The sequence below is a fragment of the Tamandua tetradactyla genome, chromosome 4 (assembly GCF_023851605.1).
Source record: "Tamandua tetradactyla isolate mTamTet1 chromosome 4, mTamTet1.pri, whole genome shotgun sequence".
In the NCBI taxonomy this organism is placed as follows: Eukaryota; Metazoa; Chordata; class Mammalia; order Pilosa; family Myrmecophagidae; genus Tamandua; species Tamandua tetradactyla.
Genome location: NC_135330.1, coordinates 90,088,579 through 90,232,757, shown reverse-complemented (window position 1 = coordinate 90,232,757; position 144,179 = coordinate 90,088,579). Strand labels below are relative to the sequence as shown.

Genomic DNA, 144,179 nt, shown 5'->3' with positions numbered 1-144,179 from the left:
GCATGCTCCCAGCCTATATAAGCCTGTGCACTTCCTCAATAAAGCGGGTGCTTTCCACTCACCCCTGGGGTTTGTCTCCTGAGTCATTTCCTCATGACTGTGTGCTGTGTGCTGTGTGCTTGACTCAGTACGGCCGCTTACCCCTAGCCATCAGCTAACCAACACTTCTCTAGGACACATGTCATTCTCCAGGATAAATGACATGTTAGGTCAAAAAACAAGTGTTGATAAATTTAAATATATAAAATTATACAATGAATCTTCTCCTACAACAATGGAATGAAGCTACAAATCTATAAAAGAGGTTACCATAGAATATTCACCAATATATGAAATTAAACTACATACTCTTGAAAATTCAGTGGGTAAAAGGAGATATCACAAGCTAATATAGAAAATAACTTAATGTTAATGAATATGAAATGCAATATACCAAAACTAATGGGATGTAGCAAACTCATTACAGAGAGGAAAACTTATGACTTTAAATGATTGCATTAAAAAGAAAAAGAATAACTCAATTCAGAGATTTAACCTCACAACTAGAGGATCTATAAAAAGAAAATCAAAATAAACTGAAAGGGAACAAAGGAAGGAAATAAAAAAATACTAGAGCATTTATATTTGACAGCATAAAAGCAATAAAGAGAACTAAGAAAAGCACAATTGGTTCTTTGAAAAGATCAACAAAATAGACAAACATTTAACTAGATTGACAATGAGAAAAGAAGACAGAATTAACTCTAAGCATAAATAGGAAGGGGGAAACACCAAGCTAGAATATATGAAAAGGATTGTAATAGGATCATCCAGAGAACCAGAACTGTTAATATACACATACACTCTTGCACACACTCACGCTCACATGTGGATGGATAGATAGATAGACCAAAATTGATTGACTATAGGAATTGGCTCACATGACAGTGGGGATCAATGCATTCTGACTCATTATAGCAGGCTGCAATTAGGGAACTCCAATGAAGGATTAGAGTACTTTCCCAGGATAAACTAACTAGCTGAAGTAGAGAAAGGAATTCTTCTTTCTGATTACTAATATCATCAATTCCCCCTTTAAGACCTTCATTTGATGGGGTTAGATTTATATCTTTGCTGAACACAGCCACCTTTGTTTATTATAGATGTAATCACCCATAGATGTAACAATTTACTGATTATTTATATTCCTGAAACACTCTTGACAGTAACGATCAGACCAGTGTTTCCTTTTCCAATAACTGGGCACATTAACTTAGTCAGGTTGACACATGAACATAACTACCACAGTTGGCCACTTGCCAAATTGCTGCTGATATACATATGCTTCAGCCAACCACTGAAAAAACGATTAGAGCTTTTCTAACCCCTTTAGTTTCAACACTGAATCCAGACTTTTAGCTCAATGGGCCTATATCAATAAATTCAGCCTCACCCAACTTCATGCTCCTTCCACCATTATCCCATGTCCTTACTGAACATTCCCACAAAATTTCCCCTGACTTATGTATATAGAGATTGGATAAATCATGGAGTTCTTTGGAATGTAGCCTACCTCCACTTTGTACCTCCCTTTTCAGGGCCTATGGGGATTTTAGTCTAGTTAGAGGCCTGGAAGGAAAGAGGAATGGTGGGGGTGTATCATGAGAAGATTTAGAATTGTTGTTCAAGCCAACTACCTCAGGGCATTCCATTAGAGTTTCATCAGGTGAAACATAGTTTATGTCTTCAGATGGAGGTGAGAGGGCTGTTTTCTCAGGTGAGAAAGTTACAGATATATCATTTTATACATCTTCAGATGGGTACAAAATGTCTGACTGCTCAGGGAAGACTAGAGTTCAGGTGGTTGACTCCTCAGGCACACCATTATATGGAAAAGAACACAGCAGAATCTAGGCTGTCAAGTCAATACTCTCATCATTAAAAGCCCATATGTCTCCTTGCCAATTTTCAGGATCAAAATACTTCCCAATCTATGCCCTCAATTTAGAAGTAGACACTATGCAAATGTAGGAATTTAATTTATAATTTGATTTATGTCTCATGTGAAAAATGACACTCTTGGTCTGGTTTTCAGAAACATCATGTGTGTGCCTACAGGAAATAAGAATTTTTTTCAGGCCACACATAGAAACATTTAGTCCTTCATGTAACATATAAACTGGGAATTTGAAGCCTTGATCTCATCTCTTTATTTAACAACTGTATACAAAATATATAATAATGACCAGCCAAAATCATATTTTAACCCCACAAAACTCTTTTAAGATATCAAATACACTTGAGCCTTGCCTCTTACAAGCATTTGAGTATCCATGTCTGAAGATATTTTGCACATCTCTGTTGTCAATTCATGCCATATTCTATCAGTGTTATGTCCATATATGTACATATGTGTGCATATGCATACATATATTTATACATATACAATTATATACATTCAGATTCTTTTCTCTAGAGAACACAGAATAACACATATATAGAAAAATATTAAGAAATTTTGCATAGATTTTGCCTTGTGAGACTGCAGGATTGGCCAATTCCTACTCTGTAAGACATGCCGTAAACTGGGAAATCCATTGAGGGTCTTGGTGAATTTCCCAGCAGAAGCTGGCTGGATTAAGTAGAGATAAAAATTCTCCTTTCTGACTGCTGAATCAGTAATTTGCTTTGAAAAGATTGGATGAGATTTTGTAATTTCTTGTGGCAATCTCCTTTGTGTTTATAATAGATGCAATCATTGATAAGTACGAACAACTAACTGATGATTTAAATCCATAAAATACTTCCATTATATTAATCAAACCAGTTCTTGCTTTATCAACATTTGGTTATCATAACCTAGTCAATTTGATACATGAACCTAACAGTAGCAAAGATATTACTAAGAACTAGTATATGCAAACATATTATATAATCTAGAGGCAATGGAGAAATTCCTAGAAACAGCACATTAATAAAGTGATGGAAAGTAAATATATGATCATGTCAATTGGTATAGAATAGACATTTGACAATATCCATCATCCATTCTTGATAAAAGCACTTGTAAAACTAGCAGTAGAAGGAAATTTTTTCTACATTTTAAATAGTGTATATTAAAAGCTCATGCTTTGCATCATCCTCTGTGATGAAAGACTAAAAGCTTCCTCTCTAAGAGCAGCAATGAGACAAGGATACCCACTGTGACTACACTGTATTGGAAATTCTAGACAGAAATTAAGGAATACAAAGAAATAAAGGCCACCAAATTGGAAAGGAAGAATTAAAATTATTCTTATTTGTAGACAACATGTTCCTATAAACATTTAAAACTTAAGAAACCACAGAAAGTCTATCTATATTTAATAAGTAAATAAGCAATATAGATGGGTTATATGATAAATATGCAAAAATCATTAGTGTTTTTATACACTAGTAATAAACAATGTTAAGGTGAAATAAAGAAGTAATTTCACTTACAATAGCTAGTAAAATTATGAAATAGCCAGGAAGAAGTTTAAATGCAGATGTAATTGGCTTTTATATGGAAACAAAGAAGATATTAGTAAAGGAAATTTAAAAAGATATACACAAATGGAAGGACATTCCATGTTTATGGATTGAATTACTAAATATTGTATAATGTCAGTTCTACCAAATATGATTTACAGATTCAGTGTAATCAAATACCTTATTTGCAGAAATTGAAAAATCAATCAACAAATTTATGTATAAGATAAGGGACTCCAAGGGAAAAAGCATCTTGTAAAAGAAGAATGAATTTGGAATACTCATACTTTCTTATGTTAAACTTATTAAAAACCAATAGTGGTCAAAACAGCATGGTACTGGAGAAGAGCGAACAAATAGATCAGTGGAAGTGAATTGAAAGATCAGAAAAATAAATTCCAACCTTTACTTTCAGTCAATTTTTTCAAAGTTCCATTCACAATATTGTTTAATTACATTTCATTAATAGGTCCCTTATATTGGGACATAGTCCCAGAACTTTCTTATATGGGTTGTCAAATTAAAGCTTTGGATGTTAAAAAATAAAAAACAACATGGCTTTTCTGGGGTACATAACAGCTTCAAACCAGCATGTCATTGAACAGTACCATCAGCTGGGCAGGCTGGAAAGAAGAGATAAACTTCAGGGCTTTTCAGCACCTCTCCAGATCCTATCCCAGACCCATCAGAGCTGGTCTACATGCCCTGCATTGGTATCCAACCATGTTTTGGCTGAAAAATATGGATGGTGTACCAGTCTGAATCTGTGGTGGACCCCAGAAAAGCCTTGCCCTTTAATCCTCATTCAGTATTGCTAGGTGGGAGCATTTTGATTGTTTTCATGAAGATATGACCCACCCAATTGTGCATGGTAACTTTTTTTTTTTTTTTTTTTTTTTTTTAAAGAGAGAGGGAGGAAGGGAAGGAAAGACAGAGAAGGAAGGAAGGATGGAAGGAAGAAAGGGAAACATCTTTAAACATTTTCTTATTTTTTATTATATTTTGTTTGTTTGTTTGTTTTTTACATGGACTGGGGCCGGGAATCGAACCGGGGTCCTCCGGCATGGCAGGCAAGCACTCTTGCCCGCTGAGCCACCGCGGCCCGCCTGTGCATGGTAACTTTTGATTAGATGATTTTGATTTGATTAGATGCCTTCCCTGAAGGCATGTCTCTACCCACTGAAGGTGGAGTTGCTTACTGGAGTGCTATAAAAGAGGAAACATTTTGGAGAATGAAACAGATTCAGAGAGAGCCAGTGAAGAATGATATAGCCACAAGAAGCAGAGAGCCCACTAGCCAGAGACCTTTGGAGATAAAGCAGGAAAATGCCTCCTGGGGAGCTTCATGAAATGGGAAGCCATGAGAAAAAGCTAGCAGATGATACTGTGTTCACTGTGTGCCTTTCCATATGAGAAAGAAAGTCTGACTGTGTTTGCCACGTGCCTTTCCAGCTGAGAGAGAAACATTGAATGTCATTGGCCTTCTTGAACCAAGGTATCTTTCCTTGGATGACTTAAATTGGACATTTCTATCAACTTGTTTTAATTGGGACTTTTTTTGGCTTTAGAACTGTAAACTAGCAATTTATTAAATTCCCCCTTTTAGAAGTCATTGTGTTTCTGGTATATTGCACTCTGACAGCTAGCAAACTAGAACAGATGGCCAAACTGTCAAAGCAGTGTCCTAAAACAAATTCAGGTAGTAACTAAACCCTAGACAAAGAGAGAAATCAAACTTCAGAATAGATTCATCAAGATAGTTAGATGACCAGATATCAACAAAAAATCACAGAGAATATTGAAACTCAAGAAGTTGAAATAAAAAATAGAATAATTCAGAGGACATACAGAATATGGAAAAATAATCAAAGCTATGCAAACAAATTTACTGAACTAATTCAAATAAATGAAGGGAAATGTGTATGATAACATAAAATAAGAAGACACTAAAAGAGCAAAAAGGAGATTTTGAAAGGCTAAAATGTAACAGACATTATGAAAATAAAATACACTGTAGATAAAAATAAAAATATACTGGAGACAAACAGAAGCAGTTTTGAAGAAGGAGAAAAAAGCATCAGTGAGCCAGAAAATGGAGTAACTGAATTTGATGGATAAAAGAACAGATGGAGGGAAAAATGGAAAAATTTGAGCAAGATCCCAGAGAAACAACTGACAACACAAAGCATACAACATTCTGAGACAAACAGAAATTGAGAGCATTTGTTAATAAGAGACCAGCCTTACAAAGACTATCAAAGGGAGCCCCACCAGCTGAAAGGAATAGGCAAGAGAGAGATCCAGAAGAGGGCACAGAAATGCAGAGAATCAGCAAAGATAAATACGTGGTTGAAAGAGAGAAAAAAATTTGACCTGACAAACAATAGCCAAAGGGCAAAACAGTGGAAGTGTTGCCTCTGCAATAACAACCTCAAATGCCAACAAACTAAACTCCCCAGCCAAAAGAATAAAATGACAGAATGAATATAAAATTATGATCCATACATATTCTGTCCACAAAAGACACATACTAGACCCAAAGACACAAACGGATTGACTTTGGAAGGTGAGAAAAAGACAATCTTTACAAGCACCAAACAAACAAACAAAATTTTTAAATAAAAAAGAAAGCTGAGGTAGCTACACCAACACTAATCAAAACAGACCTCAAATACAAAAATGTTACAGGAGAAAAAGAAGGACAGTATATAACAAACTGTCAGATTACCAAGAAGAAATAACAACCACAAACATCCCAAAGAACATGAGGCAAATACAAGCAAAACTGAAGGGAACAACAGACATCTCTACAACAAAAGTGGAAGACTTCAACACACAATTCTCTTCAATAGATATAGCATCCAGAAAGAAGCTCAACAAGGTATCAGAGAGCTCAAATAAGAAGATAAATGATCTAGACCCAACAGACATACACAGAACACTGCATCCCAAACCATCAGGACACAATCTTCTCACAATTTCTAATGGAACATTCTCTAGGACAGACCCTCTGCTGGGACACAAAACAGTCCTCAATAATTTTCAAAAGACTGAAACCATATAAAGTACCCCCTCTGACCACAATGGAGTGAAACTGGAAACCAACAACAAATGCAGACAAGAAAATGTACAAATACACAGAGGCCAAACTACATGCTCCCAAACAACCAGTGGCTCAAAGAAGAAATGACAAAAGAAGTTAGCAAGCATTTCAAGATGAATGAAAATGAGATTACAACACACCAAAACCCATGGGATGTAGTAAAGACAGCATTGGAAGGGAAATCCACAGCCATAAGCACTTACATTGAAAAGGAGGAAAGAGTCAAAATCAATGATGTAACTGAATAACTGAATTAACCAAAGAAAGAACATGAACCCAATCTGAAAGCAAGCCAAAAGAAAGAAACAACAAAGAATCAGAGCAGAAACCAATGAAGTGAACAAAAAGAAAGAGCAAGAGAGAGAAAACAACAGTAAAAAAAAAGTTTGTGGACTTCCGGAGAAGATGGCGGCTTAGTAAGACGCGCGGGTCTTAGTTCCTCCTCCAGAAAAGCAACTAAAGAAACAGAAACAGTACAAAACAGCTCCCAGAGTCACGACAGAGACCAAAAAAGACAGCGTACCCCATTCTGGAATGGCTGAACGGGTAGGGAGAATCCACTGCTGTGAGATACCCGAGGGGTGCACGTTTTCCCGGCTGGGGCGGCTGGCGTCTGGGGTCCCCTCCACGCACGTGGCTCCCCGGTCTGACTGGGAACATTGGATAGCGGGGCCCTCCCGTCATGCTTGGCGTCTCGGGTCAGCTGGGCAATTTGGACCGGCACTCTCCCAAGCCACGGCCAGCGACCCCCGCCTCCACGCACGGTTTCCCGGGCCGACTGCCCCGCAGACAAACGACCGCCACGAGCGCCACCTACTGGGCAGGAAAAGAAAAACAGAGCCCAGAGATTCCACAGAAAAACCTTTCAACCAGCTGGGTCCCACACCCAGGGAGATCTGATCAAATGCCCAGACACCAGCAGAAAATAATGGATGACGCTCGGAAAATTGAAGATATGGCCCAGTCAAAGGAACAAACCAATAGTTCAAATGAGATACAGGAGCTGAGACAACTAATGCTGAATATACGAACAGAAATGGAAAAACTCTTCAAAAACCAAATCAATAAATTGAGGGAGGACATGAAGAAGATATGGGCTGAACAAAAAGAAGAAATAGAAAATCTGAAAAAACAAATCACAGAACTTGTGGGAGTGAAGGACAAAGAAGAAAAAATGGAAAAAACAATGGATACCTACAATGGTAGATCTAAAGAGACAGAAGCTACAATTAGTGAACTGGAGGATGGAACAACTGAATTCCAAAAAGAAACAGAAACTATAGGGAAAAGAATGGAAAAACTTGAGCAGGGAATCAGGGAACTGAATGACAATATGAAGCGCACAAATATACATGTTGTGGGTGTCCCAGAAGGAGAAGAGAAGGGAAAAGGAGGAGAAAAACTAATGGGAGAAATTATCACTGAAAATTTCCCAACTCTTATGAAAGACCTAAATATACAGATCCAAGAAGTGCAGCGCACCCCAAAGAGAATAGACCCAAATAGGCGTTCTCCAAGACACTTACTAGTTAGAATGTCAGAGGTCAAAGAGAAAGAGAGGATCTTGAAAGCAGCAAGAGAAAAACAATCTGTCACATACAAGGGAAACCCAATAAGACTATGTGTAGATTTCTCAGCAGAAACCATGGAAGCTAGAAGACAGTGGGATGATATATTTAAATCACTAAAAGAGAAAAACTGCCAACCAAGACTCCTATATCCAGCAAAATTGTCCTTCAAAAATGAAGGAGAAATTAAAACATTTATAGACAAAAAGTCACTGAGAGAATTTGTGACCAAGAGACCAGCTCTGCAAGAAATACTAAAGGGAGCACTAGAGTCAGATACAAAAAGACAGAAGAGAGAGGTATGGAGTAAAGTGTAGAAAGAAGGAAAATCAGATATGATATATATAATACAAAAGCCAAAATGGTAGAGGAAAATATTATCCAAACAGTAATAACACTAAAAGTTAATGGACTGAATTTCCCAATCAAAAGACATAGAATGGCAGAATGGATTACGACCCAGCAATACCACTGCTAGGTATCTACTCAAAGGACTTAAGGGCAAAGACACAGACGGACATTTGCACACCAGTGTTTATAGCAGCATTATCTACAACTTCAAAGAGATGGAAACAGCCAAAATGCCCATCAACAGACGAGTGGCTAAACAAACTGTGGCGTATAATACGATGGAATATTATGCAGCTTTAAGACAGACTAAACTTATGAAGCATGTAATAACATAGATGGACCTAGAGAACATTATGCTGAGTGAGTCTAGCCCAAAACTAAAGGACAAATACTGTATGGTCCCACTGATGTGAACCGACATTTGAGAATCAGCTTGGACTATATCATTGGTAACAGAGACTAGCAGGAGTTAGAAACAGGGTAAGATAATGGGTAATTGGAGCTGAAGGGATACAGACTGTGCAACAGGACTAGATACAAAAACTCAAAAATGGACAGCACAATAATACCTAAGTGTAATGTAACTAGGTTGGAACACTGAATGAAGCTGCACCTGAAATATGGTTTTTTGTTTGTTTGTTTGTGTGTTTGTATCTTTTGTTTTTGTTTTTTTCTTTTTCCTTTTTATATATATATATATTATTAGTATTATTATTTTAATTCTCTTCTCTATATTAACATTCTATATCTTTTTCTGCTGTTTTGCTAGTTCTTTTCCTAAATCGATGCAAATGTACTAAGAAATGATGATCATACATCTATGTGATGATACTAAGAATTACTGAGTGCATGTGTAGAATGGTATGATTTCTAAATGTTGTGTTAATTTCTTTTCTTTTTTTCATTAATAAAAAAATTTAAAAAAAAATTTAAAAAAAAAAGCATAAAAAAAAAAAAAAGTTTGTTCCCAGAGCACAACAAAATTGACAAATCTTCAGATAGGCTGAAAAAACAACAAAAAAAGAACATGCAAATAAAGAAAACCAGAAATGAAAGGTGGGCATCACCACCAACCCCAAAGAAACAGACAAAAATCATGTGATCACTATGAGCAACCACATGCCAACAAACCAGACAACCTAGATGACATGGACAACTTCTGCAAACACACACGCAACCCTCACTGACTTGAGGAGAAACAGAAGACCCCAATAAACCAACCACAAGCAAACAAACTGAAGCAGTCATCAAGAATTTACCAATAAATAAAAGCTCAAGACCAGACAACCTCACAGTTTCTTTAACCAAGCATTCCAAGCAGAATTGATAGCATTACAGATCCAACAGATAATAATATGCATATGGTCTCCTTATTATAAATATTTATCTTTACTTAATTTTCTTGAGTTTTCAAGATTTACATGCTGTAAAATTTATTAGAACTTCATTAATTTTTTATGGTGGAATAATATAAAACTGTGTTGAGTGAAAGAAGCCAGGCACAGAAGAAAAATATTACATGACTACACTTATTTAAAATATGTAAATAAGAAAATTCATAAAAGTAAAATAGGTTAGTGGTTTCTGGAGCTAGAGGGATGAATAATGACCAATATATTACTTAATGGGTAGAAAGTTCATGATTTGGTTGATAAAAAAGTTTTGATAATGGACGTGGTGTTGGCAGTACAACATTACAAATGGAATTGATGCAACTGATTTTTATAATGTAAATGGTTACAATGGCAAATTTCATGTTCTATATGTTTTCATAACAAAAGATTAAATACTGGATTTTTATGTTTCGATTTGAGAAATGCTGTTTATTTGTGTCTCAAATTTCTCTGCAGTATTTACCAAGTAATTGTCCTCATTTAGTGGTTTTCAAATACAAGTAATTTAAATTGTGAATTGTAATATTACTATATACTACTACAATTAATTCTTCTGATTGTAACTATTAATTTAATCCACTAACTCCAAAATCTTTATTCTGCTTAGAATTAAAATTATATTCAGATAATATCAAAATATATTTATAAAGATAATGCAATTCATAATTTTAAAGAACTATAATATACTTTACAATATTAGTTTTGCCATGAGATAGCATGATATCATCTCCAAATATTCCTATATGAAATGTTTGAATTTTTCCTTATAGTAATCCATTAAGTATTTTTTAAATTAATTTATCTTTAGTGTGAATACCTGAGAAATACCTGAATATGTGACACAGTAACAAAGAATATAATGCAATTATTATTTCATAGGTCCTGGTTTCATACCCAAAAGAATCTTATTTAGTTGTTATTATGACTTTTTAGTCTATTCTGCATCATGAGAGATGTAGAGAAACTTCATCTACAAAACCATATTAGCTACAGAAATATTTTCAGGACACTTAAGGGTAAACTTCACCTCATATAAGTTTTTTGTTTGCTGTTTGTTTGTTCTTAATCTGAGATCATAAAGATTTTCTCTATGCTTTACAGTGAGCTCTAGAGTTGTTTTTGCTTTACATTAAGGCCTTTGATCCATTTTGAATTAAATTTTTCTATATGGTATGAGGTAGAGCTCCAACCTCATTGTTTTGTATATGTATGTTCCATCATGATTTGTTGGTGAAACTATTATTTTATTTGTTTTTATTTTTTTATGTTTACTTTATTAACAGGTACTTCTCTTTTATCCCGTGCCCCACCCCCTGTTAACCTCTTATCTGTTTTCTATCTCTGCAAATTTTCTAGACATTTCTTATAAGTGATATCATTCAATGTTCATTCTTATGTTCCTTGTTTGTTTCACTGGACATAATGTTTCAGCATTTCTCATAATTCATTTTCTCTTATAGCTGAATATATTCAACTGTGGCAGGTACTACTTTTTGTTTGTTTTTCATTTGTTGATGGGCATTGGCATTATTTCCAGCTTTTCACTGTTGTTAATGAGCTTCTATAAACACTGGTATAAAAGAATCTATTTGCAGCTTTGTTTACACTCTCTTTGTGTATATACCTAGAAGTGCAGTTGTTGATTCAAAGGTTAGTTTTATATTTAACTTTTTGAGGAATCATCATAGTGACTCTCACAGTGGCTGCACTATTTTATATTACCACCAACAGTGCACTAGAATTCCAGTGTCTTTGGAACCCTTTCCAACACTTGTTATTTTTTTCTTTGGTAATAGCCATCCTTATAGGTGTGAAGTGATGACTCAAGGTGGTTTTGATTTGTATTTTTTAATTGCTAATGATGTTGCATGTCCTTTCATTTTTTATTAGCCTTTTGTTTATCTTCTTCAGAAAAGCTTCTGCCCTATCTACTAACTCTTGTAATAAATTGCTTTTCTGATAATATTTTTCTTTGCACCCAATATGAAAATGCACATTGCTAGAAGGAAAAGGTACTATGACCTTAACTCTCAGCACACAGATATAGTTAGGAATGCCTATCCAGTAACTTTGCCTAACATTACACACAATCTTAAATGACTGGTCATCATGAATATCAGATAGCCAAAAGCATAAATACAGTTACAACTTCAAATTAAATATTTATTTATAGATAATGATGATATTACATGAGTATCTGATGGTTCACATGACAATGCAGTCACAGCTCTGAATATGACCCTCTGTCACTGGTACCTTCAGTTCTTTCTCCTGGTCTCCACTGCTTGGGAATACCAGGTCTAATTTTATTTCCTGGTCTGTCAGTGCCACAATATGCTCCCCTCCCCTGTGTAACCACAACTCAGGCTGGATATTTTCTACTCAGAGGGACCTCTAATCCTCACTGGTTAGTACTATAAAGAAATGCAATTAAGTTGCAAGGTAGAGATTATGAGAAACAGTGAAATCACATAAACCTCATGGTTCTTTTTTTAATTTCCTAGGCTGCTGAAGCAAATAACAAGAAATGTTTCACTTTGAACACTGGGAATTTATTAGCTTATGATTTTGAGGCTAAAAGAAATTCCAAATCAAGGTGACATCAAGGTAATGTTTTTTCACCAAATATTTTAGTGCTATGGGGTTGCTGATGGTGCCCCATGGTATTTAGTTTCTCACATGGCAAGGCACATGGTGGTATCTCTAAGTTCTGTTGTTGTTCAGCTACATCTTCATCTCTCTCTCTCTCTCTCTGTGTGGATTCCATTACTTATCAAGAATGCCAATAACAGATTTGAAACCCATCCTGATTGAGTGGGTCACACCTTAAGTAAAATAGTCTGATCCATAAATTCTATTTACAATGGGTTCACACCACAGGAATGACTTAATTTTAAAAACATGTTTTCCTGGGGTACACCCAGCTTCAAACCACCACATCCCACCCTCTGGACCCCAAAAGGCATGTTCTTTCTATGTGAAAACTGTTTCCTTCCATCACAGTATCTCAAAATTATTAAGACATTTCACAATAGTGCTATGTACAAAGTCTTACCAAAATTGGTTATAGGTGTACCTTGACCTGGGGCACAATTCCTTTCTGCCTGTGGACCTGTGAATCCTACAGAGCAGTATGCTACCAATTCACAATTTGGGTACAGATATAGGGTAAATATTCCCATTCCCATAGGGAGGAAATGGAAGGAAAATCAAAGTCATAGGTCTGAAACAAGTTTGAAACCTTGCAGGGAATACTCGATTAGATTTCAAGGTCTAAGAAATCTCTGAGCCTGATAAAGCAGCACTACACCTTCCAAGTGCTTGCCAACCAGCCATATTCTCCTAGAGTATTGTGGTTAAGGCTTCACCCTCTCCAAGAACTGGGGTGGCAGCCAGGCACTCTTTGAATGTTGTAGCACAGAATCTTCCCTCTCAGGGCATTAGGATGGTGGCCAAACTCTTTGAAAACCCTGGGGCCTAGACTCCAACCTCAAGTAACAATGAGGTTGACAATAACTTATGCACAGAGTCTACTGTCTTAGAATTGTAGGGTGCCAGCACTCTTCCTGAAAAATGGGCAGAAGGCCTGCCCTGTACAAGCGTGGGGCAGACTCACCCTTTCCACACATAAGTGGGTTTGTTCCATTGGTCTGAGGAGGTGGCTTCAGTTCAGATCTCAGATTCCATGGTTCTTATTTTGAAAGGACTTTTTCTCCAATATGTCACTTTGTCTGTCCATTTTAGTCAGACTTGGAGTGATTTTGTTCACAAATGTCACAAAAAGTAGGCAGTTTTGCATGAAATACACAAGAGTCCAAACCATCAGAAAGAGGAATGTTCCAAAAATCCTTCTTAGGTAACTGCATTTCTTATCCTGACCTCCATGGGAATCAATGACTGGTTCCATGTTGAGGTAAACCATAACATGGAGCACCTCTCTCATATGCCAGAAACTAAGAATTTTCCAAATCATCAATTTCAGACACCTGTGTCCTGAAGGGTTCAGTTGTCAGCTTATCCCTTTCCTCCAGAATTGTGCCATAAGCTTGAAGGAGAAACCAGGCTGTACTTTCTGCATTTTTGTTGGATATCTCCTCAGCTAAATATCCAAGTTCATCACTCAAATTCTGCCTTTCATTAGACATCAGAACTCAATTTCATTAAGTCATCTGCCACCTGAAAGCAAAGGTCCCCATTCTTCCAGATTCCAATAACACATTCATCATTTCCATCTAAGGCCCCATTGGAAGTAAATTTAATATCCATTTTTCTATCAACAGTCTATTCACAGCAATCTAGGCATTCCAATCAAGTACCTTACAATCCTTTCTGCCCCTCGTCTTTACTCAATTCCAAAACCATTTACATATTGTTGGTATTTGCAAGAAAAACCCTGACTCTTCTGGTACTAAGGTCTGTTTAATTTTCCTAATCTGCTAAAGCAAATGCCATGAAATGTTTTAGCTTAATGGGAATTTAATTCTTGGTTTTGAGGCTACAAGAAAGTCCAAATCAAAGTGATGTTTTCTCCCCAAGACTGTGGGTTTAGAGATTGGCTGTGGTGATCCTCGGTCCCTTTGTTGTCATTGTCACATGACAAGACACATAACAGTGTCCTGAGATTCTGCTGATGTTCAACTTCTGGCTGCTATATCTGTGACCTTCTGTCCCATTACTATGCATTTATTTCTCTTATAAAGGGCTGAAATAATAAGATTAATTCCCATCCTAATTGAGGTGGATCACAAATTAGCTGAAGAAGCCTTATCTAAAGGTCGCATTTACAATGGGTTCACATCTTCAGGAATAGATGTTTTCCTGCTGCCTATGCTGTACATTAATCTTCAGGATTTTGCTGATTTTTTCAGCCATGAGAAACTTTACCAGTTTTTTAGATGTTATATAAATCAAACCATATCCTTTTATGCTTTATTGTTTGGCTTTATTCATTTCATTAGTACAAAAGTGACTCATTTATAGTGTCAATGTGTAGACATATTTTTTAATTTTGTTTGGTGTATGTGTTTACATTTCATGAATATACTGCAATTTGTTTTTATTGACATTTCCACTATTTCCTATTTCATATCTATTATGCATGGTATTACCATGGGATTTCTGTATATGGATATGACAATTTGGATTTCGTATGGATTTCCTCAATGATTTATAAAATTGACCTTTATTTTTGAGATAATTGAAAAGGTCAAAATTCACTAGAATCCATTATATCAATCAAATGAAGGAACATACTACATCACTATATCATACTTGAGAAGCTTAGGTTCTCCTGGGAACACCATTTAAAATATATAATATTGTATTGCAAACTTCACCTGAGGTCAAACTCTGATGGTCTTTTTGTAGAGGCAGAATTTTTAGCTTAATCCAGTTAGTTCTCATATTACTTCCTAACAATCTGATTTTTATCTCACTCCTCTTTAATACTGGAATTTTGGTTCATAATCAGGATACAACTTATTAATGGCATTAACACTCATTAGTGTCTTAATTCTCTTTAAGTTCCTTTACTGATAAAAGAGAAATATGAAGCAGTATCAGAAGAACATACCAAAATTATTTGCCAGTAAAAATTGAAAATACTTACAAATTGATAGAGAGCTATTGTTTCATAACTATTCCTCCCAAAGAGTGTAGACAAAATTCCCCCAAATATTTTAAAATAGCAATTGAATATGTTAAAAAATCTTAAAATTCAAAACAATGAAAAAATCCAGCTTAAAACAGCAAGTAGCCTATTTGCCATCAAATAAATTCAAATTTTAACAGGGCTACTCTCCTTGCTGTCTGTGGAGGTGATGACAAAGGGTTACTCGCCTACAGCCAGTGCATATTAAAATAGAGGCATGTTACCAGAGGTCAGTTTGCACTTGTTACCAAGAGAGTAAAACTGTTTATATGGACTAAAATAGAAATTTTCATAGAAATTAAGTGTCATAAAATATTAGGATATAGATAAGTTTTGAGAAGAGTTTATCACTTGAATATTTATAACTACTAAAATAGTAGCAATATATTTCAAAACAATGAGTACATCTATATCTGTCTATCTATTTACTTATATTTTTAAAATAGCATTATTATGTGAAAAAAACATACTTTCTAAGAAATTTATTGATAGAATGTCTTAGTTTGTATTTCACTACAGTTTAAACTAAGTAAGGGCCTTTACACAATTACTTACTTGAGAAAATTATTCCTGGGGACATGGGTGCAAACTGAGAGAAGTGAAACAATAAAATAATACAAGAGGGAATATCAATCCAAGAATGAGTTACCTGACTACTGCTGTGGGCAGATAAAACAAGTCAAAAGGCCTCAATAAAAAAAAATTTCCATGAAATTGTTTTCCATGAAAATGGATCAAAATTCAAAAAGAAATTAGAAGTAAATATAAATGAGAATAAATAAAGTCAAGGTTAGAAAAGTAAATTAAAACCCAGAATTTTAAATTTAAAAGAATCACATTTAAATTTAGAACAAATTGTAAGAGGATTTAATTTAATAGTAGATTTTTTTAAGTTTGTAAGTAAATTCATACAAAACAAAATATGGAAATACAGAATTTGATGATGAAATATCTAAAAATGTGATCATAATATAGTCTTCTTTCTCAGCTTACATTGTGTGATGACAATTGTGCCATTTGACATCAAATATCACTAAACCTAAATCTATCACTACATAATAGATGATTGTTAATGTCTGCTAAAAATATATTATGCTCATAATTTATCTCAAAATTTACTCTGAAAGTAATGTCTTATGCTACTCTAGAGTAACTAATATTAGTATAAAACTCTTAACATCCTGAGCTTATGAAAATACCCAAAGCAATATAAACAAATGAAAGAGAAAAAAAGTCATGAAAATTCATTTTTGTTTTAACTCCAGCAAGAATAAAATGGGGAAAAACACTCCCAGGAATTGAAACAAAATATGCCAATTTGGAAACTATTGTGAATTTTTCCATGCAGAAGATTGGTATTGGTAAACATGAATGTATTGAACAATAAATATCCCCTAAGCCTAGGCTTGTTGATATAAAAAGGGATTGACAATTCTGAGAAACTGATAAGGTAGTCCTAAAAACTCATATGAAGTAAATATTGTAAAAAGAAAAATCCCATGTAGCAGCCACAATTGAATCATAGATTATAATTTTTAATAAGTAAGTATACACAAATAATTTTTTATACTATAGTAGTTAACTGAATCATAGACATTTTAGACCTTTACATCTTTGGGGCCATTATTCCACTAAACATTTTCACAAAGGCCACCTTCAAGTCCCTGTTTCTCAAGCTGTAAATGACAGGATTCAGGGTGGGAGGTAATAGAGATTATAATACAGACATAAAGAGGTTCAGTGATGAGTGGGATTTTGAGGAGGAACCTAAGTATGCAGCAAATCCAGAGGAGAGGAACAATGTCACCACACTGAGGTGGGGAATGCAGGGGGAGAAAGGTTTAAACCTGTCTTGAGCAGATGGAATCCATAGAACAGTGGAGAAAATGTGAACATAGGAACCAATCATTAAAATGAAGCATACAGGAGGAAGGAGAGAGAAGGGGTTTCAAGAACCGCCAAGTTCACGTCGCAGAGGTCACTAAAAATCTTCAGTTCCAGGTCAACCAAACACTTCAGACAAAGATCAATCACTGGACTTCCGGAGAAGATGGTGGCTTAGTAAGACGCGCGGGTCTTAGTTCCTCCTCCAGAAAAGCAACTAAAGAAACAGAAACAATACGAAACAGCTCCCGGAGTCATGACAGAGACCAAAAAGACAGCATACCCCATTCTGGAACAGCTGCACGGGCAGGGAGAATCCGCTGTGGTGATATACCCAAGGGGCGCACGTTTTCCCGGCCGGGGTGGCTGGCGACTGTGGTCCCCTCAATGCACGTGGCTCCCCGGTCTGACTGGGAACATTGGATAGCGGGGCCCTCCCGTCACGCTTGGCGTCTCGGGCCAGCTGGGCAATTTGGACCGGCACTCTCCCAAGCCGCGGCAGCCAGCGACCCCCGCCTCCACGCGTGGTTTCCTGGGCTGACTGCCCCGCAGACAAACGACCACCACGAGCGCCACCTACTGGGCAGGAAAAGAAAAACAGAGCCCAGAGATTTCACAGAAAAAGCTTTCAACCAGCTGGGTCCCACACCCAGGGAAATCTGATCAAATGCCCAGACACCAGCAGAAAATAATGGATGACGCTCGGAAAATTGAAGATATGGCCCAGTCAAAGGAACAAACCAATAGTTCAAATGAGATACAGGAGCTGAGACAACTAATGCTGAATATACGAACAGAAATGGAAAAACTCTTCAAAAACCAAATCAATAAATTGAGGGAGGACATGAAGAAGACATGGGCTGAACAAAAAGAAGAAATAGAAAATCTGAAAAAACAAATCACAGAACTTGTGGGAGTGAAGGACAAAGAAGAAAAAATGGAAAAAACAATGGATACCTACAATGGTAGATCTAAAGAGACAGAAGCTACAATTAGTGAACTGGAGGATGGAACATCTGAATTCCAAAAAGAAACAGAAACTATAGGGAAAAGAATGGAAAAACTTGAGCAGGGAATCAGGGAACTGAATGGCAATATGAAGCGCACAAATATACGTGTTGTGGGTGTCCCAGAAGGAGAAGAGAAGGGAAAAGGAGGAGAAAAACTAATGGAAGAAATTATCACTGAAAATTTCCCAACTCTTATGAAAGACCTAAAATTACAGATCCAAGAAGTGCAGCGCACCCCAAAGAGATTAGACCCAAATAGGCATTCTCCAAGACACTTACTAGTTAGAATGTCAGAGGTCAAAGAGAAAGAGAGGATCTTGAAAGCAGCAAGAGAAAAACAATCTGTCACATACAAGGGAAACCCAATAAGACTATGTGTAGATTTCTCAGCAGAAACCATGGAAGCTAGAAGACAGTGGGATGATATATTTAAATCACTAAAAGAGAAAAACTGCCAACCAAGACTCCTATATCCAGCAAAATTGTCCTTCAAAAATGAAGGAGAAATTAAAACATTTATAGACAAAAAGTCACTGAGAGAATTTGTGACCAAGAGACCAGCTCTGCAAGAAATACTAAAGGGAGCACTAGAGTCAGATACAAAAAGACAGAAGAGAGAGGTATGGAGTAAAGTGTAGTGTGCTGGTTTGAAAGGATATATGCCCCCTAAGAAAAGCCATGTTTTAATATAAATCCCATTTCATAAAGGTAGAATAATCCCTATTCAATACTGTATATTTGAAACTGTAATGAGATCATCTCCCTGGTTGATGTGATTTAGTCAAGAATGGTTGTTTAACTGGATTAGGGGATGACATGTCTCCACCCATTTGAGTGGGTCTTGATTGGTTTATTGGAGTCCTATAAAAGAGGAAACATTTTGGAGAGAGAGACTCAGAGAGAGCAGAGAATGCTGCAGCACCACGAAGCAGAGAGTCCACCAGCCAGCGACCTTTGGAGATGAAGAAGGAAAATGCCTCCCGGGGAGCTTCATGAAACAGGAAGCCAGGAGACAAAGCTAGCAGATGATACCGTATTCGCCATGTGCCTGTCCAGCCGAGAGAGGAGCCCTGACTGCGTTCACCATGTGCCTTTCCAGATGAGAGAGAAACCCTGAACTTCATCGGCCTTCTTGAACCAAGGTATCTTTCCCCGGATGCCTTTGATTGGACATTTCTATAGACTTGTTTTAATTGGGACATTTTCTCGGCCTTAGATCTGTAAACTAGCAACTCATTAAATTCCCCTTGTTAAAAGCCATTCCGTTTCTGGTATATTGCATTCCAGCAGCTAGCAAACTAGAACATGTAGAAAGAAGGAAAATCAGATATGATATATATAATACAAAAGCCAAAATGGTAGAGGAAAATATTATCCAAACAGTAATAACACTAAAAGTTAATGGACTGAATTTCCCAATCAAAAGACATAGAATGGCAGAATGGATTACGACCCAGCAATACCACTGCTAGGTATCTACTCAAAGGACTTAAGGGCAAAGACACAGATGGACATTTGCACACCAGTGTTTATAGCAGCATTATCTACAATTGCAAAGAGATGGAAACAGCCAAAATGTCCATCAACAGACGAGTGGCTAAACAAACTGTGGCATATACCTACAATGGAATATTATGCAGCTTTAAGACAGACTAAACTTATGAAGCATGTAATAACATGGATGGACCTAGAGAACATTATGCTGAGTGAGTCTAGCCCAAAACTAAAGGACAAATACTGTAAGGTCCCACTGATGTGAACCGACATTCGAGAATCAGCTTGGAATATATCATTGGTAACAGAGACCAGCAGGAGTTAGAAACAGGGTAAGATAATGGGTAATTGGAGCTGAAGGGATACAGACTGTGCAACAGGACTAGATACAAAAACTCAAAAATGGACAGCACAATAATACCTAAGTGTAATGTAACTAGGTTGGAACACTGAATGAAGCTGCACCTGAAATATGGTTTTTTGTTTGTTTGTGTGTTTGTATCTTTTGCTTTTGTTTTTTTTCCTTTATATATATATGTATATTTTATTAGTATTATTATTTTAATTCTCTTCTCTATATTAACATTCTATATCTTTTTCTGCTGTTTTGCTAGTTCTTTTCCTAAATCGATGCAAATGTACTAAGAAATGATGATCATACATTTATGTGATGATACTAAGAATTACTGAGTGCATGTGTAGAATGGAATGATTTCTAAATGTTGTGTTAATTTCTTTTCTTTTTTTTGATTAACAAAAAAAATTTTTTTAAATAAATAAATAAATAAATAAAATGAAGCATACAAATGCTAAACAGAAGCTAGCAATAATAAACATATATTCTAAAATATGCTTTCCATAACAGGAAAGTCTAAGCAGTGATGGAATATCACAGAATAAATGATACACTATGTTGAGTCTACAAAAATTGACAGAGAATGTACCTGTGACATGAATGGAGCCATAGACACATGCACTGAGCCATGATGCTGTCACCATCTGCAAGCAGGAGTCTCTACTCATAATGGCCTGATAGTGCAGAGGATGGCAGATGGCAGCATAGTGGTCATAGGACATGACTATAAGCAGGGCATATTCCATACCAGCAGAGAAAATAACAAAAAAAAAAGCCTGTGTGGCACATCCTTGGAAGGAGATGGAATTGCTCTTGGTCAGGGAGTTTATGATGAATTTGGGAACAGTGACAGAAATGTAGCAGATATCAATTAGGAACAAATTCTTCAGGAAGAAATATATGGGAACTTGGAGATTCTGGTCAAAGTTAGTAAGGGTGACAATGAGAAGATTCCCCATCAGTGTTGCCAGGTACATTAAGAAAAAGAGAGTGACATAGAGTCTTTGTAGGAACCTGTCATTAGGGAATCCCATGAGTATGAATTCTGTCATGTCGGTAAATTTCTCAGGCATGCTGAGTCTGTCTGTGGAAACAAGAAAAGTGATAATTTCCTAATTCAATTACATCCTTAGAATCTTCATCTTTTTACTGCTTCTACCAGTGGGTCTCTGCTACCATTAAGAAACACCTTTAAGGATATCAGAGTAGTGCCTGCCTCACCCTCATCACATGTTGCAAACCATACATAATTGATACCTGCAAAGTAAATTTTATTAAGATAGCTATGAAGAATAGGCTAGAATTATTTACTGTATAATAATCTGCAACTTATGCATGATATAAAAAAGATTCTGTCACCACTACATAGGTGAGAGTTTCCTCTGTCTTTGATAGAATAGGAGAAATGTAGAAACATTTATTTGAATAGAGTTAATGATATCTGAAGTGGTGATAGCTTCCTGTGAACTGTTTTACTGATATATTTGTAAAATGTTAAGAATTGCAGCTATCACTTATTTCTCTTCTTTACTCTATTATAGGATAGGTAACTGGAGTTGGTTGGAGAAGGAAGATGACAAAGATTTTTTCTACAAGCTTTTCCATTTACCAAATGATATTGCTTATGACAAATAAGTATATGTTCTACATATTCAACTTATTCAGGTCCCACTTAGCTGGCTTTTAAGACTCATCACGATGGCAAAGGCATCACAAAGTATACTTTATCTGATTTAATTGTTCAGAGTTGAAAAAAATTTTCTTCAATAAAGGTTCATGACTGTCATGGATCTAAAAAAACCAAAATTATAATAAAATAAGCACTGTTTTATTTTTATGCAAAAGATGGAATTAAGCATGTAAAATAAATTTTCCTACTTGGACATATCAAGAGACCTACTTCAAATAGATTAATAGCAAAGGGAAACTTACTGCAGATGTTCATAGGTTTCAGGAAATTTGCTTACCTAAGAAAAGCACAGTCACTCTAATTTCAGAGATACATTTCAAAAATTGCTGTGAAACTTAAAGCCAAGAATGAAACTGATAAATGTTACTTTCCAAAACAGGAATAAAGCACTGAATAAATAACTGTTACTGATTTGGCTGCCTCTTGCTGTCTGTTGCAACTTTACCAAGTTTCAACTTTCTCTCACTAACAAGCAGAGTTTGACAGGATATATTTATGGGTCTTGAATTTTGTGTGAGCTTGAAATTTACCTAATTAAATTGGAGTTACTTAAGTGTATTGGCCAATAATACTAAAAAGGATTTCATTTTCTTGAAAATGATATCATCATGGACACTGAGGGTTTGAAGTTCTGATAATTAGGTTCAAATTTAGTTAATCTATCTACCTAATTGGTTTCCTGTTATGGCCCTATCTCATCAACAGCAGAAATAATTTATCTAGTTTCTTCTTTCAACAGAATATTGTGAAACTTTTAATTCATCAGGAAATGGAACAAATTAAATTCATGAACTTGTATCTGAAAAAAACTGACTATGTCATGTTTTGAGTACTTCATTTTTTTTAATCAACTGAAGAATATAGTTTCTTCTATCATAAAAAAAATACAATGTACCAAAAATGTAGAAACTTAAATTTCCTCTTTTGGTCTCCTCAAGCATATTTTTCTTCCCTAGCCTAAATTATGAAACATTGTACTGTATTTCTTTTGTGTCATTTTCTTATGAATTTGTGACATGAAGGTGCAAAAAATATAGTATAATTATACCTAATCAGTATAATTAAAATGTTTAATCAGTACTTTTTAATGTTTGCATATATTGCAGAATATATGTGTACAATATTTTAAATATCTTTTTATATATTTCATATTATGAGCAAATTATGAATAAAGCTATTGGACATTTAATTTGTTCATATATGTGAAGATTTTCTAAAAAAATATTTCATGATAATTAATAAAATAGATTTTTAATTTATGTAGAAGCCAACAATTTGTCTTCTGAAAACACATGGAAATTTGTACTCTGGCAAGAAGCATTCCATTTACATGTACACACATACTTGTAGAGAATTTATTCATTTATAATGTTTTATTAAATTCATAAGGAAAACTATCTCATTGTGGATGGAATTTGCAGCCACATTATTCCTACTGATGTAGAGGATTGGCTTGCAATATATAGAAATGAAATATGTCTGAAAATAACTAGGCATGGGAATAAAGCTACATTGGAAGTAAATATGACATAAAATGGTAACATAAATCCACAGGAAGAAATGAAGGAAATTAGAAATGATAAGTGAGGTTAATATAAGAAACTCCATAAACACACACTTTCTTCTTGTAGCTTTGATAATATACTTATACTTACATAAACTAATCATTATAACAAAATATTTTGGAATGAGTAATGTAAGAAGGTGCAATCTTTAAAATTATAACAGTGCAATTAAAAGGGGGCATGAATCCACGTGGGAATGAATTTTCTGTATTTCATTGGAAATGGGTATGATTTCATGAAATTCTTATCATTTAAAACATATTTTCAATTCATTCATATTAAATGTCATCAGTAAACTAGGAATAGAGGAATATATCCTCAACTTGATAAAAAACATCTATAAAAACCTATCATTAATGTCATACTTAATGACACATGTTTTAGTTTCCTGGGCTGCTCAAGTAAATAGCACAAAATGTGTAGACTTCAACAACAGTCATCTATTCCTCCATGATTTGTGGCTGGGAAAAAGCCTAAATCAAGGCAGTAATCAAGGAGATGTTTTCTTCCTGATGACTATGCCATTCAGGGGCTGCCTATTAGTAAACCTTGGTTTACTACATGCATGCTACATGCTAAAGAACATGGTGGGATATCTTGGTCTGTCCATTATCCTCGAGGTTCTGTGAATGCTTAGCTTCATCCTTCCTCTAATTTTCTCTCTGTGTCAATTTTCCTTGTGACTATAAAGGACTCCAGTAACTCAAGAAAGACCCATACTGGTTGAGATGGGCTAAGTTATTTTAACCAAATAACTTAATCAAAGGTTCCAGTTTGACACACCCACAAAAATAGGGTACATGTAGGTTAAAAGATTCACAGTGAGATGCTAAAGGCTTTCTCCATAAAATTAGGAGCAACAAATAATAACTCTCTCAATACTCCTATTCAGTATAATGCTGGAAAGATAATCCAATGCCATAAGAGAAGACTCAGAAATAATAGATGCACATCTATGAGAAAGAAATAAAAGTATGCTTGCAGAAGTCAAAATTATCTATGTGGAAAATTCCAAATAGTTTTAAAAAACAGCTCATTGAATTAATGATAAATTATAGAATGGTTTTAGGATACAAGGTAAACAGAAACATTCTATTGCTTTCCTCTTTACAAAAAATACCAATTAGAACTTAAAATTAAAAACAAAATGACATTTAAATTGGCATCAAACAAACAAATGCTTAGGAATGAATCTAACAAAATACTAAAGTTTCTATATGTACAAACCATGAAATTTTGATGGAAGAAATCAAGTAAGATCTACATAAATGGAGATATCTCCATGGATATCATGAATGGATATCCAGGGATAAAAAGACCCATTATTATCAAATGTGTCAGTGTTTCCCATCCTGATCTATGCATTCAGTCCAGTTTCAATAAAAATCCCAGATGACTATTTTGTCAAAATCTCACTTTTGTTTCATAAGTTTAAAAATCAACAAGCAGGCATTAGAATTAGCTCCCTCAATCTGGAATTAGCTCCCTCAATCTGATAATGGCAACATACAAATCACATGACATCAAAACCTGTGGTGAAAGACAATGCCTTTCCTCTAAGGTCAGTAACATGAGAAGGATTTCCATTCTAGCCACTTTTATTCAAAACATTGCTGCAGGCTCTGTTCAGTGAAAAAAATTCTACATCAAAAAGGAATAATTAAATAATCTCTACTCACAGAAATAAAAACAGATTTGTAGACAGAAAATCTTAAAGAACCAATCAATGCAATGTGTTAGTTTGAAAAGATGCATGTCCCCTAGAAAAGTCATGATTTAATCTAAATCCCAATTCATAAAGGCAGAATAATCCCTATTCAATACTGTATGTTTGAAGCTATAGTCAGATCATGTCCCTGGAGATGTGATTTAATCAAGATTGGTTGTTAAATTGGATTAGGTGATGACATGTCTCCACCCATTTGGGTGGATCTTGGTTAGTTTCTGGAGTTGTATAAAAGAGGAAATATTTTGGAGAATGAAAGAGATTCAGAGAGAGCAGAGAATGCTGCAGTACCACTAAGTAGAGAGTCCACAATCCAGTGAACTTTGGAGATGAAGAAGGAAAACACCTTCCAGGTAGCTTCATGAAACAGGAAGCCAGGAGAGAAAGCTAGCAGATGACTCCATATTAGCCATGTGCAATATTTGCCATGTGCCCTTCCAGCTGAGAGAGAAGCCCTGACTGTGTTTGCCATATGCCTTCTCACTTGAGAGATAAACCCTGAACTTCATCAGCTTTCTTGAACTGAGGTGTCTTTCCCTGGATGGATGCCTTTGATTGGACATGTCTTTAAACTTGTTTTAATTGAGACATTTTCTCAGCCTTAAAACTGTAAACTAGTAACCAATTAAATTCCCCTTTTAAAGGCCATTCTGTTTCTGATAAATTGCATTCTGGGAGCTAGCAAATTAGAACATGCAATATTAAATCTAATATGCAGGGCGGGCCACAGTGGCTCAGCAGGTAGGAATGCGTGCCTGCGATGCCAGAGGACCTGGGTTCGAGTCCCGGTGCCTGCCCATGTTAAAAAAATTAATTAATTAAAAAAATAAATCTAATATGCAGGTTTACCAAGGCTGAAGAATGCAATATTGATACACAGAATCATGTCTATTTCCATGCAGTAGCTTGAACAATAAAAAATGAAATATCTTTTCTTGATAGTGGCCTTTGATGAATGAGACTTTTTCATTTTGAGGAAATCCAACTTGTCTTCTTTTCCCTTGTGGCTCAAGTTTCTGGTGTCATATCTTATAATATATTGTTAAATTAAAGGTTATGATAAATATTTCCTATGGTTTCATCGAAGAGTTTCATAATTTTACCTCTTCAATTTATGTTCTTTTTCCTTTTGAATCAATTTTAATATATAGTGTGAGTTCAGAGACTAACTTCATTCTTTTGTGTGTGGATATCCAGTTTTCCCTGAAATGTTGTTACAGAGTATTTTTCCCAATTGTGTATCCTTGAAACTCCTGTTAAAAAATAATTGGCTATACATGAGGGTTCTGAACCATCAATTCAATTTTCTGAACAAGCAATTCAATCCCATTCTTTATATGTCTGTGTTTAAGACTGTACCATGTTTTGATTACTGTACTTTTGTAATAAGTTTTAAAATGGAATGGGATATATAATGGAATATTAATTTGTAATGAGAAAAAATAATGTACTAATACATGATACAACATGTTGAACCTTGAAAACATTATTATGCATAGTGAACGGTATCAGTAACAATAGATTGCATGATTTAATTTTTAAGAAATCTGCTGAATAAACAAAACTATTTATGAAGAAAACATTGTAGTTGCTAAGGGGATGGCTTGGAGGGAGATATTGGTGGTATGGGGAACTGCTAAGAGGTATGGATTTTATTTTTCTGGGTAGATAAATATGTGTATATAGTAAAATTATCAAGTTGTCCATTCTAAATAGGTGAATTACATAGTATAAGAATTACATATCAATAAAAATGTTAATAAAATAGGGGGAAGGAAGTAGAAGGAAAAAACAGAAAACATACACAATAGTAACTACAAAGAAAATATTTGCAACTGGCAATCTGAAAATGTTAGTATTCATAAACTTTCTTCTTCAAATTGGTCTCTGAAACAGAGACCTCTGTTTTTGGGGAAAATGTATTGGTAGAATGAAAGAGCCCTTCATAATGAAGGTGTCTCAGCCATTATGTATTTACCACATTTCATTTGTCCATTTATCTTAAGACACATGCATTGTTTCTACCTTTGACAATTGTGTATAATGTCACTATGAACATTGATGTCAATATATAACTATGAGTGTGCACTTTCAATTCTTTTGTTTATACTTAGAAGAATGGGGATTTCCAGGTCATATGGTAATTCTATACTTTTAAATTTCTGAGGAAGCTTCAAACTCTTTCCACAGAAGCTGCACAATTTTATATTACCATCAATAAAGATTGAGTGTTCCTTTCTCTCTATAATCTCTCCAACTATTGTTAGTTTCAGCTTTTTAATAGTAGCTATTCCAGTTGGTGTGAAATGGTGTCTCATTATTTTGATTTTTATTCTCTTAATGTCTAATGATGTTGAGCATAATTATGCATTTATTGTGTTTCTATGTGTTTATTGGCCATTAGTGTTTTGTGCAGAAATGTTTATTCAAATATTTTGTCTATTTTTAATCATATTGTTTGCTTTATTTGTTTTGAACTGTAGGATTACTTTATATATTTGGGATAGTAAACCCTTCTCAGATATATGGCTCCCAAATATGTCCACCCAATGTGTAGGTGTTTTTTTAATTTAGTGATGAAGTAATTTGATGCACAAAAGTTTTAATATTGATAAAAAACATTTATTTATTTTTTATTTTGTTACTTGTGCTTTTGGTGATATAAAGAATAAGAAACTATTGCCTAATACCAGATGCTGAAAGTGTTTTACTCTAGGAGTTTCATAGTTTGGGTTCTGATATTTAGATCTTTGATCCTTTTTTTCAATTAAGTTTTGTTTATGGTATGGGTTAGTGGTTGTCTACATATGAAAATCCATTTTTCTCAGAAACATTTGTTGAAGAGATTATTCTTTCCCCATTCAGTAGGCTTAGCATCCTTGTTCAAAATCAATTGGCCAAAACTATGAGGGTTTATTTCTGAACTTTCCATTTGAACCAAATTTTATATATGTATGTACTTATGCCAGAACCATGTTGTTTTGAATATCGTAGCTTTTTAATAAATTTTAAAATCTGAGAGGGTGAGTCCTCTAAACCACACTGAGTAGTTGAGAATCAGCTGTTCCTGAAAGAGAAAGGTACCTCCAGGAGAGCCTTCCATACATATTTCCATGGGACAAAAAGCCAAGGACTTTTCATCTGTTTCCTCCTTGAATCCCCATATTGGGCGGCAAGGAAAGCAGGTGCTTTCCATTACAGAACAGAGGATTAGCAGGCCTGGCAGGAGATAAAGGTAGCCACTTCAGCTGCCCTGTCTATACAGACCTTAGAACCTAGATCTCATTTTGAGTTACAGGTTTCTGCCACATCAACAATCCCTATTGCAGAAAGAAGGAGCATCAGGAATTTTCATATTCCTGGTTTCCTGAACAAATAAGTCCCCAAATGCAGCCCAATATTCCTTCCCCTTCCAGAGGCAAGGGATAGCTTGGAAAGTGGCTGTTCCATTGCTTTGGATATCTAGATAACATCTCCCCTGACCAAGGACCCAACTTAACAGTATAACCCATTCAATGCTGACCCCAGACTCAGGTTATTAGATTGACCTTCGAGTTCTACTATCAACCACAGGCACCTGGGATTGTGGAGAAATTTAATGGCCACTTGTGAAAGGAGATTTGACATTTACACCCTGACAACTCTCTTACTTGATGGACTGTCTGTCTTTGTCCCTCTGGAAGCTGAAATGAGAAATTCCCTGGAAGGGATACACTAGCCAAAATAACGTCTGATAATCATCTTGCCTTAAACTTCCTCATTTTCCAACATGGAAGCATATTTTTCTATGACTACTATCTCCTGCCATTTATGAGTTAATACTTCAGAGGAGAGAGAACAAGAGAAAATTAAAATCCAAATGGAAAGCCCACTGGCTGCACTGTGTACAAACAGATTCTATGTGGGACCTCCTCTGCTGTCTCTCAGGATACAAGGTGTCAAGGATGACAGTATGTCAGACAAGTATGATGACCCTGCTTGGAGTAATGGTATGCATGAGTGTAGCCTTCTTAATCTGCTGCATCTGCCCATATTCCCAACATGTTCTGTCAACATTGTTGAAGGTGATGGGCCATCAGGCTTAATCCATCTCCTCTTTCATGTCCTAGGTAAAAGTTCAGCTTACATTACAGAAAATTATGCAGATGACTGGACTGTAACTGGCTGAAAGGCCAAGGGGTAGACTTTTAGGAAAGTCACAGACACCTGATAAATAGCCATCATCCACACATCACCAACTCTCATCTCTTCTCTGGGAAGTCACAAACACACTAAATGACTATCCTCTGATCTTTAGTTATCCCCACTTTCTTTTTATTGTGTGCCATTAACAGACAGGGAAAGCTGCTAACTCTTTGAGAGGCTGACACAGATCTTGAGCATGGAAACTTGAATCAAACTGCCCCATATCCTCATAAAGGCAGAGATTCTCCATGACACTACCTCCTTCCCCAAAGTGGATAAAAACCACACTCAAACGGTATAGATCTGCCTCTTTTCTCTGAAAAAAGTAGGCATGTGATTCTGTGAGCTACTGACCCCAACCCAAACCACTCTGGCTACCCCAGGAGACAAGCTGCAATGGGATATCTTCCCCCTCATCTTTTGGACTGGGCTGTGTAAGCAACATAGTGGTTAGTTGTTCTTCTGGATTCTTTGTGCTGTACAGGTAGCACACATATGGGTCTCCCTTCTTGAATATGAAATGGGATGTATAAAGTTGCCATCCATGAATCCCGACCTTTAGCAGTTTTCAGCTACTTCAGCCATGATTGTGGACCCCTTGTCCCCCTCTTATTGGCTCTGTTTGTGCCACTAATATAAAAATCATTTGCTGAAAATTCCCATTGTGTGCATGAGCCTGTGTTCCATCTCTAATGATTGTAGAATCTCACTACAAAACTTTTACATATGTTTATAATTATTATATCTTTTTCTTGAATTGATCTGTTTATATGTACATAAGATCCTTCTTTTTCTCTTGTAACAACTTTCTCCTGAAGTTTATATAATATTAGCATAGCTATCCCAACACTATTTCTTTACTGCTTGCATGATTTTTATCCTTTCAGTTTCAATCCACTTGTGTTTTTTAATTTCAGGTGAGTATCCCTTTAAAAGAAAATAGTTCCATCATGCTATTTATCCATTTTGCCAGTCTGTGCCTTTTGAGTGGAGAGTTTGTACATACACAAAAGGCTATATATAATGTGCTTCTTCTTACATGAATTTCTAGAACAAGCAAAATAAGGCTATGATATGGGCAAGAATTCAATGAAAAGAGGATGAGGGCACTTTCTGGGTGGAAGTTATGTTTTATATCTTGAAAGTACTATGCATGTGTATATATATGATCAAACTCAGTGAATATTCATTTAAGATTTATATAAGTATGTATATTTCACATTTAAAAATTCTGTAAATAAATATTGAACTCTAGTGAATAATCAGCATGATGAATTATTTAGAAGTATTTCCTGCAATTTACTGATGTCTGCAATTTACTTTGAAATGCACTAAAAACATAATGACTTGATGGATGGATATAAAGGTATGTGATTAAGTTTAATGAACTGCTAATGGAAAATGTTGCTTTAGAACTCCATAAGAAAATTTGGAAAAGTAGCAAAACCATAGCACTATATCACAATGTTTTTGCTTGTCTTTTTTTGAGCAAGAGTTAAAAAAGAGTAGTGATATTAGGTAGTTAGGTGTTTGATTACTTTTAGGTGTTCAGCCTGAAGTTGAAAATTATAACCAACTGCTGGGAGAATCCCGCAGAGATGCTACTTTGGAGTTTATGCTTCAATCAACAAGATCAGATGGAAAAAAGTAGCCTCAGGTTTCTTACAAAGGCGTAGGATAGACAAATTTTAGCAGATCCATTCAAGGAAATACTATTCAGGAATGGAAATGACAAAATGTATCAATAGACTAAACCATAAATGTAAACCTCAAAATGGTTATGCTGATATAAAAATCCTGCCCTAATAATGTAATAATTAGACATTTGTAGGATTCCCAAACATACAATATTATTAATAATACTTCAGGTACTGAGAGGGAGGGATATCAGAAAAGAAAGAATGAATGGATGTTTAAAATAGAGCATGTAAACTGTTTGGGGCTTATTGGATATGATTATTTTCTTGATTATGGTGACATCTTCATAGTTATATACACATGTCAAAATTCAAGAAATTGCATATCCTAGTATAATAGGTGCAGTTTACTATCTAACACATAGATGAATAAAAGTTTAGAAAAAAATATTTGATAACAAATTGTTAGACTATTTTCCTAACAAAATAGTGCAAATATTTTGAAAAATTAGTTAATATAATTTAACTCTTCAACTTATAAGCTAACTTATGATTGAGAAAACAATATAAATCCAAACTTGCATTGAATAGGAAGTGCAATTTTCTTTAATATAATTTTGAATTACCTGGACATAATTGAATGAAAGGGAGAAAACTAGCAATCAAAATTCTGTGGTAAACATAAACTATAAATAAAAGTAAGTATGGCTAAAGTGAGAGTAATAGGCAGCACTTATTACCTCATACTGGGATTAATATTCAAATAAAAATTTAATATGCAATATTGTTAAGCAAAACTTTCTAAAATTATTGAGGTATTCTTCCCACATTCATTTTCAACCTAAATGAGGTAACATAATGTCAGATTTTGAAGTACATAAAAGATTTACATTACAGAAGACCTTATATATAAGGTAACTAAAAATGTAACATCCTTAGTTAGTTCTAAGCACTATTCTTAACAAACACTGGCAAGAATTCATCATGACATCTCATAGTATTGAACCTAAACCAGTGGGCATCAACCATTAAATTGTAGTGTCAAAAGAATTTAAAATTTCTGGGGTATATGGTCAAAACAAAAAGAGACAAACATATTCACACAAAAATTGGAGTCTGAAAAATATGGAGTTTGCATATTCACACAAAAATTTGCAACATAGTTGTTACTAATCCATATACCAAGCTTCAGGTTCACACAAATGAAAACCTCTTTAAAAAAATACCTCTGAACTCTATAGCACTTTCATCATCATCCCTCACAGCCAACAGGAGTGAAGTATGTGCTCTTGATAAACATACAAGATCACCAAGCATCCCCTGTCTAAAAAGGAGCAATAGCTCTCAGTGCATTCTTTTTTTTATTAATTAAAAAAAAATTAACTAACACAACATTTAGAAATCATTCCATTCTACATATGCAATCAGTAATTCTTAATATCATCACATAGGTGTATGGTCATCATTTCTCAGTACATATGCATCGATTTAGAGAAAGAAATAGCAAGACAACAGAAAAAGAAATAAAGTGATAACACAGAGAGAAAACAAAAATAAAAATAAAAAGTACAAAAATATATAAGAGAAAAAAAACAAAACTATAGCTCAGATGCAGCTTCATTCAGTCTCAGTGCATTCTTTAAAGATACAGACAAAATGCACAGAAGCATCAATATGACCTGGTCCCTAACAAGTCATGGGTATACATTTTACATTTGGACAACTGACTGGAAGTCATTGTGGAAGCCAGAAGTGGACTATTAGCTAGATTATATCAGACAGAATCACTGAAACGACAATTCAGACTGTTTATGAGGGACCCTATAAGAAATCAATAAGTACTGGCTAATGAAAATGAAACCATGCAAAAAGTTAGTTTGTAATATAACATGAGGGAAGATAATGTTTTCTAATATATAAATTTTGAAAATTGGAGTGGAGGCTGTGGGAAAATGCACTTTCATATTGAGGAAAATTTGAGTATAAGAACCTTGTAAAGGGAAAGTAAACAGAAATATATAAAGAAAGGAAGATATTTACATTTGATTAAATTTTGACACTGAGATACAGGTCATATCAACTCCATATTTTGTATTGGGTGGTATCACATTTCCTACATATTTACAAATAATTTCACAACATCAAAGGCCTTCAACTTTTGAAGCAAATTCTATATATAGGCTCCCAAACCTACCCTTCTGATGCTTTAGTTTACTTTGTGCATCATCCATACCAAGAAATTATTCCTTAAATTGAAAAAAGATGTAGAATATTGCCTTAGAATGCATTTTGCATAAGGGATTCAGTGGATACAAGTAAATAAGAGCCATTACCCTGCAAGGAAATGGACTTGCATGGCAGTCAATGGACTCTTTCTTACAGAGTTGTGACTTTCTAGGTAAGACAAAGCCATGTAAAAAGTACCTCATGAGAAAGGTAAGCAAAACATTGTGCACACATACACAATGAGCAGAGATGTACTCCATCTGATCCTAATACCATGCTTAACAAAAGTGGGAAAAAATGATTTGACTTCAGAATGGTCACTGGGATTTTTACAGATGTTCATGCCAGGGTAGGGGTGGAAAATGAAATAGGTGAACTTATCCACATGCTCAAGGATGAATTAAAGAGAATTTAGTTATCTATGAAAAATAAATGTAAGAATACAAGAATGAAGGTCATCAAGAAATTGCCCCATACTAAAATTAAAAGGAACAGATTAGACTTTCCTCTGCATGAAGTGACTCCTTTGTGATGGTTTTTTCTGAATAAAAGGGTGTTTTCTGATCACTGGTGACTTCCACATCCCACCTGGATAATCTGCTGCATGCCAGAAGATATAAAACTTTACTTATCTCATGAGTTTTCCCAGCTTCTCTCTCATTTTCAACTCCTTTCTCTGGTTTGGAGGCTAGGTTTGAATGAGAGAATCTTTCAGTTGGTATATATTTCTCAATGCTTTGAAACACTAAGGTGACCAATGACCTTTCATTTTTGGGTAAAGAGTCTGCAAACCACATGTCTTACAAAAGAAAGAACTCATCTCCTGTTTTTCATGTTCTCCATGTTGTAAATCCATTCATTATAAACATCCAACCAAGAAGAAGCCATTTATTTGTATGTATTATGGGCTACTTAGGGCTACCATTAAACTATATGACAAGGTTAAGATTTTCAGGAATGAGGGATTCATTGACAAAAGTGATGATTGGATTAAACCAAGAAAAATGACAGAAAAAACTGAACATCCATGATTGAAATAGGAAGAAAGAACAGTGAAATGCTTTCAACACTTTCTAAAGCAATTAAAGGTAAATTTCAAAATCAAGAGTTAGAAAAGACAGAGAAAAGCAGATTAAAAGAACTGTACAAAATATACTGTAGGCTGCATTATCTTAGTAAATTAAAAATCTACATATTTAAAATGCACCCTTTTAGGAAACTATAAATTACTTGAAAACTTTAAAATCTTTAGCCATCTTTTGTAATTCAGCAGTAATTTCTCATAAATATAATTGAAACATTATAGGAAGTTTCTTCATCTGAAAAAAGATAGTGGCAAAATAATAGTGACAAATCTTATTGTTTTCAAACCACATTTTCTGACTACATTGCAGCATGTGATGTGCTGTCTGACAAGGGAGTGACATGGGTAAAATGACTGAATAAAAACCAAATCCCTGTCTCTCCATAGGAACACTGAAAGATAAGCAGAGACTGGCCAAAGCAACCAAATGCGAACTCTGGGAAGCAGTCAAAGATTTACAGCAACCAAAGGAATGCTGAATCAAAAAAAAAGGCAACATTAAAATGGTAGGAAAACCTCATAGCCCTTTATGAGCCCTTCCCTCACCCATTCCCCATGTGGTGCAGAGGGAGCTTTTGCTTCCTGTGTGGGTTCCTGGTCCTAGGCTTGGAGAGAACAGGGACCACCTTTCAACCTGCCTGGTGGCAGCCTGGAGAACATGTACAAGGTTCTGTCTCTGTCTCTCCTGTTCCTGAATGCACTCTGGACCCAGAATGGCAGGCATGTCTGCAAAACACCTTAAGGGAGCAAACAGCTACCTTTATTCTCCCAGTCCTCTGAAATTTCCCATGGAGAAATTCAGGAATGAGTTTGTGATTCTCCCAGGTTCCACCTCACATCCAAAGCTTTACTGGTTTATATTCCCCTAGGAGGGGACTTTTGCCTACAGGAATCCTCATCTCAGTCTATAGACCAAGCAAACTCCCCCAGGCAAGACATGCCTGGTTTCTTCAGTTCACCAGCTATACTTCTTACTTCACTTAAATGTTATTCAACTGTTCTTTACTTTAACAGCCTTTTAATAGGTGTGGTTGTTTTGATAGGTTTGATTTTGTAATTTATCAGTTTTTCTATTTAACCCCACGCCTTTGCTTTGCCATATGCTCCCTGTAAGTAGAAATTCCATTCACTTTGCCATGACTAAATGCTAACTTTTCTTCCTCAGCTCAGCACAACTGCCATTTCCATTCTGGATTCTATCCCCCCACCTCTACAACTGGAAAGGGCCTCAGAAGAGTGAGAAGGTTTTGCTCACTTCACTGTGATTCCTTTGCCTCAGGGATATAGCAGCTCAAATCCTCTTTGGGTTGGTTGCTCTCCAATGCTTTCCCTCTCTTTTTTATATACTTTTTCAACTTTTGCCATTATTTGGGGTTGAAGAGCATGATCAATAGAAACTGCTACCACATCCAAAATGGGAATGATTTTTATCCATATTTTTTTAATCTTCCTTTCAGAAATACATATAGAAATGTCCCTGAGGTAGCCCCCTGGAATAGAAGGAAAGGTATGACCCAAAAGTTGCTAATACCACCAAAGAAACAACATAGCACAGAAATTTTTTTTTCATGCAGTGGTGAAAACACCAATTATAAGATACAGCCATTTCCATTGTTTTCACACTTTGAGAAATATGAATAATATACTTAAGAAAAAAGCAAGTATGCATGGGATGGATTCACATACTTGAACAAAGACCTTGTTCAGAGCTTCCAAGTGTAAGTGTAATGTCTGGGACTCTGAGCAAATAATAGGTCCTTACTTTTTCATAAAGCAGGTTCAGAGAGATAATTCATGGACCATACAAATCCTCAACTTAAAATATAAAATTCAGCATCCTTTACAATATGTACAGTTCTTTTCTTTTTAAAATTATAAAGTTATTATTTTCATATTTCAAATATTTCAGCCTTTCCTGAACGTGGAGCAGGCAGGACCTGGAGGACACAGATATTTGCCTGCACACATTGGCCCAGAGTCAATGCTGGTTAAGAAACCAGAGCTGAGGTCCTGTGTATGCAAGAGGAAGGAGACCCCTCTCAAAGCTCCCAAGAAAAACCTGTTTTAAATCACAATTTGAAACGCAGTCCAATAAAAAGGAAGAAAGCAGCTATGTTCACTGATGACTTATGTTTGAGAATATATGACCTGGAGACCCCAGCAGGATAAGCCAGAAGCGTCACCAGGATAATCCGATATTCTGGCCCCCTGGGAAACACTGTAGGTGCTACCAAGAGAGGATGGGAGAATGGGAGGCGGGGTCTGTGGTTGGAGTCCTAGGAAAGGGGATGAAGCGAGGGTGTGGCCAGGGACAGAATTTAGGCATATGTAATTGAGGGGCAAGGATGAGAGGTTTTCTTGTAGGAGAAAGGGACAGGGGCCATTGGTAAGTAATTTGGGCATGTGAATAAGGGACAGGGCCCAGCTTGGAGAGAGGATGGGGTTCACTTCAGTAGGTAAGGCGGTCAGTAAATCAACAGGTAAGCAGATTGGGAGGATACATGAAGCAAGATAATCTGGACTCACCAGAGAAACTGGAGGTCTTGGATAGGGGCCCCATTTTACTCCGAGGTTTCTCCTGTTTGGCAGCTCCCTTAGCAAGCTAGACACTTTACGTCACCTCCTTCAACCAATCCCCTGTCTTTGCTCCTTGCGCATCACAGTGGACACCCTCGTGACTCCATTCTAAGGATGCCCCTCCCCCCACAGTATCCACCACCTTGTGCCATTCCCAAAGATATCTTCTCTGTGGAAACTTCCTCAGCTTTCTGACTTCTGAACCTTCCCAACAGACCTCTCCCTCCCTCCCACTTTCTCTTTGCCTCCCTCCTTTTGTGATATCACAGTTTTCAATGGTTAATCTTAGCTGCAAACCTTATAAAGGAAATAATTGCATGTCTGCAAGTGGTCACTAATTGCACAGGCAGAGTGGAGAATTATCAAACTTCTCTCCCAGAAATTGATAGAAATGGTCAAAAAATCAGAAATGATTAGGAGATAGGAACACCAAAACATCTAAATCTCACAGAGAAATATCTATATATAAGTACATTTTATATCTACACATAAATGTATACATATATATAGAGAGAGAGAGATTATTATATATAACTGTGGGAGAAATATTATTTTTAATTACATATGTCATTTTTACCAAAATTAATCCATCTTGGCCAACATTACTCTCACTATATCTCAAGGGAATTAAATTGAATGCTTGTTCTCTGAATACAAAGTAGTTGTGCTAGAAATCAATGATAAAAACTAAAAATACTAAATTTGGAAATGAGAAGTACCCTTCTAAATAACATGAGTCATAGTAGAAATTTCAAAGATAAAAGGAGTAAAAATTATCTCAATGGAAATAATGCTGACAATGAGGACTCAGATATTGTCTCCTTGTCTGAGAATGTTACTTCATTTTGGGAAAGAGTTTTCATCTTAAAGTCATTCTTTATTAACTTAAATGCTAAAAAATTGTGAATATGTCACTGATCTTATTACCCATTAACATGGGACTTAAATTGATGACATGAATGGGAAAAGGAAATCTAGACTCTTGATCTTCCTCAGAAGTCCAAGCAACTTGGAGCCTACAGAGAAAAGTTTTTTCTTTTCTTCTCAGAAATTTACCCAATATCATCCAGATTTCTTGGCAAAACCAGGAGTGATGGGGGGCAAGTGTTGAACTAGTAGACAGTCCCAGGAACCAAGGTGAATAGACTAACCCCATTGCAATCATCGCTTTGTGGCCTTATCCTGACCTAAAAACCTAAGTGCATTTATCGCATAACTGCTCTCTTATTACATAACACATTCAGGACACAGTAATATAAAAATATTGTTTTAAACCTCATCACATTTTCAAATTAGGTAAATATATTGTAAACAAGAATCTTTCTATCACTGCTAATATCTCATGTCAACATCAATGCCTCCTCATATTTAGTTGTTACCCCTTTACATAAGAAGAGTCTGAGGCTAAGAAAGGTTAGAGGAACAGTACTGTACCCAGACCATAGGCCTGGGGAGCGGTAGAGTGGAAACATAAGATCTAGCTTATCTGCACGCGGGGCTGTACTCTCAGCCTTTCCAGGCATGGAGTCCATTGTTTCCACTGGACCGTTTCTTGAGGACCAGAAAGCTGAGTCCACTCTCTCCCTGGACATGGCCCAGTGTGTGATAGCCATGAAGGTATTTGTCTTCATTCTGTATTGACCATCCATATAAAAAAGTGAAGTTTATATTAATCATCACTTGTTCATAGTGAAACCATACTGACTTGAAGCATCTGTGCTTTCTTTTCTAAATGTATGCATAAACAATTATTTTACTAACTCATCCTCAAATTTTGCTAGCATTTGCACAGTTAACTTTTCCTTACTTTTAGACTCATTGTGCCTTTCTTTAGGATTAGTTAATGGTATCATATGGGCACATCTTTTATTATTAATAATATATATATTATATATATACATACACATATAATATTTTTAAAAGAGATGCAGTCACTTTTGCCATTCCCCATGATAACCTCTAATCTACTATCTCTGAAAATTTATTTCAAGTTATGTCTTATAAGTGAAATCATACAATATTTGCCCTTCTTGTCTTGTTTATTTCATCAAGTACATTTTCAAGTTTTTGCACCATAATTTCTGTGCCTCATAACTTCATTATTTATTTGGAGAAATAAAGTTCCATTACATTTATGCATCATATTCTATTGACTCATTTACTTGGTGATAGACAAATGGGTTGTTTCCCTCCTTTGGCTATTGAGAATAATGCTTATATGATTTTGTTACAAGTACCTGTTTGAGACCTTGTTGTTTTTTCCTTTTATTTTGGGGGGGACTATATCATTTATTTTTATGTAGAGGGGCAATTGAATAGGAATTTCTCCAGCAAAAATGCCTGTTCTTCCAGAAAAAAATCTCTATCATCACTCTGCAATGGAAACACATTGAATCCTAAATGCATTCACCTCAGAGCCAAGTTAGAATATCTCTGTTTAATTTGCAAATTTGCTCAAAGCAGATAACATAAAATGCATTGTTTTTTACAATGTGAATTTATTATCTTACCAGCTTACAGTTTTGAGGCCATGAAAATGTTCAAGTCAAGTCATCATCAAGGTGATGCTTTCTTCCTATACACCAGTTACTAGAAATCCTGGATTCCTCTGTCACATGGCAAGACATAGGGCCACGTCTGTTGGCCCCTCCCTTCTATACTTTCATTTTGTCGCCTTAAGCTTCTTACTTCCTGGCTTTCCCTCTCTTTGCCTGAATTTCATTCCCTTATAAAGGACCCAAGCAAGAGGATTAAGACCCATAGTGACTGGTCAATGAGAGGGAGGGGTAAGGGGTGTGAGATGTGTGAGTTTATTCTTTTTATTTCTTTTTCTGGAGTGATGCAAATATTCTAACAATGTTCATGGTGATGAATACACAACTATGTGAGGATACTATGAGCCATTGATTGTACATCATATATGGACTATATGCATGAGAAGATATGTCAATAAAAATATTTTTAAAATAATTTAAAAATTGGTATCATGAGAAAAAAACACCCACACTGAAAAAGGTGGATCACAATTTCACTTAAGTAGTTTCACCAAAATATCTTACTTACAGGAAAGGTTTAGTTTTAAAAGCACAACTTTCTGGGTTACACACAGTTGTAAACCACCAAACACTCTATTCTTTTTGAAGATGAGTTTGTTTCAGTTAATTTTTATGCATCATTCCAGATGCTTATTTCTCCTCTTTTTTTCATGTACCATTGAAACAACCAACTCTGCAAGGCTAAGATGCACTTTATGCAACTGTAATCTATCCACAGCCCACGTTTTTCCTCTCCCAGCAATATATGGATTTCTATGCTGATACTGAGATGTGAGAGGACCCATGATCATGGACCATACACTCACATCCTGGTAACTCTTCATGTGAATGTGTGTGTAAATTGGCAGTGTTTGCGTATATGTGTAGAGTGTGTGGATATTGTGAGATTTATGCAAGTTCTCAGTGTAGTGTTAAGGTGTGTGGGTATATGATTTTATTGCTTGTGTCTTATGAGGAAGTATATGGTCATTTCAGGATCCATGTGGGTTTTATTGATGTTTGATATGGTTAGATAGTATATAGAGGTGTGGTACTTGGTAAAATGTCCAGTGACTCTATATGTTTTGCTATTTGTGTGTAGTCAAAAGCTATATATCCATTTGAAATATCTGTGTGCTGTGAGAATTTGCATGTGGAGGGAAGGTACATGAGTGCATGAGTGTGTGTGATTAGAATATGTTTAGAAGGTGGTTTTGGGGAGCAGCCCCTGATTCTTGAAAATATGTACACAGGGATTCAGGTTCTGTATTGGTAAGCAGTAGGAAAACCTTCAGGCATCATTCATTATTGGCCTCTATGGGCTATAAGTAAGGGTGTTGTACAAGATATTCATAGGAGTGCCAGATGATGGGAAATAGTCTGGGTTAAGATGCCAAAGACCAACCGTGATGAAGCACCCTGTGCAGCATTAATGAGTCTAGACATTATCCTGTAGACAGTGGAGCATCCATAATAGGCTGTAATCCAGGAGTGACATAGACAGAGAGAAATTATCAGAAGAGTCATGTATGCAGGGGAAATTAGATGAAGAGAATAGTTAGTACACAGTGGCAGGCAAGAATATTGGGGTAGGAACTGGATTTATGGAGAAGGAATTTGGAAGATTAATCAGATTGGCTGGATATTTTATGAGCTGCACCATGAGCATTGATAAAACAATTGCCATTCAGTTAACCAAATTAGTATTGGTGACAGAGATTCATTGTTTAAAAGTTACTGAATTGGGAAATATTTGTCTAAAGATAAGCAGAAATTTAGTGTATACCTCAGTAAATTTCAACTAAAGTAAAATGTGATCTCATTGAGAAAAGAATCAGGAAAAATTTGAATCATCTGACTTCACTATTACTAGCACAGTAGTGGACTGGGTTATGAAATGCCTAACTTTTAGTGGCTCAGCAAGAGAGGTCTTTTCAAAGGTGGATATATATATATATACATAAGAATGAAGAATAAGAGCAGACACAAATATCAAGCACAGAAAGCACATTTTCTGAGAAACCAGGTACTGTTGTCAATTATTAACTCAAAAAAACTCTATAAACCTGTATACTTCAAAGGTTACCTAACTCCAGAACTGAGATGTATATTTGCAGAGTATGAATTATACAACTATAGGTTCCAAACTACCATTCTCATCACCTGACCCTATGGTGTAGGGATTGGTCTGAATGTTTGCTTTCTATTAAGTTTGAGATGTATGCCATCTTTAGTAGCTAAAGGTTGTTTAAGAACCTTGAAAATTTGATTCTCCCACATATCATCTAAAAACAAGATCAAGTGTTGTACAAGCTAATTGAACAAATGGGAGAAATTAGCTCATAGTAACCAAGGATGAAGTGAGTATTAAAAAACAGAAATGATGACTTCCGGAGAAGATGGCGGCTTAGTAAGACGCACGGGTCTTAGTTCCTCCTTCAGAAAAGCAACTAAAGAAACAGAAACAATACGAAACAGCTCCCGGAGTCACGACAGAGACCAAAAAGACAGCATACCCCATTCTGGAACAGCTGAACGGGCAGGGAGAATCTGCTGCGGTGAGATACCCAAGGGGCGCGCGTTTTCCCGGCCGGGCGGCTGGTGACTGGGGTCCCCTCCACGCACGTGGCTCCCCGGTCTGACTGGGAACGTTGGATAGCGGGGCCCTCCCATCATGCTTGGCGTTTTGGGCCAGCTGGGCAATTAGGACCGGCACTCCCCCAAGCCGCGGCGGCCAGCGACCCCCGCCTCCACGCGCGGTTTCCCGGGCGACTGCCATGCAGACAGACGAGTGCCACGAGTGCCACCTACTGGGCAGGAAAAGAAAAACAGAGCCCAGAGATTTCACAGAAAAAGCTTTCAACCAGCTGGGTCCCACACCCAGGGAAATCTGATCAAATGCCCAGACACCAGCAGAAAATAATGGATGACGCTCGGAAAATTGAAGATATGGCCCAGTCAAAGGAACAAACCAATAGCTCAAATGAGATACAGGAGCTGAGACAACTAATGCTGAATATACGAACAGAAATGGAAAAACTCTTCAAAAACCAAATCAATAAATTGAGGGAGGACATGAAGAAGACATGGGCTGAACAAAAAGAAGAAATAGAAATTCTGAAAAAACAAATCACAGAACTTATGGGAGTGAAGGACAAAGAAGAAAAAAATGGAAAAAACAATGGATACCTACAATGGTAGATCTAAAGAGACAGAAGCCACAAGTAGTGAACTGGAGGATGGAACATCTGAATTCCAAAAAGAAACAGAAACTATAGGGAAAAGAATGGAAAAACTTGAGCAGGGGATCAGGGAACTGAATGACAATATAAAGCGCACAAATATACGTGTTGTGGGTGTCCCAGAAGGAGAAGAGAAGGGAAAAGGAGGAGAAAAACTAATGGAAGAAATTATCACTGAAAATTTCCCAACTCTTATGAAAGACCTAAATTTGCAGATCCAAGAAGTGCAGCGCACCCCAAAGAGATTAGACCCAAATAGGCGTTCTCCAAGACACTTACTAGTTAGAATGTCAGAGGTCAAAGAGAAAGAGAGGATCTTGAAAGCAGCAAGAGAAAAACAATCTGTCACATACAAGGGAAACCCAATAAGACTATGTGTAGATTTCTCAGCAGAAACCATGGAAGCTAGAAGACAGTGGGATGATATATTTAAATTACTAAAAGAGAAAAACTGCCAACCAAGACTCCTATATCCAGCAAAATTGTCCTTCAAAAATGAAGGAGAAATTAAAACATTTATAGACAAAAAGTCACTGAGAGAATTTGTGACCAAGAGACCAGCTCTGCAAGAAATACTAAAGGGAGCACTAGAGTCAGATACGAAAAGACAGAAGAGAGAGGTATGGAGTAAGGGGTAGAAAGAAGGAAAATCAGATATGATATATATAATACAAAAGCCAAAATGGTAGAGGAAAATATTATCCAAACAGTAATAATACTAAAAGTTAATGGACTGAATTTCCCAATCAAAAGACATAGAATGGCAGAATGGATTATGACCCAGCAATACCACTGCTAGGTATCTACTCAAGGGACACAGACGGACAATTGCACACCAGTGTTTATAGCAGCATTATCTACAATTGCAAAGAGATGGAAACAGCCAAAATGTTCATCAACAGATGAGTGGCTAAATAAACTGTGGCGTATACCTACGATGGAATATTATGCAGCTTTAAGACAGACTAAACTTATGAAGCATGTAATAACATGGATGGACCTAGAGAACATTATGCTGAGTGAGTCTAGCCCAAAACTAAAGGACAAATACTGTAAGGTCCCACTGCTGTGAACCGACATTCGAGAATCAGCTTGGAATATATCATTGGTAACAGAGACCAGCAGGAGTTAGAAACAGGGTAAGATAATGAGTAATTGGAGCTGAAGGGATACAGACTGTGCAACAGGACTAGATACAAAAACTCAAAAATGGACAGCACAATAATACCTAAGTGTAATGTAACTATGTTGGAACACTGAATGAAGCTGCACCTGAAATATGGTTTTTTGTTTGTTTGTGTGTGTGTTTGTATCTTTTGTTTTTTTTTCTTTTTCCTTTATATGTATATATTATTAGTATTATTATTTTAATTCTCTTCTCTATATTAACATTCTATATCTTTTTCTGCTGTTTTGCTAGTTCTTTTCCTAAATCGATGCAAATATACTAAGAAATGATGATCATACATCTATGTGATGATACTAAGAATTACTGAGTGCATTTGTAGAATGGAATGATTTCTAAATGTTGTGCTAATTTCTTTTCTTTTTTTGATTAATAAAAAAATTTAAAAAAAAATAAAATAAAGTAAAGGAAGACTCAAACACTGAAAAAAAAAATAATACCAAGGAAATAAAAACTTAAATGTCTAAAAAAAAAAACAGAAATGAATGGATACTAAAGAAAAAAGAATTACCTCAGGGGCAGTTACCATGGATAGTTGTGCCCTTTTGTTTCCCCTAACTTCTGTGGCTGAATTACAGACAAAAATCCCTGACAGTCAGAATAGGGAAAATGCAGAATATTGAAAATCAATGAATTTGAACTCATTGAAAATTTAAAAATAATATGATATCAGTTCTAAAAGTATAATGATCTACCTTGATGCACACGTTTGCTTATACAAACCTATCATAACAAAATACATATGAACATGTAATTTACTTCTGCCATATTTTTCTGCTTATTGTTTCCATCAGGTATCTCACATTTAGCCTCAGCTTTGCATTCTCTATCCTTCATAGCATTCAAAAACATCAGTGAATTCCTCAAAGAATTAAAATTTTCCTTTTAAAAATTATCTATAAAGATGCATTGTTTTCCTTTGAGTGTGTATGAATGTGGGTCTATGAATGTGTGTGAAACTGAGAAAAAAGACCTATGAACATTCTGAAAGCAGGAAGTCATGATTTGCTACTCCAGCACAACATTAGTTCCACTAAATTGTAAGAGACTGAATATATAAAGTGATAATATCCAAGCCATACCCTGATATAGATCTTTGAACAACTATCTTCTGCATTCTGTCCAGGAATTTATACCACCATATTCATTAATCAACACAGGAAATAAACCACAATTCTGATGGAAATAGAGCCAAAATAGCCAGGATTTGGTCAATAACTAATAACTTTTGTCTGACCTACAAATTAGGGCCAATCAAAGAAATCCAAATATGCTTCCCTAACTGATCACATAGGCTGTCCCATATCTAGTTATTCTGCCTCCAGCTGCCCCATGCCAAAAACCTCCAATCAGTGCAATTCAAAAGCTTTGAATTTTTATACTATAGTATTTCCCACTGCTCTGCATGCATTTCAACTTCTTCCAAATGTAATTGATGGTGACAGACTGCCATGCTGTAATAAGCTCTGAATAAATAGTCTTTGGTGTTCTCTTTGTGTGATCGTCATGTGTTTTCCCAGTTACAATGAAATCCCTATTGATATCTGGGCTGCATGTCTATTGCCATGGCCCCTAGTATTTCTCCATGTATGGTATTTGTGCAGTCCCCTTGCTGCATGTGTCTTATCATATTCTGTTCACATGCTAAGTTGCACTGGTTCTCAACTCCTCTTGCTCTGTATTGATTTCCTCAGCTATATATTCTAAGTTTGAAAGACAGATTTTATGATTGGTTTCCATTTATTTGCCATACTTGGCAGAATCAGGCCATACATTTTTATCCATTTTTGTTCTCTTTTATGTTACTGTTTTGTGTTGTATCGTCTAAGAGTATTGTTAGTCTTAGAAAAAATAACCAAAGTGTAAATCACAGGCATAGGCCCTATAAGCCTGCTGTTTAAGTTGGCCTCATAGACAAGTGAGATGGTGGTTCTTGTCATACCTGCACCAACCTGAACAAACTTTCCTGGGGCCTTCAAAAAGATCAAATGATGCCATTTTATGTTGAGACCTTGACTTTGAGTAACTGTTCTCTAATTTTCTCCTCATCTGGTGGTACAGATTTTCATATTTGTACTCAGAGGCAGCCAACTGTTAGGTTGAGTGATCTGAGAAACAAGGCACATAAATATTTCATTACTGCAATATGTTGCATACACTCATTGTGTCATCAAGATCACAAAAGTATCTTCTTCCAAGAAAAACCCATGCTTCTTAAACGTACTTATCAAGGAAGCCTGTAAAAATGATTCCATTTATTTTCTCTCAGGCTTCACAGGAAAGAAATATTAATTTCCAAAAGGTAAATTATGGCTTGCCAGATTGCCATCCATTATTTAGGGAATGACTGTCTAAGGGGGAAACTACTCCTTGTTTTAGAAGGACAATTTCTAAGTTTAAGTGGATATTGAAGACAGTAGGTACTAAATTTTTCTGAGATGGCAACACGTCTTTTTGTATTGAGTAATTCCTCAGCAAAAGATAACCCCTTCTGAGGGCCCGGAGATGAACAGGACATCTGTTACCTGCAGAAAGCTCCACAATTGGCAATTTCCCTAGGCATCCCTAAATATAAAAATCCATTTTTTTTTCCATTTGTGCATGAGCCACCTGGATCAGTCTTCGGATTTTAAACTGAACTTCAACGTTCCCAACAAACCTAATTCCTTACCCTTAAACCAGTTTCAAAGCACTGGATATGATAAAAGCTGCTTCTTCAAATCATGCTGTTGCTTCTGTAGAACTAGGGCCCCCACTTGACCTCATGTTTTCTTATGCAATATAGACATTAATTATCACTAACTGAGAATGTACTTTACCACCAACAGATTAACCTCTTATGAAACTCTATTAATCTCTGGCTCTTACATCACTTTTCACTGCATTAAACCCAGAATCCCGCCACCCTAATGGAGAAGTGAAATGTCCTACTTGTCTTAATCTCAGTTAGAGAACACTCTTTACATTTATTATAGATTTCCATTAAGAATCCTGAATGAATTTATTGATAATGATTTATACATCAGAATTGAAAATGGATTAATCACCATAATCAATTCTAGAACATTTTCATTATTCCCAAAAAAATCACAATGGATCACATTACACTTAAGTATAGGATAGGATGGCTTAACTTCAATAAACAACTGACACTGCCATCTGCAGGAGTGGATGAACAACAACTGAAATTCACATACATTGCCAATCAAAATGCAAACTGGAAAGACAAATTGAAAATGGAAAGGGGTAATTGTGGGTAGATTGTAGTTGAAAGCTGATGAATCATTTTTTCCCCTAAAGCAACTACTGAAAAATCCAGGGACCTCCTGAGATAATTATTTTGGAACTATGGATATTACTGCATCACCTGCACCATCGAGGAAAGGCTGAAATGAAAGCTCTCAATTTTAGTAAAATTTGCCTTTCTAATCTCAGTTGCTATTCTATCCCCCAACTGAGTGACAAGAATCTGTGGTATATGCTGTCCACAATCCTGGTGTGGCTTGCTGGAGTGAGGTAAACAACAAGAAACTTTTCCTGGCGGGCCGTGGTGGCTCAGCGGGCAAGAGTGCTTGCCTGCCATGCCGGAGGACCCCGGTTCGATTCCTGGCCCCAGCCCATGTAAAAAAAAAACAAACAAACAAACAAAAAATAATAAAAGCAAAAATATAATTTAAAAAAAAAGAAAGAAACTTTTCCTGCAATAAGTGGGTTTGGATGTTTAGACTGTCAATCAAAATTTTGGACCACTTAGGAAGAGACGCATGGTATGAGAGAAATCCAAAGGACAAGACAGATGCTGTTATCCAATGGAATACAAAAGAGAAAGAAGAAAATTGCTCTGAGATGGGGAAAAACCAAGGAAACCCAAGAATTGCTCAGTTGCCAGAACAAAAATGACCAGGAGTAAGCAAGTCTTTTGCCGTCTGCAAATTTGAGGCAATAAATTTACATCATTAAGCCAATGCACTGTATGGTATTTGCCTTTACAGCTGGGAAAATATGACAGCATACATTGAAATCATGAGAAAAAATAAAGGACACTGTTAAATTAACATATATAAATATAAAAGCTAAATTATTGCACTTTTGATTTGGTTTATAAATTATTTTCCTAGATGATTTGAAAGAAAAAGGCATAAACAAAAATTGTAAATCTCTTTTAATATGCATTTCAAGATAAAATATATAATCTGGGACAATAAAATTATAAAATATAAATTAAAGTGTGTATGAGAAAAGCAAAAGCATATTACAGAAATTAAACTGGTATTTTTCAATCTAAACTGTTACAAATTAAAATTTTATATGTAATTGCAATTAACCACTAATATATAAATATATGGATGAGTAATTGTGTATACATATAAAAAAATAAAGGTGTTCATAATGTTATGCAAAAAAAACTACTAAAATTTTTTGAAAAAGTAAGGTATGGAGAAACTGAGGAGCAAAATATTTATTGCACCCATAAAATAAATAAATAAATGACAGCAGTAAATAATTCTTTATCAGCAATCACATTAACTATAAAGGGGAACCCCCTGTGATAAAACAGTAACTGTGATGGTCAATGCCATGTGTAAACTTGTCTAGGTAATGATGTCCAGTAGTTTGGTAAAGCCAGCACTGATTTGATTATTATTGTGAGGATATTTCTTAGAAGTATTTACCTTACTAGTAAGTTGATGGTATCTGTAGCTGAGTGGACCTACAATCAAGAAAAGAGACTTCCCTCTACAAAAGTAGAACTGAATATTTCAGAAGATTTCTTCCTTTTCTTCAGCCAGCCTGCTTCTGTTAGACCATACTACATAAACACCTTTGAAATTACCAGCTTGTGCCTTGCCTAAAGATTTTGGATATGTCAGATTTCAAAATCAACTTTTCTGAAATTTCTGGTGTGTGGAATAAACTACAGAACTTGAATTTGCGAATCTTCACTGTAGCAGGGGCCAGTTCCTATAAGAGACCCCTTGATTTTGCATATTTAGTACAGATTCTCCAGAAAGCCCTGACTAATGCAGGATCCATTTATATGCTGTGTAAAATACATCACTTCAGTTACCAGGACACAAAGAGGAGGGAATTAAAAGGGTGTAAAAAGAAATAACGTGAAAATATAATGAAAATGGAGGAGTGATGGTGATATTTATCAGATTAAATAGAATTTAAATCAAAATAGGTTTCAAGAGAAAATTAAGTACATTATATATAATAAAAGTTATATTCAAAAGGAAGATATAACAATTATAAATATATATATGCAATAACAATTGAGTCCAAAATTATGCAATGCAAAATTCATAGCTGTGATGGTAGAATGGGAAAAGTCTATGATAATAGTTGGAGATTTTATTATACTAACTTCAATAATAGGCTACTTTTAAAGTTTTGGAAATAGATGGTGGTGATGGAAGCACATCATTTTGTGCAAAATTAACAGAACTGAATTATATATGTAAAGATGATTGAAAGAAGAAATTTTAGGTAGTTTATATGTTACTAGAATAAAAATTAAAAGTGAAAATGCAGGTCTATATAAAACAGAGAACCTTATTACTAAGTGATGACTATAAATAGTAATAAGTATAAAAATGTTCTTTCATGAATTATAACAAATGTACAACATAAATAAAAAGTGTTAAAACAGGGCAGTTTATGGGAAAATACACCTAATATAAATTATGAACTATAGTTAATAGCATAATTTTAATATTCTTTCATCAATTGTAACAAAGTTACCATACTAATGCAAAATGGCAACATTAGGGGTTATATGTTCTTGACAAAGTTCTTTGATACACAAAATTGTTCAGTTTGAGGAGTTCCTAATTATCTATTTCTTTCTTCAATTCTTGTGCTTTGGGTGCAAGATCTAGGAAACCTCCTCCTATTACAAGTTTTGTAAGATATTTCCCTACCTTTTATTCTAAAAATTTTGTGGTCTTAGCTCTAATGTTTAGGTCTTTGATCCATTTTGGGTTAATTTTTGTATAAGGTGTGAGATATGGATCTTCTTTCATTCATTTGCTTATGTACATCCAATTCTTCAAGTGCCATTTATTGAAGAGACTGCATTATCACAGGTGAGTTGACTTAACTGCCTTATTAAAGATCAATTGTCCATAGATGAGAGGGTCTACATATGAACACTGTATTTGAATCCACTTGTCAGTATATCTATCTTTATGCCAGTACCATGCTATTTTGACCACCATAGCTTCATAATATGCCTTAAAGTCAGGTACTATGAGACCTCTTCATTTTTGTTTCTCAAGATATTTTTAGCTATTCAGGGCAACCTGCCCTTGAAATAAATTTGGTTATTGGTTTTTCTATTTCTGTAAAGTAAGGTTTCAGGATTTCAATTGATATTGCACTAAATCTATAAATTAATGTAGGTAGAATTGACATCTTAACTGTATTTAGCCTTTCAATCCATGGCACAGTATCCTCTTCCATTTATTTAGGTCTTCTCTGATTTCTTTTAGCAATTTCTTGTAGTTTCCTGTGGATAAGTCTTTTGTATCCTAGTTAAATTTATTCCTAAATATTTTATTTTTTTGATTGCTATTGTAAATGGATTTTTCTTTTTATTTTCTCCTCAGACTGCTCATTAGTAGTTATAGAAACACTACTGATTTTTGAGTGTTGATCTTGTACCTGCTGCTTTTCTGTACTCTTTTATTAACTCCAGTAGCTTTGCTGTGGATTTTGGGGGGTTTTTGACATATGGTGGCATATCATCTGCAAACAGTGAGAGTTTTACTTCTTCCTTTCCAATTTTGAAGTCTTGAATTTCTTTTTCTTGTCTAATTACTCTGAATAGAACTTCCAACATCCAAATGTTGAATAACAGTGGTAACAGTGGACATCCTTGTCTTTTTTCTGCTGGTCCAGCCTGTCCAGACAGGTGTATGCTGTGTGTCTGGTCACTGACGTGGCCCCAGCAGTTCTGTTGTTTTTCAGACTTTAAGTTTCTTCTTTTTGTTTGCCCATTGCCTTCTTTATAACCTCCCTGAACTCATTGATTTGATTTTTGCTGAGATTTTCCATGTCTCTTCAGACATCCCAAATTACTGTTTTCAACTCCTGTATCTCATTTGAATTGTTGGTTTGTTCCTTTGACTGGGCCATATCTTTGATATTCCTAGTATGACACATCATTTTTTGCTGGCGTAGGTATTTGATTTTCTTAATTAGTTTATTCTGAAAATTTTTCACTCCTTTACCTGGGAAACTTGCTGGATGGCTTTGTTCCCTATCTTTTCTTTTACTTTCGGTTCAGCTTATTCTATACCTCTAGCATAGCTTTGTTTAACTGATCAGAATTTTTCAGTTCTTTATTTTATGTTCCTTGCCCTGCCTATATAGAGCATTTTTTAGGGTCTGCTTAGATATTATAGACCCCAGTCAGATTTTCCCAGACCAGACTGGCCTTCTCTCAGGAGGAAAGAGTCACCTGCATCAGTTTTCCCTGAAAGTGAGACCCGGCATATTGACAGTTTCTTATGAAGCTTCCAGACTCTGTGTTTTTCCTGTCTTGCCCAGTATGCAGTGCTTGTCTGCCTGTGGTTTCCCACCAGCATAAAGTGATGTGGTGCCTCTAACTTCAGCAGACTCTGGGGGCATGGTTGAGGCAGGACAGGTTATAGGTTGGCTTTAATTGCTTCAGTTTTACAGTCCCTGGGGTCTCAATTCCCAATTTCATTAATATGAAATATGTTATATAAATTTTTAGAATTTCAGATGTATAGCTAATATATCATGCATTATTCATTTTAATAATGTGTGAATATAATGAAAGAAAAAATTAAGCACATGAGGAAAACAGAATCATTTCTTTTATTAGATGTAAAACAAGAAATGAAAAATAATAAAGTAAATGTTTTGATGAAAATAGAGGGCAAAACTTTAGCTTATATATTGGACATTTTTGTTAGCTTCAGTAACCAGGTTTTGTCCTATAAACAATTGCCTATAAGATGATGAGAAGGAGAAAAAAGCCAGCTGTTAGATAAATCCTTCTTTGAAATTTCCAAAATAAGACAACAGCTCTAAATAGCATTCTTGAGAGAACAATAGTGCTATACATTTTACAAAGTAGATGAGGAAAGTTAGTGATAGTTCAGTGTTATTATGATAATTTTCACTGCTGGAAGCTGTGCAGAGTCCTGTACTGGGACCCACCCCTCTCCTTGGGAAGGCACATCCTCCAAGGAATTAACTCCTTTCACCTGACCAGCTGCTTTGACTCTTAGGCAAGCCTAATTCCACCCATTTCATAGGTTGTTGGAGCCTGAGATGCCTTGCAGTTCTCTCAATAAGTTGTTAAGTAGTAAAAACAAAGGGAAAAAAATCCTTTTATGAGCAGGACCCCTGTTTCTTGGGTTTGTTAATAAAGAGCTTAAGTTAGTACCTTACTCTATGTATCTCCAGCTGTGTGCCACCCCTCTTTTTTAGATTCCAGCCCTTTTCAAGTATATTTTGCTGTCTGAGCCAAAAAGGCCTCTGTTGGTTTTTTATTTCCTTTTTTCATCAGCCCTGCCCTTTCTCTGCTGGGGCAAAAACTCCCAGTGCCTTTAGCTCTTATTCAAGGTTTATCTGAGCTGGGGACCTATTTTCAGCAGTCAGAATTTATTAATTAATTCTGCAATTGGAGCTTGGTTGAGCTAAGACCCTGCTGTAGTAAAGTCTCTTTCCTTTCACCTTGGGGAACCAGACTGCCATGCCCATAGGGGAGGGTTGCTGGCCTCCACAGCTTGGGGGCTTAGGGTTCTGTATGGGATCACAGCTGGTCCAGCTGGTCCAGACTGGTGTATACTGTGTGTCTGGTCACTTATGTGGTCCCAGCATTTGTTCTGAACTGTTCCTGGCTATTTACTAGCTGCTCTCTGGATGAACTAAATTCCACACCTCACTAAGCCACCATCTTTCAACAATTTCTCTATCATCATTATTTTAAATTCCCAGTCTGATAATTACAAAATTCCAGTCTGAAGCTGGTTGTGAAAACAGCTCTGTCATTTCAGACTGTTATTTTTACTTTTTAGCATTATTTACAGTTTTCTTGTTGTTGAAAACCAGGAATAATGAATGGAGTAATAGATAACTGAGGTAAATTGACCTTTGTGTGGGGTTTGTTATTTATCCATTTGAGATTCAGATGGTGTTTAATGTGTGCTGTAACTGTAGGTGTTGGATGCCTCGGTTTCATCTAGTGTTCTTATTTGTGTCTGCCTTGCTATTTTTGGGTTTACCTAGAAACTCTTTCTTAAATAGTCTGCATCTTGACTCTTTCTCAGGTGTAATCCACTACTATTATCCTGGAGCCCTGTTGACATGGTGGTAGGCTACTCTGCAGGAAAGACCTCAATACCAAACCCTGGTGGACTTAAATAACAGGAATTTATTGACTCACAGTTAGGAGACTAGACATCCAAACTCAAGGTGTTAGCAGAACTTGTTTTCTCCCAGAGATTGTAACATTCTGTTATGGCATCCAGCAGCACTTCTGTCTTCATAACATGATAATCCCTTCCTTGCTTTCTCTCTGGTTTCTCCTGGTTCCTTAATTCTGGTTCCATGTCAAATTTCTTTGGTTATATGGACTTCAGTCATATGGATTAAAGTCTATACTAATTCAATGTGAACTCATCTGAATTGTATATTCAAAGATCTGACTCATAAATGAGTCCACATCTAAAGTAATAATAGCATTTTCAAAATTCCCTATTTACAAATGGACTTATTCTCATGGGACCACTTTTATTTTTGTCACATGCATATTCCCTGAATATGCACATTCCCTGAATGAATATTCCCTGACAGGACCCCTCCCCAGGAAACAGCAGTCATACAAAACGGTGCAAATCCTCCTGAGACATCCATGAAGCCTCTATAGCCTGCCCATGCCTCTCTGAGGAGGTGTATTTCACAGCTGACTGTTCAGGCTCCCCTGTCCCCATGTTGCAATAGATTTTCAGGTTCTACCCCATACATTCAAAAGCAGCTTCTCAAAGGCTTGCACCAAGACACCTGATTTTTTTTATTTTTATTGAAATTTTAAACAAACTCCCCAGACCACTTACATCATTTCCTTGTGGGGCCCTGAGAACTTCCTTGTAACCCTGTATTAGACATGCATGGCCTTGTTTTCTTCTGGTTGCAGATCTGTCCTCCAACACCCACAAGGTTGAAAAGCAGCTGATGGATGATTATGGGGAAGATGAATAAGAGGAAAATGAAGAGGAGGGAGAGGCTCTCAAGGCACTGGACAGAAGTAAGGAAGAGACAAATATGGAGATTTTGGTTAGTTGTGACAGTTGCCCTGGATTAAGGATGAGGCCTAATCGACCAGGTGAGATCTAAGCCTGGGCCTTATGTGGAACTCAAGACAATCCATGGCCCCCTTGTTCCAGCACAGTAGCCAGAATGGTCTTAGGATGGCCCTCTCTGAATAGCTGGGATCCCAGGATGGGAGCAGCTGAGTCAGGCTCTGGCACTGACATGATATGATACTTGATGCTGCACTGAGTTATGGGTAAATGGGGACATTCTGTTTCAGCCCAAAAGTTAGTCATTGCCTGATGTGCTGATTCCATCAGTAAACAGTGGGATTTTGACAAGAGAAAATATTTATTTAGCTAAAGCTAGCCTTGTGAAGACAGGAGGACAGATTCCACAAATCTGACCCCCTGAACTGGAGAAATTTTCAATGTTTTGTATCTTTCAAACAAAGGTAGATAAGCTTAGGATTATAAGCAAAGGTGTTTTACATTACAAGATCACAGATAGTCTAATTGCTGAGTATGCATAAAGTGAGCACATATTTTGGGTACTCCACATGTCAGGTGGGTTAATTTTGATTAGAGCTATCTTGGTTCAGCAAGACAGTTTAGGAATTTGAGGTGTTTGACTCTGAGCTGACTAATCAATAAGGGCTGAAATACAAAGACCCCCAAACTCAGTAGATTACATGCAAGTGCACCCAAATTCAAGGTTGTATAAAAAGACAAAGGGATATGAATAAAGTCATTCAGCAGTTGCTATAGTTATAGGGTGCAATTTTAGAATATAGCATCAGTGAAACAAAGCATATGATTTACAGTTAAGAGAAATGCAAATTTCTTAGTCAGCAGTGGAGCTGCGTTGGAAAGTTATCAGCTGGGAGTGGAGGTTTGGGACATGCAAAATGGATCAGAGTTTGCTAAAATTTCCTGAAGAAAGAATGTTTTGGCTTAGTGCAGCCATGAAACAGGCCACTGTTCAACAGGCTGAGCCAATGCCTGCCATCAGCTAGTGCCTGGACCAGCTAGGAGAGGGGCTGGTCTTTGTTTGGGTTTCCTGACTCAGTTGACCATGACAGCATGAGGAACTTCATGGTTATAGGTCAGCCAGACTGACTTGGATTTGAATCTCATCTGTTTGGAGTAGTTATGGCAAATACCAATACTCACATGGCATTGTCCTTGTTTAATAATTTTTTTCCAAAAAATCTTAATATCTCAGTAGAGACACTGATCCAGAAGAGAGTTTCCTGTTACCTTGGAGACTAGGGCTCTAGTGATACAATTATTTAACTTTCCATTAATCAATTCAATGCTCAAAATGTAAAAATGCTAGGATGTCTGAGATCAGGCCTGATGTCCTCTTCTTCAATTGAGTTAGGGGACAGCAGTGACAAGTTACCAAAAACTCTGATCCCAAGGAAATTGCTATCCTTGTGTTCCTCCCTCAGTTTTCAAAAAGAGGATTCCCTGAAGGTTGACTGTGGGGTGGAGCTGGAAAAGGAAGAAAGCAGTCAACAGTTTCTAGGAATATTCCCAGACTAAAATCTATCAGATAAGTGGTCTGAGGCTGCTCTTTGTTCCTGGCCCAAAGACAAGCTCTGGAAGTTTCTCCTTGTGCTGAAAACTCCATGGGAGTATTTTAGCTTGGCTTAGAGGCTGAAACCCTGCTTTACTCTCTGAAATCTTCCCACCTCTCAGTCATGGGCCAATCTCTCCCTCTCTCTGGGTCTCAGTTTCCTGATTTTATACTAAATGGTTGGACATGGAACTGCTCAACTATGTGCTCAGGGAGCATATGCCAAGTTCCCATTGTGTGGATGGGGTGTTGGTGTGGACAGATGGCTCTCCCATGACCTCTCACCTTTTGGAGAGTGCCAGAGTAGAGTATTCATCTGGGAACCTAACCCCAGTTTCAGCCTTGGCCATTCCTCCATGATCCAAGGCTCTCGTGGCTGTTTACCTTGGCCAGGCAATGCAGGTGGTGACTGGTTGTTGGGCTCAAGGCAGTTTCCTCACCCTCCACCCATATCCCACAGACCCAGAGCTCATTGCATCTTGTTACTGTGAGCATGTGCCAATGCCAAGGTCACCTGTCATTAGTGGAGGGCCATGCTTCAGGATGCTTTGGCCTTGCTGTTGTTTGAGCCCACGGGTCTAGGGTTCAGGTCAGAATGGGTGGAGAGCATCTCCAGAAGGTCCAAACTTGACCCAAGCCAATCACAGGTGTGAGATGTGGGCTCCAGGGCACTGCTCCCAGCATAGCTCCAGGGAGCATATGAACCTATGGGCCCTGTGGTCTAGGTTGACTAAAGGAATTACATGTGCAGGGCAGACATGTCTGGTGGCTGTAGTCCAGTGTGCAGAGGTGGACATGACACTGATTTGCTGCACGCACTTATGTGATGCACCAATGGCTCTGTTTATCCCAATGGTCACATGCCATACACCAGTAGTCCTCTTAGTGTCATTCATAGCCCTCGGGGCATGGGGCCACCCAGAGTACCTCCAGGTGGGGCAGTTCTGGCACTGGCCAGGTGGGTGTGGAAATCCTGGCAACAAGAGAAGTGGTGGCAAGTTTTTTACCAGTATCTCCTCACCTCCTACATGGCCAAGTTCTCAGATGTCCCCTGCAGATGACAGGGTGGACCTAGTGACAGGCAACACTGGTGATTCTGGGCAGATGAGAAGGCCAGGCAACCCGCTCCTCTTCCTCTTCCTCCTCTATCCTCCTGTGCTTGCTTTCAAGATCCCTGAAAAAAAATAGAAAACAAGGGTGGTGCAAGGGTGGCTCAGTGGCAGAATTCTCACCTACCATGTCAGATACCTGATTTTGATTCCTGATGCCTGTCCATGCAAAAAAAAAAAAAAAAGAAAAGAAAAGAAATAGAAGATCCCTGAATGAGATGTCCAGTCTGTCCCTAGATGAAGGTGTGGTTGGTGTTTGAGTGAGTGGGATGGAGACCTGGGAGGTGGGCCCCACCAACAAGCCTGAGAGAGTTTGAACACTATTACTGTTGTGACAGACTTCCCCTGGCACTCAGTGAATCTATGGAATTTTAGAGATGAGCCACCAGCACCAACAGCTCAAGATCACCCATCCCAGCCACAAACATGGGACTAAGAACCACTGTCTTAACTTATTATCATTCAAGTCTGCTGTCAGAGGTTTGAGTAATGTACTCATTCAGCCAGGCAAGTCTCCTCTTTAGGCAACATCAACTCCTCTGAATTTATCCCTAACACATTCAGGAGGTTGGGGAACTGACCCTATTTTGCATTCAAAGAAACTGAGGCTCTGAGCAAAGTGAACACTACCCTGTCTGTCACAGGGTACATGGTCAACTGTGCATTTGGCCCAGCTGTGTGTTTGAATCCAGGTCAACCTGACCCCAAGGCTGTGCTTTGCACAAATGCCTCAAGTAGGAATCCCCTGAGGCCAGCCTTGTGAGTCCAAAAGTGAATCTGAATTATGGAGATGAGCAGTGCAGGCAGGTGTGGTTCTCAGGTTGGTAAAGGCTTGAAGTGCCTCCAGAGTGAAGAAGACTTAGGAACATGGGACACAAGTGTCAGGTAGGCATGCTGGGCAGGGTCTTTGGAGCAGATACCGCAGGGTGGTGAATACTATACAAAGAAGAATTGACTCATTGCTTGTTTGGGAGTGAGAATTCCTCAGAGCTGGAGGAATCTCACTGGGGCACACCCCCACACCTGCATGACCCCTGAGCATCAGCCAGTGATAAGGTTGCTTGCCATAGAGACCTCTTTGTACATTTGTGATACTATAATGACTATCTCTTTCCTTCCAGTGTTGGCTTTTAGCCAAGAGATGGTTTCCTATGAAAGTAGTCCTGGAGGAGACTTTGTAACCTACAGAAGGTTGTAGATAGACAAAGGGGATGCTCAATCCCCCAAGCTCACAAGGATGCTCATCTCCTTGATGCTCCTGCTCTTGTTCAAGTCACGGCAGATGATGCATCATCACCCCCACCCCCTTCTGGTTGAAGGGCAGCAGTGAGAAGATGTGATGCAACCCCCTGAACAGTGCATGTGAGCATGCCAGGCAGCAATAGGAAAGGTGAAGGCCCAGAGGGAAGATGCCTTTGGGGGTCCAAAAGAAAATGTTGCAACTTGAGACCTAGAGGGGGAGGGAGCTGTGGAGGCCAGGAGGAGGAGGTGTGGGTAGAGGGTGAGCTGATACCTAAGTCTCTTGGAATTACAGGGTGGTCAACTCTCTAACTGTAGGGACAATAAGGTCAGCAGAAGCTTTGGAGCTGCACCCAGATCTAAGGGGGTTCTAAAGCTTTATTCTGGAGCTGGGACTTCTTGTCCCTTTTCATGATTGCAGAGAGGGGAATGCTGACATCCAGAAAAGAAAGGTTGAGCAAGAGCTGTAAGGGACAGTGGTTGGCATTCCCCTTCTTTTCCTGAATTTAGGAAATTCTGGGACCAGACACATATTGATTTTCTCCCCACTAAGAGCCTGAGGAGGCAACCAAGTGCATGCTCACTATGTGGGCTTTAGCCTGATGCTCAGATACGGATTGTGCTTGAGTTGGTCACTGGGGTGAGATCTGAGTTCAGCTTTGGTGACCTGATGGCTGGATGGAAGGACCAGTTTAATATGAATGCCTCTCTGAGGGACTTGGGAAATCTCCTCCTGAAATCACTGCAATCTGTTCACTGGGGTCCTGCTAACTACTGACAATAATCAGTACCCTATTCACCCCACTTGTCTGAGAGATCATTTAACATTACCCCATAACACAGATATAAACTGGGGCTTGAATTGATCAATTGACAGAGTCTGATTACAGGGCTGGTCAGATTGGTCAGCTGCCAGTGCATAGTTTATAATAGATCTTTATATTTTCATGCAAGTTTGTACTACTCTTTCGTATCTTTTTTCAGTCTGAATTACTCACTTTAAAGTTGCTTTAGGGTATCTTTAGTGGTTGCAAACCTCCTCAGCTTTTGTTTATCTGGAAATGTCTTAATCTCTCCTACCTTTTTGAAAGAAAGTTTCACCTGATATATAATTCTTGGTTGGCAACTGTTTTCTTTTTAGTATATTAAGTATTTCAACCCACTGTTGTCATTTCTTCATGATTTCTTGAGAAATCACCATACAGTATTATACTAAGCCCCTTGTACATAACTCTTTGCTTTTTATCTCACAGCTTTCAGAAGTCTCTGCTTTTCTTTTGCACTCAATAAGGTGATAAATGATAGGGTGCATTTTTCACCATGTGTTCAAGTTTGCAAGCTGCCAGAATGCAATATACAAAAATGGAATGATGTGCTGTTTGGAAGGATGCATTTACCCTAAAAAAGCAATGTTTTAATCCTAATCCCAGTTTGTAAAGGCAGCCATTTCTTCTAATTCTTATTCAGTACTGTAGGTTTGAAACTTTAGGTCATCTCCCTGGAGATGTGACTCAATCAAGAGTGGTTGTTAAACTGGATTAGGTGGAGACATGTCTCCACCCATTCTGGTGGGTCTTAATTATTTTACTGGAATCTTATAAAAGAGGAAACATTTTGGAGAATAAGGACGATTCTGAGAGAACAGAATGACATAGCCATGAGAAGCAGAGTGTCCACCAGCCAGCGACTTTTGGAGATGAAGAAGGAAAATGCCTACGGGGGAGCTTCATGAAACAGGATTCAAGGATGGAAAGCTAGCAGATGATGCCATGCTTGCCATGTGCCTTTCCAGATGAGAGAGAAACCCTCACTGTGTGTGCCATGTGCCCTCTCACTTGAGAGAGAAACCCTGAACTTCATTAGCCTTCTTGAACTAAGGTATCTTTCCCTGGATGCTTTAGATTGTACATTTCTATAGACTTGTTGTAATTGGGACATTTTCTCAGCCTTACAACTGTAAACTTGCAGCTCATTAATTCCCCCTTTTAAAGACCATTCCATTTCTGGTACATTGCATTCTGGCAGCTGGCAAATTAGAACAGAGGTGTGGGTTGCTGATGCAGTTTGCAAATACCAAATATGTTGGAACGGCTTTTTAAATGGATGAGGAGAAGATTTTGGATGAATTGCAGGAAGCCTGATAGAGAAGGCCTAGAATGCTTTGAAGAGACTGTTGGTAGGAATGTGGACTTTAAGGATACCTCTGATGAGGCCTCAGACAGAAATGAGGCAAGTGTTATTATTTTCCTCTTTATTTTATCCCCTTCATCATATGGCATAAGCTGTTTTGTTCATATTATGGTGTTAAAGTTGTAGTATATCAAGTTTAGGTGTGAATATTACCCACTTGCACCCTATTCTGGAAAGATTTAATGCATTTCCAGTTGTACACAGGACATTTAGTATTGTTAGGTGAGGAAAAAATGTGTCTGCTATTGTTTTCTATTTAGAGATTAAGTATGGCTTAAGATGATGTGCATAGCTGCCAAGTTGACAAGGGGTAGACTGGGATGGTCAGGTTTAAATCATGACCACTTTGGCTGCATCCACAGCTGATTGCATTCACATTCAGCTAAGGGGAGAGTCTTCTGCAATGAGTGATCTTTAATCTAACCACTGGAAAGCTTGTAAGGAGGATTCAGAAGAGACAATCCCTCTTCCTGGTTCAGCCAGCCCACCTCTCCTGAGAGTTCATTGAAGACCTTCACTGGAGCTCACAGCTTATGGCTTGCCATACAAATCTTATACTTTTATGTCCCCATGGTTGCATGAGACAGTTTTATAAATATTATATTTACAGATATCTCCTGTTTGATTCTGTTTCTTAGAGAACCATAGCTAAGATAAATGATAACCTGTTTCCAAATTCAGCATAGTGTCTTTTTTTTCAAGGGTTTGCATGCAAGAGTTAAAGAGATCAATTGTCTAATGGTATTGATATATATTTATTTTTTAATTTCAATTTCCTGTCTTATACAGGATGAAATTGCCTGAGGGAAAAGTATAGTTAATGATAGATGTATTTCATTGACTTAGAAGAAAGCATTGTGGCTAACCACTGCAATTCTGTGTCCTCAGCCCTTGGGTGACACTCACTTCTCATTTCATGGTAGAGTACGAATTAGAAATTTGGGAGTATTAACTCATCCAGGGTGAGAACTAGAATGGAGAACAGACAGAAAGGAATACCCTGACATTCTACCCCTCTGGACCTCTAGCTCTGCTTTCCTTTCTTTCCTAGACTAGGATCCTATATAAGTCACATTTTAACTCCCTCTGGGTCTTCAGTATCACCACAACCAGAGACATTCACTATAGAAACCCAATGAGTCTCTGATGAGTGGTAAAGGACAAGTATTTTTTCAGCCAATAGGAGAGAGCCATAACCTCCCAAGGGTCTACATCCCACCAGTATGTGTTATTACTCTGGCCTTGTAAAAGGGACAATGTTTTGGGGCTTTTAGATGAAAATAGTAACTTAATATCTGGACTCTCATTATCTCTCTACCCAACCTACTCACACACTGTCCAGTCCCTGTGTTAACATAATTCATTTAAAGGCAGCGTTCAAATGTAGAAAAGAAATCATTTGAAAAAAAAGACAAGGCCCTCTCTCTCCAGTCAAGTGAAAGCTACATCCAGTGGAGATGTATGAATTTATGTTGTTTATATTGAGACTGGAGGGAAGCAGGAAGACAGGGACACAGTCATGTGTCTTTGGTTGGGTCTTAATTTGTTTAGAGAAGAGAAAACTGCTTAAAACTTCCAAAGGGGGGTTTAAGAAATCCTGGAAAATGATTCCCTTGCATCATACTATTCTTCTTCATCCTTGGCACTGGTGTTGCAAGCCTTGATTTAGAGAATGACCCAAAAGTGTGGGTCAAATTTGGGTTAGGGATTCTGTGTGCTCAGAGTAGAGTCACATAAAGGCCATCTCTTTCTCTGGGGTCAGAATCAAAGACAGATGAAGAAGGAAATCCTAAGGAAAGTAAGCTCAAATACAGAAACATCTCAAGATCTAGAGCATGTGAGATTTTAATTTTCTGTATTGAGGAGAGATATGGGCTGGGGTAAGTTGAATAACTCAGGATCCCCTAGGTAAGGACCTGGGTTCTCACTGATATTAAACTCCTGTACAATGGGATTGCATTCATTTTATTTATTTATTTATTTATTTTGCTTTGGCAGACACTGGGAATCAAACCCAGTTTTCCAGCAGAGCAGGTGAGAACTCTGCCACTGAGCCACCATTGCTAACCTATTGGAATTGTATTCATTTTTTTAAACTCTGACACAATGGGAAGTATTGTAGACAAAATTTATTGCAATATCAACTCCTTGGGTTTCTAGGATGGGCTAGGTTTCATAAAATGTCTGAGTACAAGCATTCATCACTCTTCCCATCCATAGAATCAGAAAACATGTCAAATAAGGAAAACTCAAGAAAGATGAAAATCAGCTCCAGGGATAGTTTCTTAGACAGAACTTATAGAATCTTCTTTTTAGTCCAGAGGGGAATAAGCAGGCAGATACTCATCCAGGGCATCAGTGGGGCTTAAGACATTTTCAAGATCTTGAATAGGCATGCTTAGCCTGGAAGCATGTGATGCATTAGTAGACACAAGGTGAGGTCCTTGGAATGTGGGGTCCATGAGAACTCATCAGGTCAGTCTCTCAGCCACATGCATCCTCTGCTGGTTCAGGAGCATTCGGTGATGGTGGGGAAAAAAAGAAACAAAAGTCACCATACATTGGCGACTGCAGGGAGTGGAAGAGTAATTGTAATGCCCACCCAAATGGACAGTTGAGAACTTGCACTGGGCCCAGCAAGTGTCCCAGATCCTAGTCTTCAGTACTTCCTCTGCCACTTGGAAAAAGCCCCCTATTCCCCATGAGCACTATTTGCCTAAGGCCATATACCAGTGGATGGTTTATGTTCTGCCATAACAGATACATTCCAAGCTGACATAGTAATAGGTTTAGGAACTTACCTAGCTCAGGTGGCCTCTGTGTAAGATTGATTAGACCTTCTACAACATGGCCTGTTAGGTGACTTCTTTCTTCCCTGTGGAAGACTGGCTCTTAGGACCCAAAGCACAACAGTGAAGCTCAGAATTCATTCCGGGGTGACAGAGCTGAATTCCTTTCCCAAGAAGAAGATAGCTCAGGCTTTTTGTGGATTGGACTAGACTTGGTTTAATGGCAGCCCCAAACCTACTCAGCAAAGAAGGCAGTTTTTGCAGTGATAATAAGGTCATGTTCCTTTTCAGATTTTCCAGATAGTCTGTAAGGAATTTAGACATATGACATTAATATATTATTGAAGCTGGGACAAACATAGGAAAGAAACTTGAAAAATACAATCAAAATAGTGAACCCTGCATTTTGTTGGGGACTATGTGTATAGATATGTGACAATTCAAAATCGAACTTTTATGTCATTTAACATCTTATAACTGTCACATTTCTTTACAATCAGAACAAATATATGGTTTTAATCATTGATATGTGACTTCGTGCTTTAAAATTCAAAGAAACTAATGTATCTTTACATCTTCCAGACTTAAATATGAAAAGGCTATGAGTCTTAATCACCCCTTTTGTCCAGTCCATGGAATATTCGTTTCCATAAATTCTAATTGCTTTCTGTATTGAGAGATGTTTATATTTTTCAGTTTGATGAGTGTGATTACTGCATCATTGTTGTTTGCTTTTTATTTCATTTCTATGAAAGCTAATTCCAGTTATATTAAATGCTTATGGATAATTTTAATTTAATATTCACTCAATTGATGACTCCTGTACTTTGCTTTTAAATTGCATTTGTTTTTATGGATTTTAGATTTTCCTTTTGATTTGTAGACATTAAATCTGATATAGATATTGTCAGTTGTTTTAAACACTATTATAATTTGTTTTATATATATTTCCCAATTTTCTATTTGTACTTTACACTGAGATCATGGATGCTTTCAGAATATTAATGCATATAGTTTCATGTTGAAGAAATAAGATAAAATTATTTGGGCACTGTTTTTCCTTTGACTTGTAATTTCCATAATACAATATGATAAAAATTAGTGATTTTATAATATTATATATAGTATTTTCTAGTACTTTATATATTAATTACCTATCTCATATATATGTAACTTTTTTAATTGCATGTGTAGCTTAGAGTGTTATTTGCTCTGCACTTCCTCATCATCTGTGCTTTAACTTCACTGGGCTCCAAAGCTACTATTGTAGTTACCAGATAGCAATTTATCATCCAGTGAATGCCAAATTACAAAAGGCCTGGCTTGACCATGAAAATCAGTCATTGACAATAGTTATGTGCAAACATAAATTCAAAATTGCAGTGGCAGAATTTAGAATATCTACCACAAGAACTGATATAAAAAAATAGACACAAATACTATTAAAATAAGCTATTTGTGAACTGGCCTGTGATTTTTTGAAGCTGTATATACCACAGAAAAGATTAGCTAATCCGTTCCTGTGGATGTAGAGTTATTGTGGGTGGGAATTTTTTATTATGCTACTTCAGTTGAGGCATGCTCCCAGGTGGTCTTTTCAAATATTTTTATTTAGAAATCTTCGCACACATACATTAAAAAAATATTTTACAATCAGAGGCTCACAATATCATCACACAGTTGTGTGAACATCACAGTGATCATTTTAAGAACATTTGCATCACTCCAGAAAAAAGAAACAAAAACAAAACAAAAAAACACATATATCCCATACCCCTTACCCACCTTCTACTTGACCACCAGTATTTCAATCTACCCAATTTTTACCCTATCCTCCTATTATTATTTATTTTTATCATTGTTTTTTTATTCATCTGTCTATATCCTGGATAAAAGGAGCATCAGACACAATATTTTCATGATCACATTGTCACATTTTAAAAGCTATATAGTTATACAGTCATCTTCAAGAATCAAGTATACTGGAACACAGTTCAACAGTTTCAAGTACTTCCCTCTAGTTACTCCAATACACTCTAAACTAAAAAAGAAATATTTATATAATGCATAAGAATAACCCCCAAGACAACCTCTCAACTCTGTTTGAAATTTCTCAGCTACTGAAATTTTATTTTGCCTCATTTCTCTCTTCCCCTTTTTGGTCATGAAGGCTTTCTCAATCCTGTGATGCCAGGTCCTGTCTCATGCCCAGTAGTCAGGTCCCTACATTATCAGGGAGATTTTAACTCATAGTAGGAGTTAAAATCTGCCTGTCCCATATAGTAGGGAGGGCAGTGGATTCACCTGCAAAGTTAGCTTAGAGAGGGAGGCCACATCTGAGCAACAAAAGAAGTTCTCTGGGGGTGACTCCCAGCCATAATTATCAGTAAGCTGAGCCTTTTCTTGTCTTCCTAGAGACAAGCCCTATGACTGAGAGCTCAGCATATCAATTAAGTTGTTCCCCTGCTTATGAGAATATCAGGAATCCCCCAGATGGGGATGCTTAATGTTTCCTCCTTTCTCCCCAGTTCCCCAAGGAGACTCTTTTATTCTCTGCCCAAATTGCTCAGGGATATTTCAGAGCATCACACCAAACTGAACTAAAGAATAAGATCTCATGCCCTATTCAAGATTCCATGTTATTATAGCATTCAAGTAAAATTACCATCCAGTTAAATGAGATAATGGCCTACCCAAAATATAAATTTTGCACCAAATTAACATCTCTCCTCTTGGTCTCACAATGAAGTTGAACTTTGAATATATGTACCATATACCCCTCACCCAATATTTTGATTTATCTTAGTTCTATCCAGATCATCTTCATTCATATCTCTAGTGAAATTCGTGTCATTTTTTCAGCTTTTTAAACAGCTATTGAATGGGGAAATGCTGACTTTTAAAGCTTCAGTGATCAAAGTCTGAGTCTCAAGTGTCACATAAATACCCAAAGTTTCAGGAGATTATCAAGTTATATATAAATAGTTCAGCATCTCAGAATTTAGAAATAAGAGTCACAACTTCTAAATATATGTGACTGCTGTAATATCTTACAATCTAGGAACTTTTACAATAGTCCCCAACCCAAAATCCACACTCTCAAGTTCAGTTCTCTGAGGTTGTATATTACAGCTCATCTAAATGAATGAAGCACATTTGTCTATCTGTTTCTGACATCTCACTCAACATACAGACTTTAAGTTTCATTCACATGGTTGTATGCCTCAACATTTCATTTCTTCTTGTAACTGCTCAGTAGTTCATTGTCTATAAAAAAGACAGTTCCTTCTTCCATTCCTCAGTCATTGTAACAGTAGGGCACCCCCTCCATTGTGAGTCAAGAGCACTGCCACCGTAAATGTCAGTATGAAAATGTCCATTCATTTCTCTACTCTCAGTTCCTCCAGTTATATACCCGCAAAGGGGTTGCAAGGTCACATGTTAATCCCACCCCTAACCTCTTGTGGCACCATCATAATCACCTCTGAAGGAGCTGATATCTCGACATTCCTACCAACAATGAATAAATAATCTTTGCACATACTTTATCTAAGACTTGTTTCTCTGTTCAGTTTTAAGCAGCTTTATTCACATATCACACAATTGAACTTAAGTAAATAGCCATGCCTTTACCACCATAATCTATATGAAGACATTTAATTGTCTTCCACAAAGAATCCTATACCCCTCCCCCAAACCCACACTTGTTGACATTTAGCTTTGGCATCATGCTTTTGTTACATAAAGTGGAAGCATATAACAATATTACTGTTAACTACAGACCAAAGCTTATTTTTATTGTATTTTTCTTGTATACCATTCAACTTTCAAAACATTGTACTGTTAATAATAATTTCCTCCCTTGTGGAAAAATATTTTTATATATGAACAATTTAATCACCATCATTGGACACTATATTTTGCAAAGATAAATGGTCATCTTTATTTTCTATCTTTCCTTTTCCTGTCATACATTCCCCTAACCATTCTCTTTAGATCAAACAGTCATTATTGTTCAGTACACTTACAATATTGTGCTGCCATGAGGCAATATTGTGCTGTCCATTTCTGGATCTACCCAATAAATTCTATTGAACATTCTGTACTTCTTTAGTATCACGTGCCCATCTCTATCCACTTTTCATCTCCTGATAGCCTCTGTTCTCATATTTAACTTTCAAAGTTCCCTCATTAATGTTAATTCTTATTTGTAGACCATATAGTATGTGCCTTTTGTTTCCAGCTAATTTCACATTGGTATATGCTTTATGACTTTATTCTATCTTATAGGTATGTAATATTCCATTATATGTACATACCATAGCTAGTTTAGATGCTCATTAGTTGATGGACCTTTCAGCTGTTTCCATCTCTTTGTAATCATAAATAATGCTGTGATAAACATCAGTGTACAAATGTCCATTGATATGCTAGTGTTCAGTTCCATTGAACATATACCTAGTGATGGGATTGCTGGATGATCTATCAAAAAATAGAACTTTACCATCTTCAAAGTTCTGTACTTCATTACCTGAGGAACTGCCAAACTGCTTTCAAGAGTGGCTATAACATTTTACATTCCTACGAAGAGTAAATAAGTCTGCCTCTTCCTCCACATGCTCTCCAGCATGTCATTTTTTGTTTTCGGATTATGGCCATTCTAGTGTATGTGTGGTGATAGCTCATTGTGGTTTTGTTTTACAATTCTCAAATAACCAGAACCATTGTGCATAATGCATGTGCCTTTGAGTCATTTGTATTTCCTCTTCTGAAAAAAAATGTCTGTTTGTGTCTTTTGCCCATTTTTAATTGGGGTGTCTTTCTTTTTGTTTTTGATACATAAATTCTCTTTGTATATTCCCAATATTATACCCTTATCTGATATTTGGTTTCCAAATATTGTCTTCCATTGTTTAAGCTGCCTTTTTTACTATCCCAACAATTTCTTTTACACACAAACCTGTTTAATTTTGAGGAGGTCCTATTTATTTATTTCTATATTCATTGTTTATTCTCTAGGGGTAAGGTCTAGATAACCACCTTCTATCACAAAATTTATAAGATATTTCCCTATATTTTCTTCTAAAAGTTATATGGCCTTAGCTCTAATGTTTAGATATTTGATCCATTTTGAATTAATTTTTGTATGGGGTAGGAGATATGGATCCTCTTTCAATCTTTTACATATGGCTTTCAAGTTCTCCAAGCGTCACTTATTGAAGAGGTTGTTCTCTCCCAGGTGGGTTGACTTGACCACCATATCAAAGATCGACTGTCCATAGATGACATGGTCTGTTTCTGAAACCCCAAGTCAATTCCATTGGTTAATATATCTATCTTTATGCCAGTACCATGCTGTTTTTTTTTTCCAGTACCATGCATTATGTACTAATGTATATTTATTTTATGTAATAATGCATATTATTTAATGCAATATGTGTTAAAGTGAGGTAGTGTGAGACTTTTCAATTCATTCTCTTTCTCGAGATATTTTTACCTATTTATGGTAACCTGGCTTACCAAACAAATTTCTGTATCTGCAAAGCAAGTTGTTGGGATTTTAATCAGCATTGTATTGAATCTATGAATCAATTTGCATAGAATTGACATCTTAACTATACCATTTTACAATCCATGAACATGGTATGTGCTTCCATTTCTTTAGGTCTTCCATGATTTCTTTCAAAAATTTCTTGTTGTTTTCTGTGTATTGTTCTTTTGGGCCCTTACTTGAATTTATTCCTTAATATTTGATTCCTTTAGTTGCTATTGTAAATGAAATTTTTTTCTTGATTTCCTCCTCTGATTGTTCATCACTAATGTATAAAACACTACTGATTTTGGGTGTTGAGCTCATACCCTAACACTTTGCTGTACTCACTTATTACTTGTAGTAGTTTTCCTGTAGATTTTTAGGGATTTATGACATATAGCATCATGCCATCTTCAAACAGTGAGAGCTTTACTTCTTCCTTTCCAATTTTGGATGCATTTTGTTTCATTTTCGTGACTAATTGCTCTACCTAGAACTTCAAGCGCAATGTTGAATAACAATGGTGACAGTGAGCATCCTTGTCTTGTTCCTGGCCTTAGAGGGAAAGCATTCAATCTTTCCCTATTCAGGAAGAGGTCAGTTGTGGGTTTATCATATATTCCCTTTATCATATTGAGGAAGTTCCCTTCTATTCCTGCCCTTTGAAGTGTTTTCACCAAGAAAGGATGTTGAATTTTGTCAAATACCTTTTCTGCACCAACTGAGAGTTCATGTGTTTTTTCCACTTTAACTTATTGATATGGTGTATTACTTTAGTGGACTTTCTTGTGTTGAACCAGACTTGCACACCTGGAATAAATTCCATTGATCATGGGATATAATTCTTTTATTGTGCTGCTGGATTCAATTTGCAAGTATTTCTTTGAGGATTTTTGTGTCTGTATTCATTAAAGAGATTGGTCTTTAATTTTATTTTCTTGTAGTATATTTGTATGGCTTGATATTAGGGTGAAGTTGGCTTCATAGAATGAATGATGTAGCTTTCCCTCCTCTCCAGTTTTTTTTGGAAGGGTTTGAGCAGGATTGGTACTAATTCTTTCTTGAATGCTTGGTAGAATTCAGATGTGAGTCCATCTGCTCATGGACTTTTCTTTTTTGTGAGTTTCTTAATTCCTGAGTCAATCACTTTGCTAGTGATAGGTTTGTTTAGGTCATCTATTTCTTTTCCAGTCAATGTAGGTTTTTCATGCCATTCTAGGAAATTATCCTTTTTATCTATGTTGTCTAGTTTATTAGCATATAATTGCTTATAGTAAACTCTCATTTCCTTTTTTATGCTGTGGGGTAAGTGCTTATATCCTGTCCTCCATTCCTAATTTCCTTTATTTACATCATTTTTTTTTGTAAGCCTAGCTAATGGCCCATCAATTTTATTGATTTTCTTAAAGAACCAACTTCTGGTTATGTTGATTTCCTTTATGGTTTTCATGCTTTCAATTTCATTTATTACTGCTCTAATCATCATTTTTTTCTTTTCTTTTGTTTGCTTTGGGGTCACTAGTTTCACTAGTTCTTCCAAGTGAAAATATAATTCCTCAATTTTTGCTATTTCTTCATCTTTAATATAAGCATTTAAGGCAATAGATTTCCACCTCAACACAGCCTTTGCTGTATTCCATGAATTTTGATATGTTTTGTTTTCATTTTGATTTGCCTCAAGGTACTTCCTGATTTCTCTTGTATTTTCTTTCTTGATCGCCTGGTAGTTTAAGACTCTGTTGTTTAGCTTGAATATATTTCTGAGTTTTGTGGCTTTCTGCCTATTATTGATTTCCAACTTCTTTCCACTATAGTCTGAGAAAATATTTTGTATAATTTCAATTTTTTACAATTTACTGAGACTTGTGTGTTAGTTAGATTCAATTGTCAACTTGGCCAGGTGAGTATACCTAGTCTTGTTGCTGCAGACATAAGCCAACGGTACATGAACCTCATCTGTTTCCAATTACATCTGCAGTCAGCTAGGAGGCATGTCTGCTGCAATGAGTGACGTTTGACTTAATTGGCTGGTGCTTAAATGAGAGAGCCCAACGTAGCACAACTAAGCAGCTCAGCATTCCTCATCTCAGCACTAGCAGCTCAGCCCAGGCCTTTGGAGATGCAGAAAGAAGTCACCCGGGGGAAAGTTGTTGGAACCCAGGGGCCTGGAGAGAAGACCAGCAGAGACCATCTTGTGCCTTCCACGTAAGAAAGAACCTCAGTGGAAAGTTAGCTGCCTTTCCTCTGAAGAACCAACAAAATAAATCCCCTTTTATTAAAAGCCAATCCGTCTCTGGTGTGCTGCATTCCAGCAGCTAGCAAACTAGAACAACTTGCATTATGACTCTGCATATTGTGTATCTTTGAGAATAATCCCTTGGCAATTCATAAAAATGTATATCCTGCTCTGATGGGGTGCAATATTCTGTAAATATTGGTTAAGTCTAGTTTATTCAACAGATTGTTGAAAATCTCTGTTTCTTTATTGATCCTCTTTCTAAATGTTCGATTCATTTATAAGAGCAGAGAATTTCCACCTATTTTGGAAGATGTGTCTACTTCTCCCTTCAGTGTTGTCAGAGTTTGCTTCATGTATTTCGGAGCACTCTGGCTCTGTGCATACATATTTATGATTATAATGTGTTTGTGCTGAATTGTCCCTTTTATTAATATAATATCCTTCTTTGTCTTTTTTAAAGGTTTTGCATTTGAAGTCTGACTTGTCAGATATTAATATAGCTACCCCTGTGTCCCGGCCCGCGGGACGATCAACCGAGGTTCCAACTCCTGTGAGGGAAGAATGAAATGGGACAAAGAGATGCGAAGAATGACAGCAAGACAAATATTCTGATCAAGCTGCAAAATTTTATTGAGGAGGCTGGGTATATATACTCTAGAAGGAGAGGGGGTGGCTAGTAGGGACGGTGGTGATCTGGGATTGGTGGCTGCTGTTGCTAGGGTGGATGGCAGAAGTACGGTTAGTACTTTTGGCGCACGCAAACTACTATTACTTCCATAAAGAAGGCTGATTATAGCTTAGGCTGTTCTTTGTTTCAGCCCTGGCGGCCATGTTGCATGTTTCTGGCATCACTGAGGGTGGATTTTATACATGCTACCTTAATTGTCCCCAACATCTCCTCCCTTTGTTTTTCAAAAGGATGGAGGAAGAATGCTGATTGAGCATTCTTTTGGCATTAACCTTTGCTGGGGGAAGTAGAGACCTCATTCCCCAAGTTGTTTGTGGCTCTGTTTTTCTGGGGACAGGAATCTTTGTAGAGCAAACCTGTATGCAAATGAGGCATACTTCTCAAGGAGCTCGAAAATGCCCTTTAATTGTTTTGGCCCTCCTTTGCAGTGCTTTGCCTTACACCCAGCGGTACCAATCATAGCATAAGCTAGAAGCATACTTTCAAGTTATATGCTGCTCCCGTAGGAGGGGGGTTTCTTACCCATCAGGGTTGGTAGCAGTGAGATATTCTGGATTCATCCCTTGGTCAGCGAGGTGAAGCCAGTGATAATGTACTTGAATGGGCCTGCCTAGGGCCGAATCAATTTGGTCCTTAATTACCTGTATTATCCTTCTTATGGCCCAAGGTGCAAAAGATATTATAAGGAGTAGGGTTATTAAGGGGCCTAATATAGGGAGGAGGTAAGGGAGGATTCCGTTGAATTCCCAGGAGGAACCTCCTTGGGCTTCCCTTTCACGTTTGCCATTTGCAATTCCTTCCCTAAGTTTGGTCATGGAGTCTCTAATTATTCCATAATGGTCAGAGTAGAAACAACATTCCTCGCCTAATGCAGCACAAAGCCCTCCTTGCTTAAGGAAAAGTAGGTCTAAGCCTCTCCTATTTTAGAGAACAACCTCCGATAGAGATGTTAGGGATTTTTCAAGATGGGTGATGGAGGTTTCAATGAGGGTTAAGTCCTCATCTATTGCAGCTCTTAGGTTGGAGAGGCTTTGTTGTTGGAGGGTGACTGAGGCGATACCGGTGCCTAGACCAGCAACATCAGTAGATGGATTCTTACACTTCAGTCGTCTGTCAGCTTAGCCATCGTTGAATAGGTTATAGCAGGGCTTGCTGGTTTATTAGTAGCTTCAGCTGTGCTGGAGAAAGAAAGAGAGAAAAATGCCTTTTCTCAGGGAAACTTTTTTGCCCTGGACAGATTGTTATTGTCTATCTGTTTTGTTAATCACTCTGGCAACCATCTGGCTGAATTGAATTCCCTAGAATATGTACACACTGATCCTCTGCCCCATATCAGGACCAGATCCGGTCCTCACCAAGTGTTATCCAATGGATCTTTCCAGAGGACCATGGAGAACTGTGTTTTTGATTCTGTGTGCCAGAATCGTTCTGCAGCAGAACGTCCATCTTGATCCAAGATTTAAAAATTTAAAATTAAAAGTGAAGGTGAAAGCAAATTTCTGGGTGACCTTTTAGTGGGGTACCACTCCCCCTTTTTAATTTTTTTAATGGTGTTTTTTAAAGATAAATTTGCTCATTCTATTATTCCCTGTCCTTGTGGATTATATGCTATGCCTGTGGTGTGTTTAATTTGCAATTGTTGACAGAATTTTTTAAACATTTGACCTGTGTACCCAGGACCATTATCAGTTTTTATATGCTGAGGAATTTCTAGCGCAGCCATGGCTGCCAACATGTGTGCAACAATGTGTTTACCTGCTTCACCCGTTTGAGGTGTAGCAAATATAAATCTATCAAAGGTGTCTATGTTAAGATGCACATATTTAAGATTACCAAATTTTGGGATGTGTGTTACATCCATTTGCCATAGTGCATTGGGCACTAGACCTCGGGGCTTAACCTTCAAATGTGGTGTAGGTAAATGTGTGACGCAGCTAGGACACTGTTTAACTATTTGGTGCGCTTGTTCTTTGGTGATGTGAAACATTAGCTGTAAGGTGCGAGCATTAAGATGATGCAGGTTATGAGCTTTAATAGCTTTTGTGACTAAGTCAGGTAATTGGTTACTAAGAATAATGTTTGCACAGTACATAATGCGCATGGCTTGATCAGCTAATTGATTCCCTAAGGACAGTGGTCCAGGGAGATTAGTATGGGCTCTAAGGTGACCAATAAAGAATTGTTGGGTTCTGTTTTGAATGAGAGATCGTAGCTGAATAAACAGACAAGCTGCTTGAGAAACATTTTTAATTTGAGCTGCAGTTTCTAATAATGGTACAGATTGAACAACATAAGCACTATCTGTGTAAAGATTAAAAGATCTGTTTGGATAAGCTGAAAACACCGCTATGACTGCTTGTAGTTTTGTTATTTGAGCAGAATTGCAGTGTGTTTGGAATTGAATAACTGCATTATTAACAACATAAGGGGCGATTCCTGATGAGGACCCATCAGTAAAGATTAAGAGGGCATTTTTAAGCAACTGTAAGGATGTTTTAAGTGGGAATATAAAGTTATGAGTGCTAAGAAACTGCAAAAGTTTATTATTAGGGTAATGATTGTGTATTTGGCCAAAATAGGAAGCACAAGCAACAGACCAACAGTCTGTAGTTTGAAAAAGCCAATTAACCTGTGCCATAGTATATGGTTGAATAATTATGTCTGGATCTTTACCAAAATATTTAACACTTTGTTCTTGACCTAATAGAATGATATCAGCAATTGCCTGATAGTAGGGATGAATAGTTTTTGCAGGAGAAGCATGTAAATGAACCCATATAATAGGTGCCTTTTGCCAAAACACAGCTGTAGGTGTATAAGCTGTTTGACAAATTACTAGAGCTAATGGTTGAGTATAATCTATAAAAGTAACAAATTGTGATTGAATAGCTTGCTCTACTTCATCAATTGCTTTACGTCCTCCAGGGGTGATGGTCCTAGGGGAATTGGGGTCAGAATTTCCCTGAAGGAGATCAAATAATGGTTTAAGATCTCCAGTGGTTAATTTTAAGTAAGGTCAAAGCCAATTAATATTTTCTAAAAGTTTCTGGAAGTCATTTAATGTTATTAATTTGTCCAATCTTAGTTTCATTTTTTGGTTGGTGATTTTATTCCCATTTAAATGAAACCCTAGATTTATGTATGGGTCTGTTTAAAAATGGAAGAGTTAAATTTGACACCATTTTTCTTCTTTTTAAGTAGGTTCAGAAGTCTTGAATTTATTGGACTTGGGAATCCTAAACTAGTATTTAGATATTTTGTTAAAGTTGGATTGGCCCATGTTAAGGCTAGTAGCAAAGGTGGGTTAGGAATATAAACCCAATAAGCATAATCATGTCCCTGTCTTTCAGCAATTAAAGTTATATGTTTTATAATATACATTTCCCATTTAGTTATTATTTTTGTCCAGGTCGACATGTTTGGGCTAATTCTCTTTGACAGAATCCAAATTGAGGTTTCATTACCTGTAATGATCAGAGCAAATCCCCTACCCACAACTTTATCCTGCCTGGATTCCATAGATTATCTTTAATATTTTTCTAATAGCTCAGCTATTTTAAGATTAGTATGAGCTCTTATATGCATGATAAGAAGAGGATTAATTCAACTTTTGATTAGTGTTTGTAAATGTAAAAACATTCGGGACAGTTCATTTTCTTTCAAACAAAGAAGCTGTTTTAATGTGAGTAACTGTTTGGCAAACATATTTACAATCAGAAACAATATTAAGAGATTGTGGAAAACTTTGCAATACTTGAATTACAGCTGCTAATTCAGTATGCTGGGCTGAGGTATAAGGCATTTTTTAACTTGTTTTCCACTGGGGTGACATATGCAGCCTTCCCATTAATATTATTATCAGTAAAGACAGTAATAGCTAGCAGGGAAGCCAGAACTATTTTAGGCAAAATCCATTGCGTTCATTTTTTTTAAATTGTAAAGGTTTTGATATAGCAAATGATTATTCATTTGTCCTTTGAAATTATTTAGTGCTATCTGCCAAGATGTATTGAAAATATACAGACTTTGAACCTCTTCCTTTGTGAGATCACACACTATGCGATTAGGATCATGACTTTTTAATTGATAATATTTTTGGTGACTTTTTGGCTATTAAAGAAATAATCTTTTGCAAATATGTATTTAAACATTTTTGTCAATTGTTTGGTTAAAAAATCCATTTTAAAACACCATCTTGCTAAAATAGGCCTGTGGGAGATTGCAAGGTAAAGAAAATATTAAAATCAACAGGCCTTTTTTAGATCTATTTGAACAAGCTGTCCTTTTTGAATGCATTGTTCAATTAATTGTAACTCTCATTCAGCTGCAGCTGTTAACTGCCTTTTGCTTAATAAATCAGAATCTCCTTGTAAAATATCAAACAAGTTTTGTAGTATATAATTAGGAATCCCTAAAGTGGCTGGTAGCAAAAATGGAAGCAGAGTGTCAATAGTGACATGTACCCATAGTAAATGACCAGATTTTTAAAATTGAATTCGTTGGATTGATTGAAAAGGAATGCAAGAATGTGGATTCTTTATAATTGGTTGTGCATTTTTGCTAATTTTAAATTTATTTCATGCAGTTTTTATGCTATTGTGGCCAAATTCAGATTTGCTTACATGGCCAGGCCCAGTTGGGTCCTCTGGGAACTGGCTAGGGACCAAGAGGAGCTTCCTGGGACCTAGATATATCTATTAAAGTACACCTCCTTCTGGGGGTATAGCCAGTCCTCCCAACTAGAGTGTACATTTTAACATTTTCTTACCAAGGTCATGTGATAGCAATATCAGTTGCATATAATGGCAACATCAGGTGAACAAAAAAGACTCCACAAGTATATTTTTTCCTTGCACTCAACCCTCAAATCTGATCTGCTTCCAATATAAGCCATGGTTATTTTGGAATAAATTTAGTTTATACATATATAGTTTATATAAACACTGGACAAAGCATTAAAGTATTTTGGCCTAAAGGAATTTAGGTATTTATATGACTTGAATATTATTTAGTCAGTAATAGATTCATTTATAGTAATAGTACTTAGATTAATAGATTAAGCCACCTGGTTTAGGGCAAGAAACAGTTTTTGCCAGTATAATGATATCCAGGAGAAAATCAGTATTTTTTATACAGATAACAACATGATAAAAGTTAATATAAGTTATTTTGATAAAACACAGACTCTTTGCTTTTTACCTAATTATTTAGAAAAATTTTTTTTTCTTTTTTTTTTTTTATCTTTTCATTAGCACAGCCTAAGAGTCTAAGAAAACACTGTCATTTTGGACTCATTAACTCTTTCTTGATTTTGACCATAATTTCCATTTTTATAAACCTTCAGTAATTATCATATTATTTCAGGTTTTGTCTTATATTGTTCTCATTGTGCAACAGTTATTCATTTTATCTTAAGATAAAACTATTTTTTTATTAAATAAAAATACATCATTCATATTTTTATATGTAAATCATTATTTTAAACAAATATTTTATCACATATAATTACCATCAAAAGTAAATTTGTTAAAATGTTAAATACTTAGAATATTTTAGTTAATGCATTTTTGAAACATTAATATATAGTTTTTAACAAGAATTTTTAGTTTCAAAGTTCTAATAATATATTTTTCTTTTCAAACATGAATAGGAGCTAAACTCATGGCCAGTTTCCAAATTGCTCTTTATTGAGGATTTAAGTTAACAAAAGGAGATGGGGCTGCCGTTCCCATTCTGAGTCATAGGATTTTATCTGCAACATTGATATAAATTTCAGTAGAGTAATTATTTTGATTAAACCAAGGTAACTTAACAGAACACTTTGAGTCAGAACTATAATCTTGAATTGTATACCGCTTAGGGGACTAATTTGTTACAATTCCATGAGTACTGACTTGTTTTGCAGTGATCTTATTGAACATTTTTTGACACAGATGTATATGAATTTTTATATAAAGGCAGCTTATTAAGAACTTTTTCTTTTCTAAAGGTATGGTAAAGAAGCAATCTTTTAAACCTATCTTAATAATAGGAAACGTTACAGCCATTGTGCTGAAGCCAATAATATTTTCGTGTGACATGTTTAAAAAGTTTCTTAAGTAGAGCATCAGAAGCCTCCATACCCTTGGAGTGTAACAATCCCATAAGTAAATATAAATATTCCCATTGTATTGATGATGAGTTGCTCATTATAAGACATAAATCTAAAAGCCCTCCCAAATTCCAGGAGGTGTGTACACTTTCGGTTCCTCAGTAAAGGTATGTTCCTATGCTGTGACATAAAACATAAACCCAAAAGTCCCTCACAAATTCCAGAGGTGCCTTATCTCTTGTGGGAACCAGGGACAAACTTTTTATTTTTAAATTCAAAAAATTGTAACAAATTTTTAACTTTAACCTTTACTCCCTGTCTCTTTAAAGCGTTTGTTAGACCTTCTACAAAAAGTTTTATGCTGACTAATTTCTTGTTCCATAACTACTTACTGAGGTTCTGTCGGCAGGGTCTTTTTATAGGCTCTTCCCGCAGGGCAGATTCCCTGCAGTGGCCCCTTTTACAGGCTTTTTCCCTTTCTCTGCAGAGCTTTTGAATATCCGGGGCCAAAGAATGGACTTTTAGGATTTCATTAATCAGGTTCCAGTAGGTGAAAGCAGTGACCCGGAACTTCTTCAGGACTCAAGGTTTGGAAGTAGTCCTTTAGACAATCTCCGACCCTTAGCCAGCATTGCTGGTCTATAGTACTTTCCTGAGGAAACCAAGGGCAAGTTTTTAATAGGAAATTAAAAAAGTGGGTAAGATCCTTTTTCTTAACTCTAGTTCCTCGCGCCTTGAGTGACTCTTTTACCTGCTTAATATACAATTGGGGTTTGGAAAGTTCTTGTCCCATTGTGAGGGTGGGGGCTTACCGATTCTGTTGAATTTTCTATTCTTTTCTTTTCTTTTCACCGACACTCCTGCTACGACGGATCCCTCTCGTGGGTGAGTACCCTCACGATGATCCCTGGTGCGATGCGTGCCCCTGGCCAGGCTCTTGGAGTGCAGTGTTCATTCCCTCACAAGGCTCGAGCCCCACTCGAGCCCCTGCTCGAGCGCCAGTTGTCCCGGCCCGCGGGACGATCAACCGAGGCTCCAACTCCTGTGAGGGAAGAATGAAATGGGACAAAGTGATGCGAAGAATGACAGCAAGACAAATATTCTGATCAAGCTGCAAAATTTTATTGAGGAGGCTGGGTATATATACTCTAGAAGGAGAGGGGGTGGCTAGTAGGGATGGTGGTGATCTGGGATTGATGGTTGCTGTTGCTAGGGTGGATGGCAGAAGTACGGTTAGTACTTTTGGTGCAAACTTTTGGCGCGAACTACTATTACTTCCATAAAGAAGGCTGATTATAGCTTAGGCTGTTCTTTGTTTCAGCCCTGGAGGCCATGTCACATGTTTCTGGTATCGCTGAGGGTGGATTTTATACATGCTACCTTAATTGTCCCCAACACCCCTGCTCATTTATGACTGTTTTTTTTTCATAAAATGCCTTTCTCTAACCCCTTCACTTTCAATCTGTTTTTGTCCTGGGTTCTAAAGTGAGTCTTCTATGGACTATGTATAGATGGATCCTTGTTTTTATCCATTTTGCCAGTCTATGTCTTTTTTTTTTTTTTTTTTTTTTAAAGGAAAGACAGAGAGAAGGAAGGAAGGATAGAAGGAAGGAAGGAAGGAAGAAAGGGAAACATTTTTAAACATTTTCTTGTTTTATTGTATTCTGTTTCTCCGTTTTTGTTACATGGGCTGGGGCCGGGAATCGAACCGAGGTCCTCCGGCATAGCAGGCAAGCACTTTGCCCGCTGAGCCACCGCGGCCCGCCCAGTCTATGTCTTTTGATTAAGGAATTTAATCACCTAACATTTAATGTTGTTACTGTAGGGTTAGTACTCTATTTACAATTTTGTATTTTGTGTGTCATACCAATTTTTTTCTCTTTTACTTTACTGGTATTCTTCATTTTTACATTCTTCCCCAGACCTCTCTCTTCCATATTTTCCTATCTACCTGTACTGCTTCCTTTAGTATTATTTTAGAGTTGGTCTTGTAGTTACAAATTCTCTCACTGAGTGTTTGTCTGAAAATATTTTAATCTCCCCCTCATTTTAAAGGATAATTTTTCTGGGTATAGAACTTTGGTTGGTGGATTTTGCTTTTTATTTTGACTTTTAGAATCTTAAATATATCATACTGCTGCCTTCTTGCAGTGAGAAATCTGCAACATAAATTTAATGAATTTCCCTTGTATGTGATAAATTCCTTTCCTTTTGCTGTTTTCAAAATTCTTTCTTTGTCTTTGGCATTTGACAATCTGATTAGTAAGTGTTTTGGGGTAAGTCTATTATTTGTATCTATTCTGTTTGGGGTATGCTGCACTTCTTGGATCTGTCATTTTATGTCTTTCATAAGATATACAAAATTTTCAATGGTTATGGCCTCCTTTAGCTTTTCTGATCCTTTTTCCTTCTCTACTCCTGTGACATCCATAGCATAAATATTCATGCACTTCATTTTATCATTCAATTTCCTGAGACTCTGCTCATATTTTCCATTTCTGGCCCATGTCTCAGAAGTAGAGGGTCACTGGTATCAAGTTTCCTTGGTGGTGAGATATGGCAGATTGCCAGATTTCCCATGAAGCCTCTAGATGTTTTGCTTTTTCTATCTTGCCCAGCATGTGGCACTTAGCTTCCTGCCACTTCCTAACAGTGTAAAGTGGCATGGTTCCTTAATTTCAGCCACCTTTCCCTTCCAGAGGGCATGGTTGAGACCCAGGCTGAGGCAGGAGGTGGGGTTGACTGATTCTGTTTGCCATCCCCTGGGACCTAAAGTCAATGAAGGAGTTCCACTTCTTGAACAGTTTCCTGCCCCCTTTACTTTGGGGATGGTATGCCCTTTAGGGTATTGCTTCTTCCACCCATTTACTTTGTCTTTCAGATATCCCTTAATTCTGCCCTTGTCTGTGGCAGTATTGGAGCCTAAGAGTGCTCACAGGTCTCTCTAATGAGCTGTTAAGAACTTAAAAGGAACAAAAGAAAAAGAAAGCCTTTTCAGAACTTGACCCCTGTTCCCCAGTTATGCTAATCAAGAGCTGAAGTAGGTATGCCAATCTATATGTCTCCAGGCTCAATTTGTCCCCTTTTCTTGGGGTCCACTCCTTTACCAGAATTTTGTGCTGTCCAACACAAAAGCCTCTGATTTTTTTATTTTTTATTTTTTCCCATTAACCCTGTGCCCACTCTGCTGTAGCACAAACTCCTTGTTCCTTTAGTGCTTACTCTTTTTTTATTTCCTCAGAGCCTGTTTTATGTAGACAGAATTTGTTAATTAATTTCACAATTGGTGGTTGGTTGGACTAATTTCTTTGCTACTAAAAGTCTGTCTCCTTTCCCTTTGGGAAACCAGCCTCCCATACCCATGAGGGTGGAGCACAAGCCTCCCAAACTTGGGCAACTTACAGTTCTGTGTGGTATCTCAGCCATTCCATCTGTTTCAGACTGCATTACCATGTAGCCCCAGTCACTGGTGTTCCCCCAGCAGTTGTTCAGTATAGTTCCTGACTATTAACTAGTTACTCTGGATGAAGAACTAAATTCCACACCTCACTATGGAGCCATCTTGCCCCACCTACCCCAGGTGGGTCTTAATTCTCTTACTGAAGTCCTTTACCAGTGGATAAATGCAGAAGCTGATGGAATAAAAAGGTCCCAAATAAGCTAAGAGAGATAGAATCTAAAAGAGAGGGTACATGGAAAACAGGAAGGAAGCCACAACAGCCAGAAGCTGGAAGCAATGAAATATGGGAGAAGTGAGAGACCAGCCGAAGTCATCCTGTGTCTTGATTTTTGACAGAGGAGCTGATATTCAATGGTAGCCATTTTGGAGAAAGAAAATATTGTCCTGTTGATGACTTAAATTAGACATTTTAAAAGCCTTAAAATTATAAACTTGTAAGCTGATAAATCCCCATTGTTAAAAGCCAGCCTATTTTTGGTATTTATATTTAATCAGCATTAACAAACTAAAACAAGTTTTATTAGAAAATTTCACCCAATGGGCTTATTGACATCCCTTTTCCCAATATGAGAGAAACCATTTTATTTCAAGTGCATGCATCTATTTCAGTAACTGTGGAATTAATCATGATTGGCCATAATCAAAACATATTCCAATAGTATGAAGTCTTTCAGAGTGTATTTTTTTAGTTAGACTACAAATCAGTAAGAAAGAATGAAAAGAAAATCCTCAAATCTTCAGAAATTAAATAGCCCATATTTGAATTACCCATAGGGCAAGCAACATGTATTCAGAGACATTAGAACACATTTTTAACTAAATTATGAAACAAAATGCATAGGATTCAGAGAAAATACTTCAAAACAAAACTTCATAAGATATATACATTTATTAGAAAATAAATAATGAACAAGCTTCCTTTAAAATATTTGATTTCTTTCCCAGTCTCCTTTGTAAAAAAATAGATTCTCCCTATTTCAGTTTTCATTTCTCTATCTTTGCATTTCCTTTTCTTTCTAGTCCCCCATTTCAACCCTTTATTTGCATTCTCCCAAATGCTCACTAGTCCACCTCATTCTTTCTCTACCTTATTCTCCACCTTCATTTTCCAATTTCTATTTTTCATTGCTTCCCTCAATATTTATTTCCTGTCCTTTCACCCTTTTCATGTTTTCTGTTCTTCTGTATGACTTTTCATTTCTCTCTTTCTCCAGTCTCTTCTAAGTTCTTTCAGATACTCCATCACTTGGATCTCTCTAACTCTTCACATTTTTTTCCTTTCTCCTTTGATTTCTCTAAACTATTTTCTCTGGCTCCCTGATTTTCTTCCTTGCTTTATTCACTCTTTTCCTTTATTTATTCAGTTTCTCCATCTTTCTAGTCTTCCTTTCCATTATCCCTGACAATTTCTGTAGATAGACTTGACAACATAACAAATGTTAGCTTCCAGTCCATGTATATGGAATGTCATTCCATTTATTCAGCTCTTCTTTAATTTCTTAAAAAACATTTTATAGTTGTCTGAATACAAGTCCATATATTCTATGTTAAGTTTATTCCTAAATTTTTTTTTCTTTCAGATGCTATTTTAAATGCATTGTTTTCTTGATTTTCTGTTCAGATTGTTCATTACTGGTGCATAGCAACACCTCTGCTTTTTGTTTGATGACCTTATATCCTTTTCTGAATTCATTTGTTACCTCTAGTAGCTTTATTGCAGTGTTTTTTTATATATACATATAGGATCACTGGAATCTGCAAAAAGGAGAAAGTTGGGCAGGCCACGGTGGCTCAGCAGGCAAGAACACTTGCCTGCCCATGTAAAAAAAAAAAAAGAGGAGAAAGTTTATTTTTTCACTTCCTATTTGGATGTCACAGTTCTTTTATTATTTTTCCTTAGTGCCCTGGCTAGAATTTCCATTACAATGTGGAGAGAGCTTTCAGTCTTCAATCAAATATGATGTTAGCTGTGCATTTTTAATATATTGTCTTTATTATTTTAAAGAAACTTCTTTCTTTTATTTTGTGTCCATGAAGAACAGGTGTTTGATTTTGAAAAATGTATTTCTGAGTTAACTGAGGTGATCATGTAATTTTCCCCCTATATTCTATTAATGTGGCATGAGAAAACTGAATTTCAGATGTTGAACCACCCTTGCTTTCCTGGCCAGGATGATTCCCTCTTGATTATAGTATATAATCCTTTCAATATTCTGTTGCATATGGTTTGCTAGTATTTTGTTGATAATTTTCATTCTATATTTAAAGAGATAGCAGTATGTCATTTTCTTTTATTGTGATATCTTTATCTTGATTTGGTACTAAGCAGAGGCTGACTTTATTAGGAAGTTTTCCCTCATTTTCAATATTCTGGAAGAATTTAGCTTAGTTTAGAATTAATTAGGATGTTTCTCCTCATTTTAAATAATCTGGAAGAGTTTAAGCAAGATTGCTGGTAATTCTTTAAATGTTTAATAATATTCACCAGCATAACCCTCTTTGGTAGACTTTTTTTATTAAGAGGCTTTTAATTACAGGTTTAATTTCTTTACATTTTATTGTCCTATTGAATACTTCTATTTCTTCTTCATTCATTTTAGTTAATTATTTTCTTTCTGGGATTTTTATTTTAAATTTCATCTAGGTAATCTAATTTTTTGGCATAAAATTGTTTGTAATAATTTTTTTTTAGTCTGTGAAGTCATATTTTAGTTATTTGCCTGTTTCCTTTATCTCTTTCTCTTTGTTCATCTATCTAAAGGTTTGGCAATTATATTGATTTTTTCAAATAAGAAAATTTTGGTTTTGCTGATTCTCTGTTTTTTATTTTTATCGAATTTATCTTCATTTTGAGTTTGCTTTCCTTTTATTTTCTTGTTCCTCCATGTCCATGATTAGAGATATTTCTTCCTTTTTATTATAAAAATTTAGAAATATTAATACTCCTCTCAACACTACCTTTGTTATACTTTTGGTGTGCTATATTTTCATTCAGATTTGATGATATTCTAATTATGCTTAATTTCTGTTTTTTCCTTAGGGAACAAATTTATTTAATTTTTTTCTGAAAATATCAGAAACTATGAAAAACACTTTGAATATTTTGTCATAGCAAGAGTAAGATAAAAGTTACATTTGAAAATCATGTTTAACCTTTAAGAAACATGTTTCAAAAATATACCAAGTTTAACATTCTTTACTTACTCTCTAGAGCAAAACAAATTTACTGTATCACAAAACTGGACATAATATTTTAAGGTAAAAGAAATTCAACATAAATGGGCAGTGCAATTTCTTTCTTGACCTGTGTAGTTTGAATGTATTGTTTAATTTTCACATATATATGAATTTTTCAGTTCTCTTTCTCATGTTGATTTTTAGCTACAATACATAATTTTCAGAATATAATATTCATATGATTCCAATCTTTTAAAATTTATTGAAACTTGTTTGGTAAACTCACACATGATCTGTCTCAGAAAATTATCCCTGATTCTTCACCCTCAGACAGAGTATAGTCAATATGTACTCTGCTGATATTGACTGAGGTGTTATGGATAGGCCTGTTTTTCTAATGGATTGCCATATTATCCAAGTATTCTACTTTATTACTCATTTTCTGTTTAGAGGTTTCATCCCTTGTTGAAAGTGATATATTGAAGTGACTAGTATTTATTTAAATTGTCCTATGTCTCCATAGAAATCTGTCAGTATTTGCTTCATATATTTTGGGTTTCTCTCTCTCTCTCTCTCTCTCTCTCTCTCTCTCACTATATATATATATATATATAGATAGATATATAGATAGATAGATAGATAGATAGATAGATATAAATATAGATATATATATAGATATTTTATCTTCTTTTCAAATTTACCATTTTATCACTCTAGCTATATTTCATCAATATATAGTGTCTTTCTTTGTCGTTTGTAACAGTTTTTTGACAAATGTATATTTTGTATGATATCATTATAGCCATTCTAATTCTCTTTTGATTACTATTTGATTGGAACATTATTCCTACTCACATGCAACCTACTGCTATCTTTAAATTTAACAAACAGTGTATGATTGGGACATGATTTATCCATTCTGAAAATTTCTGCATTTTGACTAGAGATTTAATCCATTTACACATGAAGTAATTAGTGATAATGCAAGCTTTTTCTGACTTTTTTTACCTGGTTAAATTGTATACCATTTTACCTTACTTTTGCAGTTAGATCTTCTGTAGTGAACCATTTTGAGGTACTTATTTCATTATTTTTATGCTTACATATAAAATAAATTTAAATTTAGCATCCTAAATCTGTAATGATTTCATTTGATTTGATAGCAACTTAAATGCAATGACATATATAAACTACATTTATTTTTCATTCTGCTCCCCATATTTATGTGGTTTTTATCAAAATTACTTCTTTATACATTGGGCATCTAGATCCACAGTTTCATCATTAATTTTTATGCACTTGTATCTTTTGCCATTGTGCTGATTTGAAGCTGCTATATAACCCAGAGAAAACAATAATCTTTTATTCCTTTCCTGTGATGGAGACCAATTTTTGGTGGGATGTTTTGATTAGATTGTTTCAATTGAGACGTGACCCACCCAATTCAAGGCAGGTCCTAATCACTTACTGTGGCCCTTTACTAGGAGATAAAAGACACAGAAACATCCAGAGATCTCAGAGAGAAACACCCAGAGGAAAGCCCCAAAGAGAACTTAGAGAGCTAAAAGAGGACCCACAATAGCTCAGAGAGAAAACCATTGAAGCCAGGAGAAGCTCAACCCAGGAAAAATGTACATCAGAAACCAGCTATGTGCCTTCCATTCTAACAGACATTTCAAGACACTGGCAGCCTTTCTTTAAAGAAAATATCAGTTGTTGATACCTTAATATGGAGATTTTCATGGCCTTATAACTAAATATGTAAGCTAATAAATTTCCACAATTAAGTCAACTCGTTTTTGGTACATTGCATTCTGGCAACTTCAGCAATCTGCAACAGTTACCTAAGAATTAAAGAGTGGAGTTATAAATGAAAAAGACAAGAATAGTCACATTCATAATTAACAACAATGCTACCCTTGGGAGAAATATTTCTTTATGCTGCCTTGATCTACTGTGTAGTGTCTTTTCTTTTCAATCCAAAGACCTCTCTTTAGCATTACTTATAGGAAAGTACTATTTATAGCAAACTCTCAGTTTCCATTAATCTGGAATTGTAAAACTCCTGTATAATACATATTTGGGAGAAGTTTACTATTGTTGAAATAAATTTAAAAGCACAATTTTAAGGTGAATTTTAATGACTAAAAGGTTCAAAGTTAAGAGGGTATTCCATTAATTGTTGCAACTGAAACACTTCTACAGAATCAAACACTCTTCTCAGGATACAGAACTGCTTAAGAGGTAGGTGGTCCCCTAACCTAGACTTCCCTAAAAGTCATTCATTGCACATCAACTATGCATAGATATTATAGTTTAATATTTTCTCCAGCATATTGACTTGATTTATTATATTTTCTATTGCAAAATTCTTTGTATACCAGTTCCATTTTGCATGCAACTTAATTTTATGTAATTAATATTTGTAGTGTCTGTTTGTCTAAACACAATAATATATGGATATCCAACATTTGCACATGCACCAAACAAAGGAATAAGCCATAGCTGCTCCCTGAATCTTTCCCTTCATTCACTGGGACAGTGACAATGTCTGTCATGCACCTCTGAGGTCTGAGGACTCTGACCATAAAGTATAGGTTTTCAGAAGAAATGAATGAAAGTTATATTTTGGAAGTAGGGCTCCATGAGCCATTTGGCCAATTTTCTGAAAACATTTCTGAGGGTCTGGCTTGGAACATGGCTGGATGGTAAAGGGACTCTGCAGGCTTGGATGTGATTCATGTAAAGTCTATATCAGAGGCTGGGAGTGAGCATAAGACTAAAGGACAGGTGTCTTTCTGGTCACATGGTTGCCTCTTTTGCTCCAGTTGTAATGGGGACAGACTTGAGATTATAGGTGAGCCTGAAGTCAAGTTTCTAAATGCTCTGCTGGAGAATCATGTGCTTTGAGGGATTCTGACAGATATGGATAGATACATGGAAGAAAACGTGCTGGAGGTTAGGTAATGAGATTAGACCATTGGCCCAATCTATGTGTGTCAGGTTGTCACAGAGGTAGGGTTTTGATTTCATATCTGGAACTGTAGTTTCATGAAAGATTTGAGGACTCTCTCAGCCACTGCTACTTTATTAGTTACCATTCTTTCCCCCATTTTGGTCAGGATGGAATTGTTGATTTCATGGTGCCAGGGCTGGATTCATCCCTGGGAGTCATCTCCCATGTTGCCAGGCAGACTTCCACCCCTGGATGTCATGTCTCATGTAGGTGGGGGCAATGATTTCACTTGCAGAGTTGGGCTTAGAGAGAGTGAGACCAGATCTAAGCAACAAGAGAGGTCCTTCAGAAGTAACTCTTAGGTAAACCTATAGGTAAGCTAAGCTTCTCTTCTACCTACATTAGCTTCACAAGGTAGGCATGGCCTATTGATTTGGGTGTCCCTGTAGATTCATTCAATAACAGGGGATTTCCTGATGGTAAAATTTAATAGTTCCATATATTTTCTCCCATCCTTTAAGGAACTTTGCCAATACTTTTTGATTACCTGCTTAATGTTCTCTAGGATATATATTATAATACAGAATACAGGAGACATAGAGATACATAGAAGCTAGAGATGGGTGAATGGTTAGGTAATGATGTTGAACTCTAATGTAAGGGAATAGATAGAAGTGAAGGTGGTTCTCTAGTGGGTCTATAAGTAATATTAACATATTGAAGATGAACAAAATTGAAAGAGATTGTATAAACCTACATGTCCCACTGGTTAACACTAGAAATATAAATTATTTCTTGCTAGAACTACTTCAAAGGTATGATTCATGTACAAAGAGTGTTTAAATCTAGAGTACAAGGGGAAAACTACTATTGCATGCAATGGGCTATGTTTAAAAGGAAAATATCAGCACTATCTCAGCAACAGCAGAGGTAAATAATGAGGGGGAGGGACAAGAGTTAAGAGGAGGTTTAGATTTCCTATTTGGTGAGGGTGTGTTTATTTGTTCACTTTCTCTTGGGAACAATGAGATTATCCAAAATTAAGAGTGTTGATGGACTGTGGACTTTAGGCACTATACATGATGCCCATTGAATACATATGGCTGAAGGAAGCACTGAATGAGAAGTAGATTGGCAAATGAATGTCCATACTTGCGAATGGATGCTGTGCTGCCACAGAAAAAGGAACAATGTTGTGAGGCAAGCAACAATGTGAATGAGCATGTGGGACATTTGGTGAGGCAAAATAAGCCAGAAACAACAAAAAATAATGGTATGGTCTCCTTTAGAAAATGCTCACAAGAAAACAGGGGACTAGATTGTAAACTTTTATATCAGACACGTTTTCTCCAGAGTGATAATATCTAGATATCAAGAGTTTGTTTTATATATATATATATATATATATGAGAGAGAGAGACAGACAGACAGACAGAGAGAAAGAGAAGAACAAAGCTAATCAGGTTGGGGTTAAAGTAATTCAGAAGACAGGGTTAAGTAAGACAATGTCTATATTTTAGAACAACATATACTCTTTGAGACCAAAGGAAGTAAGTTTTATTTGGTCTGGAACTGAAATTTTCTGTGGTGCAAAATCTAACTCAACCTATCTGTTTCACTCATTTGAACAACTGAAACACAGGGTGCCCAGAATAAGAAAGAGGTCCTCTAGTCTAGTATAGCCTAATGTAATGCCTGGATACATTTACTCTTTGTGTTTATTTTAAAATATTTATTACTATCCATAAATACTTTCAAGAATATCAAAGTTTAAAAAACAAAAACAAGCCTCTATTACAAGTCTGTCTGTGCTTCTAATTTTGCTAATGAAGATGCTGATGGAACTTGCCCAAAGCTATACAGCTACTGTGCGTTAAAACTGGGCCTCAAACACTGCAGGCCTAATAATGAGTTAATGTCCTTAATCATTATGCAGAGGACTACATAAGAGCTAAATTAAAGAGTTCTCACCATGTCAGGATAGGGTCCAGGTACACTGAATATATTAATTTAATCCTAAAATGGTCTGAGAATATGTGGACAGGCAATGACAATAGTAAGTGTTTAAGTGCAAAAGCTCATTTTAAGCTATATATCTGTGTTATCAATGACTAAGTCTTAAGTTCTTGAATGAAATTTTCAGACTTCTGTAATAGTCACCATTATGCTAACTGTTTTAACATAGGTTGTCAGATATCATGGGCAGCTAATGAATATTAGCTGAAAGTAAGAAAGCCAGTACCAATGTTTTCTCACTTCTGTGTAAATTTCAGTTCTGTTATCTACCCTCTGTGTTTCTGTTTCCACAATATCGATGAAGTCCTTCACCCTCTGAAGAGACAACTCATTATTTAAATAGACACAGATTCAGAAAATATGTTCATTATATATATATATACATATATATGGAGAAGGATTTTTATCAAAATATATAAAGAACTCTTACAGCTCAAGAATAAAACAGGGAGCCCACTGAGATATTGGCAAAGTACTTGAACATTTCACAATAGTTAAATGCCATCCAAGCACATGACAAGAGGCCTAACGACATCACATGGATATTGTCCTTCACATCCATTAGGAAGCCTAAAATAAGAGTCAGAATTTGGTATGAAAAATTTGAAGAAACGCAGCACTGTGAGTAATTCACACTACCAGGCGTCTTATCTATTTTACTGAAATATAAAAAGTGAGGATAGTCATGACATAATGCACCCAGAGTTTAATGAAGCAGAATAAAGAGTCCCTAGAAAGTCATCTAAGTACTGAAATATGATAATATGATAGGCACTTCAAATCATCAGTAAGACAGTAGAATATTCACTTTTCATTGACAGAAACAAACTTAAGAAAACTCTGATGATTTAAGTAATGAATGCCAGATACACTACTTAAAAGTTTCAAATTGCCTTGTTACATTTCATTTTATTAATAAAGCATAAAATACATTTTTGGATGTACAGTCTATAAATAAATTGATTTTCATTGCTCTAGGATTGGGGTGCAAAATTCTTCATAACAGGCAGAAAAAGTAGAGCACAACTTGGCCCCTTTTTGATCACAGAGAATCAAGTACCAGTAAACAGCCTCTTCTGCTGAACTGTGGTGATCACTCCCCAAACCTAGTACCCTGAGAGAAAAGATAAAGCTGAGGACAAGTTTATGTTCCTAATCCTATTTTGGCCCTCTACTCCCTGTGCACTTCAAGGAGTTTTCAGGACTATTTTAGGTAAGCATATTTTTCTGCTGTGAACTGAAATTAAACTTGATCCATGAATCCTGAGTTGAATGTAAAAGAAGGAATTAATGAATGGGGGAATGACTTACTGACCTCTAGTCTAGCCTATATTCCTCCATCATCTGAACATCCAACCCCTTCCTTCCTCTTATTGACCACCCTCTGGCCAAACCTGTGAGCTTTAGAAGTCTGGAATTAAGGCATAATGCTTAATGGCAAAGTACTAAGGAAGAATTCTTCTGTGCCCCTTCATGGCTTCTGGTAGTTGTGGACAATTCATGGTCTTCCTTGTTGATCACTCCAACCCCTGTCTTCTTTTCACAGGGCAGTCTCCTTGTGCATCCATGGGTGCCATTCCTCTCTTCTTATAAAGGAACAAGTCATTGGATTAAGGTACACCCTCATCCAGCATGATTGTATTTTATGTTCTTTATATCTGCAAAGAACTGTTTAAAATAGAGTCACATTCACAGGTTCTGGGTGGACATGAAATTTGGGAATACAGTATTCAACACAGTATGCTTGCATTTTTCTTATAATGCAAGAAATGAAATTCAGAGCCTGGCCCCCAATTCTTTCATAAAAACGTTATACAGTTTTTCTAGTTTCACCACAGGCCACCTATATTGCAGATCAGGTCAATGCCAAATCTTTCTCTGGCTTCTGAAAGGACCATTCCAGATAATATTCTCACCTTATGGAGCTGTCCTTAAAATTCCAAGCTCAGTAAAACATTTAATGGGTTTAACATCTCTAATTGAAATTTATACACTCAAAGTTAAATCTATATTTCCACAATATTTCATAACTAACTGCCTTAGTATTGCATGAATGCTGAACGTTTCCACTGAAACAATTAAATTCAATTATAAAAATAATTACATTATATATAAGATTTAATTTATCATTTCTACTACTATTTACTATCTATCACTGGTGAAAATGTTCATTTTGTGATTAATGAAACTGTCTCCCTGCAATGAGACTTGATTAAGAACCTGTGAACAGAGTTTATCAATGACTGAACTAAACATGACATAAAATGGACAGTTTATATTTTTCTGATGAGATGAGGGGATTATGTATTCCCTCCACAGAAGGCAGAGCAGAAACTAGATACAATGGAGTCATGGCTCATGATAACAAAGGGGCTAACTGGTAGGAAACATGCAACAATTAGAGCTGAGCAGTTCGCCAGCTACAAATTTTGTTTTAAAAATAGAGCCAAAATGCATGGCTGATGTAGGACAACATATAAAAAGACACAAAGGAGATAACCAGGACATAGTTCCTTTGGTTGGCTTTGGACTCAGCGGAGGGTCTGAGGGAGAGATCATTCCTATGAATGTGTTGGACTATCTGTGCCTGTACAAGATGGAAACCATGGAATTGCTAGTCCAGGTCATGAGTCTCAAACATACAACATCATGGAGGAATAACAATGTGGCATAGAGAGATTTGACAAATTTGTCATGGAATAGAGAAGTATCCAAATCACTTTCTCTGTGCTGTTTTTGTTACCCCATTTGCCAGCTAGAGAAATAGGAAAAGTGATATTGACAAGTATGTGCAATATCCAGCAGAGGATATTCAAGAGACCCATTCACTTTAGGGCTTTTAATTTAATCTCTTTCCACCTCAGCCTCATAAACTCCAGGTGGAAAGAGATTAAATTAAAGAGAGTTTATGAGGCTGATTGTGGTGACCTGGAAGATTTTCAATAGGCAGATGGTGTCAATGGACTCACCCCTGGACACGCAGTGAACATAATGAAGAAATTTGCATACAAAATCATTGTGGGATTGTTTCAATTTAAACACTGCCATTGTTTGCAGAATTCCTCTAGAGAGAATGACCCAAGAATTAGTTACCATCAGGTGCCAAAGAATCAAATCAGTTAACCTTGACCTACATCTACTGAAGTAGAGGAAGATAAAATAGTCTGAGTATGAAATTCCCCAGAAGTCCAAGGACTGTCTGCAATAAGAGGAGCACTCCCATTTTGAATTTTGTGGAGGCTATTTTTTCATTTTCTAGGGCTCCATATTCACATTCACAAATGAAGAATTCTGCCTATAAACAAGAGTTTTGGACTATATTTGTCATGGAAAATGAAATACAAATTTCATCACTTAATATTATTTCCCCCGATATTTAATTGCCTATCCTATTTTTGTTTGCCCAGGTATTCACCAAATTCTCTGTTTCTTTCTTTTCTATAGCACTTAAAATGCATTGTACACTCTTATGATTACATATATGAGTTATGAACCAGTATTATTCTCTTTAAAGTAGAAATTAGCTACTGAAAATGTAGAAGACTCATCTAAATAGAGGCAGAGTAAGAATTCAAAACTCAGTAAACTGGTTGCAAATGACAACATTGTTTACTCCTGTTCTACACTGTTTGTTTTTCAAATAATCCAAATACATGTGTGCATTGTCATGTTTTAAACTTATTTTATTTTATAAACTTGGTTGTGATAATTTCTCACTTCTGCCTAAATTTTATAGATTAGTATCACTTATGAATGAAGATTTAGGTATAGTAGTAAACTGCAGACTTCCTGAATAATTTTCCATGACCTAATTTGATTTATTTAATATGGATAAATATTGGGATGTCAAGAAAAAAAAGTATTACTTATTTACCAAGGATAAATGTACAATGGCACCCATTGCAGAAATTATCATGCAAAGTTATGCTGTAGTAAAAACTATGGGACATATATAAATGGAAATATATTTTAGGGGAGAAATGAAATTAATCCTCACTGAATATCATAAATTATATGTTCATTATTATAGAAAATACCACTAAATAATGCCTTAGAAAAGATATTAAAATACAAGACAAGTATGCAAAATATGATCTAGAGATAAATTGAAGTGGGTGAGATATGGGTAGAGAACTTGGGACTAGCAATGGAATGTTTTTGAACCAGAGAAATTATCACAAGAAATACTTGAGCCTTAAAACTGCTAATATACTTGATTTTGTTCCTCACTGTCTGAAATCCACAATTGTAAAATTAATTTTTCTTAAAAGTTCTCTCCCTAATTCAAGAGGGAAAATCATCTCCCCATGTCAAAAAGAACACAGATATTTTCAGGAGAGATGCAGAGATTTATTTAATTAAGCATCTGTGGTAGTTAGAGTCAGCTGTCACCTTGGCCAGGTGAAGGCACCTAGTTCTGTTGCTGCGGACTAGAACCAATGCTATGTGAACCTCATCTGCAGTTGTCTAGGATGCATGCCTGCTGCAATGAGTGATGTTTGACTTAATTGACTGGTGCTTAAATGAGAGACCACAACATAGCACAGCCCATGCAGCTCAGCATTCCTCATCTCAGCACTCGCAGCTCAGCCCAGGCCTTTGGAGATGCAGAAAGAAGTCACCCTGGGGAAAGTTGTTGGGAAACGGCCCTTGAGAGAAGGCCAGCAGAGACCATTCTGTGCCTTCCCACGTAAGGAAAAACCTCAATGGAAAGTTAGCTGCCTTTCCTCTGAAGAACTAACAAAATAAATCCCCTTTTATTAAAAACCAATCCGTTTCTGGTGTGATGCATTTCAGCAGCTAGGAAACTAGGACAGAATTTGGTACTGGAGAGTGAAGTGCTGCTGCAGTTTGCAAATACAAGATATATTGGAACAGTGTTTTTTTTGGATGGCTAAGGGGAAGATTTTGGAGGAACTGAAAGAGAATGATGGAAAAGCCTTGGAGTGCTTGAAGAGACTGTTGGTGTAAATTGAACTACTGCCAATCTTGACAAAAAAGGACACAAAATGGGAGATATTGGAGTTTGCAGAGTGAGGACCATGGAAGCTTGGGCCTAAAGCCAAGAAACCTTGGCCAGGAGAGTGGACTCACCCATATGTATGGAGAGGATAAATTTACCCTGAAAGGCAAGGATGAGCCTCCCACCTTGTTGCAGTGGAAGAGTTGTGCAGCTTCAGGCCTTGGAAAAGGTGTAGCATGCTCCTTGGGGGACTGGGAGAGCCTGGCTGCCACCACATGGAGGGGTTGAGCGTGTGCCCTGGAAATGGCAAAAAGCCCAGGGGTGGCCTTGATTCTTGAAGAGAATGGAGCCAAGAGGTGGTCTCCTTGATGTTCCCCGAGGTTGATTTGGAAAGAGGCAAGACACTGCATAGGCCCTCAGAAAAGGTGGGACTGCCACTTTCTAAAGCCGAAGGATGAATGACTTTCAGACTTTGAAATCCAATGGTGGTTTGCCCTGCAGGTTTTACATCTGTACTCTTCCAATTTCTCCCTATGGAAATGGAAAACTATATCCTGTGAATATCCTCCTTTACATATTGGCTCCAGACAATTTGTTTTGAGATTCACAGGTCTGCAGCTGGAAGAGAAATTTTTGCACCTTAATACTGTTTAAGGTGATGTGTGTAGTTGCCAAGTTGACAAGTGGTGGACATGTGGTAGTTAGAGTCAGTTGTCAACTTGACCAGGTGAAGGCACCTAGTTCTGTTGCTGTGGACTTGAGCCAATGCTATGTGAACCTCATCTGTTGCTGATTTACATCTGCAGTTGGCTAGGAGGTGTGCCTGCTGCAATGAAGGATGTTTGACTTAATTGACTGGTGCTTAAATGAGAGACTGCAATGTAGCACAGCCCATGCAGCTTGGCATTCCTCATCTCAGCACTCACAGCTCAGCCCAGGTCTTTGGAGATGCAGAAAGAAGTCACCCTGGCGAAACTTGTTGGAACCCAGGGGCCTGGAAAGAAGGCCAGCAGAGACCATCCTGTGCTTTCCCACATAAGGAAGAAACTCAGTGGAAAGTTAGGAGCCTTTCCTCTGAAGAACTAACAAAATAAATCCCCTTTTATTAAAAGTCAATCCGTTTTTGGTATGATACATTCCAGCAGCTAGCAAGCTAGAACAGCATCTTAGGTCAAAATCACAGAAAAATAATTACATCTTTTCATTTGCCACAGTCACGCTGTTCTGCATCTGAAAAGAATTATCCAGTTTGCACCATCTCAACTACTCCATATCATATGTGGAGAGCTCTTATTAATTAAAATATACTTCTTCTAAAAATCCCTCTGTGGTTTTCACATGCTATATCATAAAGTAAATTAATTTCGAAATTGCATTCTGGAAGCACCTTAGAATTTAGCTTTTGGTATCATTTGGCTCAAACACCAAGATCCACTTTCAATGAAGATTTCATTAAACTTTACTAGGAAAAGTCAGAAATTGGTGTACTATCTCAGACCTCCAGTCTTTCTCCAAAACCTCAGCTAATGATTCAAGAATTATTGACCATATGTAACATTGATTCTGGATGAGTTTCGTCCCTAGAAAACTCTAGGGAAATACATTGTCATTTCTCTAAATACTGAGATGCCTCTTTTCCTTACAGTTTTTGTGACTCATATCTACTGTTAGGATGGTGGGTTCAGTGATGCTCCAAATAGCCAAAGTGTATGTGAGAGGGAGGTGACCAGACCCTGAGATATGGGTCTGTGACTCTCTGGCTTCATCACACCATAGAATTGCAATTTTATGACTTCACTTGTAGCAGCAATGACAGACAATGACTGGGGAGCAAAGAAAAGTTCTAAAAAACTGTCTTACCTTTTCATTCAAAGAAGTCAAAGTATATAGGGAGCAGCTACAAAAGGGACATTTTCGTGTTTTTTAAATATTCATCCTTTCCTATTATCCCTGGACACAGACATTGTCTCACATAGAGGGAGTAGAAAATGCAGAGTTCTGAGCCAGAAGGGTTTGGCAGATAAACAGATGTTCTTCACTTGATTCTCTGCTTCTCTAAATTATTCTACACAAAATCTAAAATTTTTCTTACCTCAAATATTGAGTACTATTTTTAAATAATTTATGAGAAAAGAAATAAAATTCATGGACTTTCTCAAAAGGATTTTCGACTTGTGCAAAATAAGATGTTGTTATTAATAATGGCAATGAGAAAACTTGGCTTCATTTGCCTTTCTCACCACACATTAACTAGCAAGCCAGATGAAATGCAAATTTGGGGGGAAAATAAACTATATTAATATTAACTTCAGGAGACATAGGAAATCAAAGCAAATCAAAATCAATAGACAAGGGTGCACAATTTATATGAACCTCTCAAAATGTAGCTCCACAAGAATGCTCAAATATTCTTTTAAAAACCAGGTTATAAATTTTATGCCCTTTATTTTTGAAGAAAATCGAATTATAAGAAAAATTCCAGATGATTTTATAAATTAGAATATTTATATAAAAATGCCCCAAAATTAAAAACAAATAGAATACTAGAGAAAGATATAACATCTACTTAACAATGACAGTATCTAAAATAAAATACAGAAAAAAGGCTGAAAAAGAATATACTATAATAATAATATGGGTGACAAATCACAGTTTATATCTGGAATTCAAAAGTGATTAAACATTAGGAAACCCAATATTATCATTCATCATATTCTTACAGTCAAAGAGAAAATTGAGAGGATCATATTCATAGAACACAGAAATAAATATTTTGCAAAATTCAACACCCGTTGATCAAAGTCAAACTTTGAAAATTAAGAATTGATTCCTCTTCACTAAATTGACAAATCAAATTGTTCATCTTAGTCAAGGAGAAACATTATGGAGATTTTACAGAGATCAGAAACAATGGTAAGTCACACACAATCACGTTTTTGTTCATTTCAGTATTGCATTGGGAGCTGTATAGTTAGGTTTCCCTAGAGAAACAGAATCAACAGGGAATACTTGCAAATATAAAATTTATAAAAGTGTCTCATGTGACCGCAGGAATGCAGAGTCCAAAATCCACAGGGCAGGCTATGAAGCTGACAACTCTGATGGAGGGTCTGGATGAACTCCACAGGAGAGGCTCACCAGCTGAAGTAGGAATGGAAACTGTCTCCTCTGAATCCTCCTTAAAAGGCTTCCTGTGACTAAATTAAGCATCACTCACTGTAAAAGACACTCTCCTTTGGCTGAATACAAATGGAATCAGCTGTGGATGCAGCTGACGTGATCATGATCTAATTCTATGAAATATCCTCACTGCAACAGACAGGCCAGCACTTGCCCAACCAGATGAAAAGGTACAGACAACTTGGCCAAGTTGACACATGTCCCTGACCATGACAGTCCACCCCTTGTCAACATGGCAGCTATGTATATATATATCACCTTAAACCATACTTAATTTCCAAATGAAAAAAATAAAACACACTTTTTTTTTTCTTTTACCTGACAATACTCAATTGTCCTGCATATACTGGAAACTTATTAAATCTCTCCAGAATAGGGTACAAATCCTTGGGCAACATTCATTCTTAAACTTGATATCTTACAACTTAAATGGTATAACATGAACAGAACAGCATTACAGTCCTCATTTCTATAACTGATCATGTGGTCAAAGTTCATATTTATCACTACCTTCTTCCACTACACATCCCATGTTCCCTTTACCCTCAGCAAGCACTCCAACTGGTGATGGTTCTTTGCCTGGTGGGGTGACCCAAACCTTCATTCCTGAAGTTTCAGAGACATTAGTAGTCCTGCCTAGATTGCGTTGTTGCAGTTTTCCATTGATTTTTATCATAGGGCATGGTAGTACTTAAAGACACCTTAGGAGATCTCCTATATTTCAAGAAAACTCTTGTTTACCTCCATTATGTAGTTGCAGTCCTACTTCCTCCTGATATTCAGGGTCAATTATCCCAGACAATAATGTAATCCCCTTCTTGGCTTGTTGATCCAGTGACATAAGTAACCCAAAGTGACCAGGTGGCAGTCTTAACTTCCAGTTCAGTGGAATCATTGTTGTTTCTCCTGGAGGAAGCACACCCCATTTTGGAACTAAAACCCATAGACCAGCAGAGCTCAGGGTCACAGGGACAGGAAGCAAAAATTTTCCTAGTGGATCACAAGGGGTAATAGTGAGTGGTACCCCACCCCATTTCCGCCCCTTGGTTCCTGGACCCATGGATCCTGGCTATGGGAGGAACAGCACCATACAGCAGATGCTGATTCAGAGTATATAGAGCTTCCTGGAGAACATTACCTCAGTCTTTCAAGGTACTGCCACCTAGTTGGCACTGTAATTGAGTTTTCGAAAGGCCATTCCACTGTTCTATCAATCCAGCTGCTTCTGGATGATGGGAAACATGGTAAGACCAGAGAATTCCATGAGCATGTGCTCATTCCTGCACTTCATTTCCTGTGAAGTGTGTCCCTTGATCTGAGGAAATGCTATGTGGAATACCATGAAGAGGCATAAGGCATTCTGTTAGCCCATGGATGGTAGTTTTGACAGAAGCATTGCATGCAGGGAAAGCAAACCCATATCCAGAGTATGTGTCTATTCCAGTTAGAACAAATCACTTCCCTTTCCATTAAGGGAGTGGTCCAACATAATCAACCTGCCACCACGTAGCTGGTTGGTCACCTCGGGGAATGGTGCCATATCAGGGGTTGAGTGTGGGTCCCTGCTGCTGGCAGATTGGGCACTCAGAAGTGACCGTGGCCAGGTCAGCTTTGGTGAGTGGAAGTCCATGTTGCTGAGTCTATACATAACCTCCATCCCCACCACTATGACCACTTGGTTCATGAGCCCATTGAGCAATGACAGGAGTTGCTGGAGAAAGAAGCTGACTGGTATCCACAGAATGGGTCATCGTATTTACTTGATTATTAAAATCTTCCTCTGAAATCACCCTCTGGTGTGCATCACATGGGACACAAATATCTTCATGTTTTATCTCACCCAGAAAGGTCTATCCAAATGCTTCTTCATACATCTTTGTCACCAATTTTCCAATTATGGTCTTCCAAAGTCCCTGACCATCCAGCTAAACCATTAGCAACAGCCCATGAGTCCATATACAAATGCGCCTCTGGTCAGTTTTCCTTCCAAGCAAAATGAACAACCAGGTGCACTGCTCGAAGTTCTGCCCACCAGGAGGATTTATCCTCACCACTGTCCTTCACGGACACCCCAGAAAGGGGATATAATGCTGCAGCTGTCCACTTTCGGGTGGAACCAGTGTATCTTGCTGAACCATCTGTAAACCAGGCCTGAGTTTTCTCTTCCTCAGTCAATTCACTGTAAGAAACTCCCCAAGAGGCCATAGCTCTGGTCTGGAAAACAGAATATAATGTGGCAGGAGTGGAAACCATGGGCATTTGGGGCACTTCTTAATGTAACTTACTTGTACCTTCAGGACCTGCTCTGGCTCTATCTCATATATACCATTTCCATTTTACAATAGAGTGCTGTGGCGCATGCCCAACTTTATGGCTTGGTGGGTCAGACAACACCCAGCTCATGATAGGCAACTCAGGTCTCATGGTAACTTGGTGGCCCATGGTAAAGTGTTCAGTCTCTACTAAGGCCCAGTAGCAGGCCAAAAGCTGTTTCTCAAAAGGAGAGTAGAGGGGCGGGCCGCGGTGGCTCAGCGGGCAAAGTGCTTGCCTGCTATGCCGGAGGACCTCGGTTCGATTCCCGGCCCCAGCCCATGTAACAAAAACGGAGAAACAGAATACAATAAAAACAAGAAAATGTTTAAAAATGTTTCCCTTTCTTCCTTCCTTCCTTCCTTCTATCCTTCCTTCCTTCTCTCTGTCTTTCCTTTAAAAAAAAAAAAAAAAAAAAGGAGAGTAGTTATCTACAGCAGATGGTAAGGCTTCACTCCAAAATCCTAAGGGTCTGCATTGTGATTCTCCTATAGGGGCCTTAAAAGGCTCCAGACAGTATCTCTATTTGCCACTGACACTTCCAGCACCATTGGATCTGCTGGATCATACAGCCCAAGTGGCAGAGCAGCTTGTATAGCAGCCTGGACCTGTTGCAGAGACTCCTCTTGTTCAGGTCCCCACTCAAAATTAGCAGATTTTCTGGTCACTTGATAAACTGGCTGCAGTAGCACACCCAAATGAGGAATATGTTGTCACCAAAATCCAAAAAGACCAACTAGGCATTGTGCCTCTTTTTTGTTCATAGCAGGGGCCAGATGCAGCAACTTATCCTTCACCTTAGAAGGGATTTCTCAACATGCCCCACACCACTGGACACCTAGAAATTTCACTGAAGTGGAAGACCCCTGTATTTTTGTTGGATTTATCTCCCATCCTCTGACATACAAATGCCCTACCAGTAAACCTAGAGTAGTTGCTAGTACTTATTCACTAAGTCCAATCAACATGATATCATCAATATAATGGACCAGTGTGATGTCTTATGGGAGGCAGAAATGATCAAGGTCTCTGCAGACAAGATTATGACATAGGGCTGGAGAGTTGATATACCCCTGAGGTAGGACAGTGAAAGTATATTGCTGAACTTGCCAGCTGAAAGCAAACTGTTTCTGGTGGTCCTTACTAATAGCTATTGAGAAAAAAGCATTTGCCAGATCTATAGCTGCATAGCAGGTACCAGAGGAGGTATTGATTTGCTCAAGCAATGATATCACATCTGAAACGGCAGCTGCAGTTGGAGTTATGACCTGGTTGAGCTTACAATAATCCTCTGTCATCCTCCAAGACCCATCTGTTTTCTGCACAGGCCAAATAGGAGAGTTGAATGGGGATGCAGTGGGAATCCTCACCCTTGCATCTTTCAAGTCCTTAAGAGTGGCAGTAGTCTCTGCAATCCCTTCAGGAATACGGTATTGCTTCTGATTTACTATTTTTCTCAGTAGGGGCAATTCTAGTAGCTCCCACTTGGCCTTTATCACCATAATAGCCCTCACTGCACAAATTAGAGAGCCAATGTGGGGATTCTGCCAGTTGCTCAGTATGTCTATACCAATTAAACTTTCCAGAACTGAGGAAATAACTACAGGATGGGCCTGGCAGCCCACTGGATGCACTGTGAGACAGACCTGAGCTAAAACTCCATTGATCACCTGTCCTCCATAAGCCCCCACTCTGACTGTTGGTCCAGAGTGACGTGTTGGATCCCCTGGAATTAATGTCACTTCTGAACCAATGTCTAATAATCCCCAAAATATCTGATCATTTCCTTTTCCCCAATGCACAGTTACCCTGGTAAAAGTCTGTCAGTCTCCTTGGGGAAGGCTTGGAGGACGATTAACACTATAAATTTGTGGCAGTGTAACAGGTTTCTCCCCCAAAGGGACCTGGCCTCCTCTTCATTCAAGGGGCTCTGGGTCTGTAAACTGTTTCAAGTCTGGAAATTGATTGAGGGGCTGTAACTCCGTGTTTTTGTAATTCAAAATGAGGGGTGGTGGGGGTGGATCATGAAAAGAATTAGAAATATCTTCCAAGCCATTTGCTTCAGGGCCTTCATTTGCTGTTTCATCTGGTGAAACAGGATTAATCACTCTAGGGATAATCCTTTCAGGAGAAGGTTGGGTGGCCAATTCCTCAAGGCAGGCTGGAGGTGGGGTATGTGCTCAGGGCAGACTATTACAGGGTTATCTAGAGAAGACTCAGCATGGCCTAGTGTTTCAACCTCACCCCCAATATCATTATCAATCCATATGTCACAATCCCATTTTTCAGGGTCCCACTCCTTTCCAATCAATGCCCTCACTTTAACGGCAGACACCATGCAAGACTGAGATTTCAGTTTACATTGTAAAGTTGCTACTCTAGCAATAACATTCTGAGTCTGATTTTCAGAGATCTCAAGTCTACAGCTACAGGAAATAAGATTTGCCTTCAGGATACTCATAGAAACATCTACATCTTTCAGATGGTGTTTTAGCTTCTCATTTGAAGCCTAAAGCCCATCCCTTTCACCCCTTAATGTAGGCAGTGTATCTAACGACAACCAACCAACATCTCTATACCTCTTTTTTCTATAAAACTCTGTAAAGGTGTCAAAAACATTATCCCCCAGAATCTGGCTTTGTACAAGCGAAGCATTAGGAGAATTAAATGATGATATTTTGATTATCGTTTTTCCAACTCACCCCATGGATTGGGAGTGTCATTCTGATTATGGGAATCAGAGTTCTTAGTGTCTTTGAGTCCAGTCAGAGTAGAAAACCATTCATAAAAACCCATTTTTATGATTCTGTTTCTTAAGAACCACTCCTGGTACCAAGATGTACTAGTTAGGGTTCTCTAGAGAAATAGAATCAACAGGGAACACTTGCAAACATAAAATTTATAAAAGTGCCTCACATCACTGCAGGAATGCAGAGCCCAAAATCCGCAGGGCAGGCTGTGAAACCAACAACTCCGATGGAGGGTCTGAATGAACTCCACAGGAGAGGCTCACCAGCTGAAGCACGAATGGAGCCTGTCTCATCTGAGTCCTCCTTGAAAGGCTTCCAGTGATTAGATTAAGCATTACTCATTGCAGAAGACACTCCCCTTTGGCTGAATACAAATGGAATCAGCTGTGGATGCAGCTGACGTGATCATGATCTAATTCTATGAAATGTCCTCATTGTAACAGACAGGACAGCATTTGCCCAACCAGATAAACAGGCACCACAACTTGGCCAAGTTGACACATGTCCCTGACCATGACAGGGTCAATTTGAAATGTCACAAAAAATAGAAATGAAGAGGTAAAGCTCTATCTGCAGATGATGTAAATTTTCTGAAAACAGAAAGTCTTAATAGAAAATTCAACCATAAAAATAAGTCACTAAACTAATAAAATTGAATTGATATATAAAAACCCATATATAAAATTCATAACAATTTATAAGTCATTATGGATAAAGATGAATTGGATAGGATAGGATAGAATATCACCTCATACCTAGGCATAAACCTAACAGAAAAACCTGTAAAGTCTACATGAGGAAAACTATAACACTAAACTATCTGAAAGTAAATATAAACAAATAGAAAACCACTTTTTCTAGCTCCAAAATCTCAATATTATAAAAAATGTCAACTATCTTATGCTAATTATAAATTTAATTTGATTCTGTTATAAATATCATCTATTTTTTGAACTAAGAAAAGCACTGCCAATTCTTCACAAAGATTAAACAAATAAAAATAGCCAGAAAACCCATAAAAATAAATGCAGTGAGGAGACAAGGCCTATAAGGCATATTAACTTAAAATAAGCTTGAGGGACCAGTAGAAGTAAAAATTCAGAAATATACCAAAGTGCGCAGGAAAGGTTTAAAAACAATGACACTACATTGAGGTTAACAAGATACTCAGTTTAGGGAAACTAGATAATTGCATCAAAATGAAATTTCATGGTTGAATTCCTCATGCACCCAGACAGTAAAAATTGGCCTTAACATTGCAAACACATTAATAAAAGTATAGAAAATTGTGCATGTTGGAAAATACCATAAGGAATCTAACAAGGCAAATATTCAATAGGTGAAATAATTTCTACAATTCACTGACCAAAATATTTTTGTTCCAGGAAAAATGTAGCTCTCAATATTAATGAATCCTTTCTCACTGACAGAGGAGCCAGAGAGTAGGATTCCACCTAACCTAAGGTAATAATGTTTGGGTTAAATAATATTATGTGCAGTGGATTGAATCATACGGAATATATACAAATTCCAAGAGTTCACATTTCTTTATAAACTATCCATGGATTTTATGGCTATTAATACTACCATAGGGGCTTGTGAACTCATTATTCTGATTCTGTTCAGAATAATTATTACAATTATTCTTTCTGAAGGGAGAGAAATAAAAAGTTATCCATTTTTTTCAGACTGTTTCAATGTATCATGATAGTGATAAGAAAAAAGTTAATAGAATAAATTAAACGAATAAATTAAGATCAGATAGAAGAATTAGGAAAAAACATTATTGAATGCCCTATAACATTAATGAGTTTAGAGAAAAACAATACATGACTGAATAGGTGAATCAATGTCAAAGCAATGAGGGGAAAACTTATTGGATTGACTGGGCTGACCTTAGCTGAAACCTCTGATCAACCTTAACATAACTGAAATTGGAATAAACACATATATGTGCTTCCTAGTGTCTTGTGATGCTATGGAAGTCACAGAAAAATTTACAACATTTTCTTAAGGCAAAGTTGGAGCTGAATTTAACCAAGTTTCATGCTGAAAAATATGAAGTGTCAATCTACATGCTTATTAATAATATAAGAACACAGTAAGTGAGAAAAAGATTGTAAGCAACTCTACTGGGAAATATTACACAATGTTTAGAGCAAAGAAATAAAATGATTTTGCAAAGCCAAGATGAAGAGGAGGTGTTGAGGAGTTGATGAGACTTGATAGCCGCATCGACATGATGCTGTGGGGTACCCTAATTGTTTAGGGTGCAATAGTGATATAGTGGTCATATTTTAAAGATGTTTTGGTTATAGTTTTGTATATGTACTAATACCTGCAAGTAAAAGTATGTAATAACCTGGCTGTGCTAAATATTACTGAAAGTATCAATAATACCTACTTGAATTCTAATCAATGAATTTAGTTAATTAATTAATTAATTTAAAAAAGAAACATGGGCAATTAAAGATATATTCATATGGATTAGCATTATATAATATTACAGATCATTGTTAATTTTTGGCTATGGCTATTGTGTTTAAGCTCAAAGAATTGTGGGTGACATTGCTTTTTGTCATCTCATTCAAGTTTGTGTGACTAAAAGCATTGGCAGCTGGGGGAGAATACCATGGAACTAAGAATATGGATTCAAATTATCTCAAAAGGGAAAGTATATTAGCAACATATTTCTATCAAAAATACTCTTTAAATGTCCATAACCTAGACTGTATTTTTAAATGCAGGGAACATGGTGTAGAATAAGGCAGTCAAGATCAATGCATTTAATAAAATGTATCATGATGTTTTAAGGTATAGTAAAGAAACTCTGATTTTAAATTGGTCTCTTCCATTTACTTATTCTTGAACATCTCACTGAATCAGCATTAATGGGATAATAATGGCCCTACATCCTAAGACCATCTCAAGATGAAATTAACATATCCAAGGACCTTGTACCAAATCTGAATATGGTGAGCATCGTGCCTTCAACTCTTCCTTTGGACATAAAGCACTGTGATTAACAACATAAACTCTGTCATATGCTGACTGGATTTGGGCCCAGCTTAACTAAACGGTAGCCATGTGACCATGGACAAGTTATTTAAATTCACTTTACCTCAATATCTTCACATAGGAATTTTCAAGAAAAAAAATACTCTGGTATTATTGTAAGGTGTAAAAGATTAGTATAGAGAATATATTAAAGCATGTACTAAATCCATAAACATATTAACTATTTTTGCTGTTATTTATCATGAACATGTTTCTTATTGTATGAATAGATGACACTGCAAAGTAAACAGTCATGAATAACAATGTGTTTATTAAAAGCAGGCCATTAATGAGGTCTCAAATTGAAGTGAGAGTCTCAATTTGGTTAGCAAGTTACATAAGCTTATCAAGACAATTAGTGAAATTCCAAGAGATAAACAATTTGCTAAAATTTATGTTATTTATTATGAAGGGGGAAATTATCAAACATTGGTTATTTCAAAATATTTTCTCTTTTTTGATACAGGATGAAAACCAGCACATTTTCAATTTTTCCACAAACTGTATTTTGCATGGTATCTTTCATTTTCTTGGAAAGCCCCACATTTCCTGCCACTTCTCAGAAAAGGAGACCACTCCTGACAACAAATGTAGGCAACTTTTCTAGTAAGCTGGATGCTAGAATGCTATATACCAGAAAAGGATGGTTTTTAGAAAGTGGAATATATTAAGCTGCAAGTTTATAGTCCATTAAAATGTCCCAATTAATGCAAGGCTATAAAAATATCCAAATTAAAGCATCCAGGGTAAGATAACTTGGTTCAAGAAGGCCAAAGACGTTTGGGGTTTCTCTCTCAGCTGGAAAGTCACATGGCAATGTATATAGCTTTCTCTCCTGGAAACTTCAGTGGCTTCCCTGGGGTGCTGTCCATTGTGTTGGCTATTAGTTCTGGTGGCTCTGTAGCTTTTTCAAAATAGCCCCCTCTTCAAAGGCTCCAGTAAGCAACCCCACCTTGAATGCATGGAGATACATCTTCATGGAAACCATCTAAACAAAGGCTACCACTCACAAGTTGGAGGGCACATCCCCATGGAAACAATAATATATCCCTCCCAACAATATTGAATCAGGATTAAAGAACATGACTTTTCTGGAGTACACAAGAGATTCAAACCAGCAAAGCAATCAATCAATCCAATCTTTAACAACCCTAAGCAAACTAAAGAAATAAACTGACCAATAAATATAAGATTTTTGTAAATGCAATATATAAGATTTTAATAAAAGGGGATTTATTCTGTTAGTTCTTCAGAGGAAAGGCAACTAACTTTCCACTGAGACTTGTTCTTATGTGGGAAGGCATAGGATGGTCTCTACTGGCCTTCTCTCCAGGCCTCTGGGTTCCAACAACTTTCCCTGGGGAGATTTCTTTCTGCATCTCCAAAGGCCTGGGCTGAGCTGCAAGTGCTGAGATGAGGTATGCTGAGCTGCTTGGCCTGTGCTACATTGTGCTCTCTCATTTAAGCACCAGCCAGTTAAGTCAAACATCATTCATTGCAGCAGGAATGCCTCCTAGCCAACTGCAAATGTAATCAGCAACAGATGAGGGTTGCATACCATTGACTCATGTCCATAGCAATATAACTAGGAATGTTCACTTGGCCAAGTTGACAACTGAATCTATGTCCTACAGTAGATTAATTCAAATTGAGTGTTTATGGCATGGGGCAGTTAAACACCTCAATTATATGCCAGCTTACTTTTTACTCTTCATTTTTATTGTTTGCAGTTCTCAGACACCCTACATAAGGTGATTATAACAAAAATCCTTTTTGGTGAGTTATTTCCTAGATTATATGTCTAAAATTGTAGCACTTACCCACATTCCCAATCTCCCTTCCTTTTTTCAGTTCCTCCCTCTTATTCCTTATTAGTGGATGCATAACAAAATGGTAATCATTTTTGTTTCTTTTTATGACTTCCATTAAGGCACCTGCTCCCAGGTTATTTCTACCTAATAATAGTAGTGAAGTTTTCATAAAAATATTTACATTATCTTGGAATTTATGTCTTCATTTAAATTACTTCATATGTTTAGCACACAGTGACCACTTATTACATGCAAGCAGAAAGAAATAAAATATTTCCTGTGGGAAGGCAAGAATGTGTTGTCATTTTTTCCCTTTAGTCACATCAGTTATGAAAGAATTCTATTGGCAGCTGTATTAGCCAAGCATAATTGAAAAATAAATTTGATCAGCTTTCTAGTTCCCTCTCATAGTTTACAAAATGATCTCCATTTTGGATACTTTTCTGTTACTTGTCTGAGCTACACTGTATTTTGTCTTCTTGGCTCTACCACCACACAATTCTATTACATAGAACTAAAGAAATGATGCATCATTCACAAAATTGTTTTTCAACTAAACAGAATCCAGAAAAGAGGGGGTTTCAACATTATAGTTTTCAACTATCATTCAGCTGTTCTGAAAAAAAAGAGGATTCGATGAAATTGAGTTTCTGTCATGTCTAAATGTATGTAAATTTTAATGTATGATTATAATGAAGGTATTAATAATACTTCATAAAATTTCCATGAGTTATTTGACATTATGAACTTAAAGGTTTGTTATCTATGACTCAGATATCATACTAATCACTCCATAGATATCATCTCTTAAAGAACAGCCTTATAAAGTTTATATCATTATTTCCATTTGAAAAACCATTGCCACAAACCCAATAAAGTCGAAGTGTACACCATGTAATCAAAAATATTAAAAGAAGAATTGTAAATATTGTAGATTATTTCCAAAATTAAATATGAAAAGACAAGAGTTATGATGTGTAGATAGCTTAAAATTATGTTTCAAATATATACAATTAGGAAAGTAGGAATTAGAAAAGATGTTTTAAATTCTTAAATTCAAGAGCGGAATTTTAAAAGTTTGTGATGAATTCATTTTTTCTATAATACAATTAGTAAGCATCTTCAGAATTGAGTTTATCTTAATTAGAGTCTTGACTGGGTTCAATAAAATTGAAACTTTATTGAGGAAACCCACATTCTTTATTCACTTTCTGAATACCCATCGACCATCCATCTAATATGAACCTGTAGTAAGCCACTGTGCCTATTTGAAGGGATTACATTCCCCAGAAAAGCCATGTTTTAATCATGACCCATCTTCTGGATTATCCAGCACTGTAGGTTGAGACTTGATTAGATTATCTTCTCTGAGATATGACACACCCAATTGTAGTTATTAACCATTGATCAGAGGGAGTTGTGACTCCATCTTTCCTAATGGGTCTTGATTAGTTTACTTGAATCCTTTAAAAGAGGAAACATTTTGGAAAAAGCTTCAGAGCCAAAAGAGAGCCATGAGAACCATGAGAGCCACAGAGCCAGAGACCTCTGGAGATGAAGAAGGAAAACACCTCTAGGGGAGTTTCATGAGAGAATAAGCCTGGAAAGAAATCTGGCAGACTTCACCAAGTTTGCCATGTGCCTTTTCAGTCAAGAGAGAAACTCTGAATGCCATATCAGCCTTCTTGAACCAAGGTATTTTTCCCTGTATGCTTTAGATTGAATATTTCTTCAGACTTGATTTAATTTGGACATTTTCACAGCCTAGAACTGTATACTTCCAACTTAATAAGTTTCCATTCTTAGAAGCCATTCTGTTTCTGATATATATCATTCCAGTGGTTAGAAAACTAGAACAGCCATGCAGGAAATCTCAGCTAACAGAATCATCCAATGTATAGACAATGAATGAGCTACAGATACTCAACACCATACAATCAAGATAAACAATGACCAGTAGTAGAAAGAAAGCTAAAAATCAAACTTAAAAACCAACTATAAATGAAGAAAACATATAAAATATTCACTTAGAATTTATGTACAGGACATGGTTTCTAATTTGTGTACAGGACATGGCTTCTATATATAATAGGTAATAGTAAAATCAAAGGGTCATTACAAATTAGAATCATGATCACCATGAAAAATGAAAGTAGTCAACACCATGAAGATGTGCACAATAGTAATCTTGAAAAAATGTGTAATAAAACACATATTACAGAGTAAGAAGTTTTGAATAAATAATTGAATAACTCTCCAACTTTATGCATAAAGGCAATGAAAAGGAAACACGAGTGATTTGAAGTTTCAGGTATTACAAATTAAGCAGATATTAATCAAAGTTAAAAGAAACAATCAGAGGATAAGTATCTGAAAAAATAGATTATTTGACAGAATTTAATAAACAAAACCTTTGACAGTCAAATCAAGGAATTAAAAAGGATGCATGAAAAATTTAAGCTGATGATTTAAAAGGATCAGCAATTCATTTAAGAGAAAAATTTTAAATTTCAGAAACATGTATAGAATTCCATCCAAAAAAATTTTATGTCAAGGGGAAATGGAATAGTTTGAAGAAAATGTTACAAAAAGCCACTCAAAATAATGCAAAAAATCTTGTCTAATTTCAATGGGCAAGTAGAAAATCTCAGGTGCTCTAAAATGATTTGGGTGAGTTTTCCTAGTATGTTAAGACATTCATATTTCTATTATGCTGTAAACTTTTCCAAAGAATAATAAACATGTCCAAATTATTTTATTAGGTTAATAAACAGTTAATAAACAGTACACAAATGTAAAAAGAATCAGAAATTATCTACAATCTACATTAAACACATACTTACAAAAATATTAATAGACTTCCGGAGAAGATGGCAGCTTAGTAAGACGCGCGGGTCTTTGTTCCTCCTCTAGAACAGCAACTAAAGAAACAGAAACAATATGAAACAGCTCCTGGAGCCACGACAGAGACCAAAAAGACAGCATACCCCATTCTGGAACAGCTGAATGGGCAGGGAGAATCCGCTGTGGTGAGATACCCGAGGGGCACGCGCTTTCCCGGGCCAGGGCGGCTGGTGACTGGGGTCCCTTCCACACACATGGCTTCCCGATCTGACTGGGGATAGCAGGGCCCTCCCACCATGCTTGGCGTCTCAGGCCAGCTGGGCAGTTTGGACCGGCACGCCCCCAAAAAGCGGTGGCCGGTGACCCCCGCTCCAAGCACGGTTTCCCGGGCCGACTGCGAGATTTGGATTGGCAAGTTAAAGGAGCCACAGCATCTTTTACTGGTGGGACCTGCAGACAGATGAGTGCCACGAGCACCACCTACTGGGCAGGAAAAGAAAAACAGAGCCCAGAGATTTCACAGAAAAACCTTTCAACCAGCCAGGTCCCACACCCAGGGAAATCTGATCAAATGCCCAGACACCAGCAGAAAATAACGGATCACACTTGGAAAACTGAAGATATGGCCCAGTCAAAGGAACAAACCAATAGTTCAAATGAGATACAGGAGCTGAGACAACTAATGCTGAATATACGAACAGAAATGGAAAACCTCTTCAAAAACCAAATCAATAAATTGAGGGAGGACATGAAGAAGACATGGGCTGGACAAAAAGAAGAAATAGAAAATCTGAAAAAACAAATCACAGAACATATAGGATTGAAAGACACAGTAGAAGAGATGAAAAAATGGAAACCTACAATGGTAGATTTAAAGAGACAGAGGCTAGAATTAGTGAACTGGAGGATGGAACATCTGAAATCCAAAAAGAAACAGAAACTATAGGGAAAAGAATGGAAAAATTTGAGCAGGGGCTCAGGGAATTGAATGATAATATGAAGCACACAAATATACGTGTTGTGGGTGTCCCAGAAGGAGAAGAGAAGGGAAAAGGAGGAGAAAAACTAATGGAAGAAATTATCACTGAAAATTTCCCAACTCTTATGAAAGACCTAAATTTACAGATCCAAGAAGTGCAGCGCACCCCAAAGAGAATAGACCCAAATAGGCGTTCTCCAAGACACTTACTAGTTAGAGTGTCAGAGGTCAAAGAGAAAGAGAGGATCTTGAAAGCAGCAAGAGAAAAAAAATCTGTCACATACAAGGGAAACCCAATAAGACTATGTGTAGGTTTCTCAGCAGAAACCATGGAAGCTAGAAGACAGTGGGATGATATATTTAAATTACTAAAAGAGGAAAACTGCCAACCAAGACTTCTATATCCAGCAAAATTGTCCTTCAAAAATGAAGGAGAAATTAAAACACTTATAGACAAAAAGTCACTGAGAGAATTTGTGACCAAGAGACCAGCTCTGCAAGAAATACTAAAGGGAGCACTAGAGTCAGATATGAAAAGACAGAAGAGAGAGGTATGGAGTAAAGTGTAGAAAGAAGGAAAATCAGATATGATATATATAATACAAAAGGCAAAATGGTAGAGGAAAATATTATCCAAACAGTAATAACACTAAAAGTTAATGGACTGAATTCCCCAATCAAAAGACATAGAATGGCAGAATGGATTACGACCCAGCAATACCACTGCTAGGTATCTACTCAAAGGACTTAAGGGCAAAGACGCAGATGGACATTTGCACACCAGTATTTATAGCAGCATTATTTACAATTGCAACGAGATGGAAACAGCCAAAATGTCCATCAACAGACGAGTGGCTAAACAAACTGTGGCGTATACCTACGATGGAATATTATGCAGCTTTAAGACAGACTAAACTTATGAAGCATGTAATAACATGGATGGACCCAGAGAACATTATGCTGAGTGAGTCTAGCCAAAAACTAAAGGACAAATACTGTATGGTCCCGCTGATGTGAACAGACATTCGAGAATCAACTTGGAATATATCATTGGTAACAGAGACCAGCAGGAGTTAGAAACAGGGTAAGATAATGGGTAATTGGAGCTGAAGGGATACAGACTGTGCAACAGGACTAGATACAAAAACTCAAAAATGGACAGCACAATAATACCTAAGTGTAATGTAACTATGTTAAAACACTGAATGAAGCTGCACCTGAACTATAAATATATATATATATATTAATAAAATTTTAGCAATTAAGTTATTTATTTCAGCACTGATTATGGCTCACATAAATATTAACACATTTGTTAAGTAGTTTTTAGTACAATAATGAAATAATCTAAAAATGGAAAAAAACTATTTTTATGAAAAAACTTACCAAATTAACATATTAGATAACTTTTACTGATGCTTGAAAAATATTTTTTAACAGAAATGTCCATAGGCTGAAAGGAAAAGTGTTCATCAGAAAAATTTCAGCAAATATCATAATCAGCAATAATATTGGAGCATTTCCTCTGTTATTGGTTAGAGTGAGACCAAGGGCACAGGTAAGTCTCTTGCAATTGACCACTGCACAATCTGACTTGGGAAGAGGTGAAGAGGAAAAAGGACAGAACTTTTAAAAATGGTTCAAAGAGTTGAAACTATGGTTAGAATACATGAGAAGTTTGCAACCTCGTAAAAGGAGGAGATTTTATTTTAATTGTTATAACTTATAAAAACATTAAGGAAATTCAACATCTTCAATTTTCTAAAAACTATTATCTTCCTGCAGTAGCAATCATTAAAATATATCTAAGAGAATTTTAAAAAGTAATTGTCTCCACCTGTAAAAGCACAATAAGTCTACAGTCCACATTTAAAAACTTTAAAAAACTAATTTAGGATATAGGGTCCAGGAGGCAGGCAAGATGGCAGTGGTTTGAGGTATGGAATATAGTTAGTCCTCTAAGGTAGCTAGGAAATAGACAGGAACTGTCTGGAATGGCTGTTTGGGAGCTGTCAATGACTGGACACACATCATACACCAGTGTTGGGGGTGGAATGTCCAAGAATCCATGCCAAACTGAATCCATCCCAAGCCATACAGTCTGAGGACCCTCCTCCACTGGCCTGGTAGAGTATTATGGAGTTGCTAACTGAAGGAAAAAGAAGCCCTCTTCAGTAGCATCAAGGATGGTTGCTCATCCAAGCTCTAATTGCAGTTTAAATGCTCGCAGAGAGGAGGCAGGGGTGATGGGGAAAATAAAGTAAAATAAAACAAAAAATAATAAAGACAGGATTTGGAGTTGTCCAAGCTCAGAGAACTGGAAAGTAGGTGAGTCATAAGAAGGGTGGCACATAGATCCCAGGTACCAACTCCAACATTTGAGTGATGAAACTTGGAGTCTGGAGATTAGCTGTGAAAATGGATTTATTTTGGTTGGTTTGTTTGTCCTTTTTTTTCTTCTTTTCTCAAACTATTCTAAGTAGCTCCTTAGAGAAGGCCCCAGGCATTTTCAAAGGTCTGAGGGACCCAGGCATTTAAGATAGGTCTGAGACAAAGTAATGAGTCAAGTGAGGTGGATAATTCCATAAAGGGAGCATCTCTCCCTAGTAAAAGGGGGCAGCATAGCAGCTAAATTGGTGGACCTGCTTCAGAGGTTTCAGGCTCCAGTGACTGGGAGTCAGAAACAGCTTAATTTTGCCTCCTAAATTAACCTCCAACTCAAAAATGCCCCTGGCAGGAAGGACCTGCTGGTAATTAAAGGTACCACATCAGTTTATACTGGTGGGTAGCTGTGGGATGAACATGTTCTCTGATGGAAAGGATAGGAAAAGCAAAGTATCCAGAGGACTTCTAGGAAAGTCTAACAAACTGCCAGTTCTCAGCCTCAGGGAGACTCAATACTGATTACACCCACCTCTAAAAACATGAACCTTTTTTATTGAACCTCATTAATTGAAATAAAAGGTTCATGTAGACAAAGCAAGAAGCAGAAAAAATAAGAATTGAAAAAATCTGATTTAAAGAGAAGAAATTAAAAGAGAAGTTATGTTTGAAGTGAAGAATAAGTTTAACTGAATACCAAAGAATACAAAGAGAAGAAAAGCAACCTATAAGGAAACACTAAGTAAGAGTGGGAAATAACTTCCAGAACAAGTTGAAAAAGGAAATAAGATGGTTAGATACAGCAAAAAAGTACAAGTCACAGAATCAAAATGAAGATATAACCAAAGTCAAATAAAAATGTGTAATTACAAATGAGAAACAGGAGCTGAAACAACAATTTAAGGATTTTCTTTTTTGGCAGGGGCAGGCACCAGGAATCTAACCCAGGTCTCCAGCATGATAGGCAAGAATTCTGCCACTGAGCAACCATCACACCATCCTAAGGATTTTTTAAAAGAACTGCAACATCACACCAAAAATCAAATCGAAGATTTTAAGGATGATATTACAAAAGAGATGAAGGATATAAAGAACATATTAGAGGACCATAAAGAAAAATCCGAAACATTAAAGAAACGAGTGGCAGCACTTATCGGAATGGAAGACACAATAAATAGTTGAAAAATACTATGGAGACTTCCAACAGCAGATTCGAAGAGACAAATGAAGAGGACAAATATTTGAAATCCTACACACAAAAGAATAGAAAAATATCAGCAGTGTCTCTCAGAACGGAATGACAACATTTAATACATGACTATACATGTCATGGGGGTCCCAGAAGAATAACAGAATGGGAAAGGGACACAAAGAGTAATGGAGGAAGTAATCATAAAAATTTTCCCATCTCTTATGTAAAACAAAATTCAGGCCCAAGAAGCACAATTTAGAGCAAACAGAAGTTATCTGAGTAGACTCACTTCAAGGCACTTAATAATCAGATTTTCAAATGTTGAAAACAAAAGAAAGAATTCTTAAAGCAACAATTAAAAAATGCTCCACCACATACAAAGGAAGATTGATAAAGCTATATATGTATATCTCAGCTGAGGCTGTGGTATGATATATTTGAGATTATGAAAGAGAAAAGTTACAAACCATGAATTTTATATTCAGGAAACATAACTTAATAACTGAGTAAAAATTTAAAATATTTTCAGAGAAGCAGACATTAGGACTATAGCAAGAGAACTGCTTTACAAGAAATGCTAAAGGGAGCATGGCAGGAAGATAGGAAAAGACAGCAGACAGTGCTGTAGAGAAGAGCAAAGAAATGAAGGCTATCGGGAAGGTAAAAATGAGAGAGATATAAAATCTAAAATACAAATTGGTAGAAGAAATTACCACCTTTACAGTAAAAGCATTAAATATTAGTATATTAAGCACCCCAATCAAAATACTTAGGCAATAGAGTGTATAATAATAGTGAAATGTACAAGGTACAATTTTAAAAATGTTTTTGCATGAGGAAGAACAAAGGAATGTCATTATTGCAGTGTACTGAAAATAGATGGTAATTAATATTTTAAAATGTCACCTTCTGTGTGAGACTAAAACAAAAAATATTTATTAGTTACAGATTTATATTTTGACTGGTGCATTTCCTAATATAACTTATGTAGATAGTTTGATTGAATGTCATAATTAGTTGGAATCTCAGGTAGGACATGAGATTTTGGTAGTTTGTCCAGTGTGATGTCCCGATGAATCCCAGAGTGATTCAATAGTGAGTGGAAAAGTATCTGCAAAGCCCCCTTTGGGGAGTGGTGAGAACAGGGAGAAATTCAACTTCCCCAAGTTGTATTCTTGATATTCTCACAAGCAGTGTGGACAACCAAAGCTATAGGCAGGACCCCCAGTCTTGGGGGTTGTTCATATGAAACTTAATCCCACAAAGGAGAGGTCAAGTCTACTTAAAATTTAGGTCTGAGAGTCACCCCCAAGAGAGCCTCTTTTGTTGCTCAGATGTGGCCCCTCTCTCCAGCCAATACAACAAGCAGTCTCACCACCCTACCCCTCTCTACATGGGACATGGCTCCTGGCAACTTGGGAGAGAGATCTTGGAATGAACAGAGACTCAGTATGAAGGGATTGATAAAAACCCTAGAATGAGCTGAGAGTTAGCATCAAAGGACTGAGAAAACCTTCTCGACCAAAAGGGGGAAGAGGGAAATGAGACAAACTGTCAATGGCTGAGAGATTCCAAACAGAGTCGAGAGGTTATCCTGGAGGTTATTCTTATGCATCAAGTAGATATCATCTTGTTATTCAAGATGTAATGGAGAGGCTGGAGGGAACTGCCTGAAAATGTAGAGCTGTGTTCCAGTTGCCATGTTTCTTGAGGATGATTGAATAATGATACAGCTGTCACAATATGACTGTGTGATTGTGAAAACCTTGTGTCTGATTCTCCTTTTATCTACCTTGTCAACAAAGGAGTAGAACATACGGAATAAAAATAAGTAATACGGGGAACAAAGGCTAAAATAAATTTAGTTTAAATGCTAGTGATCGAGACTTCCGGAGAAGATGGCGGCTTAGTAAGGCACATGGGTCTTAGTCCCTCCTGCAGAACAACTACTAAAGAACTAGAAACAGTACAGAACAGCTCCTGGAGCCACGACAGAGATCAGACACACAGTATACCCCTGGAACTGGAATGACTGGACTGGCTAAGAGACTCCACTGCAGTGAGGTCCCCGAGAGGCACGCACTTCCCCAGGCTGTGGTGGGTCGTGGCCGGAGCCCCTCCCTCCCTCCTACCCGGGCCGGCTGGGAGGTTTGGAGCAGTGGTTCCCCAAGCCACGGCGGCTGGCACCCCTCCCCCACGTGTGGCTTCCCGGGCCGGCTGGGAGCTTTGGATCGGCGGTTCCCCAAGCTGTGGTGGCCGGTGACCAGAGCCCCTTCCACACACGTGGCTTCCTGGGCCAGCTGGGAACCTTGGATCAGTGGTTCCAAGCTGGATGGGAGCTTTGGATCAGCGGGTCCCTAAGCCATGGGGGCTGGCACCCATCCCCAATGCGTGGCTTCCCAGACTGTCTGGGAGCTTTGGATTTGTGGTCCCCAAAGCCGTGCTGGCTGGCGACCACAGCCCCTTCCACACACGCAGCTTCCCGGGCTGGCTGGGAGCCTCGGAACAGCGGTTCCCCAAGCTGTGGTGGCTGGCAACCCTCCCCCATAGGTGACTTCCCGGAGGGAAAGGAAAGAGTCTCCAACAATAGTAGAGACTGAGCCCAACTTAACACCAATAGTGGCATTAATGAACAACTTCTGACTACTAAAAATAGGCCTTCAGCTCAGGCAAAACTGATTAAGGCAGAAGCCGCTGATTGGGCTAATTGAAAAAGAGGAAAGGGGGTGAAACAGAGCCTTCTGCCGCTGTTTCTATGGAGGCTTCATTGCCTCTGGGCTCAGTGCTGGGATTACACAGGTTGCAACCGCCCTGAACACAGAAACAGGCTGCTTTCAGGGCTCTCTACCACCTGAACCTTCCCTGCGGAAGGGGTGAAACGTAACACAGGTGGAATCCCTCCCTCAAGGAATTCAGATCCCAGGACTTCACAATTTGAAGCCAGTAAAACCAACCTACACCCTTTCCTCTGTCTCCACCACACACTCAGCAGTGAGAGTCTTCCAAAGTTAAAGGAGCCACAACATCTTTTACTGGTGGGACCCACAGACAGACAAGCACCACATACTGGGCAGGAGAAGAAAATCATAGCCCAGAGACTTCACAGGAAAGTCTTTCAACCTGCTGGGTCCCACACTCAAGGAAATCTGATTAAATGCCCAGATGCCAGCAAAAAATAACAAATCACACCAGGAAAATTGAAGACATGGCCCAGTCAAAGGAACAAACCAATAGCTCAAATGAGATACAGGAGCTGAGACAACTAATTCTGAATATACGAATAGAAATGGAAAACCTCTTCAAAAACTAAATCAATAAATTGAGGGAGGACATGAAGAAGGTATGGGATGAACAAAAAGAAGAAATGGAAAGTCTGAAAAAACAAATCACAGAACTTATGGGATTGAAAGACACAGTAGAAGAGATGAAAAAAACAATGGAAACCTACAATGGTAGATTTAAAGAGACGGAGGATAGAATTAGTGAACTGGAGGATGGAACATCTGAAATCCAAACAGGAACAGAAACTATACGGAAAGGAATGGAAAAATTTGAGCAGGGGCTCAGGGAATTGAATGATAATATGAAGTGCACAAATATACATGTTGTGGGTGTCCCAGAAGGAGAAGAGAAGAGAAAAGGAGGAGAAAAACTAATGGAAGAAATTATCACTGAAACTTTCCCAACTCTTATGAAAGACCTAAAATTACAGATTCAAGAAGTGCAGCATAACACAAAGAGAATAGAACCAAATAGGCGTTCTCAAAGACACTTACTAGTTAGAATGTCAGAGGTCAAAGAGAAAGAGAGGATCTTAAAAGCAGCAAGAGAAAAAAAATCCATCACATACAAGGGAAACCCAATAAGACTATGTGTAGGTTTCTCAGCAGAAACCATGGAAGCTAGAAGACAGTGGGATGATATATTTAAATTACTAAAAGAGAAAAACTGTCAACCAAGACTTCTATATCCAGCAAAATAGTCCTTCAAAAATGAGGGAGAAATTAAAACATTTTCAGACAAAAAGTCACTGAGAGAATTTGAGACGAAGAGACCAGCTCTGCAAGAAATAATAAAGGGATCACTAGAGTCAGATATGAAAAGACAGGAGAGAGAGGTATGTAGAATAGTGTAGAAAAAAGGAAAATCAGATATGATATATATAATACAAAAGGCAAAATGGTAGAGGAAAATATTACCCAAACAGTAATAGCACTAAATGTTAATGGACTGAATTCCCCAATCAAAAGACATAGACGGGCAGAATGGATTAAAAAACAGGATCCTTCTATATGCTGTCTACAGGAAATACATCTTAGACCCAAAGATAAACATAGGCTGAAAGTGAAAGGTTAGGAAAAGATATTTCATGCAAATAACAACCAGAAAAGAGCAGGAGTAGCTATACTAATATTCAACAAATTAGACTTCAAATGTAAAAAAGTTAAAAGAGACAAAGAAGGATACTATCTACTAATAAAAGGAACAATTAAACAAGAAGACATAACAACCATAAATATTTATGCACCGAATCAGAATGCCCCAAAATACATGAGGAATACACTGCAATCACTGAAAAGGGAAATAGACACATCTATCATAATAGTTGGAGACTTCAATTTGCCACTCTCATCAATGGACAGAACATCTAGACAGAGGATCAATAAAGAAACAGAGAATTTGAATATTGCAATAAATGAGCTAGACTTAATAGACAATTATAGTACATTACACCCCACAACAGCAGGATACACCTTTTTCTCAAGTGCTCATGGATCATTCTCAAAGAAAGACCATATGCTGGGTCACAAAGCAAGTCTCAACAAATTTAAAAAGATTGAAATCATACACAACACTTTCTCGGGTCATAAAGGAATGAAGTTGGAAATCAATAATAAGCAGAGTGCAAGAAAATTCACAAATACGTGGAGGCTCAATGACACACTCTTAAACAACGACTTGGTCAAGGAAGAAATTACAAGAGAAATTAGTAAATATCTCAAGGTGAATGAAAATGAAAACACAACATATCAAAACCTATGGGATGCAGCAAAGGCAGTGCTAAAAGGGAAATTTATGCCCTAAATGCCTATATCAGAAAAGAAGAAAAGGCAAAAATTCAGAAATTACCTGTCCACTTGGAAGAACTGGAGAAAGAACAGCGAACTAACCCCAAAGCAAGCAAAAGAAGGAAATAACAAAGATTAGAGCAGAAATAAATGAAATTGAGAACATGAAAACAATAGAGAAAATCAATAAGACCAGAAGTTGGTTGTATGAGAAAATCAACAAGATTGATGGGCCCTTAGCAAGATTGACAAAAAGAAGAAGAGAGAGGATGCAAATAAATAAGATCAGAAATGGAAGAGGAGACCTTCTGACCTCACAGAAATAAAGGAGGTAATAACAGGATACTATAAACAACTTTACGCTAATAAAAACAACAACGTAGATGAAATGGACAAGTTCCTAGAAAGGCATGAACAACCGACTTTGACTCAAGAAGAAATAGATGACATCAACAAACCAATCACAAATAAAGAAATTGAATCAGTCATTCAAAAGCTTCCAAAAAGGAAAAGTCCAGGACCAGACGACTTCACATGTGAATTCTACCAAACATTCCAGAAAGAATTAGTGCCAACTCTGCTCAAACTCTTCAAAAAAATCAAAGTGGAGGGAAAGCTACCTAACTCATTCTATGAAGCCAACATCACCCTCATACCAAAACCAGGCAAAGATATTACAAAAAAAGAAAACTACAGGCCAATCTCTCTAATGAATATAGATGCAAAGATCCTCAACAAAATTCTAGCAAATTGAATCCAGCAACACATTAAAAGAATTATATATCATGACCAAGTAGGATTCATCCCAGGTATGCAAGGATGGTTCAACCAAAGAAAATCAATTAATGCAATACACCATATCAACAAATCAAAGCAGAAAAATCACATGTCCATCTCAATTGATGCAGAGAAGGCATTTGACAAGATTCAACATCCTTTCCTGTTGAAAACACTTCAAAGGATAGGAATAAAAGGGAACTTCCATAAAATGAAAGAGGGAATATATGAAAAACCCACAGCTAATATCATCCTCAATGGGGAAAAATTGAAAACTTTCCCCCTAAGTTCAGGAACAAGACAAGGATGTCCATTATCACCACTATTATTCAACATCCTGTTGGAGGTTCTAGCCAGAGCAATTAGACAAGAAAAAGAAATACAAGGCATCAAAGTTGGAAAGGAAGAAGTAAAACTATCACTGTTTGCAGACGATATGATACTACACGTTGAAAACCTGGAAAAATCCACAACAAAACTACTAGAGCTAATAAATGAGTACAGCAAAGTAAGAGGTTACAAGATCAACATTCAAAAATCTGTAGCATTTCTATACACTAGCAATGAACAAGCTGAGGGGGAAATCAAGAAACGAATTCCATTTACAATTGCAACTAAAAGAATAAAACATCTAGGAATAAATTTAACTAAAGAGACAAAAGACGTATAAAAAGAAAACTACAAAAAACTGTTAAAAGAAATCACAGAATGCCTAAATAGATGGAAGGGCATACCCTGTTCATGGATTGGAAGACTAAATATAGTTAAGATGTCAATCCTACCTAAATTGATTTACAGATTCAATGCAATACCAATCAAAATCCCAACAACTTGTTTTTCAGAAATAGAAAAACCAATAAGCAAATTTATCTGGAAGGGCAGGGTGCCCCGAATTGCTAAAAGTATCTTGAGGAAAATCAATGAAGCTGGAGGTCTCACACTGCCAGATTTTAAGGCATATTATGAAGCCACAGTGGTCAAAATGGCATGGTATTGGCATAAAGATAGATATATCGACCAATGGAATTGAATAGAGTGCTCACATATAGACCCTCTCATCTATGGACATTTGATCTTTGATAAGGCAGTCAAGCCAATTCACCTGGGACAGAACAGTCTCTTCAATAAATGGTGCCTAGAGAACTGGATATCCATATGCAAAAGAATGAAAAAGGACCCGTATCTCACACCCTATACAAAAGTTAACTCAAAATGGATCAAAGATCTAAACATTAGGTCTAAGACCATAAAACAGTTAGAGGAAAATATAGGGAGATATCTTATGAATCTTACAATTGGAGGCGGTTTTATGGACCTTAAACCTAAAGTAAGAGCACTGAAGAAGGAAATAAATAAATGGGAGCTCCTTAAAATTAAACACTTTTGTGCATCAAAGAACTTCATCAGGAAAGTAGAAAGACAGCCTTCACAATGGGAGACAATATTTGGAAATGACATATCAGATAAAGGTCTAGTATCCAGAATTTATAAAGAGACTGTCCAACTCAACAACATAAAGACAGCCAACCCAATTACAAAATGGGAAAAAGACTTGAACAGACACCTCTCAGAAGAGGAAATACAAATGGCCAAAAGTCACATGAAGAGATGCTCAATGTCCTTGGCCATTAGAGAAATGCAAATCAAAACCACAATGAGATATCATCTCACACCCACCAGAATGGCCATTATCATCAAAACAAAAAATGACAAGTGCTGGACAGGATGTGGAGAAAGAGACACACTTATCCACTGTTGGTGGGAATGTCAAATGGTGCAACCACTGTGGAAGGCAGTTTGGCGGTTCCTCAAAAAGCTGAATGTAGAAGTGCCATATGACCCAGCAATACCATCTCTAGGTATCTACTCAAAGGACTTAAGGGCAAAGACACGAATGGACATTTGCACACCAATGTTTATAGCAGCGTTATTTACAATTGCAAAGAGATGGAAACAGCCAAAATGTCCATCAACAGACGAGTGGCTAAACAAACTGTGGTATATACATACGATGGAATTTTATGCAGCTTTAAGACAGAATAAACTCATGAAGCATGTATAACATGGATGGACCTAGAGAACATTATGCTGAGTGAGACTAGCCAAAAACTTAAGGACAAATACTGTATGGTCCCACTGATGCGAACTGACATTCGAGAATAAACTTGGAATATGTCATTGGTAACAGAGACCATCAGGAGTTAAAAGCAAGGTAAGATAATGGGTAATTGGAGTTGAAGGGATACAGACTGTGCAACAGGACTAGATACAAAAACTCAAAAATGGACAGCACAATACTACCTAATTGTAATGTAATTATGTTAAAACACTGAATGAAGCTGCATCTGAACTATAGGTTTTTTTTTGTTTGTCTGGTTTTTTTGTTTTTTTTATATATTTTTTGCATTTTTTATTTTTATTTTTTCTCTATATCATCATTTTATTTCTTTTTCTGTTGTTTTGCTATTTCTTTTTCTAAATTGATGCAAATGTACTAAGAAATGATGATCATACATCTATGTGATGATATTAAGAATTACTGATTGCATATGTAGAATGGAATGATTTCTAAATGTTGTGTTAGTAATTTTTTTTATTAATAAAAAAATGCTAGTGATCAATGAAAGCAAGGGGTAAGGGGTATGGTAGGTATAATTTTTTTTTCTTTCCTATGTTCATTTTATTTCTTTTTCTATTGTCTTTTTATTTCTTTTTCTGAATTAATGCAAATGTTCTAAGAAATGATGAATATGCAACTAAGTGATGATATTGTGAATTACTGATTATGAATGTTGTTTTATTTTGTTTCCTTATTTTTTTAATTAAAAAATAAATTAGAAAAATCTTTTGAGTAGATGGAAACACTAGTGGTGAGTGAGAGGGAGTGGTGAAGGGCATGGTATGGGTGAGTATTTTCTTTTTATTTTTTTTTTAGGAGTGATGCAAATATTCTAAAATATGATCATGGTGATGAATATACAACCATGTGATTATATAGTGAACCATTGTTTGTACACTATATATGAAGTGTTTGTATTTAAGGATGTTTGTATGTTGTAAATTATCAATGAAAATATTTTTAAAAATTGAAAAAAGTGAAAAAAATACATAGACAAAAAGGATTAAAATATAGGAACCATCTGTATATGTCTAAAAAAGACTTACCTTAGACCAAGGACAATAATAGGTTGAAAGTGAAAGGATGCAAAAAGATATTTCATAAATACAACAACCTGAAAATGTGAGCTAGCTATACTAATATCAGACAAATTAGTCTTCAATGTAAAACAATTAAAAGAGACAAAGAAGGACACTATGTATTAATAAAATGGATAATTGATTAAGAAGACAGAACAATATTATAAATATTTATGCACTGAGTCAGAGTGCCCCAAAATACATGAGGTACTCAGTGACAACACTGATGGGAGAAGTAGATATAATCTACCATGATAGTTGAAGACTTCAATACACTGCTCTCAATGGATAGAACAACTAGGCAAAGGATCAGTAAGATAAGAGTGATTTAGAGTAATATGATAAGTTAACTAGATTTACTAAAAATTTATACAACACAAAGAAACACAAAAGCAGGACATATTTTTCTCTCATGGACTCATAGCTCATTGTCCAAGTTAGGCCACGTGTTTGGTCTCAAAGCAAGTCTCAATAAATTTAGAAGACTGAAAATATATAAAACTCTTCCTCAGATTATAATGGAAAGAAGTTGGAAATCAATATGAAAATTAACAAAGACATGATGGCTAAAAAACATACTTTCAAAATTACAAGAAATTTCAAGGGAAAAATTACAAGACAAATTAATGAATACATTGAGGCAAATGAAAATAAAATATACAACATATAAAAACTGTGGGATGCTCAGAGGGAATTTTATTACCAAAAATGTGATATTAAAAAAAGAAAAAAGACCAAAAACTGAGGAAATAGCTGTTCACCTGGAGGAATGAGAGAAAGGAGAGCAAACTAATCTCAAAGCAAGCAGAAGGAAAGAAATAATTAGCTAGATCACAAGTAAATAATATTGAGAGCATGAAAAAGTTAGACAGAATCAACAAAACCAAAATATGCTCTTTGAGAAAATAAAAAAAAAGATAGGCCATTAGCTAAGCTGACCAAAAAATAGAAAAAGAAAAAAAAAGAAAAAGGATGCAAATCAATAAAATTAGAAATGGGACTACAGACATAACTATTGACCCACAGAAATAAAGGACATTATGAGAGGATAATATGAGCAACTATATGCTAAAAATCTAGAGAACATAGACAACATGGGCAACTTCTTAGAAAAGCATGTAAACCAACATTGACTCAAAAAGAATTACAAGACTTCATCAAACCCATCACAATTAATGTGATTGAATCAGTCAATTTAAACATCCTAAAAAAATAAGTCTTGGACCAGATGGCTTCACGTGTAGCGACTACCAGGCACTCAAGAAAGAATTAGTAGCAAGCCTGCTCAAACACTTCCAAAAAATTGAAGAGAAGGGAAAGCTACCAAACACATTCTTTGACATGAATACACCTTAACACCAAAGCCAGTGAAAAATACTACCAGAAAAGAAAATGACAATTTCCTTTCATGGATTCAGAGCAAAAACCTTCAAAAAATACTTGCAAATTAAATTCAGTGTCACATTAAGAGAATTGTACACCCTGACCAAGTGGGATTTATTCTAGGTATGCAAAGCTTGTTTAACACAAGAAAAACAATGTAAGAAACATCTAAGAATCAAAGCAGAAAAATTACATGATTGATGTAGAAAAGGCATTTGAGAAAATTCAGAATCCTTTCTTGATAAAAACACTTCAAATCTCAGAAATAGAAGGTAATTTCCTCAATATGATAAAGGGAATATATGAGAAATCCAGAGCCTATATCATACTCAATGGGGAAAGACTGAAAGATTTCCCACTGAAATGAAGAAAAAGAACAATGCCCCCTGCTAATATTGTTATGCGACATTGTGCTGAAAGTTCTAGCCAGTACAATTAGAGAAGAAAAGGAGATAAAAGAGATCAAAACTGGAAAGGAAGAAATGAAATATCACTGTTTGCAGATGGCATGACACTATACATAGGAAATCCTGAAAAATCTATACCCAAGTTACTAGAGCTAATAAATCAATACAAAAAAATGGGAAATGTATAAGTTCAATTTGCAAAAAATAATAGTGTTTCTATACACTAGAAAGGAACAGTCTGAGGAAGTACTCAAGAAAAAAATCCATTTACAGTAGCAACCAAAAAAGAATAAATATAGGAATAAATTTAACCAAGCCCACAAAAGTCTTACATACAGAAAACTACAAGAAATTACAAAAATAAATCAAGGAAGTACACACAATGCTCATGGATTGGGAGCTGAAATGCAGTAAAATGTCATATTCTACCCAAATTGACTTATAGATTAAATGCAACACCAATTAAAATCCCAACAACTTATTTCCTAAAATAGGAGAAACCAACAAGAAAATTTATTTCAAAATTTAGGGTGTCCCAAATAGCTAAAAGTATCTTAAGGAAGAGGAATGAAGAGGGAGGTGTCACCCTACCTGACTTTAAAGCATATTACAAACTACAGTGGTCAAAAGAGCATGGTACTGGAATAAAGGTACATATACTGAAAAATTTATTAAAATTGTGTATTCAGAAATAGATTCTTTAATCTATGGAAATTGATTATTAATAAGGAATTCAATGCAAATCAACAGGGACAGAGAAACCTCTGCTATAAAAGGTGTTGGAGAATGTGATAACCATATCCAAAAGAATGAAAGAGGAGCCATATCTCACACCTTATGAAGCATTAACTTATTTCCTATAACTTACACTCAAACCAAGAACAATGAAAGAAAATGTAGACAAATGGAATATCCTCATAATAGAGTACTTTTATGCATTAAAGGACTCTCAGTAAAGTAAAAAGGCAGCCTATGCATTGCAGCACAATATTTGAATCTGTACTTCAGATAAAGGTTTAATATTCAGAATATAAAAAGAGATACTATAACCTGACAAAGAACACAGAAAAAATAGAAAATGGACAAAAGACTTGGACAAATACTTTTTTAAAAAGAAAATACAAATAGCTCAAAAACACATGAAAAATTATGAACTTCCCTGGCTATTACAAAAATGTAAATGTAAACCACAATGAGATATCTTCCCATACCTACCAGAACAGCCAGTATAAAAAAAAGAAAATGACAAGTGCTGGAATGGATGTGGAGAAAGATGCAAACTTACTCACTGTTGGTGAGAATGTACAATGTTGCAATAACTCTGGAAGGCATTTTGGAAATTCCTCATGAAGCTAAGTATTGAATTGCCATATGAGTCAACAATCTCATCACTACGTTCATATTCTGAAGAACAAATGGCAAGAAATGGAATGGACATTTTCACACTGATGTTTATAGTGGCATTATTCATGATTACCAAGAGATGGAAACAGTCCAAATGCCCATGATCAGATGGGTTGGTCAATATACGGCAATACATACATATGATGGTATATTACCCAGCTGCAAGACAGAAAAAGTCATGAAGCATGCAATAACATGGATGAAACTTGAGGACAATATATTGAGTGAAATCATCCAGAAACAATAGGACAGACATTCTATGGTCTCACCAAAGTGAGCTAAAATTAATGAACAAACTTTGTGAGTTAAAGTTGAGAACATAGGTTTTCAGGATATAGGAAAAGAATAGAAGGAAGGCATTTGATGCAGAAGGACTACAGAATGTTCTGCAGGATTGATTTTATAGATTCAGAAAAGGACAGCAGGGTAGTATGAATGGTAGTGCAATATTTTAAGTTCATTGAACAAAAGTGAGTGTGACTATGTTAGAAAGTGGAAAGCCAGGACATTTGTGACACCAGAAGAAAAGATGTCACATAAAGATAAAGAATGTATAACATAGTGAAACATAGAATCGAAACTAATGATGAATAAGTGTACAAATACAATAATGCTTTTACATGAGGGAGAACAAATTCATGTCAACATTGCAAGGTGTTGAAAATGGAATGGTATATCAAAAACCGCTATCAGTTAAAACTAGAGTCTATAGTTAACAGTAACATTGCAATGAGTCATCATCATGGTCATTGCTTGGAACATTTGCATCCATCCAGAAGGAGAAATAAAAAATAAACAGAAAAAAATTAATACGTACCATGTCCCTTGCCCCTCCCTTTTTTTGATCACAAGCATTTCCAGCTGAAAGGATTTTAACATTTGGTGGCCCTTTTATTCACTTTGATTACATATGTTGTACCTGTCTGTTCACAAGGTAGATCAAAGGAGCATCACATACAAGGATTGGCCTCTGGCTACCAGAAGCCTGGAGCGCTGGGCCACCAGACCCTCACAGGGGTTCCCTGACCCAGAGGTGACGCCACCGCCGCATTGGCCGGGTTCTGGGCAGTGGGCGAGTCCTCCTGCTCAGCTTCCCCTCCCGCTGCCCCTGCCCCCGACTGACTGCAACAGACCTTTGTGACGCCGGGGCTGCGGCACCTGTGATGATTTTCTCTTTTTTTTTTTGTTTTAATTTATTTCTTCAAATATCAAAAGACAAGAAACAAATGCAAACATTCCTATTTTGATCATTCGGCTTTGTGTCTCGAATGAGTAATTCCCTATTTTATCACATAGTTGCATATTCATCATCATGATCATTGCTTGGAACATTTGCATCCATCCAGAAGGAGAAATAAAAAATAAACAGAAAATAATGAATACGTGTCATGTCCCTTACCATTCTCTTTCTTTGATCTCGAGCTTTTCCAACTGAATGGATTTTAGCATTTGTTCGCCCTTTTATTCACTTTGATTCCATACGTTGTACCTGTCTGTTGACAAGGTAGATCAAAGTAGCATCAGATACAAGGATTGGCCTCCGGCTGCCGGCAGCCTGGGCTGTTGGAGCGCTGGGGCACCAGACCCTCCCTGGGGTTCCCTGACCCGCAGGTGCTGCCAGCGCAGCGTCTGCCCGGTGGCTGCACCGAGGGCGGGGCCTCTTGCTCATCTCCACCTCCCTCGGCCCCTCCCCCTGACTGACTGCAGCAGACCTTTGTGACGTTGGGGCTGTGGCCCCTGTGATTATTTCCTTTTATTTTTCCTGTTTTATTTTCTTTTTCTAAATACAAAAAAAAACCAACCAAACTAATGCCTGACAAAATTCCTGTTTCAATCGTTCCGTTCTTCTTATACAGTGAGTGATTGATGATATCATCACAGAGTTGCATGTTCATCTTTATGATCATCTCCTGGAACATTTGCATCTGCTCAGAAGAAGAAACAAAAAGAAAATGGAAAAACGTTTATACATACCATACCCCTTACCCCTCCCTTTCACTGATCACTAGCATCTGCAACTGAAATTGATCTTAACATTTCTTTCCCCTGTTATTCTCTCTTACTCCATATGTCCTACCCGTTTGTTGTCAAGGTGGAAAAGCGGAACAACGGACAGAAGGCTTTCCAAATCACACGGTCTTATTGTGAATTCTATATCATTATGCAATAATCTTCAGGAAACGTGGCCACTGGAACACAGCTCTACATTTTCAGGCACTTCCCTCCAGCCTCTCCATTGCATCCTGCCAGTCATCGCCTTTTCTGGCTCACAGGAGCTTGCCTTCTCTCGGCCAACTCAGCAGGTGAACTCACTGCTCCCCTCCCGCCATGCAGGACCTACCCCCAGGGATGCAAATCTCCCTGGAAAAATGGGACAGAACTCTCTGGACAAGTCGTTACCCAGCGTCTAGAGGATGAGAAGGCCTGCTGGACCCAAAGGGGAAAAGAGAACTGAGAGAAAGGGAGGATTCCGTGGCCAAGAGATTTCAAGCAGTCCTGATGTTATCCTGCTGGTGATGCATAGGCATTCAACGGACGTCCGATTTTCATTCATGGTGGAGTGAAGAGGCTGGAGGGAATTACTTGAAACTGTTGAGTCCTGTTCCCCAAGCCTTGACGCTTGAGGATGATCCTGGAAACACTCAACTTTTACAATGTGACTGTGGTCTTGGGAAATCTGTTATTTTCTGCTGCTACTTTCCTGTGGGTTCTGGGTGGATATGCAAAATGGGGTGGAGAAAGAATGAAAAAATAATAGAGAGCAGGAATGGTAAAGCAAATTGTCTATGTGCATATCCCAGTGGTGAATGAGAAGGAGGGAGAAAGGGCATGGCTTGGATGAGCCTTTACTCCTTATGAATTTTTCTCCGATCCTTCCAAATGATCTCGGTTCTTTATCCACACCACTGTGACGATTCTGCGAGCCGCGGATTATCCACCTTGAGGGAATGCACTGGTGTAATGTTTCAGGAAAAAAATAATTTTGCAAAAGCTTAGAGAGAGTGCAGTTGATAGACACAGATCGATTCCAAAGGCGCCGCATTCCCCGGACTGGCACCCTCAGCACAGGTGTGGCCAGTTTGCAATCATTCGATTCTTCCCCCCCCCCCCCCCCCCCCGGTAATTCCGGTAATGAGTTGCCTGTCACCGTCAATTGACTCGAGATACCTGCAATCAGATGCAAAAGGCAGGCGGTCTCCCATCCAAGCACGAACCACGCCTGACCCTGCTCAGCTACGTCACTCAACCGCGAGCATGAGCACTGAAACAATTACAGAACTTAGCGCCGAGGTGCACCCCCGGCAGTCCCAAGAGCCGAGGCTGGGGAGGGCTGCGTGGCTTCGCTGGCACTGTGGTGAGGGGCGCTCCTCAACCTGCTGTCCGGCTCCGGACCGCAGGGCCCTGCTGGCCGCCCACCCTGTGCCAGTGTCGCCCTCGGTCGGCCTCTCACCCGCACCCCGCCACATCGGGCACGCTCAGGGCCGTGCACCTTGCCACACTGCATGCAGTCCAACTCTCTGGGGTCCCTTCCAGCAACCTGACCCCTCCTGCCAGCCGTCCCCCACCGGTCTCGCCATCCCGCACACCCGACGGACACACGGTTGCCGGGGTGCAGTGTCTCCGCACCACCGTTCCCAAACGGCCAGCGCTCCCTGCCGCTTGGCCCCCCGGGCTGGGTGCAGCACCGTCCGGGGCCAGGCTGCAGCCTGGGACCTGGGAAGCGACTCAGCAGAAAACTGATCCCTGAAGCGGGGACGTCCCACCCGGCAGGACACGAGGCAGCCCTTCTCAAACACCCCTGACTTTCGCCGTGCACCGCCAGTCCTCTCAAGAGTCGTAGAGACCACGCGGCTCTGTTGCCCTCAGCGCTGGCAGGAAAGCCCAGCCGGTGCCCCGGGTGTCGGCTAGCCGGTCGCGCTTGGGGTGTTGGGGGTCGGGCAGGACGTCTGGCGGCTCCGTTCCCTGACAGCTGAGATCAATGCCTTCCATGCTGGGCATGCCGATCGGCCTCCGCCTGCCAGAAGCCTGGTGGCCTGGAAGTGATGGGACACTGGACCCTCCCTGGGGTTTCCTGACCCAGAGGTGCCGCCACTGCCGCGTCGGCCGGGCTCTGGGCAGTGGACGAGTTCTATTAGATTGCATGCATTATTTTCTCTCTTTTTAAAAAAAATTATTGATGAAACTAAACAACATACAAATATGAACATTCTTAACATATGAACATTCCATATTTGGTGTGCAATCAATAGCTCACAATATCATTGCATACCAGTATATTTATCATCATGATCATTTCTTAAAATATTTGCATCACTCCAGAAAAAGAAATAAAAAGGAAAAAGAAAAAACTAATACATACCATACCCATTACCCCTCACTCTCATTGACCACTAGTATTTCCCTCTATAAAGTCTATGTTAACATTTGTTCCCCTTATTAGTTATTTATTCATTATTAATCCATATTTTTTACTCATTTGTCCATACCATAGATAAAAGGAACATCAGAGCAAGGGTTTTACAATCACACTGTCATTTTTCAAAAGCTATATCATTATTCAATCATCTTAAAGAAATATGCTTACTGCAACCCAGCTCTACAGTTTCCAGGACTTCCCTCTAACCTCTCTAATATACCTTAAACTGAAAAGGGGATATCTACATAATGTTTAAGAATAACCTCCAGGATAATTTCTTGACTCTGTTTGAAATCTCTCAGCCATTGACACCTTATTTTGTCTTTTTTCTCTTTCCCCTTTCAGTTGAGAAATTTTTCTCAATCTCTTGATGCTGAGTCCCAGCTCATTCTAGGATTTCTGACCCACATTTTCAGTAAGTTTTACACCTCTCATAACCATGTCCAACATAGAGAGGAGAAGGACAGTGAGTTTGCTTGCCACGTTGGCTGAGACATAGGCCACATCTGAGCAACAAAAGAGGTTCTCTCAGGGGTGGCCCTTAGCCTAATTTTAAGTAGGCTTAGCCTATCCTTTGCAGGGATAGGTTTCATATGAATAGACCCCAAGGTTGAGGGATCAGCCTGTTGATTTGGTTGTCCTTATTGCTTGTGAGAATAACAGGCCTCCTCTGAGTGCATAAGTTGAATTTTCCCCCTTTCTCACCTTTCCCCCAAGGGGACTTTGCAAATACTTTTTAATTCACTGTTCAAATCATTCTGGGATTTATCAGGGCACCACTCTGGACAAACCTACAAAATCTCATGCTCTTTTTAAGGTTCCATGTTCTTAGGGTGTTCAACTAAACTGTCTTGCAAGTTATATTAGAAAATGCACTAGTCAAAATATAAATTTTATACAAAATAAACATTTTTTATGTACTCTCACACATAAGTTAAAGTTTTAACGTATGAATGGCCATCTGTTTTCAACACCCTGAAATATTGACATCCCTTTGTCCTATATATTTTCTTGACTGTCTGCTCTCCCAGACTGAACTTCAGAATGGCATACATCAGATCTGTTTATCTCCCCTTTGTACATCACACTGTGGTATATGAAAAGGATCAGAAACTGTGTTGACAGAATGAAAGATACTCCAATTTGGGCATTTTTTCTTGATTTTAGACCATGTTCTATGAATAATGTTGAAGAAAACTCCCAGTGAGAATAGAATTTCTGGAACTCTGAGAAAGTCAGTGCTCAGTAAAGAAATGTTTGGCATACATTGGAGCTTCTTGAGTCAGTTCAAGTGTGGTTAAATGAAAGCCATCAGCGTTCACTGACAAACTCTTTCAGTGAACATTTGAACTGGAATGCCTGAGGGTGTGAAAAAAGTGAAATGTTTGATCCCAACTGCTTAAGTTTGTGATGGCATGGACTCTTTGTTTTCAGGTTAAATGTTTTATTACATAATTCAAGCCATAGAAATGACAGGGAATTTTCATAAGTAGATAAGAATACAAAGTACCCTTTTTCCTCATGCTCTTTGGGGTCCCATTACTTTATCTCAAGGATATTTCTTTCCTACTTTATTTAAATTATTTCCAGGCTTCATAGATAAATTAATGATGTTTGTTCAATAACTTAGTTTAAATTATGACATCTATCACTGAATATCTTTTTAGCTATTTTAATAACTAATTCAGATTTTTCAGTACTGAAGATGGAAATTTATCAAAGTAATATTGCCATTTTTTCTATTTATCTTTTGAGGGTTTTGGTCTTGTTTGAATTATTCATTAAAGGAATATCTCATTGACTTGGAGACCACTGATATTATTTAGAAAATCTGAAAAATCATGAACAATTCCACACTTCTTTAAGGATTCATCTATTGTCTATAATTGATATATTTTAATTAAGATTTGCACATTTCCACACAAATCTTCAACCTGGATACAACATTTACTACTTTGACAAAATATATTAGCCTCAAAATACTCCTGAAGAGGGCCTGACTGGTCACTCCTGTGGCAGAGAAAAAACTCCGAACCTGCTAACTAAATAATACTATATTGTTTTTACTATTATAAGTAACAACTTTAATTGAGCACACTTTATTAAACTTATTTCAAAGCCATATACATGCAACTATTTATTTTATTACTCAGAATATAAAGGTAGTTAAAGCATCATCCTTCTTTGAATTTAGCCTGGGGTTCTATGACATCAGGAACATTTTGCAACATGGATCATTATCTTAAATCCTGGTCTCCAGGCACCCTCAGCCTTAAAACTCCTCTGGCATCCAGAAACATTGCTATTTCAGGTAAATCTAACAGTTAAGTGTCAGCTACTCCTTGTAGCAGCTACCTGTTTTGGAGGATTCCTAAATGGCATGTTTAAGGCTTTGAAATAGATACAGAGTTAACTGCAGACATACTTTCCTTTCAGCTAGAAGTTCCTGGTTTCAAGGAGAGGCACTTTTACCAAGGTACATGATAAGTATTCCCCAGGATCCTAGCCATCTAGCTACTATGGGGGTTTCTCTAAAATTCCAGGCAATCCTATTAGGTTTTTCAGGTCATTTCCATTTCCCATGCTTGATAAACATTATTTTAAGCCTTTGCCATAATCTTTGCATCTCCAGTCTTTCCTTCCCGTTCACTTTCTTTTAGCATCTCATTTCAAACTTATTTCAGAACTAAAATACATAATTTGGAGGTAAGTATTTTGGGCCATTAAATTTGAAATTATTGCTCTTCTGACATGTCTCTTATAGCAGGTGAGGCATTGTCTTTTATCTTAGTGAACTTCCATACCATTTAACTTTTGTGCTCCAACATGATCTATCCTGGAGAAGATTCTGTGTGCACTAGAGAAAAATGTATATCCTGGTGTTGTGGGGTGTAATGAGGTATATACAGCCTAATTGGGTCTAATTTTTTATCAAATTGTTTAAGTTTTTTATTTCTTTTTTGATCCTCTGTCTGGTTGTTCTGTCTACAGATTAGAGTGCTGTATTGAAGTCTTCTACTATTATTGTTGAAACATCTATTGTTTCCTTCAGTTTTGCCAATGCTTTATTCATATACTTTGGAGCTCCTTGATTGGGAACATAAACATTGATGATTGCTATTCCTTCTTGGTGAATTATTTCTTTTATTAATGTATATGATTGTTTCATGATATCTTTATATTTAAAGTCCATTTTGTCTGGTATTAGTATGGTTACTTCTGCTTCCTTTGGTTACAGCTTGTGTGGAGAATCATTTTCCATCCTTTCACTGTCAATCTCTTTGCATTCTTGTGCTTAAGATGAGTATTTTGTAAGCAGCATATAGCTGAGTTATATTTCCTTTTTAAAACATCTTTTATTGATAAATATGACATATATACAAAGAAAAGTTTAAAAAAAAGCAATGATTTTCAAAGTATACTTCAAGAAGTGGATACAGAACAGATTTCAGAGATGATATGGTTATCATTCCACTCTTTCAGATTTTTCCTTCTAGCTGCTTCAAAGCACTGAAGGTTAGAAAAAATATGTATTTTTTGTGAAAAATAGCATATATGCATTAAAGTAATATATTTGAAATCTCATCAAGATAATTAGTTATCAATCAAATTTCAGAGTTGGGAATGGTGAAAAATTGCATCATTTTTGGTTTTTACTTCTAGCTGCTCTAAGGTACTGGAGATTTAAAAATATCAGTGTAATTATTCAGCAGTCATACTCATTTGTTAAACCCTACAATCTTGGTATCACCCCAACATCACCTTTGATCTTTCTACCACTCTTTAGGGGTATTTGGGCTATCCCTATTCTAACATTTTCATGTTGAAAGGAGCTGTCAGTAATATGGTTTAGGGGACTGGAACTAGATGATATTCTGGAGAGGCTGGCCCCTTTGAATTTCAGGGCTTATCTTGTCCAGGGACCCATCTGTAGGTTTTAGTTTTCTGGAAAGTTACCTTTATGAATGGAACAGTTGTAGAATCTTATATAACAACATAGGTTTTCTTTAGGTTTGGCAGGACTGGTTTTGGTTGGTATTTGGCAAGGAATCATATATAGCAATATCTAATTGAAGCTTGCATATAAGTGACTTCTAGAGTAGCCTCTTGGCTGTATTTCATCTCACTCAGCCACTGACACCTTGTTCGTTGCACTTCTTTTTACCCTTTTGATGAGGATGGCATTATTGATCCCGTGGACCCAGGGCCAGACTCATCCCTGGGAGTCATCTCCCAAACTTCCAGGGAGACTTTCACCTCTGGGTGTAATGTCCCACATGGGGGAAGGGGAGTGGTTTCACCTGCAGGGTTTGGTTTTGAGACAAAGAGGACACAAAATAGGTCTTTTGGAAATAATTCTTAGGGATAGCTATGGTAGACTAAGCTTCTCCAGTATCTACATACACATCAAAAGATCAAGTTTCAAGATTAAGTGCTTGGCTTATTGATTTGGGGGTCCCAAATATTTTTCACAGTAACAGGGTTTTCCCAGTGTTAAAGTTTAAGAGTTCAATGTTTTTTTTCCCATCCCTCAAGGGGCTTCACAAATTCTTTTTGATTATATCTACTTAATATACTCTGGGATATATCCAGGCATTTCCTTAATCTATACAGGGTTGAAGGTCTTCATTCTTTTTTTGGGCTCTCTGTATTTCAATTTTTAAAATTACCTCTCCAGATAGGATGAGTTAGATTAGGTGCCAAAGAAAATTTAGTCTCTGGGCAAAAATAAGCATTCTTTTGTTTGTCTCAAAGCACTGATGGGGTTCTAAAATATAAACAATATTTTACTTATCTCTGTATTTTGAATTACCTCTATCCTGACCTGATAGGCTTCATCCTTGATTATACATCCCATGTTATACAAATATAAAACAGACTCTCAAAATCCAAAAATAATAGTTATCACTCCAGGCTAAATGTGACTGCTATAAGAACTTACATTTTAGGCCCTTTTTTTCTTTCTTCTAAGTATTTCTAAAGGAGACCACATAATAATCATTCTTTTGCTTCTGGCTTATTTGCCTCATCAAATTTCCCACAGGCTCACTCACAATGCTGCATGTTTCACAATTTCATTCCTTTTGGTAGCAGCACAATATTCAATCATATGTACACAATATCATTCACCAACCTATGTCTCAGTCAATGTATTCTTAAGCCACCTCCATTCAGTAGACATCATACATGTATAATATTCATTGTCAACAACCTGTCAATTATCAAAATTTTTGATAATTTCATTGCTCCCAACAGAAAGATAAGGAATGAACACACCCTCACCAAGTGGAAAATCTAAACCTCCCCTTAGCTCTTTTCTCTCTCCCTCATTATTAACCTCTGATGTTATTGTTAAAAATATCCCATAGTATGCAATAGCAGTTTCTGAATAAAATCTGAAACTATAGTCATTGCAGAGATTCATACCTTTGAAGTAGTTCATGCAAGAATTTATTTATATTTGTAGTGTTAAACAGTGTGACTCATGGCTCTATACAAGCCATTTCAATCATGTTCACCTTCATTATAATATTATTACTTATAGACCCATTAGTGAATTGCCTTTACTTTTATCTATTTCCTTAGATTTGAGTTCAGCCTCATTAACAACACTCAGCCATGTCTAATTTCTATGTATCTCTAGGCCCCTTGTATTCTATATTATAAGCCTTCAATTTTGCTTTACCATGTCTATAAAATTGGAATCATATGGTGTCCTTTTTATGTCTGGCTTAATTTCACTCAGCATTATGCCTTCAAAACTCATCCATCTTGCCAAGTGCTTCATACTTGCTGCTGTATAATATTCCATTGTATGTATATACCACATTTTGTTAATCCACTCATCTGTTGATGGGCCCTGGGATTGTTTCCATCTCTTTGCAATTGTTAGTTATACTGCTATGACCATTGGTGCGCAAATTTCTGTTTGTTTCACTGCTTTCAGCAGGTGGATTATGTTTCTTCATTCTGCCAATCTGTATCTTTTAATTAGTAAGTTCAGTCCATTAACATTCAACGTTTACTGTAAAGGCAGTTCTTGAATCCACCATTTTACAATTTGGATTTTATTTGTTAGAACTATATATTCTTTTCCCACTTTCCATGCCCTCATCAAAATCTCCCTCCTCTGTCTTTTTTTCAGCCAGCAGAACTCCCTTTTTGTATTTCTTGTAGAGCCAGATTCTTGTTGACAAATTCTCTCTATGTTTGTCTATATGTGAAAACGTTAAATTCCTTCTCAGTTCTGAAGAATTTGACTAGGTACAGAATTCTTCACTGAACGATTTCCTCTTTCAGGTTCTTAAATATGGCTTCTCACCTACATTACATAGTGGCAGTTGAGTAGTTAAAATCAAGCTTTTGAGGTTTCCCTTGTATGTAGTAGATTGCTTTTTTCTTGTTGCTTTCAGGATTTTCTGCTTCTCTTCAACAATTGACAGTCTGATTAGTGTGCATCTTGGGGATGACTTATTTGGATTCATTCTTTTTGGATTTAGTTGGGCTTCTTTGACTTGTATATTTATATACTTTTAGAGGTTGGTAAATTTTCCCCAATTATGTCCTCAAGTAGTCTTTCTAGCCCCTTGCTTTTTTATTCCTCTTCAGGGACAGTAATAATCATTATATTCATGCACTCTATTTTTTCCATCATTTCCCTGAAATCTAATTCAAATTTTTACAACTTTTTTCCATTTACTCTTTTGTATTTACAAAATCAGTTGCAAACTGTTCAGTTTACCAGGAAGATGCTATGATTATAAAAATACACCTAATAACAGAGCCCCAAAATGTGTGAATCAAATACTGTCAAGATTGAAGGGAGAAATTGGTGATTCTCCCAGAGGTAGGAGATTTTAACACACTACTTTCCATTATGGATCAAACATCTAATCATGAAATCAATAAGGAAATATAGGACTTGAATTTTAACACTAAGCCAACTATTTAACAGACACATATAGAACACTGTCCTCCAAGGAATTATTTTTCTTGAGTATGCATGAAAATGTTTCAGGATAGGTCATATGTTCAGTAACCAAACAAGTTTCAATAAATTGAAAATGTGGAAATCATATAATACATATCCTCTGACTACAAGCCAACAATGTATGTTTTCCAAGTACAATGGAATGAAGCTGGAACTCTATAATAGAGGAAAAATGAAAACTCACAAATATGTTGAAATTAAAAAGTATACTCCTTTACCTGTTGTGCAGAAGATTCAGGTTCAATTCCCAGCACATGCACTTCTGAAAAAACAAACAAGTAAAGCAGAAAAACAAAACAAAACAAAACATAAATCAACAAATGGTACTGCAGTAATGGGATACTCACATGGAAAAATTATAACAAAATGTGGCACCACCATACAACATACAAAAAATTAGCATACTTTTTACTAATTGGATAATGGTAAAATCAGAAGCAAAATTAGGGAACTTCTCAAGGCAAATGAAAATGAAAATACAGCATACCAAAACTTATGGGATTCAATGAAAACAGTGCTAAGAGGGAAGTTTATAGCTCAAATTTGTACAAGAGAAAAGGACAAAGACTTCAAACCAGAGACCTAACCACAAAATTTGAAGAAATATGAAAGGAAGAGCAAACTAAACCCATGTGAGCAGAAGGCAAGAAGTAACAAAGATTAGAACAGAGATAAATGCAAAGCATGACAAAACAAAAACAATAGAATCAACAAAGCCAAAAGTTGGCTCTTTGAAAGGGTCATAAAGTTGGCAAGCCTTCAGTCAAACTGAAAAATGATCAAAAAAAGCACAAATAACAAAAATCATAAATGAAAAGGGGGACATTATCCTGAGCCTGTATAAATTGGAAGAAATTTAAGGAGATGCTATGAAAAAAATCAATAAATTAGATAACCTAGATGAAACAGACAAATGCTTAGAAATGTACAAGCTACCTACTGACTTAGGAAGAAATAGAAGAAATAAATAAACCTGTTATCATAAATGGGTTAAATTAGTAACCTAAATCTTCCTGTGAAAGAAAAACCCATAACCATTTTTACAGGGGAAATCTACTAAACATTCCAAGAGAGCTTAACTCCAATTATGCTCAATCTCCCAAAAATTGAAGAGGGGAGAACATTATCTCAATCATTCTACAATGATAATTTCATTATCACACTGAGGTTCAATAAAATTATCACAGAAATAAAAACTACAGACCAATATCCCATATGCCTTACCCCTCCCTCTCATTGATCACTATTTCAAATTACTAATTTTCTTTACACCATACCCTATTGTTTATTTATTCTTGTCCTTATTTTTTACTCATTTGTCATTATACTGGATAAAGGGAGCATCAGCCACAAGGTTTTCACAATTGTATGGTCACTTTTTTAAAACCTTTTATTGGCCTTACACATTATAATGAATTTGACACTGGAGAGAAACCATATGAATTCCATGTATGTAGAAAGCCTTCACTCTGTATTCTTCCAAAAAAAGTGTGAAAGAACTCACACTGGAGAGAAAAGATATGAATGTCACATGTGGAAAAGCCATTATCCATTCTTCCATATTTAGACAATGTGAGGGGAGTCACACTGGAGAGAAACCTTATGAGTGTCATCTATGTGGGAAAGCCTTCTCTCAGAATTGTAACCTGAGACAACATGAGTAATACCACACTGAAAAGAAACCATATGAATGCCATCAATGTGAGAAAGTCTTCCCTCATTTTTGTCAACTTTTAGTACATGAGAGAACTCACACTGGAGAGAAACTGTATGAATGACATCTTTCTGGGAAAGCATTCTCTTGGTATACTTGCCTGACACAACACTTGAGAACTCACAGTAGAGAAAAACCATACAGATGCCATCTTGCTGGGAAAGCCTTTGCACAATGTTCTGCTCTCAGACAACATGACAGAATTCACAGTGGAGAGTGACGCTATCAATATTACCTTTGGTTAAAGCCTTCACTTATCATTTTACCTTTTAAAAGCATGAGAAGATTAACCCTGTAGAGAAACCATAAGAAGATCCTCCATGTGGGGAAACCTTAGTTTATTTAAGTAATCTTAGACAACATGACAGAACCAAAACTGGAGAGCAACCCTCTGAATACCATATTTATGAAAGGTGTCAGTCACCATTTTGAACTTAGATGAGAGGAAATAATGCAAAATAAAATCATTTTGTATTTGGAAGAGATTTCAGCCCTTGAGTGAAACTTTAAAAATGCTAGAAAACTCACATATTGAAAAAAAATCACTATAATCAGTCTTGTAGAGCATTTAGTCATACGAATATTGTGTTAATCTAAGCCAATTTATATTGGAACACATCAATGAAAATGTCACATTTGTATACAAGTCTTTAGTAGATGGTCATACAATATGAAAGAAATCATAATGTATATGTTATTGATGTGGAACTGTTTACATTGATTGTCCCACTTGATATAGAGAAAAGTCTTTACCAGAAGATGAAGCTCCTTGAAATAGTGCCAGATAATATAAGCTGGAGATATTACTTACAAATCATCACACAAAACCGTTCATTAAACAACACATTCTGTAGGGCAAATATGAATTCACACTGTACAAAAATTATTGGTGACATGAATGAAACCATGTCTTCAGAGATACTCATTCCTTAGCATTAATATGCTTATGTAAAGGAAGCAAGAATCCTAAAGTTTCTTTAGATAGATGTTCAGCTGGATTCCACCTCAGAACATTCATAGCATTAAATACTGTCTTTTATTTGGGTCCTTTCATTGTCAATTCAATAAAGAGACAAGAATTGTGAACAAAACTAAAGTGTTAAAATTATGTGGGGCAACAGTGTTGAATTGTGATGTGTCATTGGTACTAAATTGAACAATGAATTTTTGCAAAATAAAATGAAGTGAAACTAATTCTACAGATCAGCATTTTCATATTTGTAAGGAATGAATATTGTTGCTGAAAATCTGATATGCTGGGCTAATTCTGGTTTTGCTTTCATGCAGTTCTAAACAAAAATGTTTGAATCAATCATAAAATACTTGGAATGTTAACTCAAAATTATTATTTGCATATTTTCATTCCCATGATGAAAAAACGTTCATAAATAAAAACCATTTAGAAGTAGAGTCTTATGGTACATAAATACTTCTCATTTAAAATAATAGTTCAGATGGCAGGGCATGACAGCAGTTTTGGGATATGTGGAATTTAGTAGTCTTCTAGAGAAACTGGTGAATAGCCACAAACATCTGAAACAACTGTTTGCATGACATCCATGTGAAGACATATCACATACAAATCTGGAATGTTTGGAAGGAGTGAGATCATGACATGCAACTTTAATAAAAGACCCAATCACTTGAGGTTTGCACATTGTCTCTACTGGCAGAGCAGGTTGTAGGAGACACTTCCCTTGGTAAGAATACATGACTTCTGGGAAGAAGGGAAGACAACTCAATGAAACTCTAACTGCTGTTTTAATTAACAAGTTTGGATGGCTGAGTGAAGTCTCTCATGGTAGAGTTTCATTGACAAAAACCAAAAAAATACGACTTTTGTACAGTGTTGGTAATTAAATGTACAAGTATAAGGCTGTTTCTGCATGAGGGAGCACAAATGAATGTCAACATTGCAAGGTGTTAAAAATGAGTTGGTATATGGGGGAAAATACAATCAATGCAAAGTATTGTCTATAGTTAAGACCAACATTGGGGTATGGTTCCATTGACTGTAACATATATGCCAAAGCTAAATGTCAGTAAGTGGGGATATGGGGGAGGGATATAGGATTATTTATAGAAGAAATGAAAATGTCCTAAAAAAGTTGTGGTGGTGAAGGAGATGGTTGTGTGATTATTACTGGAACCATTGATTTTTAAAATAGGTTGGGTTGTATGGTGGGTTAATAAAACAGTTTAAAAGCGAACAGAGATGGGGATGCATGGGTAGTTCATTGGTAAAATTTTCACTGGCCATGCAGGAGACCTAGGTTTAATTCCTGGGCCATGCTTATCCCAAAATAAACAAGCAAACAAACAAACACAAACAAACAAAAATTCAACAAATAGTGCTGCAATAACAGGATATATTCACATGGAAAAAAATGAAATAGACCCCACCATACAGCAGATAAAAAATGAACAGAGATACCAGTGTCAAAGAAAATTGGACAGAAAAAGTACCTCTTCACTGTTGGTAGAGAAGTACAGTGGTGCATACCCTCAGGTGGGCAATGTGATGGCTCCAAATGAGGTTAGGTGCGGGGTTGCCATATGATCCTGTAACCCAATTGCTTGGTGTATAATTGGAAGAAATGAGAGTGGGGACACAGAGGGGCATTTCCTTACTGGTGTTCATGGCAGCAGTGTTGCTGTTTGCAATGGATGGTGGTGGCTTAAGGGTATATGAACTGAGGAATGGAAGGGCAATCTGTGGTTAATACATACTATTGAATATTGAGCAGCTGTAAGAAGAAATGAAGTTAGGAGCCAGGCAACTTGGTGAATGAACATTGTAGATAATAAAATGGGTGAAATAAACCAGAAACAAAAAGACAAATATACCATCTCCCTAATATGGACTGACTATAATGTTAATCTTTTTCCCCATTCCCCAAAGGGGACTTTTCAAATACATTTTTATTCACTGTTGAAATCACTCTGGGATTTTTCAGAGCATCACATTAACCTGGACAAATCAACAAAATCTCATGCCCTATTCAAGGTTCCATGTACTTATGGTGTTCAATTAAACTGACCATACAAATTAAATTAGGAAATGCACTAGTCAAAATATAATTTTGCACTAAATTAACATTTCTCCCTTTAGTATCACACAGAAGTTGAAATTATAAAATATGAATGGCCATATATTTTCAAAACCCTGAAATGCTGACATTTTTTGTCCTTCCTCATGCAAAAATATTTTTAATTTGTACATTTAGTCACTATCATTGTACACTCTAGTCTTTATACCATCTCAGTCTTTCTTATCTATTTTTCCTTGTGATTTCATACATTCCCCCAGCCCTTCTGCCTCTATCATTCTCACATCCAGGGTATTTACATTATTGTGCTACAATCAGGCAGTATTGTGCTATCCATTTCTGAATTTTTACAATAAGGTCTGTTGCACAATCCAATACAGCAATTTAAAATATATATTTTTTATTGAGAAATCTTCACATAGATCCAGTCCATAAATAGTATGCAATAATGGCTCAAAATATCATCCAATTGTTATGTATTTATCACCTTGATCATTTTTAGAATATTTGCATCACTCCAGAAAATGAAATGAAAAGAAAAAAGCATCAGACAATGCATACCCCATAAGCCTTCCTCTCATTGACCATTAGTATTGCAATTTACCCAATTTCTACCCTACATCCCCATTATTATTTATTTGTTTATTATCTTTTGTTTCCTCATCTCTCCATACCAGGAATAAAAAGGGCAACAGAAATGAGTTTTTCCAATCACACATTCACATTGTAAAAGCTATATAGTGACACAATCATCCTTGTGAATCAAAGCTATTGGAACAGAGTTCAGTAACTTAAAATACTTCCCTCTATCTACTACAGTGCAAGGGATATCTCTGTAATGCATAAGAGTAACCTCCAGGTTAAACTCTGGACTCTATTTGAAATCTCTCCATCAGTGAAACTTTATATTTTTGTCTCATTTCTCTCTTTTCCCTTTTAGTGAAGAAGGTCTCCTCAATCCGACGATGCCAGGTCATGGCTCATCCCAGATAT

At 36.8% G+C, this 144,179-nt stretch overlaps 1 long non-coding RNA gene across 2 annotated transcripts; it reads right to left on the bottom strand.

Moving 5' to 3' along the window:
* Positions 1-62,483: 62,483 nt before the first annotated feature.
* LOC143679143 (uncharacterized) lies at positions 62,484-128,663 on the bottom strand. Of its 2 annotated transcripts, none has more exons than XR_013173570.1 (5): positions 128,414-128,663; positions 110,223-110,300; positions 78,512-78,741; positions 63,161-63,453; positions 62,484-62,863 (listed from the first exon to the last, which is right to left on the bottom strand). It is a non-coding gene; the product is annotated as an uncharacterized LOC143679143 (long non-coding RNA). The 2 variants fall into 2 exon arrangements; XR_013173571.1 differs by having other exon boundaries at positions 62,484-62,860.
* Between the last annotated feature and the right edge of the window lie 15,516 nt (positions 128,664-144,179).